The sequence below is a fragment of the Podarcis erhardii genome (genome assembly GCF_964252035.2).
Source record: "Podarcis erhardii genome assembly, chromosome: 12".
Taxonomy (NCBI): Eukaryota; Metazoa; Chordata; class Lepidosauria; order Squamata; family Lacertidae; genus Podarcis; species Podarcis erhardii.
In genome coordinates this window covers 48995-192862 of record NC_138513.1, presented here as the reverse complement: position 1 = coordinate 192862, position 143868 = coordinate 48995, and the positions used below count along the sequence as shown (strand labels likewise).

The 143868-nt window shown below is 48.8% G+C and overlaps 2 protein-coding genes across 3 annotated transcripts in view; one reads left to right on the top strand and one right to left on the bottom strand.

Annotated features, from left to right (window-relative positions):
• Positions 1 to 7981, top strand: part of LOC309325909 (vomeronasal type-2 receptor 26-like) — a 13478-nt gene extending 5497 nt beyond the window's left edge. For both annotated transcript variants that reach the window (XM_081834271.1, XM_081834270.1), the window contains 5 exons: positions 751 to 1042; positions 1118 to 1933; positions 5032 to 5259; positions 6106 to 6232; positions 7069 to 7981. In XM_081834271.1, the coding sequence (XP_081690397.1) occupies positions 881 to 1042; positions 1118 to 1933; positions 5032 to 5259; positions 6106 to 6232; positions 7069 to 7967 (2232 nt within the window). In that variant the 5' untranslated portion in view covers positions 751 to 880 and the 3' untranslated portion in view covers positions 7968 to 7981. The remainder of the gene's footprint in view (positions 1 to 750; positions 1043 to 1117; positions 1934 to 5031; positions 5260 to 6105; positions 6233 to 7068) is intronic.
• Positions 7982 to 38199: 30218 nt separating this feature from the next.
• LOC309352946 (androgen receptor-like) lies at positions 38200 to 143541 on the bottom strand (the record flags this gene model as incomplete). The annotated part of the gene is made up of 5 exons (XM_081881770.1): positions 38200 to 38449; positions 47352 to 47639; positions 57880 to 57996; positions 122344 to 122495; positions 142898 to 143541. The coding sequence occupies 5 exons, from the start codon at positions 143539 to 143541 to the stop codon at positions 38427 to 38429; spliced, it is 1224 nt and encodes a 407-aa protein (XP_081737896.1). The 3' UTR covers positions 38200 to 38426.
• Positions 143542 to 143868: the final 327 nt, after the last annotated feature.

Sequence of the window (143868 nt, the reverse complement as noted above, 5' to 3'; positions counted from 1 at the left end):
CCCGCCTGCGGGGTGGCACAAAACTCAGGCAGTCACCAAGCTTCAGTGATTTTATTTATTATTATTCTATTTTGACAATTTATAAACTATTTAATCATAGTTGTCTTTTAGGAATGTAACGGTTTAAAACATTTTAAAACCCTCTGTGTGACATTTCATGCTGAAAAGCAGAAAAAAATATGCTTTGAATTAAACAAATGAAATAATGCAGGTAATATGACTTAATTGTTAGTGGAGTCAGATCTCTAAAATGTGAACAAGAAATATTCATTTTTTTCACACACACATTTTCAACACCACAGGCTTCATCTGTAATTAAAGAGGCATTTTCTGCTTCCTCTCTAGGACACAAATTGTTCCTAACCAACTGTTTTCTAACATTGTGGTCATTTTTGGCAAAGCCCTCCTCCTCCTTGACCCCCATTTTTCCTTCTGAAGAACAACTGAGGAATTTACACAGCTCCTCCCGGAAGCAGCCAAATCCACTGAAGCAAAAGCAACCTTTGCGGCTTCACAGTATTTCACAAACTTCATTTTTTAATCAGTTTTATTACATGGAGACTCTTTGCGTCTGTTCTCCTGTAATGGAGCATGAATTGCCCAATCTTTATTGTATAATGGACAGGAAAAAATATTGGATGTAAATGCAATAAGATAATTAAATAAATACTAATCTCTGTTGGTCAGATAATGTTTGTTTTCATTCAGCTGTGAATTGTAGCTTTATACTTCTTTATTCCTTTATTGTAGAGAGTCACCTTGGTTCTACTGGCACATATCGTCCTTCTTGTTCACCATCCAGGAGATCAACCAGGATCTCAGGCTCTTACCCAACATCACCCTGGGCTACAGCCTCTATGAGAACTACGCAGATGCAAGGATGACTTCAGATGCCATGCTACAGCTGCTTACAGGCAGTGGAAGCAATATTCCCAATTATCACTGTGGCGATCCAAATGACCTGCTAGTTGTTCTTGAAAGGGGAAATTCTGCCATCTCAAAAGAGATTTCAGCCATGTCAGGCATCTACAAAATCCCACAGGTATGAATGGGACAGAGGGCATGGAAGGTCAGAGAATTTGAAATGCATACAGTAATCTTTTCATTTCCTCACTAGATCAGTTATGGCTTCACTGCCCAGGGTCTTGAAGATAAAACTCAGTTCCCTTTTGTCTACCGGATGCTCCCCAAAGAGAAAACTCAGCACCAAGGAATTGTCGAGTTGCTCCTGCATTTTGGATGGACGTGGATTGGCCTCTTGGTTCCGGACAATAACAGTGGAGAAATGTTTGTGAGTGCCTTGAGACCTCTGTTGATCAGCAGAGGGATTTGCATTGCCTTATCAAAAATAATAAAAGAAAATGATCTAGCACTTAGGATCAGCCCAGGTGAACCTTTTTTCATCTGGAGACAAGTCAGTGTATTTGTTTGCTATGTAACTGACCCAGTGGGAATCTTCAAAATTGTGTCGATACACGGAATGTATGAAAAGGAAATAGGGGCGAAAGTCTGGATCACAACATCTTTTCAGGAAATCAGTATTAGCTTGTCTATTCCCCCTATGTACTTCCAGTACATTCATGGGTCTCTCTCCTTTGTAATGAAGACCAGAATAAAGAGCACAAAACGTGATTACTATGCAGTACTTTCCAATCTTCTTCAGCATTTTCTGGGGGAAATGTTTCAATGTTCATATTCAAAGCATGTGTTGTCTGTGAAAGGCCAGACAAGATGCAGAGAGAAGGAGAACCTGGAGGCTCTGCCGCAAGAGGAGCTGGAGAGAGCCCTGTCTCAGGACAGCTACAGCACTTACATCACTGCTCAGGCTGTGGCTCAGGCTGTGGTCAAGGCGGCAGTTTCATCTAGATCAAAGCGGCTGCTGATGGTGGGGGAAGGAAACAAGGGGGAACATCAAAGGCTACAACCATGGCAGGTATTTTCTTCCCCGTTTTGCAAATTGCAATCCACCGTCCTAACTACAAGACAATTTAGAGGTGAGGCAAAAAAACAACCCTCTTTTGGGATTCCAGTGCATATAAAAACATGTACATGTCATACCCTCCAACATTTCTCCGATGAAAATAGGGCCGTCCCATTCCATAATAAGAATTTTACTATTTATATCCCACACCTCTGACTGGGTTGCCCCAGCCACTCTGGGCAGCTTCCTACATATATAAAAACATAATGAAATATTAAACATTAAACAACAAAAACACTTTCCTATACAGGATTGTCTTCAGATGGCTCAGGGGTTGGATAACTCCATACCCTCCTAACATTTCTCCCATGAAAATAGGGACAGCCTATGGAAAAGTGGGACATTCGGGGATCAAATCAGAAACCGGGATGGCTTCTCTAAATCAGGGACGTCCCTGAGAAAATAGGGACACTTGGAGAGTCTCTATTCCATGGTTTTATATACTAATTTTGTGTCAAGGCTCGGATCAGTAAGTCAGCAATTAAACATGAAATCACCAGAAGCCAGTAAACTTAACTCTTTCTTCAAAGTGAAACAGAAGCAGCTCTGCCCTCATTGTCCCAGTAAGACTTCTCTGAAGGTCTGGCCGGACTGAGGCAGTTGCAAGAACTGAAGGTCCCCACTTTCTCTGCGCCCCCCTTGCTACTCCTGCCCAAGTCACTAACCAGACAAAAGGAAGGTAATGTAGACACTGAGAGAAATAAAGAGTCGCTCTGGCCACAGGGCTCAGCAGGGGAGCCTATCAGGGTAAACTGAGTCTGATGCCACAAAAGAAATCTGTGCTTTGGAATTCTAGGGGTTGTGGAAGTGGGAGAAAGGGGAGAAGTTTCTGCAAAGGCCAGTGGCGGGTTCAGGAGGGCTCTCTCTGCAATGCAAGGCCACTGTGTGGGGCTCTTTGCCAGTGAGATGACCATGCTGTAAGATCTGGACTCCCTCCGTCTCAACTTAAAGCTATGGCAGTCTCTACTTGTCTTGGTTCTCAAAGGAACCCTGACCCTGGGGGAGCACCTGGAAACACCTTGGAATCTCACTACTGCTCTGCAGGGATTGGGACTAGTGCATGCCTTGTGGCACACTTCTAGTTGTTGTTGTTGTTGCTGCTGCTGCTGCTGCTGCTGTTATTGTTGTTGTTAACTGTCCTTTGTTCAAAGATCACAGGGCAGATCATAGCATAAAAATATCGAATGAGAAAAACCCCCTGTAACAATAAACTAAGAAAAGCAAACCAATAACCCTCCTCTCACAAACTCATTTAAAAGGCCATGGGTTGTTTAATACACCAACAGTCTGGATGCTTTTGTCAGCACTTAAAGATATGTCAGGAAGGCAAGCCTCCCTTCCACAGAAAAGTGCCGCTCTCGTGTTGCCACCCTCTGAACCTCTCGCGAAGGAGGCACACACAGGTGACAAGGGCAGGGTCTGTGCAGGCCTTCTCTGCAGTTACCCTTGTAATGTGCAATAATCTTCACTCGAGATAAAAGGGACTCCTGTGGAAATGCTGCTCTCTCAGCTCGTTCCAATGCACTTATTCCCAAGCACTGGTTTTTTAGGATTGTGCCTGTTAGACATTTTGGATGTCTACGTTCTTTGTGAGTTTTAAAATAGTATTGTCATTTGTATTAATCTCATTCTTCAAAGCTCCTTGTTATTTTATAATTATATAAATACTTTAATCCAGAGGTTTTCAGCCTTTTTTGAGTCCACAGCTCCCTTGACCAGCCACATTCTTTCTGTGGCTCCCCAGCGGAGAAACAAGCTCCAGACCTCGGAAGCCCAGTTATTTCAACCCTTGCCTGCAGATCAGGCAGCCCCTCGTCCCTTTTCAAATACCCTCCCTTGTGGAGTGTTCCCTCAGCCTCCTCTCCTCTTCTGCCCCTTCTCCTTGGGAGTCCCGCAGGCAGCCCCCACAGCCGTCCCTGATCCCTGAGCCACCCCCCACCTCAAAGAAAGTTGACTCTTCATCTTTCTGGACAACTTTCTGGACAATTCTTGTAAAGAAGCTGGTAAAATGCGGTCTTGACTATGCTACCACTCAGTGGATTTGTAACTGGCTGACTGACCGAACCCAAAGGGTGCTCATCAATGGTTCCTCTTCATCCTGGAGAAGAGTGACTAGTGGGGTGCCACAGGGTTCTGTCTTGGGCCCGGTCTTATTCAACATCTTTATCAACGACTTGGATGATGGACTCAAGGGCATCCTGATCAAATTTGCAGATGACACCAAACTGGGAGGGGTGGCTAACACCCCAGAGGACAGGATCACACTTCAAAACAACCTTGACAGATTAGAGAACTGGGCCAAAACAAACAAGATGAATTTTAATAGGGAGAAATGTAAAGTATTGCACTTGGGCAAAAAAAATGAGAGGCACAAATACAAGATGGGTGACACCTGGCTTGAGAGCAGTACATGTGAAAAGGATCTAGGAGTCTTGGTTGACCACAAACTTGACATGAGCCAACAGTGTGACGCGGCAGCTAAAAAAGCCAATGCAATTCTGGGCTGCATCAATAGGAGTATAGCCCCCAGCCTTAGTGGTCCCACAAGCACAAGAAAGGCCAGTGTGGTGCCTGCCTGCCTGGCCTCCCACTTCTTTGTCCCTTCCACAAAGCAAGGGCTGGTGGACTGGCTGGCTGGGCTCCCTCGCCCACCTGCTTGCTTACTCCAAGGCACCTCAGCTCCTGGCACCCAGCCCCCCCCCCGGCCAGCCCCCCAGGCACCATTCATCTGGGGAGCTCATGGACAAGCTTGTAGTCGCTGCAACAAACATCTGTGCAAGCCTTTGGGAGGCAGAGATGCAAGAGGGCACATCAAAGGAGGGAGGGAAGGAAAGAGGGATGGGGGCCAGTGTTGCTCACGGCACCCCTGACTATCATCCCCTGACACCCCAGGGTGCCATGGCACACTGGTTGAAAACTCCTGCTTTAATCAATCAAATGAAATGCCTGAATAGGGCTTCTAGTCTAGATGAGTCTAGCCCCAGTTCATAAGTCAGTAGAACTAAGATATTCAACATGGTTTCTTAATACTGCCTTCCCTGTCGTTCCAGCTTCATCCTTTCTTAAATGAAATCCAGTGTTTCAATACTTCCAGGGGCAGACTTTGTTTGGATGAGAATTGGGAGCTGCCTTCTGACTTTGATATAAGGAATTTGGTGATGTTTCCCAATGAGTCTCGTGTGATGGTGAACATTGGGGGCATCAGGAGAGAGGAATCGGGTGTAATAAAGTTCACCATTAATCCAGAAGCTATTGAGTGGCCTAATAAATTTAACAAGGTAGGGGGTGTAACAGACGAAGAGGGTAGGAGAGCCTGCTTAGGCTCTTCCTTGAGCAACTGCTGTAAAATGTCATTTTGTGGTCAGCCAATGGTGCTTTAACATGACTCCTCATGTTATGAACCCCTGGAAAGTGTGGGTTCACTGCAGGCCATGGGAAAATTATGGGCCACTGGACCCAACCTTTCAGAAGGGTCCTCAGCAGCCTGGGCCAGCTCTCTTGCCATGAACATCCTCTGCCTTGCAACCCCTGCAGGGCTGTTCAGATATTAAATTAGATGGGAGAAAGCTGCAGAAATCACCTTGCGATCATTGGAGGAAAGGTCAGAGGATGATGATAGCAGTGATGATGATGATGATGATGATCGCCAGAGGGGGAACTTCTCTGTTATGTAGGAGCTTCCTACAAGAGGTTCATTTCTTCCCTTCTTTCCCAGGACTCGAAATTTATTTTAATAATGATCCAAGAGTCAGTTTTTCATTACTGTATTCAGGTGTCAGTATTTTCAATTAGTAATCTTCATCAGTTTGTTCTGTAGCTGCCCTTTTCTTAATGCTGTGATTCTAGGATTGCTATTTGCTTTATGTATATTTTGTCCTCTGCCTTGAGCAGACCTTTGTATAGAAAAGTGTGATATAAATGTTAAAACAAGCAAGCAAACACACCCACGTGGTCTCCCTGCCATGCTGTTCTGCATCAAAAATGATTCTCCGCCAGAGTGGATGGGGTGAGTGGGATGAGAGACCCTGTTTGGTGGGTCATTTCCAAATTCTATGAGGGAATTTCATCTGCACAAATACTCCGGACACTTCCCCCTCAATACATCTTCTTCTCTCTATGGTTAGGCTGCACCTCGTTCCAGGTGTACTGAAAGATGTCGACCTGGATATGCCAAGGTGGTTCAAGAAGGAAAGCCTGTTTGCTGCTATGCTTGCGTTCCATGTGCAGAAGGGACCTTCTCCACTCAGGCAGGTTGGTTGCTTCAAGGGAAAGGCTCCTTGGGAGAATCAATTCAGGGCGGAGATTCATTCAGGTGCATTTTTTGTGGGAATTCTGAAGACATTGCTGAATGCACATCCTTTCTATTCTCTTCTTAATCACCTTCATTCCAGGAAATGATTTGAAAGAAATGCCACAAGTCAGCAATCACTGGGGTTCAAAGTGGGAATCATTGCTTTTTGCTATTTTATACTGAGCTTTCAATGATAAAGGAACTAAAACAGCACTAAAAAAGGAAATTTAGAAAAATTCGAAAGTGATTAAGTAGAACTAACAAATAATGAGAAGTGGCATATTTTTAACACAGTAAAAGCGTAATACAAAATAAATGATACAGTATATGAAAATGATTACAATGCAATAGATGGACTATTCTGATCTCACTAGTATGAGAATTGCATGGAAGCAATAGAAAACTGTTTGCATTAACAAGGATAAGTTAAACAAATGTGTCTTCAAGATTACGCAGGAACCATTTTTATGCAGTAAACCAATGTGGAGGCCATTGCCTCTCAGTTAATCCGAGATCACAATGTTGCTTTGGTGATTAAAATGAGAAAAAGATTGTGCACCCCATCTATCTCCCTTTAGGAAAGGCAGAATAAAAAGGGTGAACATTTTTCTAAAACCAACAGACTATTTCCCCCTCTCTTTACCTATTTACACATTCTTATCTCCTGACCTATGCCACATCAGCATAGACTTTCAAAAAGCCACTCTTGATGCCATATGGAACAACTGCATATCCTTGCATGAGAGGATTCCTTTCCAACTCTACAGTTCTGTGATTCTATTATTCTCTTTCTCAGATGCAGAACGTTGCACCAAATGCCCAGAAGATCAGCATCCAAACAAGGACAGAGATCAATGTGTCTCCAAGATTATCACCTTCCTGGCTTATGAAGAACATCTGGGGGTCACCTTAGCTTCCATTGTCCTCTTCTTATCTTCTACAGCAGGCATTGTGTTAGGAATCTTCATTAAATACAAAGAAACCCCAATAGTCAAAGCCAACAACCGGGACCTCTCCTACATCCTGCTCGCATCCCTTCTGCTTTCCTGTTTGTCCTCCTTCCTCTTCATTGGGCAACCAAGAATAGCGACCTGCCTTCTCCGACAAACGGCCTTCAGCATCATCTTCTCCGTTGCTGTTTCTTCTCTCTTGGCCAAGACCATCACGGTGGTGCTGGCCTTCCTGGCCACAAGGCCAGGGAACAGGGTGAGGAGATGGCTAGGGAAGACTCTGGCCAACTCCATTGTCATCTCCTGTTCTGGGGGGCAAGTTCTCATCTGCACCATCTGGCTGGGCTCTTCTCCCCCATTCCCAGAGCCCGACATGCGCTCCCAGGTGGAAGAGATCATCCTGCAATGCAACGAAGGGTCTGTGGCCATGTTCTACGTTGCCCTTGGCTACCTGGGCTTCTTGGCTGCCACCTGCTTCACGGTGGCTTTCCTAGCCAGGAAGCTGCCTGGCCCCTTCAATGAAGCCAAGCTGATCACCTTCAGCATGCTGGTCTTCTGCAGTGTTTGGGTGTCTTTTGTGCCCACCTACCTGAGCACCAAGGGCAAGTACATGGTGGCCGTGCAGATCTTCTCTATGTTGGCCTCCAGTGCTGGGCTCCTGGGCTGCATCTTCCTCCCCAAGTGCTACGTTATTCTGCTGAGGCCTGATCTGAATACAAAGGAGCACCTGGGAACAAGGACTTAAGATGGCATCTGAGGCTTAAAACATTCAATGTTGTCAATGGCCAGCACAGTAGAAAGGAAGCACATGTAGTTGTCTTGGGATTGTAGCTTCACATAGTCCTCTTTATTTCACATGAATCCTGCAGATGAAAATGAATGTATATGTCATGCAATGGCCCCAAGTAAACTGGGCTCAATGTTTAATGTCCTTTATTACTGCCTGATTCCCACTACATAACTGATCAGGCATGTTGGTCCAGCTTCTCCAGAGGATTGGGGGACCCAACACACATCCTGACATCACATGAGCAACATGACACAAGGCCCTGATGTTATGAGGAGCTGGGAGTGGAGCCGAATGCCAAGTGAACCAGGAACAGGCTGCATGTCTCTATTTCTGTTGACTTTGCTCCAACATGTTTGGTTTTTGGTGCTCATGTGTTTCCATGTATTCCTCAGCTCTGACCCCTGGCTATGTCTAGAGTCCTCCTTAGCAGTGGCAGGGCAAAAGGAAGCTCAGTGAGTGGCTACTGTTTGCCAGTGAAGATAAATACAAAGAGGGTGGTCCCACCTCACAGAGCTGTGCTCTCTGTTTGCATATGCTAATTCTGTATGCATACGCTACAGAAGGGACACACTGGGCTCAACCTGGCTTAACTCTGCCCCTTGATAAAAACAGGGTGATGACAGGAGGAAAGCATTCCACTGCCTGCAGTTCAGAAGAAAGGGCTGCACTTTCCTTCTCCTAAATGACATGTAGACCAATCAGCTTTATGAAGTGTGTGGGTTTTTCAAATATGGAAAGGGCAGTTGCTTACATCTAAATACAACTTCCAAGCATGGCCGGTCTGTAATAAATAACAACAACAATAACAATAACAATAACAATAATAATTTTATTATTTATACCCCACCTATCTGACTGGGTTTCCCCAGCCACTCTGAGCAGCTCCCAGCAGAAGAGTGAAAACACGATAAAATATCAGACATTAAAAACTTCCCCATACAGGGCTGCCTTCAGATGCCTTTTAAAGTTGTTATTTCCTTGACATCTGATGGGAGGGCCTTCCACAGGGCGGGTGCCACTACTGAGAAGGCCCTCTGCCTGGTTCCCTGTAACCTCACTTCTCGTAGTGAGGGAACTGCCAGAAGGCCCTCGGAGCAGGACCTCAGTGTCCAGGCTGAATGATGGGGGTGGAGATGCTCCTTTAGGTATCCTAGGCTGAGGCCATTTAGGGTGCCACAAGCATCTATCTCTTTGACTGCACAGTTGCCTCTTGGAGGAAATGACTGTGAGGTCACAGTGACTTTCCGCAGATTTGCTCCCAGAGCTCATTTTTACAGGTTTGCTGGTGTCTGTTCCCCTCTCCTTGACCCCCCCCCAGCAGATTCTGTGGGGTTTTGATCAAAAGATTAACAAAAGATCTTGCCCTTTGTGTGGCCAACCTCTTTCTCTTCCCTTCTCCTCTTACTTACAGGCTGCAGAGACTCTAGGAGCTTGGTGAGCTGGTAGAAATGCCAGGAGCAGGAAGGAGGGTTCTTCCTCTTGCAAGCAATAATGTGATCTAGTTCCTTGATGTAGTTAATCCGAAGTTCATCAAAAGAACTTCTGGTTCTTCAGCCCATCCACTGGACCTGGTGCATGGAGAAACAGAGGAACAATAGTCAGTATGGTTGTGCCTTGCATGCAGGTTACTTTCCAGGCTGGCACCTATCTGCAAGACCGTGGCCCCTTGAACCACCCGCTTGGATGTGGGACATATATTCAAAAGTCAGATTGGGGAAAATAGTGGAGAAATAATTTGAAATTTACGGCCTGTACATTGATAAAATAAAATTACATGAAAATGATGTGTAGGTGGTATTTAACACCAGTGAAGTTATCACAAATGTATAAATCAGAAGATAAGAAAAGTTGGAAATGTAAAGAAGTAGTAGGTACATTTTATCATATGTGGTGGCAATGTATACCGTATTTTTCACCCTATAGGTCGCACTTTTCCCCCTCCAAATATGAAGGGGAAATGTGTGTGCGTCCTATGGGGCAAATGCAGGCTTTCGCTGAAGCCTGGAGAGCGAGAGGGGTCGGTGTGCACAGACCCCTCTTGCTCTCCAGGCTTCGCGGACCTCTCCGCAAGCAGCGGGAGCGCTCCCGTTGCTTGCGAAGAGTTGCCTGCATGCTGAAGCCTGCGCGCGCTGAGCTCAGCGCGTCCAGGCTTCGTGGACCTCTCCGCAAGCAGCGGGAGCCAGCACTGGGCTCCCACAGTTTGCAGAGAGCTGCCTGTTTGGGGACTGGGGTCGGGGGAAGCTCGGGCCTTCCCCGCCCCAGCCCCGCGCCTGGGGGAAAAATAATTCCCCCCCTTTATTCCCCCCTCCCAAAAATAGGTGTGCCTTATGGGACGGTGCGTCCTATAGGGCGAAAAATACGGTAATTATTTTTAAAATGGGAAATGATATATAATGAACTAAAGAAAATGTTTAAAATATCCTTCGTCAAAAAACCAGAAGCCTCCCTATTAGGAATTATAGGAAGTGAAATACAAAAAATGAAATAAAAAATCTCTTCATGTATGTGCATGAATATTGATAGCCCAATGCTGGAAAGAGGAAAAAATCCCCACAAAAAGATCGGCAAATTAAGTTAATGGAATATGCAGAGATGGCTAAATTAACAGGAAGACTCCAAAACCAGGATAACAAGCAATATAAAAATGAATGGGAAATTTTTGTTGCATATATGACAAAGCCACTTCCGCCTACAAAGGAGGTGGTATTGCGGGCTACATGCCCCCACCACACACGCAGGGGCTGGCTCTCCGCCTCTGCGCGATTGAGGGAATTCCCGACTGCATCACCCCCTGGACAGCCAATCGGCTGGCTCAGAGGGCATGGTCAGCCCTATTTATCGCTGGCGCAGCCGGGGATCTCCCTCTTTTGCTGCCTCCAGCTGCTCCAGTTTTTGAACTATTTTTAGCTGTTCCTGCTTTCATGTTGAGCTGCTTCTACTTTGTTTGCCTTTTTGGCTTATTTTAAGAGCTGAAATTGAAGGAAGGTGAGGACAGGTGACCTCACCTAGGCCCAAAGTCACCCCCCACCAAAGCAGGCTCAAAGCTTCTCAGAGCTTTTCAAAATCATTTTTCTCAGCAGCTAAAAGGCATTAGCTAAGCATCAGAAACATTCCGCTCTGCTGTAACAAAGGTAGAGAACACAGTCCATTGTTTCTCAGGCCTTTCTGATGCCTTCTGGCCTTGCTAAAGAACCACATTGCAACTTTCTTTCTGTCCGGGAACCATGCCAGAAGAAGAGATTGAAACATATCTGAACACTCTGAAACCCCTTTCCTGGGAAGGGTGCCAAGAGTCCCAATAGTCCCAAGACAGCTTTCTGTTCATGCTCAGAGGACTCCTGAGGGAGGAGAAAGGAGGAGGGAACTGGAAAGGGGTATATATGCTTGTGCACATGACTGTGAATTTCGTGCATGCTTTTTGTGACTTATCACACTTGCTCCTTCTACCAGTTCATGGATGGTAGAAATAAAAGCCCTTTCTCCGAAACTATTCCTTGAGTGTCTGTTGACTCCCACTTCCCTTCTGAATTCTTCATTCTCCATATCACCTTCTTCCTCACTTCCCTCCTGTCTTTTCATAAGGCTACAAAATCACTAGCTGGCTGGGTCCTTGCTTTGAACGCCGAGACCAGCCTGTTGAGCCATAGGAAGATCCGGGTCTCTGCTTGCTACAGTGGAAGGCTAATGGAGCTTCCTTGAGCAAAAGAGGAGCCAGTTTTTGCTTTTTGATTGAATCCTGACAAGACAGAAGTACTGTTTCTGAGGGACAGGAGGCGGGCAGGTGTGGAGGATTCCCTGGTCCTGAATGGGGTAACTGTGCCCCTGAAGGACCAGGTGCGCAGCCTGGGAGTCATTTTGGACTCACAGCTGTCCATGGAGGCACAGGTTAAATCCGTGTCCAGGGCAGCTGTCTACCAACTCCACCTGGTACGCAGGCTGAGACCCTACCTGCCCGCGGACTGTCTCGCCAGAGTGGTGCATGCTCTGGTTATCTCCCGCTTGGACTACTGCAATGCGCTCTACGTGGGGCTACCTTTGAAGGTGACCCGGAAACTACAACTAATCCAGAATGCGGCAGCTAGAGGGTGACAGGGAGCGGCCGCCGAGACCATATAACACTGGTCTTGAAAGACCTACATTGGCTCCCAGTATGTTTCCGAGCACAATTCAAAGTGTTGGTGCTGACCTTTAAAGCCCTAAACAGCCTTGGTCCAGTATACCTGAAGGAGCGTCTCCACCCCCATCGTTCTACCCGGACACTGAGGTCCAGCACCGAGGGCCTTCTGGCGGTTCCCTCACTGCGAGAAGTCAAGTTACAGGGAACCAGGCAGAGGGCCTTCTTGGTAGTGGCGCCCTCCCTGTGGAACGCCCTCCCACCAGATGTCAAAGAGAACAACAACTACCAGACTTTTAGAAGACATCTGAAGGCAGCCCTGTTTAGGGATGCTTTTAATGTTTGATGTATCATAGTATTTTAATATTCTTTTGGAAGCCGCCCAGAGTGGCTGGGGAGGCCCAGCCAGATGGGCGGGGTATAAATAATATATTATTATTATTATTATTATTATTATTATTATTATTATTATTATTATGTCTTCAGGCTGCGAGCCTTTTTCTCTTCCTGGGGTTTCCCCCCTTCACGCACCATCGTCTGCCGATTTTGAGCCGAAACCACTGGGGGGTGTTTCCTTTCAGCTTTTCCTCCTTGGTTCCTGCTTCTCCTGCTGTTGCTTTGGCTGGTGGGAGATAAGGAGAGCCCCCCCCCCACGGGTGAAGCTGCTTGTGGCAGCCTGTAGCAGGCTCTGCAGTGGAAGTTTGTCCAGTATCTTTGTGCAGCGCGGAAAAGCTAGAAATATATTTGGGGTCGAGTGTGGATTTCATGCTCTTTATTCAACTCATAGTAGTGAGGAATGGAAGTTCCCCCACGCAGTCTGCTTTATATACATTGCTTTATACACGTGATTGGCTAATTCCAGGATTCTCCTCTAGGCCAATCAGGTTGCAGATTCACTTCAACCTGAAGCTGGATTGGGTGGCTCCTGCAGACCAGTCAGACTGCTGCATTCTGAATCCTAATGTTCTAGGACCAATCAGACTGCTGTATTTTGGATCCTATTCCACTCAGTACATAACACATCTCTTCCTGCTGGGGCTGTGCTCCGCTGCTGTTCCAGCCTTGGGCTTGCCGAGGGACAAGGTTTGGAGCCTCAATTTTTCCGCTGCTATTTTAGAACCTTAGGGCCGACCTCTCTGGCTCCAACAACACAGCGCACCATCACCGCTGCCCTGGGGGTCGATTCCTGTATACAACAGGCGGGTAGCATTTATTTTGGGCTATTTCCTTTATTTCCTGTTTATTGTGCCTTTGCCTGGCCAGGGGAGGTTTCCATATACGGATATCAAAATATTGGGCTGTGTGCGCTTAGTGTGTAGGGGAAGGCGGTGCTGTGCTGTTGCCTGGGTTACGGCTGCTTCGTGCCGCCATTTTGAGGGGACCACGTGGCGCGGCAGCAGCGGCCATCTTAGGAGAGACACGGTCTCAGTTTCAAGTGCTGCTGGCCTTTGCCTCTTAATTACTAACTAGTTGCATTTGGGCGGGCTTTCTTTTGCAATTTTTACAATAGCTCCCCCAATTAATTGGGTACTAATTATTCCGTCTGTAGCTTTAGCTGCTTGGGGTAATTCGCTGCATTTTTTCATTTTATCAGCTATTCTGTGTCTGCAGTATTAACTGTTCAATTGGGGACACTGTTTCTGTTAAGTTGTGGGCGAACATAGCAGACGACACAGCGATTTCTCCAGAGCAGCTCTTTACTTGCAAGCTGGACAGAACTGACTAGCAAACAGTTCAGCCGGCCTGCTTTTATAGGCAGCCGGCTGTCAACATTGTAGCAACAACAACCCAGAGTTTCCCACCTAAAATAACTGACGTGGACCTGAGTGAAAACTATCTACAGACCTGAGTGAAAACTATCTACAGTATCCCCTTGCTGGCCCAGGGTGAAACTTCACTACATAACACCTTCTCTGTTGCCTTGTATTCCCCCAACATGAGTAACTACTGTACCACGAGTTACATTGTGCTTCAATCACGTCAGTTCTCTGCATGGCGCTCACTTTCTTACAGTGGGGGTTTATTCTTAGTGGCTTGAATATAAATTGCTACATTGTTGGTAATCCAGATCAGTTGCAATAAGCGAGCCTAAAGAGGTTTACAATTTATTTTGCTTGAAGTTTAATTCTAATTTCAGAACATTTGATGTGGTTGCACTTTTAATTACAAGTCTAATTTCCTGCCCTGAGGTTTGTGTTGAGGGATAAATCATTTTCATAAATCAAGTTAATTAAGGAGAATTCTGCACTGCTGGGATTGCAGTAATTCATAGCACTCAGTGATCACAGCATAATTAATATTGGGCATTTTGCAAACCACGCTGGCAATCCATACCAGCATAAATTGATTTATTACAGCATTTCAGTGCCGGTGTCTGGAAAAACTAATAAAACCTCTGTGGCTAAACTTAATTTGTCGATTACTTAGGGCTGTTGATTTGGTTGGCTAGTCTATAACAAAAGCAGTTTATTTTGGTGGTTCAGGATCTAGTTAGTAAGATTGCTGATATTGTAAAGTTTATTCAAAGGTTCTTATTAGTGAGTTAGCATAACTTGGCCCTTAACGATACGCACAATTTCTAGACAATTTATCGTGTTTTGGTCATTGCTATTGAAGTTGATTAATATTGTAAACCTATTTTAAAGGCAAATTTTGTTCTTAAGCAGTCAATACTGTAATAAGTTGGCTGGGCTGTAGTGCCCTTCAGTAATACTGAACTATTTAAAGGGGAACTTCAGGCTTGTGGTTCCTAATTAGTGCCTGGCAGGCGTGACCAGCACACTCTGACTCAGTTGGGGACTAGGTTTAATTTCTGTTGAGTAGTGGGATGGCTTCTGAGGGAAACCAGCAGGCTCTTTCTTCCAATTTAAGTGGATCTGGCGCCCAAGACGGGTCGGGGAGGCCAGCTATGCCCTGCAACCTTCAGGCCTTATCACAGTTTTTCTCTGCCTTTGAAACCTTTTATCAGCAGTTTAGGCCCATGGTCACTGGGTCCTCTTCACAAATAGTTGCTTCTCAGGATTGCATACCCGACACTTATCTCAGCAGTGAGGAGCGCCCTGGCACTTCACCCTCCTTTTCTGGTACTTCACAGTCAGGCAGCATCGCATCTAACCGCCCCCACACGCAATCTCAGACTTCGCGTCCCCTCACGTCCAAGCCCAGTTCCTCAGGTGGCAGGGCTCCTTCTGGCAAGTCTAACCATTATGCTTCTCAGCATGTAGCAGATGTTCCCAGTATTCTACAGGATCTGCAACCTCAGCCTACACCTGCAGAAGGTGGCTCAGGAACATTTTTTTTTTTTTTTTGCAATATTATAATAATAGATAAAAATAGACATGAATAGATGGAAATATTATTTGGACATGCATGATTTAATCAATGGAATAAAGGAACCACGGAGAGGATAGAGGCAAGTCAAGGGATTGGAGAAATCCCACATTTCGGTATTGTATGGAATATACAACAATATGCAAAATGATAAAGTTGTGTAAAGAATTTTTATTTCTTAATGTTTATTGTTATTGTTATAAGATGTTTGTTATATATTCAACACAAAAAACAATGACAATTTGTTGTTGACAAAGGACAGCTGGACATATAATGGGCCCCATTACCTTCAGGAGCTAAGGGCCTCATCAAACCTCAATCCGGCCCTTCATACTGCCCTATACCATGATCTCAGGGCGGTTCACAACATAAAACTATCAGGTCTTTGCTGGTTTTCTAACAGGATCTCAGGTGGCCTCACCTCAAAGAGGATATTGTAGAGCTGGAAAAGGTTCAGGAGAGGGCAACCAAAATGATCAAGAGGATGGAATGGCTCCCCTGTTCTTTCCAAGATCGCGGTGCATGCAGACGCTGCGGCTGAGAGCTCCCGGGAAGGGAGTCAGGGTTTGTTAGGACGAATTATTTATAGTCGATACGAAATGCTGCTACAGAGACAGAAGTAGCAGCAGATACGCATGTAGAAACTGTGCTCCCAGGAGCCATGGTCTTTAAATGTGCTTGAATATGCTTTCAGTGTATAGTCTGGACCTTAGTTTCAATGCTCAGAAAGCAGCTACTTAAGACATCAACTTGACATCAGAAGTTGCTTCCAGATTTCAGAATCTTAGTGGGATTTGGGGGCATTAGAGATGGTCTCATTTGGATGCTCATGAATTGCTGGCAGAGGTCAATACCTACAGAACACCTTCATGCTTCCCCAGACTGGATGCCAGGAGTTTCCTTCTACCGCACAAAACAAAACGTACTTTACCTGAAGTCTTGAAAAAGAATCAATTTGATGAGGCTGAAATGCTTCCCTTCTGCCGTTATCTTAGGATGACTTAAAGTGATTCTCCCTTTGCTCTGTTACTTTCCCATGGGAAAACCGGTGGTTGAGTGCTGAATTGGAACAAACAGCAATCAGGTTTTCCCTGGGGTACCATTTCCCCCCAAATTTATCGCTAAAAAGCAGGCTTTCTGGAAGAAAGTGGCAATGGATGGCAGAACCCCAAGCCCATGTTTCTGTACAAAGGGCAAGTAGAAGTGTGGCAGTGTAGACAGCCAGCTGTGGAAACACTGGAACATTGAATTTTGTAAGGGGAGCAGTCATCATATCCCAGGGGTCTTCAAACTTTTTAACAGGGGGCCGGTTCACTGTCCCTCAAACACTGTTGGGGGCCGGACTATAGTTTTTTAAAAAATTTGAAGGAATTCCTATGCACACTTCACATGTTTTATTTGTAGTGCACAAAAAAGGACATAATCATTTTGACATTTTCATTTTTTCATTATTTTAAATGTGATGGATCTATGCCTTTAATGGTCTTAATGAACTGAGGTAGGAGTGATATGAAGCCACAGGCTTACAATAAAAGGTGGCTGAAATTCCTGGAGCTCCTTTGCCCACGCCATCCTGCCCCAGCCGTGCCCTTAAAAAAAAAAAAGCTAACTGCTTAATCTCCAAACCATAACTGTCAGTCTGCACTCGCGAAATGCGTCCGTCTTCTGACTGCAAGCAGCAAAATGCTTGTCACAAGACAATTGTTTACATTCCACAGTCAAAGTTACTGTTGGATTCCCACAGGAATGGGAGACTGGATGTGACGTACACTGGTTTCCTGTTTTTCAGTGTTCTCTCGGTTTCTTTGTTAGAGAGACAGTTGCTTCTCTGCTCTTACAGAGGCAGGATGCATGTTTGTATGCTCTCAGCATAGCTTGTAAATAAAATTAGCATGTGGCACATTTACCTGCTTATCCTTCTGCTGTGTGGACTACTCTGCTTGGGCTCAAGATAAGACGAGCCTGTATCAGCGTCAGATGGGCCGAAGCTGGTCAAAATCTCACATATTTGGTTCCGGGCCCAGAAAAACGGAATCGGCTGCTGGCAGAGGAACAGAGAAACAGAGGATCGGAATGCCGGCAGAGGCAGAGGGACGGATCGGACGTTATCTGCTCTGTGCATCAAGATGATTGATGAGAGGTATGTGCTCATGCTCCGGGCAGCCTGCCAGTTCCTAATTAATGGCTTTAAGGCTGGACTTTTGAACTTTTCAAGCCGTTTGCAGCGGCAAAGGCTCAAAAGCTTGAGTGGCTTGAAAACCGAAAGTGCTTTTACAAGTGCTTTTGGAAGCAACTGTACACAGACGCAGCTTGATTACTGACGTAGAAGGCTAATGCCAGAGTCATGGCGGCCCTTCGGGATGCTTATGGGATTTCAAAGCTCGATAAGAAGAATTATGCGGAGTGGGTCTTGTATGCAGAAGCTTTGCTACAGAAAGAGGGTCTGTTTGAAGTCATTATAGGTACCCCCCCCCCAGCTCCGTTGACAGATGAATGGAGAACTCTTACATTGATAGTATCCCCAGAAGAGCTTTGTCTGTTGCGTGATAAGACCACAGTCAGAGAGATTTGGGACACTTTGAGAGATTCTCACTTAAGAACAGAAGCTGGTGCTTCTTTGTTCTACTATGCCAAGCTGCATGATATGGCACTTGCTGAAGGTGTAGATGTGCGTACACATCTGATGGAGATGCAGAATCTGAGACATGAGCTGCAACAGAGAGGACTCACCTTTCCAGAGGCTGTGTATTCCTTCATGATACTACATTCTTTGGGTTCAAGTTGGGAGTCCGTTGCCACTCAGATTGCTATTCAGCTAACTGCTCAGCTCACGGTAGCCCATGTTACTGCCGTTATTCTGAATGAAGCGGACAGGTGAGGTGCTAGCTGCATCGGTAAGGGGGAGTCTTCACAGACGTCACCCCAGAATGCATTGGAATCACCAGATGGCACCAAAACTTTGAAGGCAGTGAAATGCTACTCGTGTGGACGTCTAGGCCATATAAAGAGGGAATGCAGATTTCCCAGGGCCAAGACAGAGCAACGCAGCGAAGGCTCATCGCGTGGAAAAGGCAAAGGCAAAGGCAAAGGCAAAGGCAAAGGTCCGGTGTCCAGGACAGCGCAGCACAAGGCAATGGTCTCACGCTTCACTCCAAAGGTTGCAAAGGTACAGAAGACTTCTAGATCTTTCTTCAACATGGATTCATACGCGACCAGACACATTTGCCACGAGAAAAGACTGTTCGTGTCTTTTACACTGCAGGAAGGTGCGATTCACCAGGCGGATGACCACACGATCTCCAGTCAAGGCTATGGAACTGTTGTTCTTCACAGTTTGGACTTGTCAATACACAATGTCCTCTGTGTTCCAGATGCTGCACACAATCTACTCAGTGTTGCGCAGCTGAATGGACGGAACATTGACGTTTCCTTCAAGAACAAGAAGTGCACCATCACAAAGAAAAACGATTATGTTTTGTATGCTGAATATGTTGATCGTTTGTTTGTTTTGTATTTTGATGATATTGTGAAGGATGAAACTTGTTGCATTGCAGGTTCTAAGAAAAGTTTGCATGCAGGATGTATTCATGATTTTCATAGGAAACTTGGTCATTTGCATTTTGAGGCAGTATCTAAAATGCCTGCTTTGGTTGAAGGTATGACTTGTGAGGAGAATCAGAACTTACAGGGTTAAACAGTTCTGTATAACGTCTCACATTCTGAGGCGTGGTTATGTTCACATACGGGGATCTTTCTTTGTGTGTGTGTCTTCTTTCGGTTTTGACTGAGAGGCGAAAGATGCTGGCTCTTTCGCAGGGCAGATTTACGATGTTGTTCTACGCATTAAAAGACTGTTGGAGATAAGAGAGAAGCCTGCAGTCAGTCTGATTTATTATCCGCGCACGGCAACAGTTTCTCCCGCTGCTGAACTCTGCTGAACTCTGCTGGGACTATGCTAAGAGAGCTAAGGGGAGCTCACATTTTCGATTGGCACGGAAGCACAGTGGCGCAGAAGAAACGTGCCAGACGCCATCTTTACTCACATGACTGTTGAGTACACATGAAGTGTAAGACATGCGTAGCAAACAAGGTGAAAATGGCTGCAAAAGGTAAGGTGTCTAGTAGGCAAGCTACAGAACCATACCAGGTAGTGCATGCTGATTTGGTTGGTCCACTATCACCCTCTTTGGGTGGAAACAGGTACTTCATGGTTCTCATTGATGCATTTTCCAGGTATATTTATCAGTACATTCTCGAGCAGAAATCAGAGGCTTTTCCAAGGTTCAAGGAATTCTGTGCTTGGTTGGAAAATGTGCATGGTAAGAAGATGAAGACTCTTTTCACTGATTGCGGGGGGGGGGGGAATTCACTTCTCAGCAGTTTGAAGCTTTTCTGACAGAAAGGAATTCAACACGATTTGTCTAGTCCTCGTTCGCCATGGCAGAATGGACTTTGCGAGAGAGCAAATCAAACATTGCTTCAAGGGTTAAAAACCTTGCTGCATGATGCCAATCTTCCAGAGAGTTATTGGGCGGAATCTTTGGCGTGTTTTGTTTACAGTTATAATCACAGGTTATCTTCAGCGATTGGTTGTACCCCCTATGAGAAGATGTTTGGCAAGAAACCATACATCAAACACATGAGAATTTTTGGTTCTGACATGTGGGTTCACACACCACAAAGCTCCAAGTTAGGCAAGCATGGTTTGCATGGTATCTTTCTTGGTTATCAGAAAGGTTCTTACAGAATAATGATGACTGACTCTATGACAATTAGGCTCACAAGAAGTGCTGAGTACAGTGCCAAGTGGGGGGAGAATGTGGGAATTTTCCAATGTTATCCTGATGACAGTGATGAGACTGAGGATAGGCAACAGCCACAGCAGCAGCAGCAGCAGCAACAGCCACAGCTGCCGCAACAACCCATACCCACTGATGAAGGTCCTGATCCTGAATCAGAGACTGAATCAGATGATTCAGAGGATTTCAAGAGTGCGAAAGCCTCTATGCGACCCTCTGAAGGCTCTGATCAAGAATTGGAGGAACCATTGTTTACTATAGGTCACTTTTCTCCTAAGAAGGAAGAGGAGAGTGCTGAAGACCTAAGGCTAATTCACAGGTCTCAGAGAGCCACGAAAGGTAAACCTCCAAAGAGATTTGCTGATGTGTATGCTAAGACAGCAGTAGCAGCTGTTAAAAGCTCCAAGAAGGTATTTGAACCTTCAAGTTTCCAAGAAATCCAAGATTTGCATTCAAAGGATGCTGAGCAGTGGTTAAATGCCATGAAGGCTGAGCTTGATTCCTTAGAGAGGAACAAAACATGGGAGCTAGTTCCCGTAGTTCCAGGAATGAAACTGCTAGGAAGCAAATGGGTCTTCAAAGCGAAGACAGATCAAAATGGCAAGATAGGCACAAAGCAAGATTGGTAGCCAGAGGTTTTTCACAGGTACCAGGTGAAGACTATCACGAGACCTACTCACCCACAGTGAGGTATGAGAGCAATAGGCTTATGCTCAAGCTTGCTGCAGAGGAGAATCTACACGTTTCTCACCACGATGTGAATACAGCGTTTTTGTATGGATCTCTAGGTGAATCTCTTTATATGCTTCCACCTGATGGCGTACAGGTAAAACAGGGATTTGTTTGAGCTCTGAAGAAATCCCTTTATGGTCTCAAACAGAGTGCATGGTGTTGGCACACAAAACTCACTGAAGTATTGTTTTCTCTAGGTTTTCAGCAAGGGAAAGCTGATCCATGTGTATTTGTCAAAGAGGAGGGGCAAAAGAAGCTGTATTGCTTGTTTTATGTTGATGATATTTTATTCTTTTGGGAAGATGTCACAATGTACAATAATGCCCTAGCTCAACTAAAAGAGCACTTTGACATGAAAGATCTTGGTGAGGTAAACAACTACCTATCTCTGGAAATAGAGAGAGATCAAGATGGTAACATTCTAGTACACCAGTCACGGAAAATTGCTGATGTGTTAAGCAAACTAAACCTGATGGATGCTAACCCTATAGACACACCGATGACAACAGGTAATCAGGTAGATGACACTGAAGAAGCATTTTCTGACACTACACTGTACAGAAATGTGCTAGGCAAACTAAACTTCATTGCCAGATGTTCAAGACCTGACATTGCTGTTAGCTGTCATTTGCTAAGCAGACAAGTCAACAATCCTACTGTTAAGGATTGGAATGCTCTGAAACACATAGCTCGCTATTTGAAACGCACAATGCATTACAGACTGAGATTTAACAATCAGAAGTCTGGTGGTCTTGAGATATTTACAGATGCAAGTTTTGGAAGTGACACTATAGACAGGAAAAGTACGTCTGGATTTTGCTACATGTACAGTCAGGGTCTATTTGATTGGTCATGCAAGAAGCAAACAACAGTTAGCTTAAGTACTTGTGAAGCTGAGCACAGTCTTATTCACTTAAAGATTGTGAATGGTTGTTACAATTGTGCAAAGACATGATAATTCCTGTCAAATGTCCAATCCAGGTTTACCAGGACAACAAAGCATGTTTGGCTTTGCTGAATTCTGAAGGTTGTAAGCAAAGCACGAAGCACTTGCAATTGAAACTGCAACAATGCTAGGGAATGTGTTTAGAAGGGACTCGTAACGGTGTCCTATATGCCAGGTAATGAAATTCCTGCTGATGTATTGTCCAAGGTTGTATCAAGGGATCAACACTGTACCTATGTGCAGAAGTTGGGTTTGTACTGATATTGTATGAACATGCTGCCTAGTGATGTTCACAGAAAGGGGGAGGATGTTGGTTTCTATTTCCCTCACTGAGCAGCAAAATGCTTTTCACAAGACAATTGTTTATATTCCACAAAGTTACTGTTGGATTCCCACAGGAATGGGAGACTGGATGTGACGTACACTGGTTTCCTGTTTTTCAGTGTTCTCTTGGTTTCTTTGTTAGAGAGACAGTTGCTTCTCTGCTCTTACAGAGGCAGGATGCATGTTTGTATGCTCTCAGCATAGCTTGTAAATAAAATTAGCATGTGGCACATTTACCTGCTTATCCTTCTGCTGTGTGGACTACTCTGCTTGGGCTCAAGATAAGACAAGCCTGTATCTGCTTCAGATGAGTCGAAGCTGGTCAAAATCTTACAAGCAGTGCTCCTTCTTCTCCCACAGGTTCAGCTGAGAAGTCCAGATGACGCAGCAAGTCAGAGGGGGAGCTCTATAATGCCAAGGACGTTCTGGCTGGCCCTAGTGGGTCAGAGGGGGTACCTGAAGTTGTGTTGCGCCGTTCAACTCGGGCAACGAAAGGGAAACCTACTGACAGGTTTACAGTCACTAGCGTGTGGGTTGGTATGGCACAATGTGAACCTGAGAGTCTTGAGCATGTTCAGAAACTGCCTCAGGAAGAAGCCAGGAAATGGCATGAGTCGATGCAGAAGGAGATGAACTCAATGGAGTCTCTAGGTGTCTTCTCCCTCACAAAGTTGCCAGTGGGCAAACAGGCTGCGAGTAACCGCTGGGTTTACCTTCTTAAACCCACAGCAACTGGAGAACTGCAGTACAAGGCTAGGCTAGTAGCCAGAGGGTTCACGCAACGGAAGGGGCTGCATTACACTGAGGTATATGCTCCTACTTCCAGAAGTGAAACTCTGCACATGCTCTTAGCCTTTGCTGCACAAAGAGGTTTGCTGGTGCATCACTTTGATGTAGATGTAGCCTACTTGAACTCAAACCTCCAGGAGGATCTGTACATGCTTCCTTCTCCAGGGTTTGAGGGCAATGAGCAAGGTACTGTATGGAGACTTCACAAGTCAATTTATGGTTTGAAACAATCAGCCAGGAATTGGAACTTGTACCTGAATGAAGTTTTAGAGAAGCTAGGTTTCAGGAAGAGTCTTGCTGACAGTTGCCTGTACCTTAAAGGGTCAGGAGAGTCACAGGAAATGGTGTTAATCTTCATTGATGACATCATTTACACCACAAGGGCAGACAAACAGGTACAGAAGTTTGCCAAAGAGCTTGGGAAGCAGTTCCAGCTCAAGAACCTCGGTGCAGTAAAGATCTACCTGGGCGTGGAGATAGCTAGAACTGAGGATGGTAGCTTCTTGCTCAGTCAGAAAGGCAAGATTGAGCAGTTGCTTGAAAAGTTCAGAATGTCTGATTGTGCAGGGGTTAGGACACCCATGGAGATGAGCTACGTGAAAGACAGTCAGCAAGCAGAACGCGCTGAGTTCGAGAACGCTGAGCTCTTTCAGTCATCTCTGGGTAGTCTGTTGTATCTGTCCCAATGGAACAGACTGGACATTGCTTTTACTACCAATCTGCTCAGTAGGGAAGCTTCAAAGCCCAGTGTAAGTGCCTGGCATGGTATCAAGTAGGTACTGCGTTACCTGCAGGATACCAAAGACTTCAGTCTCAAACTGTCAGCTGTAGGTGAGATGAAGCTCACATGCTGCGCAGACAGTGACTGGGCGAATCTGGATGACAGGAAGTCCGTATCTGGGATGGTGATAAAGTTTGGGGAATCTCTTGTTGGGTGGAAGTCCCGAAAGCAAAGTCTTGTTGCACTGTCCTCTACTGAGGCTGAGTTCAGCGCACTGTCAGATTTGTGCCGGGAACTGGAGTTCTATAGATGCTTGGTGCAAGAGATCTGTGGAGATTGTAGCTTGCCCATCACTGTTTGGGAAGACAATCAACCCTGTCTGAAGCTAGCAGAATCTGAGCAATTTAAGGCCAGAACGAAGCATCTAGACATACGTTTCCAGAATGTGTGTCAAAGTGTTCAGTCAGGTTTGATACGGCTGAAATATTGTGCCAGTCACGATAACTTGGCTGATGGTTTTACTAAACTGTTGGGTTGGAATAAACGACAGACGAGTAGTGGTGTCATTTGGGAGGCATCCTCCTGAGCATGTCTCGGGGAGTCCCTTTTATTGAATATTACAACATTGCCACATCTGTGCTTGTTGCTGATTGGTTAACACAAGTACGAAGCAAGTACAAAGCAAAGGTTACATATAGGTATTAATCACTGCTAGATTAAAGGCTGAGAAAGGGAACACAGAACTAGACAGGCATGAAAACCTCCTAATTAAATTATAACTGGTGATTAATAGAACAAGACCTAAAACAATTACTTAATGATTGATAATATAAGACTTAAAAGGACATATCAATCACGTTCCATAGATGTGATCAACTATGCATTAAGAACAGGTCAGAATGCCATGTTTATGTGAACTAACTATGAACTGAACATCCTAGGAAGATTTCAGCTTGGAGCGGTTTGTGCAGAAACATGTGCAGAAACAAATACTTTCCTTCACTAAACCATTGAGCTTCCAATGTCATGGGGAGTTCTGTGGTGGTCTGGAGTTGGGGTAAGTGATGATACTTGCTTGCCCTCAGTAGTGTAGGATGAGAGGGGGTGTGAGGAGAACCTGAGCTTACAGAGTTAAACAGCTCAGAATGTGCAGCCTGCCTACTGTGGGGCAGAGAGACTCTACGTCACATCCAAGAGTCTCAGTCCTTTCTTCTTTCATTTTTGTCCGGGACAGACACGTTTGTATGATGTTCCATACTCTACTAGATAATGGATAGTTTCTGCTATAAATAAAGTGCTTTTAGTTTTAGTAACTCTGCGTGAGAGCCTGATTTATGCACATTGATGCACAGAAGACAGAAGGCTTATTTTCTGACTGCTGCTAGACTCTGCTTTTGCTCAGAGCTTTGGAATGCCTTTGAAGGCCTGGCGCAGCGAGGGAAGCGTGCCGGACTGTTATTTCTCTGAGCAATAAATTACTTTCAGACTCCCTCCCAAACAAAACCCCCCCCCCACCCCCCGGCTTCCCTTAGTTCCAGTCTTTGATTTCTCTGAGACTGCTGATTTCTGCATGTTACAAAGTTGTAGAGTTCCTCAAACTATTTAGCTGATTATTATCAATAAAAAGTTTGTGAATGTTTATTCAAAGCCAGCCAAGGAGTCCAGTTCGCTTTGTTGCGTCTTCAAATACTTTGTAAAGGGTTCCCATTCATCTTTAAAGTCAGTTATCCTTGTCCCGTAGCTTATATGTCAGTTTTGCCAGTTTTGCATAGTCCATCTGCGATGATTCTTTAGTTGGGGTTTCTTCAGTCTTCCATCCTTGTGCTATTAGAACTCTTGCGGCTGTTGTCGCATACATAAAGATGCTTTTCAGCTTTTTGGGCAGATCTTTCCCTACAATCCCTAACAAAAATCCTTCAGTTTTTTTTTTTTAAAAAAATAAATAAATTTTTATTAGGATTTTTTTTTAAAGGTTACAGGGGAAAAAAAATATAAGTCAACACAGAACAATCAAGGAAGAAAAAGAAAGAACAATACATAAAAAACAAACATCATCCAAAAATAGAAAAAAGAAAAGAAAAAAGTCAAACCTTTACATCACTTGCTATTCATTCACTTACTTCCTTGACCTCCTCACACCTCCCATTTTTGTATTTCTGCTAAAACCACATAATTTTATTCCAACATATTTCTAACATTCCTTAATTTTACATTATTTCCTGAAGATAAACTTTAAATTTTTTCCAATCTTCTTCCACTGACTCTTCTCCTTGGTCTCGGATTCTGCCAGTCATCTCAGCCAGTTCCATGTATTCCATCACCTTCATCTGCCATTCTTCCCGGGTGTGTAGATCTTGTGTTTTCCAATACTTCGCGATAAGTATTCTTGCTGCTGTTGTGGCATACATAAAGAAAGTTCTATCCTCCTTTAGCACCATTTGGACGACCATGCCCAAGAGAAAGGCCTCTGGTTTCTTCTGGAAGGTATATTTAAATACCTTTTTCATTTCATTATAGATCATCTCCCAAAAGGTCTTAATCTTTGGGCATGCCCACCAAAGGTGAAAGAATGTACCTTCAATCTCTTTACATTTCCAACATTTATTATCAGACAGGTGATAAATTTTTGCAAGCTTGACTGGTGTCATGTACCACCTGTAAATCATTTTCATTATATTCTCTCTTAAGGCATTACATGCCGTAAACTTCATGCCTGTGGTCCATAACTGTTCCCAGTCAGCCATCATAATTGTCAGAGCCACCCTGGGTCCCAGCTCACAAGAGACCAAAGTCCAGTCCAAGCTATATACAAAAGGTTTTATTGAAGATCATTGTCGTCATTACATCCAAACTCCGTGGCTCCGCATCTGTTACCCTTAGATGTTAGAAGTCCCCTCTGAGTCCGTCCCTCCCCTGCACCAATTTAAGAGGCTTGTACTGCTCCACCTTTTCCTCTCTTTCCTTTTCCGCAGGGTCTTCCTGCCCCCCTGTCTTCCCTCTTTCCGGGACTCCCCAGAGGCTGAGTCTTCTCCCGCCTGCTCCCCCCTCCTTCGTGCTTTGGCACCAGGCTCCTCCTCAGAGCTCTCCTCATTTCCGCGCGCCTCTATATTTGAACTTGGCGCGCGTACGTTGCCTCTGACCTTCCTTTCTACAGTTACGCTGCTCTCGGTACTACACTCCTCCCTTTCAGGCAGGACGTCTTGCTCCGAACTCCTCCCCCTTCCTCCTTCCTGTCCTGCTCTTTCTGACACACTGGCAACTCCCCCCCCTCCACTCCGTTCCGACGGGGGAGCTGGTCCCGCTTTGCCACTCCCACTGGGGATTCCCTCTTCGTTCCCCTCTTTCTGACTGATTCCCTCTCTATTGCCCCTTGGCCTGACCAGGGGGGCTCCCTTCTGGGAATCCTCTGATTCGCTAGACGGACTTTGGGACAACCTCGGCTCGTTGTCGTCCTCTTCCTCCTCGCCCTCGCTCTCTGTCTCCTCTCTCCCTAAAACCCTGACATCCATCCCCCCCTCGAAGCCCCCCCTTCCCCCCTTCCGCTCATCGGGTGCAGGTTGTGGAAGCTGCCGCTCTTCGGAGGCGGACGCAGGATACAGATTCTGCACCTCCATCTCCTCTGTTTGCAGTTCGTTGTACGAGTGTTCGAATTCGGGTTCTTGACCCAAGGTGTTCTCTTCTCCCTCCTCCATTGGTACCTGGTCCGGTGCTGCCTGCCAAGGTCCCGTCAGCCATTTCCTGCGCCAGTCCTCCTCTGGTTGCTCGTCCCACCAATAAGAGGGTTCTGTGTCCACCCCCGAACACGATCCCCTGGGCGAGTTGTAGTCCGGCGACCTTTCTTCAGCTGAAGAAAAGCCGTGGAAAGTGCTGCCTGAACATGTGGGCGTAAAGAGCCAGTCATCAAAGTACTCGGCTGGCATGGGTCTATGAGGGAAAAGGGCATGGAACTCGTCTTTTAAAAGAGGTTCGTCTAAGGCGTAGCCCGGCACCCAACCATTGGCACTGACTGGGGCACCCTCTCTGACTAGAAAATATTCTACTCCCTCTTGCCCCCATCTCGAGTCCAGGATCTCTGTGACCTCGTTGAGTGGTTCGGCCCTAGGCGCCCTCTCCCTCTCCTGTGACTTAGTGTGTTGCTGCGTGACTGTGTCAGACTCCTGAAACCTGTGCGGTGCCTTGTAGGGAGTGAGCACCGATCTATGAAAGACCGGGTGCACTCTGGAACCTTCGGGGAGGGCTAGTCGAAAGGCTACAGGGTTGATTTTAGCCTCCACCTGGTACGGCCCTAACTGCCTGTGCCCCAGCTTCTTCTTGGCCAACGACTTGGCTGGCATCGCTTGGGCCGCTAACCACACCCAGTCCCCCACCTGGATCTCCTCTCCCTCTCTCCTGTTTTTGTCAGCCTGCACCTTATATGCTTGCTTGGCCAGCTCTAAATGTCTCCGCAACTCTTCGTGCACCTCCTGCAGCTCCGCTGCAAACTGGTCGGCTCCTTGCGGCACCCCCTCTCCCGGTGCCACGAACCCCGGGAAGGTTCTGGGGTGACGACCATTGTTCGCGAAAAACGGCGTCACCCCCGTGGACGCGTGCTTCGTGTTGTTATAGGCAAACTCTGCCATCGGCAGGTAGTCCACCCAAACTGCTGGTCGCTGGTTGGCGTAACATCTCAGGTACTGCTGCATGATCGCGTTGACCCTCTCAGCTTGGCCGTTGGTTTGTGGGTGTCTCGCCGACGTGAGGTTGATCTTGACGTTCAGGATACCCAAAAGCTTCTGCCAAAAATTGGAAACAAACTGGCGCCCCCTGTCGGACAGGATGGACTGCGGCAGCCCATGCACCTTGAACACGTGATCGATGAAGAGTTTGGCAGTCTGTTCCGCCGTCGCCACCTTTGCGCATGGAATGAAGTGCGCCATCTTGGTGAACAGGTCCACAACCACCAGTACCGCCGTCTTCCCCCTGGAGCTGGGCAGGTCAGTAACGAAGTCCAGAGCTACCCTCTCCCACGGTTGCTGTGGCGTTTCCAGCGGTTCCAACAGCCCCGCTGGCTTCTGGTGTACTGGCTTGAACCTCTGACAAGTGTCACACCTGGCGACGTAATCCGCTACCTCTCCACGCATCCGGGGCCACCAAAAGTCTCTTGCCACCAGTTCTATTGTCTTCTCCTTACCGAAGTGGCCCGCACTGGGGGCGTCGTGCAACTGCTGCAGAACCTTTGCGCGAAGCTCGTCGCTTGGCACGTAGAGGGCACCTTTGCGAGTTAGCAGCCCGTCGCGTAGTTGGAACTCTTCGCCACTCTGCACACCTCTGCGCAATTCCTCCATCTTGGACTGTGCGAACTGATCCACTTGCAACGCGCGTCGCACCGCGTCCAGATCTACTGTGGCGGCAGCGCACGACCACGCCTGCGGTGCGAAAATGTGCTTGGCTGCTACAGGCGCCGCTTCATCGAGATATTGCGGTTTCCTGGATAGCGCATCGGCTATAACGTTGGAATCTCCTGGGACGTACTCTATCCGAAAGTCGAAATCCGCGAAGAATTCCGCCCAGCGCATGTGCCTCTGGCTTTGGAGCTTCGCCGTGCGCCAATACTCTAGGTTCTTGTGATCCGTGCGGACCTGTACTGTGTGCTTGGCTCCTATGAGGAAGTGTCGCCACGCTTTGAAAGCTGCGTGAATGGCTAACAGCTCCCTGTCCCATATGGTGTAGTTTTGCTCCGCTTTGCTGAGCTTTCTGGAGTAAAAGGCACCGGGTCTCCAGTTTCCATGTGGATCTTCTTGCAGGAGTACGGCTCCAACCGCTCTGTCTGACGCGTCGGTCTCTAGTCGTATGGGCTTGCCTGGATTCACGTGCAGCAGCTGCTCCTCGGAGGCGAAAAGGCTTTTAAGCTTCTGAAAAGAGCGCTCCGCCTGTTCCGTCCACACGAACCTCTTTTTCTTGGAACTGAGAGTGTCCGTGATCGCTGCCGTCTCCTTTGCAAAACCTCTGATGAATTTGCGGTAGAAGTTGGCGAAGCCGATGAATCTTTGGACTTCCTTCCGATTGCGAGGGCTCTTCCAGTCCAACACCGCGCGGACCTTGGCGCTGTCCATGGCCAGCCCCTTGTCGGACAGCTTGTAGCCTAGGAAATCCACGTCCGTCACATCAAACTGGCACTTCTCTAACTTGGCGTAGAGCTTGTTCTCCCGTAGTCTCTGCAGGACTTCCTTTACGTCCTTCTCATGGGCCTCCTCCGTTTCCGAAAAGATCAGGATGTCGTCGAGGAAACACACGCATTTCTTGTAGAGAAGTCCCGCTAGCACGTGATGCATAAATGCTTGGAAGACGTGAGATCCATTTTGGAGACCAAATGGCATAACTCTGTATTCGTACGTGCCCAGAGGCGTGAACATGGCCGTCTTCCACTCATCGCCCTCCCGGATGCGTATGAGGTTATACGCTCCACGCAGATCCAATTTGGTGAAGATCTTCCCCTTCCTTACGGTTGCCAGGAGATCATCTATCTTGGGCATGGGGAAGGCCTTGGGTTTGGTCTTACTGTTTATGAATCGATAGTCCACAATGAGTCTTTTCTGGGGCGTGTCTTTCTTCTTTACAAAGAAAACAGGACTGCCCCCCACCGCTTTCGATTCTCGGATGAATCCGCGCTTCAAATTGTGCTCTATGAACTCCCTGAGTTCTTGCATCTCGTCCTCAGACATGGAATACAGCTTTGCAGTCGGCAACTGCGCCCCTGGCACCAGGTCGATGGCACAATCATAAGGCCTGTGGGGCGGCAACTGGTCAGCTTCCTTCTCGCAGAAAACCTCCAGGAACCCCTCGTACTTGCGGGGTACTGCCTGCACCATGCCAAGTTGCAACTGCTGCTCAGCTCCCTCCTCCTGGCTGGACTGGATGCAATGTTGAGCACAGTACGATGAGCAAAAGGTGATCTGCCGTTGGTACCACGCTACAGCAGGACTGTGTCTCTCCAGCCAACTCATGCCTAATACTATAGGCGTGTCTGAAAGGCGGGTGACATTGAAGCTGATGACTTCTCGATGATTTCCAATCCTCATCACCATGGGAGGCGTCTGTTGCACAACTTGTCCTCCTAGCAATTTCCTGCCATCCACCGTGACTACGTTCAGAGGTGTTGTCGCTGGCAGAAGCGCTATACGATGCTGCTTGACAAAGTGCGTCCCCACAAAATCTGCGTTGCTCCCAGAATCAATCGTGATGGGGACTTCCAGGGTGGTTCCATTCGGCAACTGAAGTGTTGCAGTGAGCTGCACCGCTGGCTTGGGTGGTAAAGGGTCTGTGCGTTGCAAAAGCGCTGGGGACTGCTCTACAGATTCGCCTGGCTGAGCCCCAGCAGCTCTGCTTCCAGCCAGGCACTGTCGTTTCCCTGAGGTTGCTCTGCTTGCATCATTTCTGCTGCAACAGTTGCTAAAGCTGCAGTGTGTTTCTGCAGCCTCCGGGGACACTCTTTCGCCATGTGCTGTGCACTGTCGCAAATGTAACACTTCCTGGTCCCTCTAGGAGGCTTTGCCTTCACTGCACCGGAAGCTGGGGCTCTGGCTGTTGCTTGAGCCTTAGCACCACCAAGTTCCATGGGCTCCTCCCCCTGCCTTCCCAGTGGCGAAGGATGTGACTGACTGAACTCCCTGGGGATGAAAGAAGACGTCCTCGCTGGTGGACGCACCTGACGTTCTTCCTCAGTGTGCCAAGGACGTCCCTCGTGCCGTATCCCAATCGCCAAAGCCCTCTGCACAAGCTCCTCCAGGGTCTGGGGTCTGTCTCCCCTGGCAAGTTCATCCTTAATGGGACCGCTGAGCCCCTCCCAGAACAAATCCCTCACAGGTGCACCATCCTTCTCCCAGCTTAGCGCAGTCAGTAAAGCAAAAAATCTAGAATGGTACTGACGCACAGTGGCTTCGCCTTGCCGCAATCCAAAAATTTCCCTGCGTGCAAGATCCACATCTACAGTAGACTGGAAGCAGGCATCCATCGCTTTAATGAATTCATCTGCATCGCGGCGGGCAGGGCCATCTTCACGCCACAAATTGCGCAACCAGTCTCTGGCCGGCCCATGCAAGTGAGAAACAATAAACCCCACTTTCTCCTCCTCATCTTTAAAGTCATGACGAAGCAAGTGCAATGCATACAAAACGTCTGCTCTGAAACTGGGGTAGTGCTTCAGGTTCCCATCGAAGTGGGTGACTAGGCTGCCCCCCCTCTGTCCAAGTCCAATCCCCTCTGATCTGGACCCTGGGAACCCTTCCCTGCTTGCACGTTCCCACCTTATTTGCAGGTCCTGGCAGCGCTTCTCCATTTCGTCATGCTTCTTCTGAGACGCAAGGACTGCAGCAGTGAGTTCGGAAACTGTAGTTCGCAGCGCTGTCAACTGCTCCTCCGCACTCATGGCTGTCACCGTTCGTGAGCTTTGCAAAAAAAAATTTTTGCGTTCTTTGGAGGGGACTTTCTGTCAGAGCCACCCTGGGTCCCAGCTCACAAGAGACCAAAGTCCAGTCCAAGCTATATACAAAAGGTTTTATTGAAGATCATTGTCGTCATTACATCCAAACTCCGTGGCTCCGCATCTGTTACCCTTAGATGTTAGAAGTCCCCTCTGAGTCCGTCCCTCCCCTGCACCAATTTAAGAGGCTTGTACTGCTCCACCTTTTCCTCTCTTTCCTTTTCCGCAGGGTCTTCCTGCCCCCCTGTCTTCCCTCTTTCCGGGACTCCCCAGAGGCTGAGTCTTCTCCCGCCTGCTCCCCCCTCCTTCGTGCTTTGGCACCAGGCTCCTCCTCAGAGCTCTCCTCATTTCCGCGCGCCTCTATATTTGAACTTGGCGCGCGTACGTTGCCTCTGACCTTCCTTTCTACAGTTACGCTGCTCTCGGTACTACACTCCTCCCTTTCAGGCAGGACGTCTTGCTCCGAACTCCTCCCCCTTCCTCCTTCCTGTCCTGCTCTTTCTGACACACTGGCAACTCCCCCCCCTCCACTCCGTTCCGACGGGGGAGCTGGTCCCGCTTTGCCACTCCCACTGGGGATTCCCTCTTCGTTCCCCTCTTTCTGACTGATTCCCTCTCTATTGCCCCTTGGCCTGACCAGGGGGGCTCCCTTCTGGGAATCCTCTGATTCGCTAGACGGACTTTGGGACAACCTCGGCTCGTTGTCGTCCTCTTCCTCCTCGCCCTCGCTCTCTGTCTCCTCTCTCCCTAAAACCCTGACAATAATGTTATGTCCAACATCTTGTGCCCATTTAATCATAACAGATTTAACTGTTTCATCCTGTGTATTCCATTTCAACAGCAAGTTATACATTCTTGACAAATTCTTAGTTTTAGGATCTAACAATTCTGTTTCTAATTTTGATTTTTCCACCTGAAAACCAATTTTCTTATCCAAATTATAAACCTCCCTTATTTGATAATAATGAAGCCAGTCTCGTACTTTGTTTTTTAATTTGTCAAAACTCTGCAGTTTTAATCTGTCTCCTTCTTGTTCCAAAATTTCCCAATATTTCAGCCAGTTTGCCTCCATATTGAGTTTTTTCAGAGCCTTAGCTTCCATTGGTGACAACCACCTTAATCCTTCAGGTTTTTTAACAAATGTAAAATGGAACATTTTCTTCAATTCGTTGTATATCATTTCCCAATTTTTTTTAATTACAATCACACCACATATGATAAAATGTCCCCTCCTTTTCCTTACGCTTCCAACATATATTTGAACTAGTTTTATACAATTTCCCTAACTTCACTGGTGTCATGTACCATCTGTACATCATCTTCATGTAATTCTCCTTCAATAGGGAACAATCTGTAAATTTTAAATCAGGTTTCCATAATTTTTCCCAATCTTCCATCATAATATTGTGACCCCTACCTCTAATCATCTCCACTACTGGCCAAAATTCAATTCAGCGCTCTCACATAGAACATGAGGTTATAGATAAAGCAAATTATCCAGCATTGCGTAGAAAAAAATGGACACACGAGATAGCAATTGCAGTTGAGAATAGATTGAATTCACAAACTGCAATTAAGTTAAGATCAATTATAATAAACATTCTATCAATAGTCTCCTCCCTGACGGCTTATGAAAATCTCATTGAGTCCTTGCAGGATGTGGTTTCGGTTAACATAAACTCAGCCGGCAAGCCACACACTGCTTAAGGGCGCGGTTGGTTTGACCAAGAGTGCTGCACAAAGAAGGAAGCCTTAAGGAACGCTTATTTGGCCTATAGAAACACTGGATTAAACTACTTACCTCCATCTTATTTCAAAATCAAAAAAGAGTATAAAGCCCTTTTGACCTCAAAAAAAAAAAAAAAAAAGGCAGTTTGAACAAAATTCCTTGTCCCTGTTACTGAATGCCTCACTAAACAATGAAACTAAATTCTTTTGGCAACTGGTCTCCGACTCAATGAAAAATAGTTCTTCAGCCCCCAGCTGTGTCATTCCAGCTCAGGTTTGGGAGAACCACTTCAGAAATATATTTATGGAAAATCCAAACCTCCCTTCCAGCTTCCAGGAGGATGACAGGGCAGAATTGTCACTCCTCCCTCATTGGAGGCCGGTTACTGTGGAGGAAGTCCATACATTAATTGGGAATCTGAAGAGTGGAAAGGCTCCGGGAAAAGACTTTATCCCAGCAGAGCTGATTACATCAAACCAGCACTGGTGGGTTCCACTTCTGGCAGCACTCTTTACGGTAGTAAATAACTCGGGTAAGGTACCACATAGCTGGAAACATGCTATAGTAGTTCCAATCTTTAAGAGAGGACACCCAAATGCACCTTCCAATTATAGGCCAATAAGCCTGCTCTCAATAATCGGGAAGCTGTATGCCCATTTCCTCAGTAGCAAACTGACAACTTTTCTAAATGAACACAATATACTATATGAAGCCCAGGCAGCTTTTCGTGAGAACCATTTAACAACAGACCACTTCCTAATGCTGTCCTTCCTAGCCGAGAAGTATACCAGGCCTCTACAGGGTAAACTCTTCGTGGCCTTTATGGATCTGAAATCAGCATTTGACTCCATCCCCAGATCCCAGCTATGGTCCAAATTGAGTCTGATTTTGCAGGACAAACGACTTCTCTTTCTCATAAAAGCCCTGTACAATGGAACCAAACTGCAGGTCCGATGCGGTCTACAGGAACAGCTATCAAACAGCATCGAGATGACTAGGGGGGTGAGACAGGGTTGCATTTTGGCCCCCACATTGTTTTGTCTATTCTTAAATGACCTAGAAGAGAACTTAATGGACCCAGATGGACATATCCCAAAAATAGGAATGAGAAGGACCCCTTTGTTGTTATATGCTGATGACGTGGCCATTATCTCACGTTCCAGACCGGGTTTGAATTATCTGTTGAGGAAATTCTCTGATTACTGTTCTGGAAATGGTTTATCCATTAATTATGAAAAATCTAAAATTTTAGTCTTCGAAAGAAGATTCTCCCGGTCTAAATGGGTGCTGGATGGCCATAACCTTGAACAGGTAAAATACTTCAGTTACCTAGGGCTCACATTCCATCATACAGGATCTTGGAAGCATCATTGGCAAACCTCCCTTCAAAAGGTGGAGATTACAAAGCTAGCCATACATAGATTCTTCTTCACAAAGGGCGGCAAATATGTTCCAGCAGCCTTAAGGGTTTTCAACGCAAAGCCTGTTTCCCAACTGTATGCAGCAAATGTCTGGCATAATGGGGACCTGCCAAAGCTAGATGGTTTTCAGGCAAAATTCTTACGATCTCTGCTGCAGGTACCTAACTGCGTCCCCAACTCCGTACTTCTGTTAGAAGTTGGTGAATGCCCAATTTCAACTAAAGCATGGTGGGCTGCCCTAAAATATTGGCTCAGGATTTCAGTGTTTAATCTAGGGAAGGGTTTGTACCAACGCCTGACCAATGAGGAATTTGTCAGCAAATGGCAGAAAACCAGGGCTAGAAAAGCCACCTCTATTCGTCTGTCCCCCCCCCCCCAACTGTATTACCTGGGTTATGAAGGCGCCCAAAAGATGTTAAAGCAAAGACTATGGGACAATGCACACAGTGATTTGCGATCTTGATCACACACAGTCTGTAGTCCCCTGGCAGTAGGATGTATGGGTATGTCTTTAAGTTAACATCTTACATCAAAAACCTGATAGTACCAAACTACCGAAGGCTTTTCACTAAAGCCAGACTAAATGTCTTTCCCTCTGCAGTGTTGGATGGTAGGATGAGAGGAGTTCCCTACCAGGACAGACTTTGCTCGTGTGCTCAAGACATCGATTCCATAAATCATATTTTGTTGCATTGTGCAAAATATGAGCAGGCAAGAGCTGAACTGATACTACCCTTGCTGGCACCTTTCCCGGGAAGATCGGAGGCTATGTCAGGTTCCTACTGGAGGACCGGACAAATGCTGGAACGTTAGCAGTGGCAAAGTTTTTATCGGTGGTTGTAAGAACAAATGAGCCCTATAGTCTGAACAAAATGCTTGGTTAACCTGGCGGTAGGCTGTATGAATTGTGTATTGGTTTGTAATGATTTGTTGGGTCTCTGGACCGTAATAAAGATTGATGATGATATTGTGACTTACATCTTGTGCTGGTTTCCAGACTCTTAATCATCTTGGGCACCCTTTCTGCACATCTTCTACTTTCCTCTTTCAACAGGGGTGTCGAGAACTGGATACAGGACTCTACAAGGAATCTGACCCAGGCAACACAGAGCAGTACTATGGCATTCCTTGATCTGGATCTAGAATTCTGGCAGTCCCATCTTCTAATGGATATTGTAAAGTTAGGAAAAGGAGAACCAAGCCAGCTAGAGTCTGAAGAGTCTTCTATGTGTGGGGAAATGGTTAAGCCTTTGTGAATTTTGGTTTAGGAGTCTTTGCCACCCAGGGTAGTTTTCCAGGAGAAAGAACTACAAATGGGTCAAGATGAAGTCATAAAAGCCACAACTTTATTGGGTACTGCTCTTGGTTACAGTCATTGAAATTCTACTCAATATTGATCCAGAGTAGATTCCAACATATAGTTAGCAGAGTAAAAATTTAAAACACACTGTAGGATTCCCCAAAAATAGACCAGAGGCAATTTCATCCAGCAGAGCTTTACTGCTACTGAAGGCAAATGAGCATAATGGTCACAAATCCAATACATTCAGGATTGGCACTGTCCATAAGAAATCCAGTTGAAGCAGACTAAACGTAAACTTAAAATAACTTATAATAAGACTAAACCTTAACTATTGTATTTTAATCTTTTGTTGGAAGCCACCCAGAGTGGCTGGGGAAACCCAGCCAGATGGACAGGATATAAATAATAAATAATAAATAATAGATGATGGTGATGACTATTATTATTAAACATTATCTCCAGAACACCACACCAGAAGGAAGAGAGATAAAAAGAGAAAGTGTGAAACTCAGGCTCCTTCTGGCCCTACTTTTATAGTCAGCATGACCTTGACTGAAGAGATAGAAGAACCAGTTTAAGGCAGCTGTATGCAGCTTCTCAGAAGGAATAACCAAAACAAGAACCTTCTTTCCTACAGAGAAGAAAAACTTCCAGTAACTTCTAGAATCAATCAGAACAGGAAAAATCTCTACCCATCAGATCAATACTTTCTGCACTAAGAAATGCAAACTGACAATTACAATGGTTACAGGGAAAGTGAAGATCTCCTGACTGGGTAGACTGAGCTGGCATTTGGGTGGCCAGTGTAAGAACAGAATGCTGGATCCGCCCTTGGCCTGATTCAGAAGGGCTCTTCTTAAGTCCTTATCCTGTGACCACAGTGTGCACCAGGCATGCCAACCCTGTGAGCCATGGAGTGGTAATCAGACCCACATCCACAAGATTCTTTAAAGGAATCCCACTTTCAGGGATGCCTGATGTGGACCTGGCCCAGTACCTTCTCCGCCAATAGATCCAAAAGAAGTCATGGAAATACATTTAGGATCAAATTATGCAACTGTATAAGCAGAACAGCGGCGTTGCTATGAGGAAGCTGAAAACCCTGTGCTGCAAAGCCCAGTCGCAATTGCAAGGAAAATTGCTTGTCAACCAACATTCATCCATAGCAAGGCAGTTAAGTCTAGAATTAGAGGAAGGGAGAGAAGCCCGAGGTGTCTGTCAATTGGAATTTCTACTCAATAGTGATCCAGTGTAGATTCCAATGTATAGTTAGTAGATTCCAATGCATAGTTAGTAGATTCCAATGTGGAGTTCACAGATGGATTTCAAAACATGGCCTTGGAAGCAAAACCCTCCACAACTTAAGACTGATAGAGGAAGACATCATTTGATGCTGGTTCAACATCAAAGTAAAACTCTCTTGGGTGGAAGGTCCAAGCCACATCTTTTTCCAGCGGCAATGAGTTAGAAACCAGTTTCAGGGGAACAAGAGCAGATTGTTGACCTTCCCATCCCTGTCTCTTGCTGGTCACTCTAGTAAAGTTCTTGGCTGGGTGGATTCTTCTTAGGTTCTTCTATCTTGGCAAGTCCCTTTGCAAGAGAGAGTACTCCAGCTGGAGGCAGCAACCAAGAGTTTGTTTCCAAGTGCACTTGCTGTCTGGGCATGGAGTGCAGGTAGATATCCAGGCTAATCGTGATTGGACAAGAACAACAGGCGGTGGTTTCTCAGGAATATGGTGATGAAGTTGTTAAGGGTGCGATGGAGCAAAACCTGTAACTCAAAAAACAAGATGGTATATGTGGTGGGTATTGCAAATGTGGGTGTGGTGGGTCTGAGCCCAAAGGCTCTGGTGGCAAACTGTCAACCTAGTAGCATCCAAGGAGTCATCGGTGCTTCTGGAGAGGGTGAGCTGGTGTGTGCAGGTTGTAGCAATGTGATCTATTGAAATCAAATTAAAACTTTAGCACAAGGCTTAATTAAAACAGCCTCTGCAACCTCACAGCCTCACTGTGGAGGGTGCCACTGAACTGGATGAGTTTTGCCCATTTAATGGGACAGGAAATACATCCTAGATCATGTGTGGACATGCCCCTCTCCCTGGGCAACTGGACAGAGTCTTGTCCCTAGAAGGGGGTACTTGCCCTGGTTCTGGGGAAATGTTGCCGAACATTCATATGCTTGTGGCAAATGGATCATTCTGGCAGTGAACAACTGCAGGCAAAATGCAAAAAATAAATAAAAATGAAGCATGTCAGGGGAGACCCCCAGGGGGATTTTTTTTTGGGGGGGGAGGGTTTAACAGCCAACAGTACTCCCATTTTTAAATAAACATGCAGGCACCCCATGGATAATATTCAGCCTCAGAGCTTGGAAAGGATTATTTCATGACTGCTGTGCTATATCACTGGCTCTGATGTAGCGCTAAACCATGGGTTAGTATTATGGGAGTGAGCCTTGGACTTGCCCTGCGGTGGCCCTGTCCTCATTAACAAAAAGGAGAAACTGCATCACTAAAACAGAGGACACAAACTGATATATAACTGCTTATTTATATGTATGTATGTATGTATGTATGGTCAAAAACGTGGAAATAATTGTAATGCTTTATATACAACTAGAATTTCACCTTAGTCTGGATGGCTGTGACCAGGTGATCTAGCTGCCTCCCAGGTCTACTACTAAGGCTTTCCTGCTCTAACTTTTTAAGGTTCTTTATCTACAAAATAGACTTGAACAAGACAGTCTCTGTAAATGAGAGAACATGGCAACCCTTGGTAGCATAATACCCCCCATAACTTCTAAAAAGTAAGATTGAAAATATCTTTTGAACTAACCACAGTTTACTGTGATGTCATAGCTTGAAAAACTGGGGATTGTTCTAACTACATTTAGTTAACTGACTGGGATATAAAAGTATCATACTTTGAACAAATGATAGTTCAGATGTCACAGGAACCTGCTTTTTGTGTGTAAAGAAGTAGGAGAGAAGGGAATGTGGACGGCTGCTTTGATTTGAAATCGTGGTGATGCTGAACTTAGCATATACTGAAGATGCTTCTAATTGATTTTCACTATCAGTGCAAACCAGAATGGATTGGTTTAAATCAAGGTGATTTAAATAATCTGTTTAAACCATGATTTAAATGACAAAGAAAATGTAAATTTAAATCATATATTTGTATCAGTTCTCTCAATGTATTTCCTGAGCAACCATGAAACCTAAGTGCTTGCTTTAATAATGAGAACATATTGGTTTGCAGCTAATTGGAGCCTTTTAGTAACCAAATAGTGTAATTCAAAGCCTTTGTCCATGCAGCCCATGTGACTTTTGCACTGCAGAATTATGTCTAATTCTACATGTACACATGCAAGAATATGAAGCAAGATCAAGAGGAGGCCCACTTCTTTGCATCCATTGCATCTCAAATGTTTCTTTCACATGAGAGGCGTTTAGAGAATTATGCATGGCATGGAGAAACTGGCTACAGAAAAGTGTTTCTCCCTTTCCCATAACACAGGAAGTTAGAATGTTGGACAATTCAGGACAGATAAAAGGAAGAACCTCTTCACGCAGTGCTTAGACATACTGTGGAACTTGCTACCGCAGAAGACAATGATGGCTACCAACGTGGGTGGCTCTAAAAGAGGATTGGGTGAATTCACAGCAGATATGTCTATCTACTAGCCATGATGGATATGTTCTGCCCCCATGGCTGGAAGCAATGTTGCTTCTGAATCCCAACTGCTGGAAGCCACAGGAGGGGAAGAGAGCTGTAGTGCTTCCATTCAGCTTGCAGTCATCTGGTTGGCTACAGTCAGAACAGGAGGCTGGACTACGTTTGTTGCTGGCCTGATCCTGCAGGTTCATCTTGTGTTCTTATGTCTGGGATCTGTTGACTTCTGCTTCAGGCCAGGAGTGCCAACTTGCATAAAACATTGGGGAGGGGGCAAGTAAGCCCACCCCACATAACTGATCACATGACTCAGTGCACACACAACTTGGGGGGCAAGCCCTCTCAAATATTTTATTAGGGGGCCAAAAGGGCCTCGGCTCCTAGGAGTTGGCTCCTATGCTCCAGGCAATGGAATGTTAGACCCTCCAGAATCCCATTGTGACTTGTTTTCAAGGCACTTTGAGGGCAAAGTTGATGAGTTTCAGTTGATGCCTCTTGATGGCATTGGGCAAGTTGCTTGTAATGAAGCGGCCACCCATGTGTTCTCTCAGTGCCTTTCCCTCCTAGATGACTGAAGCCTGCCATGGGGATATGACTGGTGGAACCAGGATGTGGCAGTGCATCCTTGTGGGAAGGAGTGCTCCCAACCTTCTGGAAGGAAGCTGTGACTTGACCACACCTGAAGAATCCGATCCCGGTGGATCCATTGGTTTCTGACAACTACTGTCTGGTCACCACGACCCCCTTCTTGGGAAAGCGATGCAGAGGGTTGCCATGCAGTTGCTGTAAAAACACTTGGATGAAACACTGATTATCCTGATCCATCTAGGACAACTCAGTTGGGGTTTATGTGCAGTTATGGAACTGAATTGGCTTTGACCTTTATTGAGAGAAGACAAGAGGATGGCCTTGTGATTCTTTCTTGATCTCTCAGCAGCTTTTGATAGAGAGTGTACAACCTCATTCAGAGCACCCAATTGACCATGCTACCCTTCTGGCATAGTGGTCAGAGGAGCAGACTAAGACACATAAATTCTGACTTCTCTCCCTTCCTCAGTTTTCCAGTCTTGAGTTTAGTTTCCCCCATTCATCTGTCAGCGTGCAAAAAGTTTGCATGGCAATGTGCACACATTTTGTATTCATTTTTTGTATAACAGTCTTGTTTTTATACAATTTTGTCTAGTACAGTATTGCATTGTGGGTACGATATGAGGATGGCAAGCATATGCAAAACCTCGTATACTTGATCCATTCTCTTGGAACTGCCCCCAAGTGACCATCCTTACCTTTCCAAAGTTGGTTGTGAGCCAAGGAGGCCTTGTTCCCAAGCAAGATGGAGAGCTTTTTAAGCTCTCTGACATGCTTACTGGGCTCTGGGTGATTCTCACAAGATCTTATGGGTCTGCCCAAGTTTCTATAAAAGCATCCCAGAGTCCCTAAGCAAGGCAGAGAGTTAAAAAGCTCTTTCCACTCTGTGAAAATGCTAGCAAAAACAGCTTTGAAGCTCTCTGCCTCCTGTGCGATTTCAGGCACTCAGCCTTCAACTGCGTATGGCTGAAATCACACAATTAAATGTATGTATGATGCAATTGTACTGTTGTTATGTACTGTATACACATTTTTACAAGAAATTCCTCCCTATATAACACATTTACATATTACATTTGTGCATGCACTTTGTGTGTGAGCTTTCCCCATTTTTGAGAACTATATCACAATGTGTGGAGAAGTGCAAATTTTGAAGGGCAGGTGTGTTTCCGTTTAGCAAAGCATAAATTAGGCTCACATCAAAATGTGGACAGAATGAATTTCCCTCTCACCCACCCACCACAGTGGTTAACTTCATGACTTGGAGAGTTTTGCTCCCCACCCCCCGCCCCCGCTATAGGGCAAAAGGTATTCTCCAAAGTTCTTCCACTGCCAGAAAGCTCATGAAAATGGTGGAAGTGGCCATCTAGCCAAACTAACCAGACTGTGTAGAACACTAAAACCCTTCATTAGCTTAATTGTGCCCAGTAATTATGAATTATGCTGCACTGGGTTGTGGTTCAGGACCTAAGTCCTCCCCTGTGTCTTTATTCAGCAAAGAAGAGACAGAGGTGTCTTCAACTGTCACTCTCTGCTAAGCTCCAGGAAGCTGACATTCCACCTCTCTGATGTGCTAAAAATGAGAAGCGGCCAAGCAGGGCAGCTGCAGTAATGCAAGCATTCTTAATTCCTCTGATCTGATCAGGATCCAGCTTTTCCTTTCTTTCCCTCTATTTTCCTGTTGCACCCCCCCAAAGGCCCATTGACTGCCACTGGAAATCAAAATTGTTGCAAGCTGGGGAGGGGGGCAGACTGGATCAGGGTGGCCCAACTTTCCATACCAAGTGGGCTGCAAGAGTACTTTGGCATGGAACCCACAGGCTGCACACTGCCTTGTTGCATGGGGGGGGGGGATTGAGGCAAGATTTGACACACAGCCAGCCCTCTCACAACCGTATCAAAGCTACCAAGTGAGGCTCTGGGCTTTGGGAAGGAGGCACAAGGCTCTAGTAGGACTCCAGAGCCCTCCCACCTTCTTCCCCAAACTGGGAAAACACTAACTAGGCCTTGGGAAGGAGGCGGGGGGACTCTAGGATCCTGCCACAGCCCTCATGCCTCCTTCCCAAAAAAGGCCTCAAGGGCTGCTTGTGGCCCTTGGACTATGTGTTGGACCCTCCCAGTCTGGATGATGCCCTGAGTTGCTTCCAATTCTTTGTTCCTGCATCTGTATGGGTGGAAGGTATGAGAGCAAACTTGCCAAACCAGTCCCCTTGGCAAGGTAATGTCTTTGGCTGGCTAGTTAAAACACTGTGATGAACATAACCAAAGCAGTTGCTCTGTGTGGTAGAACAAATGGGTGGGCCTTTCCAACTAGCTTTTAAGTTGGAGAACAGCAGAGGGAGAGAAAAAGAGAGAGGAGGAGGAGGAGGAGGAGGAGGAGAAGAAGAAGAAGAAGAAGAAGAAGAAGAAGAAGAAGAAGAAAGAAAGAAAGAAAGAAAGAAAGAGGGATGTGTGAGCTACGTTGGAAACAGGAGACACAGAGATCTGCCTGCTCTGTGATGGATCCAAAGTTGTGAGTAGGGCCTGCTGGGGTATTAAAGTTGTGATCTCTTCTGTCCCTTTATCTACATATGTGTAAATAAAACCATATATCCTAAAGACACCACAGTCTCCACTGAGCTTCATTCCAAGGAGACTGAACCTTGGGGGAAGCACAGGAATCCCTGGAGTTTTTCACTTCTCAGAGATGGGATGCGGTGTAACAATACATAGTCCCTAAGATAGGATGAAGAGGAACCATTGATGAGCACCCTTTGGGTTCGGTCAGTCAGCCAGTTACAAATCCACTGAGTGGTAGCATAGTCAAGACCGCATTGGAACAACTGATTGGTTCAAAATTGGGAAAGGAGTACGACAAGGATATATATTGTCTCCCTGCTTATTTAACTTATATGCAGAATTCATCCTGCAAAAGGCTGGGCTGGATGAATCCCTAGCCGGAATTAAGATTGCCGGAACCTCAGATATGCAGATGACACAACCTTGATGGCAGAAAGTGAGGAGGAATTAAAGAACCTTTTATTGAGGGTGAAAGAAGAGAGTGCAAAATATGGTCTGAAGCTCAACATCAAAAAAACTAAGATCATGGCCACTGGTCCTATCACTTCCTGGCAAATAGAAGGGGAAGAAATGGAGGCAGTGAGAGATTTTACTTTCTTGGGCTCCATGATCACTGCAGATGGTGAAAGCAGCCACCAAATTAAAGGATGCCTGCTTCTTGGGAGAAAAGCAATGACAAACCTAGACAGCATCTTAAAAAGTAGAGACATCACCTTGCCAACAAAGGGCAGTATAGTAAAAGCTATGGTGTTCCCAGTAGTGATGGATGGAAGTGAAAGCTGGACCATCAAGAAGGCTGATCGCTGAAGAATTTATGCTTTTGAATTCTGGTGCTGGAGGAGACTCTTGAGAGTCCCATGGACTGCAAGAAGATCAAACCTATCCATTCTGAAGGAAATCAGCCCTGAGTGCTCACTGGAAGGACAGATCCTGAAGCTGAGGCTCCAGTACTCTGGCCACCTCCTGAGAAGAGAAGACTCCCTGGAAAAGACCCTGATGTTGGGGGAGATGGAGGGCACAAGGAGAAGGGGATGACAGAGGACGAGATGGTGGGGCAGTGTTCTGGAAGCTACCAGCATGAGGGAGGCAGTGGAAGACAGGAGGGCCTGGCGTGCTCTGGTCATGAAGAGTTGGACACAACTGAAGGATAAACAACAACAACCGCCCCTTGCCAGCCGCTGGAGGGGAGAAGGCGGCTCTTGTGGGTTTCCCGTAATGGGCCCCGGTCGGCCCCTGTGAGAACAGGATCCTGCACTAGACCTGCCACTGGCCTGACTCAGCAGGGCTCTTCCTCTCTTCATAGGGAGCCTCCAGGTCCAGAGTTTTTCCTGCTGAGAACAGGAGGCTGGCTAGAGGGGCTCCCTTTGGCCTGATCCTGCAGCCCCGTCTCTTGCTCTTACGTCCAGGGCAGGGCAGAGCGGGAGGACAGTGTTCTCGAAGCTACCAGCATGAGTTTGACCAAACTGCGGGAGGCAGTGGAGGACAGGAGTGCCTGGCGTGCTCTGGTCCAGGGGGTCACGAAGAGTCGGACACGACTAAACAACTAAACAACAACAACAACAATGTTTTGACAGCTGATTGTTTTTCTTTTCGTTTCTTACAATTTAAACATATCGTATTTTTCGCTCTATAAGATGCACTGGACCACAAGACACACCTGGTTTTTGGAGGAAAACAAGAAAAAAAATATTCTGAATCTCAGAAACCAGAACAGCAAGAGGGATCGCTGCGCAGTGAAAGCAGCAATCCCTCTTGCTGTTCTGGCTTCTGGGATAGCTGCGAAGCCTGCATTCACTCCATAAGATGCACACACATTTCCCCTTACTTTTTAGGAGCGAAAAAGCGAGTCTTATAGAGCAAAAAATACAGTAATTGTTTAAAAAAGAAAAGTTGAGTAAGAGGGACATAATAGGACTTTATTAAATTATGCATGGCCTGGAGGAAATGGGCAGAGAAAACCTTGTCTCCCTCTTTTCTAACACTGGAACCCGGAGACCTCCAGTGAAGCTGCTGAATGCTAGAAGGCTCAGGGCTGATAGAAGGAAATTCTTCTCCCTACAGTGCACAGTTTGACTGTGCAAGTCTCTCTCGCAGGAGGCAGTGATGGCCTCCAACTGGATGGCTTTGAAAAGAGATTAGACAAATGGAAGAAAAGGCTATTGATGCTATGAGCCTCTGATGCCAAAAGGAGTAAGACTTCTGAATGCCAGCTGCTGGACACTGCAGGAGAGACGGCTCTGAGGACTGAATCCTGCTTGTGGGTTTCCTGCAGGCGTCTGCTGGGCCGCAGGATGCTGGACTAGGTGGGTCTTTGATCCACTATGGCTTCTTATATATTTGTGAAAGGACGAAAGAAAGTCTGGGGACAGACAAGAAGACGGAGAGAAAGGGAGAGAGAGGGAGAGATAGTTGAGAGTCGGCTGCTGGGCAGCTGTGTCTGCAGTGATGGGCATCTTTCCCTGGCGATCTGATGTGAGGGTACAGATCTGTTGCCTGAGTGGGGCACACCCAACGCTCTATCTGGAGATTTGCAAAACAAACTAGAAATTACAAAAAGCCCACCTGCCCAGTAATCTCTCATTGCCAAGGAAGCCAAACGCAAGCAACTCCTTGCTGTTTGAGGCAGAGCACCTGGTCATACAATGTGTGAATTCAGACATGTTTGTCATGCACATTGTCTCACCAGAGAGCCATCATTGGCTCCAGACATCTTGCTGCCTAAGACAAAGGACAAGAGGGTGCCCTCCCCCAGGGGACATACAGAAGCCGACTGGACTGTTACTTGAGTAGAGCTGAGTGGGGTTTCAAACCCTGGTCTCTCCCAGGACCTAGTCAAGCACTCTAACCAGTACACTGCACCAGCTCCCCCTGTCGAATGGACACTTGAAGGCAAGCTTAGCCTTGCTTCCCTGCCCAGTAAAGGAAGCAGACGCATGAGCACGTCAGTGAACCTTCTCCCTCCAAGTGCGACCTACATTCTTACAGACATACAATGAGAACACAACCACACCCAGCCCACTGAACTTGAGCAAAGGATGGCAGAAAGGTGAGACAACTCTGAACACCTGAGTTCTTTGTGCAAGTCCCCCAACAAGGAGCCCAGAAGGCAACTCACAAAGTGTGTCTGAGGCAGAGAACAGAAGTGCTGGTGAAAAGTCACACACCCAGAAGCTCAAGCAAGCAAACCAAGGCATGTAGACAGAGAGGCAAAAACATTTTCTCCTCTCAGACAAGCCTGGGACCTAATTTGTTCTCGATCTGAGGAACAGATTCTGGGAAGTGGATGTTTTTCTAGATAGTTTGAGTTCTGAATTCTTACTAAATGTTGTTCTCCCACTCTTTATCTAAAAAGCTCAGGCAAGCTTCCCTGTGTATCTAGGAGCATTTTCTCTCTATATATTTTTATACTGATGCATTTCTTAATATATGTGATTTTTGCATTCTGCTATCTTCCTGACAGTCATTTTAACTGCAGATAATGAAAGAGCATCTCTTTAATTGCCAGTAATGGAATGCAGATCACAAAAGAGGTGCAAATTGTATGCTATGAAAACCAGTCCCATGTGTAAGCTGTAAATAAGAGAGCCCAGCAGGAAGGACCTTCCATTAAAGAAGCTGGACAAACCCAAATTTCTCTGGCTGAGAGTGATGCAAGTCAGCATGACAAGGCATATAGTTGATGCAGTATAAATGCACTGATGGTCACCTATCATACTTCGAGAGACCCAACCCAAATAAGCACCACAACACGAAGGGAGATGGGGTTTTGCACTGTTTTCTGTGATGTCTGATCTTCAGATAGGGAACAGATGCATGGGAGGGAGAGGGAGAATGCAAGAGTTGCTTCTTACCTGGCAAGGCCTTGGCCCACTTCAAGACATGCACCAGCTGCCTCTCGCCTGACTCATTCAAGTTGGTCAAGAGGACAGCAAAGGGATCAGGCTGGTTGCTGTCATGGCCAGCACACACCACCCCTGGCTCAATAGCCTCCAGGACATGAAGGGAGATGGGCTGGTGCTCCAGGCTCCCAATGTGTGTCATGGTCATCTTCGGAGCTTGCTCCTCTTTAGGACCGGAGGAGCCAGCTGCTTCCCCTTCTTCTTGCATCTTCAGGTTTCTCAGCTTCTTTCTCTTGTGGGCTGCAGCAAGTAACAAGAACAAAAGAGCTGAGAACAGAAGAAGAGACTGCTTGGATCAGGCCAGTGTCCAATCTAGTCCAGAATCCTGTTGTCACAATGGCAAATACCCCAAAGAACCAAGGAATCTAGATATACTGCTTCTGGACCTGGAGGTTGCATAAGAATGTCCGAAGAGTCGTGCTGCTGGATCAGGCCTAAAGGGGCCCATCTAGTCCAGCATCCACTCTTCAGTGGCCAATCAGAGGCCCCAGTCGGAAACCCACAAGCAGGTTCTGAGCACAAGAGCACCTTCCCTCCCTGCAGCTTCCAGCAAATGGTGTTCAGAAGCATTGCTGTCTCTGACCATGAAGGCAGAGCACACCCATCTTGGCTAGTAGCCATTAATAGCCCTCTCTTCCTCTATTAAAGCCACCTTAGTTGGTTATCGCAGCCTCCTGTGGCAGCAAGTTCCATAGTTCAACTATGTGCTGTGTAAATAAGTTTAGTCAGAAAACTTCACTCTGTGGGTCAACTGAGACCCCCATTCAGGTCAGCAACCAGCACACAGCAATTGATGGAGAAGCTCATAAGAAGCCGTCAATGGTGGCTCCCACTTAACAGCTGATGAGAACCAGCTGCAGTGTGCTGAATGGCCACTTAGCTGTGATTCCTGCATTGCAGGGGGCAGACTAGGCAGGGGCGCCGACTTATAAAAAATATTGGGGGGGCCCATACCGGGGTCCTGCCCCGGGAAGTTTTCTAAATTTTAGATGAAAATTAGTGAGTTTTAAAGTTTTTTAAAAGTATTTTAGAGTCATATGATCAACATTAGAACCCCGAAAACTCGACTCTCTATAACTCCACACTCCGGGAAACTCGACAAGCCTGAAACACTTTTTGGCTTTGAAAAAAGAAACAAAACATAAACATGCACGGTATTTTCGTAAAAAGCTAATTTAATTTACAGTAACAATTATGCTTATAGACTATTACAGAGCAGTGAATATATAGCTCTGAAAAGACTGAAATGATATTTAAATAAATCCTAAACTATCATTAAAAGAATAAAACATAAAATATTGCTGTCGCACAGTAATAGCACTTTGATTAATAAGTGAAATAGCTAATTTAAGCTTACTTTGAATAAGGCTGAGGGTTTATTAAATAAAAATAATATCTCAAAGTTAATGCTTTAATACAGTTAATAAAGTTAATACAGTATGCCTAATACTGTATGTAAATACTGTAATACTGTATGTAAATAACGGGCTTTAATTGGGTCTTACACCCTAAAAATATTTAAGTATTTGAAAATAACTAATACAGTACTATAGTAATATAGAAATACAGTACTAAACTAGTACTAATATTTTGAAACTGAAAATTTAACATTCTGTATTGTCAGGGGCTCAGGAGCAGAGGCACAGGGAAGATGGGAGATGGAGAGCGAGGGCGAGGAATCAGAGGGCAGTGTAGGAGGAGACAGTGGTCCGAGGGATTCCATAAGCCTCTCCAGCGAATCGGAAGATTCACAGAAGGGAGCGCCAGTGGCCAGGGGTAGGGGGGTCCCAAGGGGAACGCCCCAGGAGCAAGGGGGCAGCAGGGACTCCCAGAGTAGTAGTTGGAGATCAGGACCAGCTTCCCCACCAGAGCAGAGTGGGGGGGGAAGGGTCCCAGGCATCGGGACCACTACTTCCCCCACCAGGGAGAGAAGACGAGGCAGAGCTGACCACGCCTTCCTCGGAGAGTCGTACAACGGAGGGGAGGTCAGATCCGGCCAGTGTCACGGAAGAGGGAAGCAGTGATAGAAGCAGTGTAACGGTTAGGAGAAAGGTCACTGGGTTGGCGCGAGAAGCAAGTTCAAATGTACAGGAGCGCGGGACAGCAGAGAGTGAGGATTGGGAACCGGGTCCTAAAGCACGCCGGAGGCAAGGGGAGGAGCTAAGCGACTCAGCGTTGGAAGAGTCCAGGAAGGGCAATGCCCCAGAGGGCAGGAGGACCCAGAGGAGGAGAGAGCAGCGCAGAAGGTGGAGCAGGGCTAGGATCTTAAACTGGTGCGGAAGGGGAAGTGATTCAGATAGGACTTCGCCGATCTAGAGTCTAGACGTAGGGTTGCACGCTCTGGCTTTAAAATGGAAACTATACTTCAATAAAGACTTTTGTACATAATATCAGCCTGGCGTTGGTCCTCTGTGAGCTGGGACCTAGAGGCAGCCCTGACATGTATGTATTTAATTCTCTATTTTATAAAGATTTTTAATATCTGACAGTGAGTTTGGAGTAGCCCAATGCAAAAATCCTGAGGATCCATGTGGATCCATGCTTTGTAACCACGTTTTTGCACCACTGTGACCCTAGGCAACAGTGGGTGCGTGATTTTTTTGGTGCAAGATGTAGCCATGAACATGCTATGTGATCTGATGGTGAATTTGGGGTGACCCAATGCAAAAATCCTGAGGATCCATGTGGATCCGTGCTTTGTAACCACGTTTTTGCACCATTGTGGCCCCAGGCCACAGTGGGTGCGTGATTTTTTTGGTGCAGGCTGTAGCCATGGACATGCTATGTTATCTGATGGTGAATTTGGGGTGACTCAGTGCAAAGATCCTGTGGATCCATGCTTTGTAACCACGTTTTTGCACCATTGCAGCCCCAGGCAACAGTGGGTACGTGATTTTTTTGGTACAGACTGTAGCCATGGACATGCAATGTGATCTGATGGTGAATTTGGGGTGACCCAATGCAAAAATCCTGAGGATCCATGTGGATCCGTGCTTTGTCACCACGTTTTAAATGGGGAGGGAAGGAAAAACACAGAAGGGACAAGAAGCACAAGAGGGGTGTGCGGAGAAGCAGCTGGCTAAGAATGCAGGGGAGGAGTTTAACGGGGTGGGGGGGAGGAAAGGAAGGCAAAAGTCCCCGTCCCCCCAAGCCAGCCCCCTCTCTCTCTCTCCCACCTGCGAGTCCCTAGAGCATGGAGAGGAGGAGGTGGTGGGCTGGAGCCTGCACGCAGTGTGACTAGGAAAGAATTAGGACTCGATCCTTTCCTTAACCCTCTGCTTGCCAGGAGGGCAGGGGATTCCCTGCTCTTTGTTGAGTTTGAGCAAACGGAGCAACAGAAGCGGGTGGGCAGTAAGACCCTGAGGCAGAATGAAGGAAAGCAGCAGCTTCCGCCTTCCCTCCGCCCGCCCGCCCGATCTTATTTTTGCCTGATTTTTGCCTATTTTTGCCCCTGCGCTCCGGCGAGTCAGCTCCAGGGACCACACATTCGCTCAATAACACGCACAGACATTTCCCCTTACTTTTTAGGAGAAAAAAATCTGCGTGTTATAGAGCGAAATTTACGGTAATAATTTTCTTAAATTATTGGGGGGGCAAAGCCCCCCCAAACGAATTTTTGAGGGGGCTCAGGCCCCCTCAGGCCCCATGGAGTCGGCGCCTATGAGACTAGGTGGGCCTTGGAGGTGCCTTACAACTCTACAATTCTACGATTCTATGAATGTGGGTATTGGCAAGCCACAACACCTACTAAAGCAGCAACAGGGGCAGCGGTGTGATGGCTGAATTCTGGAAGCTTCTAAGGATTCACTGAATGCACAGCCAACAGGCCAAGAGATAGCATGGGCAGGATTTTCTTGCGATCACTGAAATTGTTGTGTGGATACACTATTAGATAAGCCAACCTCCTAGCTTCTGCTGGACTTTGGGCTTCTCAGCTACCATATGGCTGAATTTCTTTTAGCCATGACAGCTACTGGTATTACCTACTGACTTTAGCCAATTGGAACATCTCAAATTAGAGGCAGTATTCCTGCAATACCCCAGTGGTGTAGCATGGGTTATCAGCACCCAGGGCCGCATGGAAGGGGAGAAGGGAGGGAAACGGGTGGAGTATGCATGTGCATTCAACTGCCTAATGGCCTCCGCGTCACCCTGGAGCTCACAGCCACAGAGATAAGAAAAGAAGAGTAGTTCCATTGTCTGGAGAGGTCACTTCCTGGTTTGCATGGAGAAGCCATTTTCAACAGAGTCCAGCAGTGGAAGCGGGAAGCTGTATTGAGGCAGCGCCAGGTGTTCAACATTTGCGCAAGTAACAATTTTGGGCCTGGGGCAACCACCCCTGTGCCCCCTCATGCCACGCCACTGGAATACCCTGCTGGGAACACAGAATAGATGATGATGAGGATGATGAGGATGATGATGATGAATTTATTTATTACTCACCCTTCACCCTAAGGTCCCAGTGTGGGTAACAGCATTAAAAACAATATTAAAAGTAATTTAGAACCATCTCAGTCAGCATCAAGGAAACAATACTGAAGATAATGCAGAAATGGTGCATAACCCCAGTTAAACTTTCCTCTATGCATAAACATACTTCACCTATGTCCTGGTAAGGGTGTGGGGACAGGAGGAACTATAAGCACTTGTAGTGGACATACCCAATTGTGGTAAATTTTGGGGAAGAAATGTTTAATGAGATATGCAACATTGCAAATCAGCATGTCACCAAGCCTCCAGAGCTTAAGTTACTGATTCTGTGTTTAAATGAGAATCAGGATTTGGGGGATAAATCACAGAATTGATCTGCGTCTCCATGGACAGCTGTGAGTCCAAAATGACTCCCAGGCTGTGCACCTGGTCCTTCAGAGGCACAGTTACCCCATTCAGGACCAGGGAGACCCCCACACCCACCCGCCCCCTGTACCCCAAAAAGAGTACTTCTGTCTTGTCTGGATTCAACCTCAATCCATTAGCTGCGATCCATCCTCCAGTGGTAGAACATAAGACTCTTCACCTCAGGGTCATGGGTTCAAGTCACATGCTGGATTCAAGCCACGTGGTGGTCCCTTCCAACTCTACAATTCTATGTTAAGAGAAGTTACTACAGAGCAAAGGTTTTGCATTCATCTACAAAGCTAATAGGTGGAGAACGACAACTCTTTATTTTCTTTTTTAGTTTTTATGTCAAAAAAGAGAAGAGAAGACTCATGAGAAGAGAAGACTCCCTGGAAAAGACCCTGATGTTGGGAAAGATGGAGGGCCCAAGGAGAAGGGGAGGACAGAGGACAAGATGGTGGGACAGCGTTCTGGAAGCTACCAGCATGAGTTTGACCAAACTGGGGGAGGCAGCGGAAGACGGGAGGGCCTGGCGTGCTCTGGTCCAGGGGGTCACGAAGAGGCGGACACAACTAAACGACTAAACAACAACAAACAATGTCAAAAAACACTTCATATTTGTTAACTGTTGTACATTGCTTCTTCTTTGATTTTTTCAATCTTTAATAAAAATCTTAAAAAAAAAAAGAATTGATTAATCTATTGCATTTCATTCCCACCTTTCAGTGTTTTATTGTTTTTGTTTTAGAAAAAAGGTGCAGGTGCTGGAACTCACTATGAAGTTGTTATAGTAAGTGCCACACTTTTAACATTGGGGGGGGTGCTGGCACTGCGTACCCCAGAAAGAAAGCACTGCCACTTTTTCTTCCCTGGAGCTCATGGTGGCACACACAGCTCTCCCCCTGCTAGGCAGGTTAGGCTGAGGGGCTGGGACTGGCCCAAGGCCACACCCAGTGAGTTTCATGATGGCAAAGTGCGGGGATTTGAACCTTGGTCTCCCCCAGGTCCTAGTCTGAAACTACACCACACTGGCTTTCCACAGAGGCTGGACCTCTCTCCATTCAAAACCTGCAAAACAGAACAGAACATTTTCAGAATTTCTTCTGCCTAAGCTCTGCTAAAAGAGAGAGAGAACAGGAACCAGACAAAAGAAGCCCCAGAAAGATGCCAAGTTGTTTCAAGGGGGCATCTAAGCAGACCCTGTCCCCAGCAGACAGCAACCTTCACACACAGACCTTGCATCATATTACACAGGAACAGGAACAAAACACAAGGAAACCTGTGATTACGACTCTCTATTTCTCTGAAATAGGCTGCTTAATGCATTTATTTATTTATATTCACTCTGTGTCTGCATTAATATTTGGCAATGCTAGTGGCTGTAAAAGAAAAAGTCTGTGGAGCCAGATTTTGTTATTCTAGACAGGAAGCAGCGACCATTTTATCCCTCTGCGTCAACCCCAGGAGTCAGCCAGAGGGGTCTCACTGCCCCTCAAGAAAGGCATAGGGAAGTCAGTGAGTGGGAGCAGCTACTGAAGAGGGACAGAAGCCCACCAATTTTATCCAACTGAAGATTAATTTTAATTTTTAGATTCTAAACTGAGCATGTGTAAAAGATTTGAAAATGGTGCTAGCAAGAGCAAGAGACAAAGACTGGAAAATGCTGTGGTGATGAAGTTAAGAGCAAGCACTACTTTCTTGCATCAACCACTCACTGAAGCAACAAGAGCCAAGAGTGAAGCTACCCAGCCTGAGCCAACCACTAGCATGCAACCCCACAAAAACTTCCCTGAAAGAGAAACAGTGAAGCAGGATGTGGAACAGCAAGCTCATTAGGTTTTTTTTAAAAAAAATAATATTTATTACTTTTAAAGCTTACAAAAAAGAAAGAAGAGAAAGAAAACAAAAAAGAGAAAAAACAATACAATACAAAACACAACCTTAACACATTAAACTAAACACAATAAACAAAATAAAACAAAACAAAAACAATTTAAAAACATATATCATACCTTTTCCATACTCTATCTTTCATTCCCTTGTTTCATCAACCTCCTCTCACCTCCCTCTTTGTGTTCCACTTCCATTAATTGTTTCAGCAATTCCTTTCCATCTTTCTCTATTTTCTACCATATAAATGTCTTAATATATTTTTAATCTTATTTCCATTAAAACTAGTATACTTATTTAAGCTTAACTCCTTATAACATTTCTACTAAGGCCATAAAATTTCATTCCAACATTTTTCTATCACTCATTAATTTTACAATGTTTCTATATATAGACTTTAAATTTTCCAATCTTCTTCCACCATCTCCTCTCCCTGGTCTCGGACGCTGCCAGTCACTTCCATCAACTCCATACAGTCCATCAACCTGGAGATCTTATGTCCGAGGCTCTTAACTCTTTTCCAAGTCCCTTCTGCAGGTCTTCTTCATATTCTTTAATGCTATAGAGCAGATCTCGGGGAAACTCCGACCTAGCAATACTTTTGTTCCTTCTCGACAGGTCAGCCAAATTTCCATAGTTAAAGCTAAAATCCATGAAGTATTTCAGGACATGTTTCAAGATTCCGCCAAATCCAAAGGCCCCCAGAACTCCAGTCTCCTCCTGACCCAAGTCCATGTCCCAAAAGTCAATTAATCCCTGCATAGAGGGATCTTTCCAGCTTTCCTTCTCCAGTTCAGGCCGGGCTTCGATCCTCAAAATCTGACTTTTTCTAGATTCAATCATAAAGGGCCTCAACTTATAGTCCTCAATTTGCCTCTGTAAGGCTGAGGCTCCCACTTGTATTACTTTAGGTTCGACAACAACAACTTTCTCTTTCTCCTTCTCCACATTTTGTTCTGCTAAAGTAGATTCCTGTAGCAAATCCTGAATAATTTCTGTATTGGTACTCACTTTTTGTCACAAATTAATCACTTTTTGTCCCAAGTTATCAATTTTAGTAGCCATAACATCCGTCTTCTTGTGAAGCTGTTCCAACGAATAGCTTATCTTACATAATGCAGTCACTAAGGCTTCTCCTGTCGACATTCTTAAATGGTCCAAGGCCAATCCTTGATTCTCACAGTTCTTATCCTGCAGCTGGAGATTCCCCAGCTCCACTCTCGTAACAGTTTCAAAAGCTCCCTCTAGAAGGAAACAGTCTCCACTTGTATCAGTCCTTTCAAGCACAGTTCCAAAAGTAAAGTTAGTTTCAATTTTCAGTTACTTTTCCTCCTTTTTAAACGCAGAAGAGGGCAATGGAAACAATATATTTCTCTTATTTAACTAACTGTCAACATACATTTTATTCACAGTCAACGAACTCTCCCAAAACGTCAATCTACTGGCAGCCCGTTTCCAGGTTCAAAGCAGTGGTAATTTAATTTTTATCACTCTCTCCTGCAGGCTTACACGGTCCAAAATCCCCCCCCCCTCTTCTCCTGCTTCCAAGGGGGGTTTAATGATTTTAATCGATGGAAGTTTAATCCTTTACATAAGGCTTTCCAAGACCTTAGCTTGCAGCTTCTTTGCTTCAATCTATTTACAAAAGGGGAAGGCGGACTTCCTGTTTGAAACCTTCCCGTTTCGGTACCAAATTAAGACGTTTGTAAATCCAATTTTCCGTTCTACTCACGGGTAGTTGTTTAGAGTCAAATTGTCCACAGGAAAAAGTCAGCGCTCTCCGGCAGCAGCTATGCGGCTTCGCTCTGTGAAAAAAGCAGTCAATTCGAAGCACCGTGCCACTCACCCCACGTCGCTCCGGATCCCCAAAACTGGGTTTCCCCGCGAGCAGGGGAGACGCAAAGGGTGCCAGCCGAATCCCACGTTCACAAGTTTCTCCCGCCTGTGATTTTAGTGGGTCTCCGCCTTCGCCGTGGCGGTCAGACCCTGATTTCCACGGAGCAAATTCCTCCCGATCGGAGGAACTCCGCCATTGCCGGAGGTGCCAACCCGGAGGCTCAGCAAGCTCATTATGAGGAAGCAGCCATGATGCTGCCTACTGTAACAGATGTTGGTTTGTGGCCAGAATTATCACATTAGGAAGTATCCTATTGGGCAGAGAGGGGTCCCTCTCAAGTTGTGCATCATTGTGGAACATTTTCAAATTCCAAGCAAGTGTACAAAAAGCAGTCTAGGTTTTGCAAAAAAATTCTTTTTTATTCAACAAAAGCAAATGGGAAAACATAGAGCCAAGAGTGGCTTGTATATTCTCCCTCAAAAGGCTGAAATTATTGCTTTGTTTGTAAACTCTTTCCAGACCTTGCTTTAGCTTTAGCTATCGAAGGGTTTGTTGGTGTCATTTCTATAAGGTGTTGTACGTCTTCATGGAATTGGACCCGTGTGCTGCATTTTTGGACCCGTGTGCTGGGTCATTCACAAGGTCAGCAAAGCCCTTCAGAAATCAGACCTATTATTGAGTTCTTGTGCAAGTTTGTTCACAGTTCACTTCTGGATTTTTTAAGGAAAATTAGAGAAGATTTTGATGAGCTTGAGAAATAAGCAAAAGCCACCTTGCCAAATGTCAACTCCAAAACAAGGAGACAAAGAGTGAGGGAACGGCAAAGAAATGGCAGAAGTGCACCTGATGCCTTAGAAGCACTTTCTTCAAGAGGTAAGTTTAGGATAAAATCCTTTATTCCTATATGAGATGCACTTGAAGCCAATTTAAAAAGAAGAACTACAGTGTACAGTGATGTTGCACAATTGTTTTCCATTCTTGCTAATCTGACAGCATCTAAGTGAGAAATTCAGCAAGGTTGATGGAAGCATCCCCAGAAGATATTGACTTGAACCTTATTGATGAACTTTTGCACTTTCACCTATATGTGACACAAAACCATAGGCTTACAGCAGAGCCCTCTCTGTCTCATACAGACCTTTATCAAATTATACACAAGGAAAAAATTCAGATGGCCTTTCCTAATGTGGAAGCAATCTTGTGGTTTTTCTTAGCTTGGGAGAGAGGAGTTTTTCAAGACTCAAAAGAATTAAAAATGAATTAAGGACCACGATGTCTCAAGAGAGGTTGTCCGCACTGAGGATTCTGTACATTGAAAGTGACAAACTTAGACAAACAATTTTTGATGAAGTTTTGGATGATTTTACCATGAGGAAGGCTGGGGGGGGGGGATTTAGTCTTACTGTATTTGATGGTTGTTGTTTACTTCTTAATATGTGTTTTAAAACTGACTGTTTAATGGCAACATAAAGTAGATTCTAAAAGTGTCATACTTCCCAAGCAATATAATTTGTAAACTCAAGGGTTTTTTTTAAAAGAAGGTTTTTTTAAAAGAACTTCATTTTCCTAAAAATTAATGCTTATTCCACAAAAGGTTTACAAAGTTCATTTATTGCAAATGTTTTTCAGTGTTAATTTTAACATTTATGCCTTTTTTAAATCACCATGGTATTTAGCAATAACATCTTATGTCCTTTAGAGGAGAAATTGTGAATTGCAGAATTTTAAATACCTATCATCATCCTTGGCTTCGCTCAAGTTGGTTTATAACACTCTTCCATTTTCTTCCAGTCGTGATGGAGGGGCATTGGGAGGGGCCTTACAAGTAGCCAAGGGCCACTCTTCATCTAAATCTGGCCCTGCAAATCAGGTATGCTGCAAAAATCAAAGAGTTGTAAACAGAAGCTGGATTACCTCCGAGAGTCATCCCGGCCTCATGGCATCTCCGAAGGCGGCAGGAGGGGCAGTTTTTCCTTCGGAGCTTGTCAATGTTGCAGTCATTTCGGCTGGCACAGAGGTACTTCTGTTTGCCTAAAAGCATCAAGAGGTCACATCATGAATGCAAAGTGGCAATCCTCCCCTTACTAGATACAGAGCATCAAGGGCTCAAAGTGACAAGCTGGAATCGTACAACTGTAGGGTTTTAAAGGTCCCCAAGGGCCATCTAGTCCAATCCCCTGCATTGCAGCTAAAGAATCCTTGACTGGTGGCCACCCAAACTCTGGCAAAACGTTCTTTTGTCAGGGCAAAATATTAACTATCATTTATGAAAAGTGTGCTTAAAAGCTTAAGATGCTGATGCTCGGCTGAAGGGGAAGAGGCGTCTTGGCTGAACTTCTGGTGAAATGTGGAGAAATCTATAAAGAAATGCCTTCCTTTTGATGAAAAAGCTGGAAAATAACAAGCCCAAGAAAGTTACAGATAGGTAGCCGTGTGTGTATATGAAGAAGTGTGCATGCACACGAAAGCTCATACCTAGAACTAACTTAGTTGGTCCTTAAGGTGCTACTGGAAGGAATTTTTTGTTAAGCCCAAGAAAGTGTATGACCTAGTCTGCATAATTGCTGGAGGAAACACTTTGAAGGTGGATAAAGTGGGAGTATGAGAAAGATTTATTCTTAAATGCATTGTTTGGGAGTGAAAGTATGGCAGCTTCAGATTTGGAGGTGGAGTCCGAAACAAAGGTTATTAAGTCTAAAGCTTTTCAAAAAGAAATTTTAAAAGCCATAGAAGGAGCAAAGAACAGTATTACCAAGTGTCAGGGGCTCAGGAGCAGAGGCACAGGGAAGAGAGGAAATGGAGAGCGAAGGGGAAGAATCTGAGGGCAGCGTAGGAGAAGATGACAGTGTCCCGAGAGATTCCATGAGCCTCTCCAGCGAATCAGAAGATTCACAGAAGGGGGCGCCGGTGGCCAGGGCAAGGGGGGGTTCCAAGGGGGACACTCCAAAAGCAAGGGGCCAGCGGGGACTCCCAGAGCAGCAGTTGGAGATCAGGACCAGCTTTCCCACCAGAGCATAGTGGGGGGGAAGAGTCCCAGGTATCAGGGCCAGCGTCTCACCCAACAGGGAGAGAAGAGAGTCAGGGCTGACCACGCCTCCATCGTAGAGTCAGGGAACGGAGGGGAGGTCAGGTCCAGCTAGCCTCCCGGAAGAGGGAAGCAGTGACAGAAGCAGTGTAACGGTCAGGAGGAAGGTCACTGGGTTGGCGCGAGAGCCAAGTTCAAATGTACAGGCGCACGGGACAGCAGAGAACCCGGATTGGGAACCAGGTCCTAAAGCCTGCTGGAGGCAGGGGGAGGAGTCAGGGGACTCAGCGTCAGAAGAGTCCAGAAAGGGGAATGCCCCAGCGGACAGGAGGACCCAGAGGAGGAGAGAGCAGAGGAAGAGGTGGAGCAGGGCTAGAGTCTTAAACTGGTGTCAGAGGGGAGGAGATTCAGACGGAGCTTCGGCGGTCTAGGGTTCAAGACGTAGAGCTGCGCGCCACGGCTTTGAAATAGAGACTGAACTTCAATAAAGACTTTTGTATATAACAACGACCTGGCGTTGGTCCTCTGTGAGCTGGGACTTCGGGCAGCTCTGACACCAAGGCTGTTACAAAAATAGTAGAAGATAAACTCTCTAAATTGGCCGAGACAGTAGAACGGTTGGCAGAAAATGTAAATGATGCATGGGAAATGGCACAGGCCAATGAGAAAAAAATTAATGCATTGCAAGAGCAGACTAGGAAACTGAAGAGACACAATAAGTATGTTAATGATAAATTAATGGACTTAGAAAATAGAGCCAGAAGGTCAAATTTACGTCTAAAAAATGTTCCAGATATGGAGAAAGTGATTGAGTGGATGGCCAATTTGCTGCCTTAATTGGGAATTTTGAAAGACTCGCTCAACCGCATACATAGGGTTGGGAAGCTGAGAAATGAGTCAAGTTGGCTGAGAGACGTGGTAATGTGCTTTGGGAGATATAAACAGAGAAAGCAGGTATTCAAGGCACTGAAAGACTTGGATAGACTTGATAAACTGTTGTACCATGGCAAGAAAGTGATGGTTTTTGAGGACTTATCTTTGGAAACAATTAAAAGGAAAAAGAATTTACGGGTGTTTACCATGGTGCTGCAAGAAAAAGATATGAAATACAATTGGAGAATGGCACCATTTGCTTTAAGAATGCAGTATAAAGGAGAGAGATTGTTTGCAAAAGATCAACGGCAGATGGTGGCGTTATTTAAACATGTGGGATTGCAGTTGCCAAAGGACTTTAAGGGGACTCCAGACTTGGAAGAAGAAGAAAATGACTTAAGAGAAGAAAGCGAACAAGCTCAGGGGTGGCAGAAGAAGAAGGAAAGCAAGAATGAGAAAAAGTCATGGGATCTTAAAGACAGAGTTAAATATAAGAAGTGAAGATGAAGAAGGAAGGCAGGAAGAAAGAGTACCGGGGTGGCTCGATGGGGCTGTTTTTTTCTTTTTTCAGACTAGGGGAACTTGCAAGCTCCCTTCCAACTTATCCCCCCCCCCCATATGGGAGTATATGTTGGTGGGATGAGTGAGTGTGGAAAGTTGTTTGTGTGCTGTGTTGTTTGGGATGGTAAGGGGAGTTATGATGTGTGGAAGGTGGGTGGAGATAGATGGTTTGGAAGTGATGATTAAACACAGAAAAATAAATGTGAGGATGTATTGGTTTGTACCCCGGGTGCAAGAGTTGCGGCACACAGATATTTTCTTGTGTTTTTGCCTGGACTTTTTTGTGGGGGTGGATGAACAGGGCTCACAATAGGGTTAGTTGGGAGGGAAGGTGGGGATGGATTTATCTCCAGGCAGGAATGGTACAAAAGGAGGGAAAAGGAGAAGTGAGATGGTTGGGAAAGACATAATAAAGAATGTGAATGTTATGTGTACAGCTCTTAATGTGAGAGGTTTAGGTAATCAGAGCATCAAGGGCTCAAAGCGACAAGCTGGAATCTTACAATTGTAGGATTTTAAAGGTCCCCAAGGGCCATCGAGTCCAAGCCCCTGCACTACAGCTAAAGAATTATTGACTGGTGGCCACTCAAACTCTGGCAAAACGTTCTTTTGTCAGGGCAAAATATTAACTATCATTTATGCAAAGCGTGCTCAAAAGCTTAAGATGCTGAAGCAGGACTAAAAATGCTGTGTAATAAAATAACAACACAAACCAACGTGCACTCTACACATTTCCAGATGGTGACTAAAGTAAATACATTTTTTAAAAAAAATGAAAATATTTTTCATTTGCTTTTACAAATACAAATTTATAACAAAATTGTTTATACATCCATTTACAGAGATTCTCTAAATCTCCAGACTCTCACCTCCCCTTCCCCTAAGTGGGTCCTAATGACAGTGTTTACAACTGCATACCACATTTTTTTTTACCTTCTAGATTGTCCATAGCTTTTGTTACTTTACAAGTGAGGTTAAAGTCCAGCTAAAGTTTTGATTTGCTTACAATGGTCTCCTAAGTATATTATGAAATTTTCCCATTCTTTTTTTAAAGTTCTTGTCCTCTTGGTTCCTGAGCCTCCTGAGTTTTGCCATTTTGGCCTAGTTTAGCCGCTTGGCCTTCCTTTCTTCTCTGGTTGGGATTGTTTCTTCCTTCCATCTTTGAGCTAGTAACATCTGTGCAGCTGTTGTCGTGTACAAAAAAAAGTCTTTTCTAATCTTTTGGAATCTCAGTACCTATAATTAGGAGATCATGGACTAATGTTTCATCTGAGCTGTCTTCAAGGGGAGCCCCACATACAGCACAACAGGACAGGATGGAGAAAAAGTATTTCTTGATGCAGCACATAGTCAAATCATGGAACTCTCTCCCACAGGAGCCAGGAATTAGGTCTGGAAATGAACTGGCAATCAGTTGTTTGTCTCCCTTTTGCATAACGCTATGTCAGGAATGCCCCTTTCTAGAGTGACAGCAAGGACTCCAAAGAGGGGGGAGGCAGGCTGGGGAAAAGAGAGGCTTGCTTCCTTCCCACACGGAGAGTGATGCAAGCCTCTCCCATCCTGGAATGCAGGCTGTCAATTCCCAATATAGCATAGGGCAGACAGAGGCAGTTTCAGAGGAGCTGCAGCCTTTAGACATTGCTCCGAGGGGAGTGGAGATGGCTCCAGAGGGGGATGGACAAACCACAGACATGGCAAAGGAGTAGGGTCCAGGCCTGGCGTCAGTCCGACAGGAGGAGGGGCAGCCAACGGAGGATATCCTGTTGGAGGAGAACCCGCCCTTTAGTGAGCTCAACGTCGTCTTCGGCAGATGATTGAGCTGTGAGCTCAGATGGAAACTACTGTGTAAATACTAATAAATCTAAGCACAATTCAACTGCCAGCTTACTGCGTTCTTGGTGTGAGAGGGACATCTGCAATCTTGACATGCTAGAACTTGCGGACATCCAATGAGGCCAAATGCTGCAAGATTCAGGGCAGATAAAATAAATCCACACTGCCAAATATGGAACGCCTTCTCACAGGAGGCAGCAATGGCCACTGACCTAGATGGCTTGAAAAGAGCATTAGGCCAATGAACTGAGGAGGAGAGGGTTATTGATGGCTATGAGCCAGGATGGCTGTGCTCTGCCTACACAGCTGGAAGCAGTAATGCTTCTGGATACTGGTTGCTGGAAGCCATGGGAGGGAAGAGGGATCAGATCCTGCTTGCAAGTTGTTTCCCATGAGAATCATTTTGGCAGGAGAACTGCACATGCGTCGGTGTGGGTAGACGCACACCCGTCTCGCACTTGGAACTCTCCTGTTGGGTGTCTGAGGGCCCTGCTCCTTCCTGCCACTCACCATCTGGCCAGGGGCGGGGCCTGAAGCCCCATAAGGACTGCTGTGCTCGGCTGCCCAGGAGGACTCTCCTGTGTGGGGGTCTGAGGGCCCTGCTCCTTCCTGCCACTCACCATCTGGCCCGGGGCGGGGCCTGAAGGCCCATAAGGACTGCTGTGCTCGGCTGCCCAGGAGGACTCTCCTGTGTGGGGGTCTGAGGGCCCTGCTCCTTCCTGCCACTCACCATCTGGCCAGGGGCGGGGCCTGAAGCCCCATAAGGACTGCTGTGCTCGGCTGCCCAGGAGGACTCTCCTGTGTGGGGGTCTGAGGGCCCTGCTCCTTCCTGCCACTCACCATCTGGCCAGGGGCGGGGCCTGAAGCCCCATAAGGACTGCTGTGCTCGGCTGCCCAGGAGGACTCTCCTGTGTGGGGGTCTGAGGGCCCTGCTCCTTCCTGCCACTCACAATCTGGCCAGGGGCGGGGCCTGAAGCCCCATAAGGACTGCTGTGCTCGGCTGCCCAGGAGGACTCTCCTGTGTGGGGGTCTGAGGGCCCTGCTCCTTCCTGCCACTCACCATCTGGCCAGGGGCGGGGCCTGAAGCCCCATAAGGACTGCTGTGCTCGGCTGCCCAGGAGGACTCTCCTGTGTGGGGGTCTGAGGGCCCTGCTCCTTCCTGCCACTCACCATCTGGCCCGGGGCGGGGCCTGAAGGCCCATAAGGACTGCTGTGCTCGGCTGCCCAGGAGGACTCTCCTGTGTGGGGGTCTGAGGGCCCTGCTCCTTCCTGCCACTCACCATCTGGCCCGGGGCGGGGCCTGAAGGCCCATAAGGACTGCTGTGCTCGGCTGCCCAGGAGGACTCTCCTGTGTGGGGGTCTGAGGGCCCTGCTCCTTCCTGCCACTCACCATCTGGCCCGGGGCGGGGCCTGAAGCCCCATAAGGACTGCTGTGCTCTGCTGCCCAGGAGGACTCTCCTGTGTGGGGGTCTGAGGGCCCTGCTCCTTCCTGCCACTCACCATCTGGCCCGGGGCGGGGCCTGAAGGCCCATAAGGACTGCTGTGCTCGGCTGCCCAGGAGGACTCTCCTGTTGGGTGTCTGAGGGCCCTGCTCCTTCCTGCCACTCACCATCTGGCCTGGGGTGGGGCCTGAAGCCTCACAGGGACTGCTGCGCTCTGCTGCCAAGAAGGACTCTCCTGTGTGGGGGTCTGAGGGCCCTGTTCCTTCCTGCCACTCACCATCTGGCCCGGGGCGGGGCCTGAAGGCCCATAAGGACTGCTGTGCTCGGCTGCCCAGGAGGACTCTCCTGTGTGGGGGTCTGAGGGCCCTGCTCCTTCCTGCCACTCACCATCTGGCCCGGGGCGGGGCCTGAAGCCCCATAAGGACTGCTGTGCTCGGCTGCCCAGGAGGACTCTCCTGTGTGGGGGTCTGAGGGCCCTGCTCCTTCCTGCCACTCACCATCTGGCCAGGGGCGGGGCCTGAAGGCCCATAAGGACTGCTGTGCTCTGCTGCCCAGGAGGACTCTCCTGTGTGGGGGTCTGAGGGCCCTGCTCCTTCCTGCCACTCACCATCTGGCCCGGGGCTGGGCCTGAAGCCCCATAAGGACTGCTGTGCTCGGCTGCCCAGGAGGACTCTCCTGTTGGGTGTCTGAGGGCCCTGCTCCTTCCTGCCACTCACCATCTGGCCAGGGGCTGGGCCTGAAGCCCCATAAGGACTGCTGTGCTCGGCTGCCCAGGAGGACTCTCCTGTTGGGTGTCTGAGGGCCCTGCTCCTTCCTGCCACTCACCATCTGGCCCGGGGCGGGGCCTGAAGCCCCATAAGGACTGCTGTGCTCGGCTGCCCAGGAGGACTCTCCTGTGTGGGGGTCTGAGGGCCCTGCTCCTTCCTGCCACTCACCATCTGGCCCGGGGCAGGGCCTGAAGCCCCATAAGGACTGCTGTGCTCGGCTGCCCAGGAGGACTCTCCTGTTGGGTGTCTGAGGGCCCTGCTCCTTCCTGCCACTCACCATCTGGCCCGGGGCGGGGCCTGAAGGCCCATAAGGACTGCTGTGCTCGGCTGCCCAGGAGGACTCTCCTGTGTGGGGGTCTGAGGGCCCTGCTCCTTCCTGCCACTCACCATCTGGCCCAGGGCAGGGCCTGACAGGCCTCACAGGGACTGCTGTGCTCTGCTGCCCAGGAGGACTCTCCTGTGTGGGGGTCTGAGGGCCCTGCTCCTTCCTGCCACTCACCATCTGGCCCAGGGCGGGGCCTGAAGGCCCATAAGGACTGCTGTGCTCGGCTGCCCAGGAGGACTCTCCTGTTGGGTGTCTGAGGGCCCTGCTCCTTCCTGCCACTCACCATCTGGCCTGGGGTGGGGCCTGAAGCCTCACAGGGACTGCTGCGCTCTGCTGCCCAGGAGGACTCTCCTGTGTGGGAGTCTGAGGGCCCTGCCCCTTCCTGCCACTCACCATCTGGCCCGGGGCTGGCCCTGATGCCTCATAAGGACTGCTGTGCTCGGCTGCCCAGGAGGACTCTCCTGTGTGGGGGTCTGAGGGCCCTGCTCCTTCCTGCCACTCACCATCTGGCCCAGGGCGGGGCCTGAAGCCCCATAAGGACTGCTGTGCTCGGCTGCCCAGGAGGACTCTCCTGTGTGGGGGTCTGAGGGCCCTGCTCCTTTTTTAAAAAATAATAATAATAATTTTTATTCAATTTTCAAACACATAATAAGAACAAACAAAACACAAACAAAAACATACAAAACATTTAAACATATATAACTTCATAATCTTATTTTCCTGTAACTTCTTTCAGTCGACTTCCCCATACCTCCCTTTCGCTGCATCCTTATTTTAAAAAGAATTTTTTAGCAACCCTTTAGTCAAATTACCCATTTAAATCACTTCATTACATTCCCATGAATTTGTTGATTACAGCTGTAATTCTCTGCTTCTTACCCCTTGACATCTTAACACTCATCAATTTTACAACAGTTTTTGAGATATATTTTAAATTTCTTCCAGTCTTCTTCCACTGCCTCTTTCCCCTGGTCACGAATTCTGCCGGTCATCTCTGCCAGTCCCATGAAGTCAATCACCTTTTTCTGCCATTCTTCAAGAGTAGGTAGTTCTTGCATCTTCCAATACTTTGCCAGAAGAATTCTTGCTGCAGTAGTAGCATACATAAAGAAAGTCCTATCCTTCTTTAGCACCAATTGGCCAACCATGCCCAGGAGAAAAGCCTCTGGTTTCTTAGTAAATGTCCATTTAAGGACTTTCTTAATTTCATTATAGATCATTTCCCAGAATGCTTTCACCCTCGGGCAGGTCCACCATAGGTGATAAAAGGTACCTTCATTCTCATTACATTTCCAGCATTTATTATTGGGCAAATGGTAAATTTTTGCAAGCTTGACTGGGGTCATGTACCACCTGTAGATCATTTTCATTATATTTTCTTTTAAGGCATTACATGCCGTGAACTTAACACCAGTGGTCCATAACTGTTCCCAGTCAGCAAACATAATGTCATGACCGATATCCTGTGCCCATTTAATCATAGCTAATTTCACCGTTTCCTCTTGTGTATTCCATTTAAGCAGCAAATTATACATTTTTGACAGATTCTTAGTATTGGGTTCTAACAGTTCCGTCTCTAACTTTGACCTCTCCTTCTGAAATCCTATTTTCCTGTCCTCTTTAAATGTCTCATTTATCTGATAGTAATGCAACCAATCTCGAACTTTGGACTTTAGTTTTTCGTAATTCTGAAGCTTAACCCTTTCACCTTCATATCCTAAGATTTCACAATATTTTGGCCATTTAGAATCCATATTAAGTTTCTTCACCCCCTTGGCTTCCATTGGTGACAACCACCTGGGAGTTTTAGTTTCCAGTAGGTCTTTGTATCTGCTCCAAACATTATATAATGCTTTTCTAACAATATGATTTTTAAAACCTTTGTACACCATTGCCTTGTTATACCATAAGTATGCATGCCAACCAAAACAATTATCATATCCTTCCAAATCTAAGATGTCTGTGTTCTCAAGAAGTAGCCAGTCTTTCAGCCAGCAGAAAGCTGCTGCTTCGTAGTATAATCTTAAGTCCGGCAGGGCAAATCCCCCTCTATCCTTTGCATCAGTTAAAATCTTAAACTTAATTCTGGGCTTTTTGCCCTGCCAGACAAATTTTGATATATCTTTCTGCCACCTCTTGAAACAATCCATCTTGTCCTGAATTTGTAAGGTCTGAAACAAAAATAACATTCTAGGCAATACATTCATCTTAATAGTAGCAATTCGACCTAACAAGGACAGTTTCAACCTTGACCATGTTTCTAAATCTTTCTTTACTTCTGACCAACATTTTTCATAATTGTCTGTAAATAAGTTCACATTCTTAGATGTTAAGTTTACCCCCAGGTATTTCACTTTCTTTGTTATCTCCAAACCTGTTTCACTCTGAAACCTCTCTCTTTCTTCCATTGTTAAGTTTTTTTCCAAAACCTTTGTTTTCTGTTTATTCAGTTTAAATCCTGCTACTTGACCAAATATTTCAATTAGTTCTAACACTCTTTTAGTACTGGTATCTGGCTGTTGCAGAGTCAAAACTAGGTCATCTGCAAATGCTCTTAATTGATAATATCTAGCTCCGACCTGAATTCCTTTAACCAACTGATCCCTTCTAATCATATTTAACAGAACCTCCAGGACTGATATAAAGAGTAGAGGGGTGAGGGCCCTGCTCCTTCCTGCCACTCACCATCTGGCCCAGGGCGGGGCCTGAAGCCCCATAAGGACTGCTGTGCTCGGCTGCCCAGGAGGACTCTCCTGTGTGGGGGTCTGAGGGCCCTGCTCCTTCCTGCCACTCACCATCTGGCCCGGGGCTGGGCCTGAAGCCCCATAAGGACTGCTGTGCTCGGCTGCCCAGGAGGACTCTCCTGTGTGGGGGTCTGAGGGCCCTGCTCCTTCCTGCCACTCACCATCTGGCCCGGGGCTGGGCCTGAAGCCCCATAAGGACTGCTGTGCTCGGCTGCCCAGGAGGACTCTCCTGTGTGGGGGTCTGAGGGCCCTGCTCCTTCCTGCCACTCACCATCTGGCCCAGGGCGGGGCCTGAAGCCCCATAAGGACGGCTGTGCTCGGCTGCCCAGGAGGACTCTCCTGTTGGGTGTCTGAGGGCCCTGCTCCTTCCTGCCACTCACCATCTGGCCCAGGGCGGGGCCTGAAACCCCATAAGGACTGCTGTGCTCGGCTGCCCAGGAGGACTCTCCTGTTGGGTGTCTGAGGGCCCTGCTCCTTCCTGCCACTCACAATCTGGCCAGGGGCGGGGCCTGAAGCCCCATAAGGACTGCTGTGCTCGGCTGCCCAGGAGGACTCTCCTGTGTGGGGGTCTGAGGGCCCTGCTCCTTCCTGCCACTCACCATCTGGCCCGGGGCTGGGCCTGAAGCCCCATAAGGACTGCTGTGCTCGGCTGCCCAGGAGGACTCTCCTGTGTGGGGGTCTGAGGGCCCTGCTCCTTCCTGCCACTCACCATCTGGCCTGGGGTGGGGCCTGAAGGCCCATAAGGACTGCTGTGCTCTGCTGCCCAGGAGGACTCTCCTGTTGGGTGTCTGAGGGCCCTGCTCCTTCCTGCCACTCACCATCTGGCCCAGGGCGGGGCCTGAAGCCCCATAAGGACTGCTGTGCTCGGCTGCCCAGGAGGACTCTCCTGTGTGGGGGTCTGAGGGCCCTGCTCCTTCCTGCCACTCACCATCTGGCCCAGGGCGGGGCCTGAAGGCCCATAAGGACTGCTGTGCTCGGCTGCCCAGGAGGACTCTCCTGTTGGGTGTCTGAGGGCCCTGCTCCTTCCTGCCACTCACCATCTGGCCTGGGGTGGGGCCTGAAGCCTCACAGGGACTGCTGCGCTCTGCTGCCCAGGAGGACTCTCCTGTGTGGGAGTCTGAGGGCCCTGCCCCTTCCTGCCACTCACCATTTGGCCCGGGGCTGGCCCTGATGCCTCATAAGGACTGCTGTGCTCGGCTGCCCAGGAGGACTCTCCTGTGTGGGGGTCTGAGGGCCCTGCTCCTTCCTGCCACTCACCATCTGGCCCGGGGCTGGGCCTGAAGCCCCATAAGGACTGCTGTGCTCGGCTGCCCAGGAGGACTCTCCTGTGTGGGGGTCTGAGGGCCCTGCTCCTTCCTGCCACTCACCATCTGGCCCGGGGCTGGGCCTGAAGCCCCATAAGGACTGCTGTGCTCGGCTGCCCAGGAGGACTCTCCTGTTGGGTGTCTGAGGGCCCTGCTCCTTCCTGCCACTCACCATCTGGCCCAGGGCGGGGCCTGAAGCCCCATAAGGACTGCTGTGCTCGGCTGCCCAGGAGGACTCTCCTGTTGGGTGTCTGAGGGCCCTGCTCCTTCCTGCCACTCACCATCTGGCCCAGGGCGGGGCCTGAAGGCCCATAAGGACTGCTGTGCTCTGCTGCCCAGGAGGACTCTCCTGTGTGGGGGTCTGAGGGCCCTGCTCCTTCCTGCCACTCACCATCTGGCCTGGGGTGGGGCCTGAAGGCCCATAAGGACTGCTGTGCTCTGCTGCCCAGGAGGACTCTCCTGTTGGGTGTCTGAGGGCCCTGCTCCTTCCTGCCACTCACCATCTGGCCCAGGGCGGGGCCTGAAGCCCCATAAGGACTGCTGTGCTCGGCTGCCCAGGAGGACTCTCCTGTGTGGGGGTCTGAGGGCCCTGCTCCTTCCTGCCACTCACCATCTGGCCCAGGGCGGGGCCTGAAGGCCCATAAGGACTGCTGTGCTCGGCTGCCCAGGAGGACTCTCCTGTTGGGTGTCTGAGGGCCCTGCTCCTTCCTGCCACTCACCATCTGGCCTGGGGTGGGGCCTGAAGCCTCACAGGGACTGCTGCGCTCTGCTGCCCAGGAGGACTCTCCTGTGTGGGAGTCTGAGGGCCCTGCCCCTTCCTGCCACTCACCATCTGGCCCGGGGCTGGCCCTGATGCCTCATAAGGACTGCTGTGCTCGGCTGCCCAGGAGGACTCTCCTGTGTGGGGGTCTGAGGGCCCTGCTCCTTCCTGCCACTCACCATCTGGCCCGGGGCTGGGCCTGAAGCCCCATAAGGACTGCTGTGCTCGGCTGCCCAGGAGGACTCTCCTGTGTGGGGGTCTGAGGGCCCTGCTCCTTCCTGCCACTCACCATCTGGCCCGGGGCTGGGCCTGAAGCCCCATAAGGACTGCTGTGCTCGGCTGCCCAGGAGGACTCTCCTGTTGGGTGTCTGAGGGCCCTGCTCCTTCCTGCCACTCACCATCTGGCCCAGGGCGGGGCCTGAAGCCCCATAAGGACTGCTGTGCTCGGCTGCCCAGGAGGACTCTCCTGTTGGGTGTCTGAGGGCCCTGCTCCTTCCTGCCACTCACCATCTGGCCCAGGGCGGGGCCTGAAGGCCCATAAGGACTGCTGTGCTCTGCTGCCCAGGAGGACTCTCCTGTGTGGGGGTCTGAGGGCCCTGCTCCTTCCTGCCACTCACCATCTGGCCTGGGGTGGGGCCTGAAGGCCCATAAGGACTGCTGTGCTCTGCTGCCCAGGAGGACTCTCCTGTTGGGTGTCTGAGGGCCCTGCTCCTTCCTGCCACTCACCATCTGGCCCAGGGCGGGGCCTGAAGCCCCATAAGGACTGCTGTGCTCGGCTGCCCAGGAGGACTCTCCTGTGTGGGGGTCTGAGGGCCCTGCTCCTTCCTGCCACTCACCATCTGGCCCAGGGCGGGGCCTGAAGGCCCATAAGGACTGCTGTGCTCGGCTGCCCAGGAGGACTCTCCTGTTGGGTGTCTGAGGGCCCTGCTCCTTCCTGCCACTCACCATCTGGCCTGGGGTGGGGCCTGAAGCCTCACAGGGACTGCTGCGCTCTGCTGCCCAGGAGGACTCTCCTGTGTGGGAGTCTGAGGGCCCTGCTCCTTCCTGCCACTCACCATCTGGCCCGGGGCTGGCCCTGAAGCCTCATAAGGACTGCTGTGCTCGGCTGCCCAGGAGGACTCTCCTGTGTGGGGGTCTGAGGGCCCTGCTCCTTCCTGCCACTCACCATCTGGCCCAGGGCGGGGCCTGAAGCCCCATAAGGACTGCTGTGCTCGGCTGCCCAGGAGGACTCTCCTGTGTGGGGGTCTGAGGGCCCTGCTCCTTTTTTTAAAAAAAATAATAATAATTTTTATTCAATTTTCAAACACATAATAAGAACAAACAAAACACAAACAAAAACATACAAAACATTTAAACATATATAACTTCATAATCTTATTTTCCTGTAACTTCTTTCAGTCGACTTCCCCATACCTCCCTTTCGCTGCATCCTTATTTTAAAAAGAATTTTTTAGCAACCCTTTAGTCAAATTACCCATTTAAATCACTTCATTACATTCCCATGAATTTGTTGATTACAGCTGTAATTCTCTGCTTCTTACCCCTTGACATCTTAACACTCATCAATTTTACAACAGTTTTTGAGATATATTTTAAATTTCTTCCAGTCTTCTTCCACTGCCTCTTTCCCCTGGTCACGAATTCTGCCGGTCATCTCTGCCAGTCCCATGAAGTCAATCACCTTTTTCTGCCATTCTTCAAGAGTAGGTAGTTCTTGCATCTTCCAATACTTTGCCAGAAGAATTCTTGCTGCAGTAGTAGCATACATAAAGAAAGTCCTATCCTTCTTTAGCACCAATTGGCCAACCATGCCCAGGAGAAAAGCCTCTGGTTTCTTAGTAAATGTCCATTTAAGGACTTTCTTAATTTCATTATAGATCATTTCCCAGAATGCTTTCACCCTCGGGCAGGTCCACCATAGGTGATAAAAGGTACCTTCATTCTCATTACATTTCCAGCATTTATTATTGGGCAAATGGTAAATTTTTGCAAGCTTGACTGGGGTCATGTACCACCTGTAGATCATTTTCATTATATTTTCTTTTAAGGCATTACATGCCGTGAACTTAACACCAGTGGTCCATAACTGTTCCCAGTCAGCAAACATAATGTCATGACCGATATCCTGTGCCCATTTAATCATAGCTAATTTCACCGTTTCCTCTTGTGTATTCCATTTAAGCAGCAAATTATACATTTTTGTCAGATTCTTAGTATTGGGTTCTAACAGTTCCGTCTCTAACTTTGACCTCTCCTTCTGAAATCCTATTTTCCTGTCCTCTTTAAATGTCTCATTTATCTGATAGTAATGCAACCAATCTCGAACTTTGGACTTTAGTTTTTCGTAATTCTGAAGCTTAACCCTTTCACCTTCATATCCTAAGATTTCACAATATTTTGGCCATTTAGAATCCATATTAAGTTTCTTCACCCCCTTGGCTTCCATTGGTGACAACCACCTGGGAGTTTTAGTTTCCAGTAGGTCTTTGTATCTGCTCCAAACATTATATAATGCTTTTCTAACAATATGATTTTTAAAACCTTTGTACACCATTGCCTTGTTATACCATAAGTATGCATGCCAACCAAAACAATTATCATATCCTTCCAAATCTAAGATGTCTGTGTTCTCAAGAAGTAGCCAGTCTTTCAGCCAGCAGAAAGCTGCTGCTTCGTAGTATAATCTTAAGTCCGGCAGGGCAAATCCCCCTCTATCCTTTGCATCAGTTAAAATCTTAAACTTAATTCTGGGCTTTTTGCCCTGCCAGACAAATTTTGATATATCTTTCTGCCACCTCTTGAAACAATCCATCTTGTCCTGAATTTGTAAGGTCTGAAACAAAAATAACATTCTAGGCAATACATTCATCTTAATAGTAGCAATTCGACCTAACAAGGACAGTTTCAACCTTGACCATGTTTCTAAATCTTTCTTTACTTCTGACCAACATTTTTCATAATTGTCTGTAAATAAGTTCACATTCTTAGATGTTAAGTTTACCCCCAGGTATTTCACTTTCTTTGTTATCTCCAAACCTGTTTCACTCTGAAACCTCTCCCTTTCTTCCATTGTTAAGTTTTTTTCCAAAACCTTTGTTTTCTGTTTATTCAGTTTAAATCCTGCTACTTGACCAAATATTTCAATTAGTTCTAACACTCTTTTAGTACTGGTATCTGGCTGTTGCAGAGTCAAAACTAGGTCACCTGCAAATGCTCTTAATTGATAATATCTAGCTCCGACCTGAATTCCTTTAACCAACTGATCCCTTCTAATCATATTTAACAGAACCTCCAGGACTGATATAAAGAGTAGAGGGGTGAGGGCCCTGCTCCTTCCTGCCACTCACCATCTGGCCCAGGGCGGGGCCTGAAGCCCCATAAGGACTGCTGTGCTCGGCTGCCCAGGAGGACTCTCCTGTGTGGGGGTCTGAGGGCCCTGCTCCTTCCTGCCACTCACCATCTGGCCCAGGGCGGGGCCTGAAGCCCCATAAGGACTGCTGTGCTCGGCTGCCCAGGAGGACTCTCCTGTGTGGGGGTCTGAGGGCCCTGCTCCTTCCTGCCACTCACCATCTGGCCCGGGGCTGGGCCTGAAGCCCCATAAGGACTGCTGTGCTCGGCTGCCCAGGAGGACTCTCCTGTGTGGGGGTCTGAGGGCCCTGCTCCTTCCTGCCACTCACCATCTGGCCCGGGGCTGGGCCTGAAGCCCCATAAGGACTGCTGTGCTCGGCTGCCCAGGAGGACTCTCCTGTGTGGGGGTCTGAGGGCCCTGCTCCTTCCTGCCACTCACCATCTGGCCCAGGGCGGGGCCTGAAGCCCCATAAGGACGGCTGTGCTCGGCTGCCCAGGAGGACTCTCATGTTGGGTGTCTGAGGGCCCTGCTCCTTCCTGCCACTCACCATCTGGCCCAGGGCGGGGCCTGAAACCCCATAAGGACTGCAGTGCTCGGCTGCCCAGGAGGACTCTCCTGTTGGGTGTCTGAGGGCCCTGCTCCTTCCTGCCACTCACCATCTGGCCCAGGGCGGGGCCTGAAGCCCCATAAGGACTGCTGTGCTCTGCTGCCCAGGAGGACTCTCCTGTTGGGTGTCTGAGGGCCCTGCTCCTTCCTGCCACTCACCATCTGGCCCAGGGCGGGGCCTGAAACCCCATAAGGACTGCTGTGCTCGGCTGCCCAGGAGGACTCTCCTGTTGGGTGTCTGAGGGCCCTGCTCCTTCCTGCCACTCACAATCTGGCCAGGGGCGGGGCCTGAAGCCCCATAAGGACTGCTGTGCTCGGCTGCCCAGGAGGACTCTCCTGTGTGGGGGTCTGAGGGCCCTGCTCCTTCCTGCCACTCACCATCTGGCCCGGGGCTGGGCCTGAAGCCCCATAAGGACTGCTGTGCTCGGCTGCCCAGGAGGACTCTCCTGTGTGGGGGTCTGAGGGCCCTGCTCCTTCCTGCCACTCACCATCTGGCCCAGGGCAGGGCTTGAAGGCCCATAAGGACTGCTGTGCTCTGCTGCCAAGGAGGATTCTCCTGTGTGGGTGTCTGAGGGCCCTGCTCCTTCCTGCCACTCACCATCTGGCCCGGGGCGGGGCCTGAAGGCCCATAAGGACTGCTGTGCTCTGCTGCCCAGGAGGACTCTCCTGTTGGGTGTCTGAGGGCCCTGCTCCTTCCTGCCACTCACCATCTGGCCCGGGGCTGGCCCTGATGCCTCATAAGGACAGCTGTGCTCGGCTGCCCAGGAGGACTCTCCTGTGTGGGGGTCTGAGGGCCCTGCCCCTTCCTGCCACTCACCATCTGGCCAGGGGCGGGGCCTGAAGCCCCATAAGGACTGCTGTGCTCGGCTGCCCAGGAGGACTCTCCTGTTGGGTGTCTGAGGGCCCTGCTCCTTCCTGCCACTCACCATCTGGCCCAGGGCGGGGCCTGAAGCCCCATAAGGACTGCTGTGCTCGGCTGCCCAGGAGGACTCTCCTGTTGGGTGTCTGAGGGCCCTGCTCCTTCCTGCCACTCACCATCTGGCCCAGGGCGGGGCCTGAAACCCCATAAGGACTGCTGTGCTCGGCTGCCCAGGAGGACTCTCCTGTGTGGGGGTCTGAGGGCCCTGCTCCTTCCTGCCACTCACCATCTGGCCCAGGGCGGGGCCTGAAGCCCATAAGGACTGCTGTGCTCTGCTGTCCAAGAGGACTCTCCTGTGTGGGGGTCTGAGGGCCCTGCTCCTTCCTGCCACTCACAATCTGGCCAGGGGCGGGGCCTGAAGCCCCATAAGGACTGCTGTGCTCGGCTGCCCAGGAGGACTCTCCTGTGTGGGGGTCTGAGGGCCCTGCTCCTTCCTGCCACTCACCATCTGGCCCGGGGCTGGGCCTGAAGCCCCATAAGGACTGCTGTGCTCGGCTGCCCAGGAGGACTCTCCTGTGTGGGGGTCTGAGGGCCCTGCTCCTTCCTGCCACTCACCATCTGGCCCAGGGCAGGGCTTGAAGGCCCATAAGGACTGCTGTGCTCTGCTGCCAAGGAGGACTCTCCTGTGTGGGTGTCTGAGGGCCCTGCTCCTTCCTGGCACTCACCATCTGGCCCGGGGCGGGGCCTGAAGGCCCATAAGGACTGCTGTGCTCTGCTGCCCAGGAGGACTCTCCTGTTGGGTGTCTGAGGGCCCTGCTCCTTCCTGCTACTCACCATCTGGCCAGGGGCGGGGCCTGAAGCCCCATAAGGACTGCTGTGCTCGGCTGCCCAGGAGGACTCTCCTGTTGGGTGTCTGAGGGCCCTGCTCCTTCCTGCCACTCACCATCTGGCCCGGGGCTGGGCCTGAAGCCCCATAAGGACTGCTGTGCTCTGCTGCCCAGGAGGACTCTCCTGTGTGGGGGTCTGAGGGCCCTGCTCCTTCCTGCCACTCACCATCCGGCGAGGGGCGGGGCCTGAAGCCCCATAAGGACTGCTGTGCTCTGCTGCCCAGGAGGACTCTCCTGTGTGGGGGTCTGAGGGCCCTGCTCCTTCCTGCCACTCACCATCTGGCCCAGGGCGGGGCCTGACAGGCCTCACAGGGACTGCTGTGCTCGGCTGCCCAGGAGGACTCTCCTGTGTGGGGGTCTGAGGGCCCTCCTCCTTCCTGCCACTCACCATCTGGCCCAGGGCAGGGCCTGACAGGCCTCACAGGGACTGCTGTGCTCTGCTGCCAAGAAGGACTCTCCTGTGTGGGGGTCTGAGGGCCCTGCTCCTTCCTGCCACTCACCATCTGGCCCAGGGCGGGGCCTGAAGGCCCATAAGGACTGCTGTGCTCTGCTGCCCAGGAGGACTCTCCTGTGTGGGGGTCTGAGGGCCCTGCTCCTTCCTGCCACTCACAATCTGGCCAGGGGCGGGGCCTGAAGCCCCATAAGGACTGCTGTGCTCGGCTGCCCAGGAGGACTCTCCTGTGTGGGGGTCTGAGGGCCCTGCTCCTTCCTGCCACTCACCATCTGGCCCGGGGCTGGGCCTGAAGCCCCATAAGGACTGCTGTGCTCGGCTGCCCAGGAGGACTCTCCTGTGTGGGGGTCTGAGGGCCCTGCTCCTTCCTGCCACTCACCATCTGGCCCGGGGCTGGGCCTGAAGCCCCATAAGGACTGCTGTGCTCGGCTGCCCAGGAGGACTCTCCTGTGTGGGGGTCTGAGGGCCCTGCTCCTTCCTGCCACTCACCATCTGGCCCGGGGCTGGGCCTGAAGCCCCATAAGGACGGCTGTGCTCGGCTGCCCAGGAGGACTCTCCTGTTGGGTGTCTGAGGGCCCTGCTCCTTCCTGCCACTCACCATCTGGCCCAGGGCGGGGCCTGAAGCCCCATAAGGACTGCTGTGCTCGGCTGCCCAGGAGGACTCTCCTGTTGGGTGTCTGAGGGCCCTGCTCCTTCCTGCCACTCACCATCTGACCCAGGGCGGGTCCTGAAACCCCATAAGGACTGCTGTGCTCGGCTGCCCAGGAGGACTCTCCTGTTGGGTGTCTGAGGGCCCTGCTCCTTCCTGCCACTCACCATCTGGCCCGGGGCGGGGCCTGAAGGCCCATAAGGACTGCTGTGCTCTGCTGCCCAGGAGGACTCTCCTGTGTGGGGGTCTGAGGGCCCTGCTCCTTCCTGCCACTCACCATCTGGCCAGGGGCGGGGCCTGAAGCCCTATAAGGACTGCTGTGCTCTGCTGCCCAGGAGGACTCTCCTGTGTGGGGTTCTGAGGGCCCTGCCCCTTCCTGCCACTCACCATCTGGCCCAGGGCGGGGCCTGAAGCCCCATAAGGACTGCTGTGCTCGGCTGCCCAGGAGGACTCTCCTGTTGGGTGTCTGAGGGCCCTGCTCCTTCCTGCCACTCACCATCTGTCCCAGGGCGGGGCCTGAAACCCCATAAGGACTGCTGTGCTCGGCTGCCCAGGAGGACTCTCCTGTTGGGTGTCTGAGGGCCCTGTTCCTTCCTGCCACTCACCATCTGGCCCGGGGCGGGGCCTGAAGCCCCATAAGGACTGCTGTGCTCTGCTGCCCAGGAGGACTCTCCTGTGTGGGGGTCTGAGGGCCCTGCTCCTTCCTGCCACTCACCATCTGGCCAGGGGCGGGGCCTGAAGCCCCATAAGGACTGCTGTGCTCGGCTGCCCAGGAGGACTCTCCTGTGTGGGGGTCTGAGGGCCCTGCTCCTTCCTGCCACTCACCATCTGGCCCAGGGCGGGGCCTGAAGCCCATAAGGACTGCTGTGCTCTGCTGCCCAGGAGGACTCTCCTGTGTGGGGGTCTGAGGGCCCTGCTCCTTCCTGCCACTCACAATCTGGCCAGGGGCGGGGCCTGAAGCCCCATAAGGACTGCTGTGCTCGGCTGCCCAGGAGGACTCTCCTGTGTGGGGGTCTGAGGGCCCTGCTCCTTCCTGCCACTCACCATCTGGCCCGGGGCTGGGCCTGAAGCCCCATAAGGACTGCTGTGCTCGGCTGCCCAGGAGGACTCTCCTGTGTGGGGGTCTGAGGGCCCTGCTCCTTCCTGCCACTCACCATCTGGCCCAGGGCAGGGCTTGAAGGCCCATAAGGACTGCTGTGCTCTGCTGCCAAGGAGGACTCTCCTGTGTGGGTGTCTGAGGGCCCTGCTCCTTCCTGCCACTCACCATCTGGCCCGGGGCGGGGCCTGAAGGCCCATAAGGACTGCTGTGCTCTGCTGCCCAGGAGGACTCTCCTGTTGGGTGTCTGAGGGCCCTGCTCCTTCCTGCCACTCACCATCTGGCCAGGGGCGGGGCCTGAAGCCCCATAAGGACTGCTGTGCTCGGCTGCCCAGGAGGACTCTCCTGTTGGGTGTCTGAGGGCCCTGCTCCTTCCTGCCACTCACCATCTGGCCCGGGGCTGGGCCTGAAGCCCCATAAGGACTGCTGTGCTCTGCTGCCCAGGAGGACTCTCCTGTGTGGGGGTCTGAGGGCCCTGCTCCTTCCTGCCACTCACCATCCGGCGAGGGGCGGGGCCTGAAGCCCCATAAGGACTGCTGTGCTCTGCTGCCCAGGAGGACTCTCCTGTGTGGGGGTCTGAGGGCCCTGCTCCTTCCTGCCACTCACCATCTGGCCCAGGGCGGGGCCTGACAGGCCTCACAGGGACTGCTGTGCTCTGCTGCCCAGGAGGACTCTCCTGTGTGGGGGTCTGAGGGCCCTGCTCCTTCCTGCCACTCACCATCTGGCCCAGGGCAGAGCCTGACAGGCCTCACAGGGACTGCTGTGCTCTGCTGCCAAGAAGGACTCTCCTGTGTGGGGGTCTGAGGGCCCTGCTCCTTCCTGCCACTCACCATCTGGCCCAGGGCGGGGCCTGAGTGCCCATAAGGACTGCTGTGCTCTGCTGCCCAGGAGGACTCTCCTGTGTGGGGGTCTGAGGGCCCTGCTCCTTCCTGCCACTCACCATCTGGCCCGGGGCGGGGCCTGAAGGCCCATAAGGACTGCTGTGCTCGGCTGCCCAGGAGGACTCTCCTGTGTGGGGGTCTGAGGGCCCTGCTCCTTCCTGCCACTCACCATCTGGCCCAGGGCGGGGCCTGAGTGCCCATAAGGACTGCTGTGCTCGGCTGCCCAGGAGGACTCTCCTGTGTGGGGGTCTGAGGGCCCTGCTCCTTCCTGCCACTCACCATCTGGCCAGGGGCGGGGCCTGAAGGCCCATAAGGACTGCTGTGCTCTGCTGCCCAGGAGGACTCTCCTGTGTGGGGGTCTGAGGGCCCTGCTCCTTCCTGCCACTCACCATCTTGCCAGGGGCGGGGCCTGAAGCCCCATAAGGACTGCTGTGCTCGGCTGCCAAGGAGGACTCTCCTGTTGGGTGTCTGAGGGCCCTGCTCCTTCCTGCCACTCACCATCTGGCCCGGGGCTGGGCCTGAAGCCCCATAAGGACTGCTGTGCTCTGCTGCCCAGGAGGACTCTCCTGTGTGGGGGTCTGAGGGCCCTGCTCCTTCCTGCCACTCACCATCCGGCGAGGGGCGGGGCCTGAAGCCCCATAAGGACTGCTGTGCTCTGCTGCCCAGGAGGACTCTCCTGTGTGGGGGTCTGAGGGCCCTGCTCCTTCCTGCCACTCACCATCTGGCCCGGGGCGGGGCCTGAAGGCCCATAAGGACTGCTGTGCTCTGCTGCCCAGGAGGACTCTCCTGTGTGGGGGTCTGAGGGCCCTGCTCCTTCCTGCCACTCACCATCTGGCCCAGGGCGGGGCCTGACAGGCCTCACAGGGACTGCTGTGCTCGGATGCCCAGGAGGACTCTCCTGTGTGGGGGTCTGAGGGCCCTGCTCCTTCCTGCCACTCACCATCTGGCCCAGGGCGGGGCCTGAAGGCCCATAAGGACTGCTTTGCTCTGCTGCCCAGGAGGACTCTCCTGTGTGGGGGTCTGAGGGCCCTGCTCCTTCCTGCCACTCACCATCTGGCCCGGGGCGGGGCCTGAAGGCCCATAAGGACTGCTGTGCTCTGCTGCCCAGGAGGACTCTCCTGTGTGGGGGTCTGAGGGCCCTGCTCCTTCCTGCCACTCACCATCTGGCCAGGGGCAGGGCCTGAAGCCCCATAAGGACTGCTGTGCTCGGCTGCCAAGGAGGACTCTCCTGTTGGGTGTCTGAGGGCCCTGCTCCTTCCTGCCACTCACCATCTGGCCCGGGGCTGGGCCTGAAGCCCCATAAGGACTGCTGTGCTCTGCTGCCCAGGAGGACTCTCCTGTGTGGGGGTCTGAGGGCCCTGCTCCTTCCTGCCACTCACCATCCGGCGAGGGGCGGGGCCTGAAGCCCCATAAGGACTGCTGTGCTCTGCTGCCCAGGAGGACTCTCCTGTGTGGGGGTCTGAGGGCCCTGCTCCTTCCTGCCACTCACCATCTGGCCCGGGGCGGGGCCTGAAGGCCCATAAGGACTGCTGTGCTCTGCTGCCCAGGAGGACTCTCCTGTGTGGGGGTCTGAGGGCCCTGCTCCTTCCTGCCACTCACCATCTGGCCCAGGGCGGGGCCTGACAGGCCTCACAGGGACTGCTGTGCTCGGCTGCCCAGGAGGACTCTCCTGTGTGGGGGTCTGAGGGCCCTGCTCCTTCCTGCCACTCACCATCTGGCCCAGGGCGGGGCCTGAAGGCCCATAAGGACTGCTTTGCTCTGCTGCCCAGGAGGACTCTCCTGTTGGGTGTCTGAGGGCCCTGCTCCTTCCTGCCACTCACCATCTGGCCCAGGGCAGGGCCTGACAGGCCTCACAGGGACTGCTGTGCTCTGCTGCCAAGAAGGACTCTCCTGTGTGGGGGTCTGAGGGCCCTGCTCCTTCCTGCCACTCACCATCTGGCCCAGGGCGGGGCCTGAAGCCCCATAAGGACTGCTGTGCTCGGCTGCCCAGGAGGACTCTCCTGTGTGGGGGTCTGAGGGCCCTGCTCCTTCCTGCCACTCACCATCTGGCCCGGGGCGGGGCCTGAAGGCCCATAAGGACTGCTGTGCTCGGCTGCCCAGGAGGACTCTCCTGTGTGGGGGTCTGAGGGCCCTGCTCCTTCCTGCCACTCACCATCTGGCCCAGGGCGGGGCCTGAAGGCCCATAAGGACTGCTGTGCTCGGCTGCCCAGCAGGACTCTCCTGTGTGGGGGTCTGAGGGCCCTGCTCCTTCCTGCCACTCACCATCTGGCCAGGGGCGGGGCCTGAAGGCCCATAAGGACTGCTGTGCTCTGCTGCCCAGGAGGACTCTCCTGTGTGGGGGTCTGAGGGCCCTGCTCCTTCCTGCCACTCACCATCTGGCCCGGGGCTGGGCCTGAAGCCCCATAAGGACTGTTGTGCTCGGCTGCCCAGGAGGACTCTCCTGTTGGGTGTCTGAGGGCCCTGCTCCTTCCTGCCACTCACCATCTGGCCCGGGGCTGGGCCTGAAGCCCCATAAGGACTGTTGTGCTCGGCTGCCCAGGAGGACTCTCCTGTTGGGTGTCTGAGGGCCCTGCTCCTTCCTGCCACTCACCATCTGGCCAGGGGCGGGGCCTGAAGGCCCATAAGGACTGCTGTGCTCTGCTGCCCAGGAGGACTCTCCTGTGTGGGGGTCTGGGGGCCCTGCTCCTTCCTGCCACACACCATCTGGCCCGGGGCTGGGCCTGAAGCCCCATAAGGACTGCTGTGCTCTGCTGCCCAGGAGGACTCTCCTGTGTGGGGGTCTGAGGGCCCTGCTCCTTCCTGCCACTCACCATCCGGCGAGGGGCGGGGCCTGAAGCCCCATAAGGACTGCTGTGCTCTGCTGCCCAGGAGGACTCTCCTGTGTGGGGGTCTGAGGGCCCTGCTCCTTCCTGCCACTCACCATCTGGCCCAGGGCAGGGCCTGACAGGCCTCACAGGGACTGCTGTGCTCTGCTGCCCAGGAGGACTCTCCTGTGTGGGGGTCTGAGGGCCCTGCTCCTTCCTGCCACTCACCATCTGGCCCAGGGCAGGGCCTGACAGCCCTTACAGGGACTGCTGTCAAGGAGGACTCTCCTGTGTGGGGGTCTGAGGGCCCTGTTCCTTCCCGCCACTCACCATCTGGCCCGGGGCGGGGCCTGAAGGCCCATAAGGACTGATGTGCTCGGCTGCCCAGGAGGACTCTCCTGTTGGGTGTCTGAGGGCCCTGCCCCTTCCTGCCACTCACCATCTGGCCCAGGGCGGGGCCTGACAGGCCTCACAGAGACTGCTGTGCTCGGCTGCCCAGGAGGACTCTCCTGTGTGGGGGTCTGAGGGCCCTGCTCCTTCCTGCCACTCACCATCTGGCCCGGGGCTGGGCCTGAAGCCCCATAAGGACTGCTGTGCTCTGCTGCCCAGGAGGACTCTCCTGTGTGGGGGTCTGAGGGCCCTGCTCCTTCCTGCCACTCACCATCTGGCCCGGTGCTGGGCCTGAAGCCCCATAAGGACTGCTGTGCTCTGCTGCCCAGGAGGACTCTCCTGTTGGGTGTCTGAGGGCCCTGCTCCTTCCTGCCACTCACCATCTGGCCCGGGGCTGGGCCTGAAGCCCCATAAGGACTGCTGTGCTCGGCTGCCCAGGAGGACTCTCCTGTGTGGGGGTCTGAGGGCCCTGCTCCTTCCTGCCACTCACCATCTGGCCCGGGGCGGGGCCTGAAGCCCCATAAGGACTGCTGTGCTCGGCTGCCCAGGAGGACTCTCCTGTGTGGGGGTCTGAGGGCCCTGCTCCTTCCTGCCACTCACCATCTGGCCCGGGGCTGGGCCTGAAGCCCCATAAGGACTGCTGTGCTCGGCTGCCCAGGAGGACTCTCCTGTTGGGTGTCTGAGGGCCCTGCTCCTTCCTGCCACTCACCATCTGGCCCGGGGCTGGGCCTGAAGCCCCATAAGGACTGTTGTGCTCGGCTGCCCAGGAGGACTCTCCTGTTGGGTGTCTGAGGGCCCTGCTCCTTCCTGCCACTCACCATCTGGCCCGGGGCTGGGCCTGAAGCCCCATAAGGACTGTTGTGCTCGGCTGCCCAGGAGGACTCTCCTGTTGGGTGTCTGAGGGCCCTGCTCCTTCCTGCCACTCACCATCTGGCCCAGGGCAGGGCCTGACAGGCCTCACAGGGACGATTGCTGTCACTGCTGCTGTGGGCCAGGGGGATCCGGAGGTGTGTAGAGTTCTTTTTAAAATGTTTTAAAATTTTCCTTTTCCTTTTTATTTCATTATTATTATTATTATTATTATTATTATTATTATTATTATTGTCATTATTATTATTGTATATGCAGGGATGGGGTGGGGGTGGGATGGATGTTTAGTTGGGAATTTGTTTGAATTTGATGGATTTGTAATTTTTACAGTTTTTTATTTGTATTGTTTTTTGTTTTTTGGGGTTTCTTTTTTGTTTTGTTTTCATTGTTTTAAGGCCTTATTTTGTTTTTAAGGGGAGGGGTCAGCCAGCTGCCGGGGAGTGGGTCCCAGCCAACAAAATGGCTGCGGCATGTTCCACAGGGGGGGATGCGTTGGGACAACCGATCTCAGTGATCTCGGGTAGGAGGAGGAGTTACGCTAAGACCAGACCATGTCATTACAGAGAAGGCAGGTTTAGTCGTTGTCTGAGGACTATCCCTGCCTCCAGGTCTGGTCCTGACCAGATGGATACTAGAATCAGCAAGGGATACCCACATGACCTGAAGGTGCTGCTGTGCAATGCCAGGTCAATGATTCATAAGACCACTGCCATCCATGACCTGATCATGGATGGAGGATTGGACCTGGCATGTGTAACAGAGACTTGGTTGAATGAAGCAGATGGGCCTGTTCTTGCCGCTGCTTGTCCACCAGGTTTCTCTTACGCACAGCAACCCAGGCCTTGTGGGCGGGGAGGGGGGGTTGCAGTACTTTTTAGGAAGTCATTAGTTTGCACCAGGCGTCCTATTGGGAAGACCCAGTTCTCTGAGTGCATGTTCTGGAAGTTGGGCAATAGGGGCAGTACAGGATTCCTTTTGGTGTACCGACCTCCCCGCTGCACCAAGGATTCCCTGCCCGAGCTGCTTCAGGTCGTGGCGGATGTTCTCCTGGAGACGCCTAGTTTGGTTGTCCTAGGGGATTTTAATATCCATGCCGACACGACCTTACAAGGGGCCGCTCGGGACTTCGTGGAAAGCATGGCCTCCATGGGGCTGTCCCTGAATAAGTTTGGCCCAACCCATAGCTGCGGACATGCCTTGTGTTATGTAGTGAAGTTTCACCCTGGGCCAGCAGGGGGATACTGTATATAGTTTTCACTCAGGTCTGTCAATAGTTTTCACTCAGGTCCACGTCAGTTATTTTAGGCGGGAACTCTGGGCTGTTGTTGCTACAATGTTGACAGCCGGCTGCCTATAAAAGCAGGCTGGCTGAGCTGTTTGCAGTCAGTTCTATTCCAGCTTACGAAATAAAGAGCTACTTGGAGAAATCGCTGTGTCGTCTGCTATGTCAACCCACAACTTAACACTGGTGACGAGGATGGGATGGGTGGACATCAGAGCACAGCCAGATGCGGCCAGCCTCTGAACTGAGCTGAATCACAGAGCGAAATCACTGAGCGAAATCACTGGACAGAACCAATTCAGAGCTGACTGTTCTGGCTAGAGCACTGTGTTCCATCCATCGCCCTTCACGCCGGCATCGGAATCATGGCTTCACTTGTGCCTCTACCGCCGTTTGCGCCAGCCTCTGAATCATGGGACTCCTACCTCGCTCGGTTCGACTGCTACCTCCAAGCCAACGAGCTGACAGCAGTATCAAAGGATCGGAAGCGGGGCCTATTCCTCAGCCTCTGTGGGCCTGAGGTGTTTGAGACGGCCCGAACATTGGTTGCGCCTGAAGCAGTCCAGGCAACACCATGGGACACGATCCAAGAGAAGCTCCACAACCACTACGCACCAAAGCCGTCCAAGATTGCTGCCCGCCATGCGTTCTACCACCGGAACCAGGCAGAGGGGGAGTCAATCAACAACTACACCACCGCCCTGCGACAGGTTGCAATGCACTGTGAGTTCCGAGACTTAGACGATGCCCTGATGGATCGAATCGTCTGCGGGGTCCGGGACATCCATCTGCAACGGCGTCTCCTTGCGAAGCCAGACCTCACGCTGCAGAAAGCCATTGAGGAGGCTGTGGCCTCAGAAGCTGCTGAACGCTCCGCCCAGGAGATCCGCAAGTCCAGCAGCCCGCGTCTTGCTAGGGAGCCAGTTCCGGTGCATCATGAAGAGGCCAGCAGTGATGAGGCATCCTCCACTGAAGACGATGACGTGCACCAGACAAAGCAGGAGCGCAGGAAGTTCCAACAGAAGTCCAAGGGCCAACCGGAATGTGCCGGCTGCGGAGGCAACCATTCCCGTGCCAAGTGTCGATTCAGAGACGCCATCTGCAGGAAGTGTTCCAGAAGGGGCCACATTGCTAAGGTCTGCCGATCGGCTCCGTCTGACACCCCCCCTTCATCGACTCGCAAGTCCAAGTCTTCACTCCAGTCTGCCAAGGAAAGTTGTTTCGCTCTCACCAACTGCCGCTGCCCGTCTGGAACCACGATTGGCCAAACCGACTCGTCTACGCAACGCAAGCTGAACGTCACGGTGCTCATTGAAGGAGCTCCATGTGACATGGAGATCGACACCGGGTCTGCCCTGTCCATCGTGTCATGGAGCACCATCAAAAGACTGGTACCCAGAGTGTCCAAAAGGCAACTCAACTCTCACCGCGTACACCTGAGAGACTACCAGGGAAACGACATTCCCGTGGTAGGCGTTGGCCGGTTCCGGATCGCCTTCAAGGATTTTTCGGGCCTGCTCCGGTTGGTGGTGGTCGAAGGTCAGCGGCCAAGCCTCCTGGGGCTAGACTGGTTTGATGCCCTCGGCCTGGAAGTCACCGGCATCAACTGCATCTCTAACACAGAGACTGAGGGTCTGGTCAAAGACTTTGCCGAGGTTTTTGACGGCACCTTGGGGCAATATACAGGTACGCCCATCTCCTTTAGCCTTGATCCATAAGTCGCCCCCATCAAGCTAAAGCCACGCCGGGTTCCCTTTGCTCTCAAGGCTAAGGTAGACGAACAACTGGACAAACTGATCGCCCAAGGAGTTTTGGAGCCGGTTGACCACGCCAAGTGGGAAACCCCCATCATCACGCCTGTCAAGCCAGATGGGTTGGTGAGAATCTGCGCTGACTACAAGTGCACGATCAACAAGGCACTTCAGCAACATGCTTATCCGGTTCCTGTTGTCCAACACCTGCTGCATTCCCTGGGTGAGGGTAAGGTCTTCGCTAAGCTGGACCTTGCCCAAGCCTATCAACAACTGCTAGTCGATGATGCCACTGCTGAAGCCCAGACGATTGTCACCCACCGGGGGGCATTCCGTTGCCGTCGGTTGCAGTTCGGGGTGAGTGTGGCTCCTGGCATCTTCCAAAGCCTTATGGAGCGTCTCCTGCAAGGGCTTCCGGGCGTGGTACCATATTTTGATGATGTCTTGGTGTCTGCAGACTCACACCAGCAGCTGTTCGAGCGCCTCCGTGCCGTGCTGACCAGGTTCCAAGAGGCCGGGCTCAAGGTAAAGAGGGAGAAGTGCCAGATCTCCGTTCCACAGGTAGAGTTCCTGGGCTATCTTATCGATGCCTCCGGCCTTCACCCGACCACATCCAAGATCCGCGCTATCCAGCAGGCCCCCACCCCAAAGAACAAGACGGAGTTGCAGGCGTTCCTGGGGCTGCTGAACTTTTATAACATGTTCCTGCCCCACAAAGCCACAGTGGCTGAGCCTCTTCACCGACTCCTTAGCACTAAGACGCCTTGGGCCTGGGGTCATCGGGAGACGGCGGCCTTCAACGCGGTCAAGGCTCTCCTTTCATCAGACAGTGTGCTGGTACAGTACAGTGAATCCAGGCCGCTGGTCCTTGCCTGCGACGCCTCACCTTTTGGCATCGGTGCTGTCCTTAGTCACCGTTTTCCAGACGGAAGAGAAGCACCGCTCGCCTACTTTTCCAGGACGCTATCTCCGACGGAACGGAATTACAGCCAGCTCGACAAGGAGGCACTGGCACTTGTGGCTGGAGTGAAGAGGTTCCATGAATACCTCTATGGCAGGACTTTTGACCTCATCACTGACCACAAGCCACTCCTGGGCCTCCTCGTCGGTGATCGTCCAACTCCACCGGTCCTCTTGCCACGCATGCTGCGATGGACTGTTTTCCTTGCTGCCTACCACTACCGGCTCATCCATCGCCCGGGGAAATCGATGGGCCATGCCGACGCCCTCAGCCGTTGCCCTCTTCCAGCATTTGTGGAAGACCCGGCTCCAGCTTCATCGCTCCTTCTGATTGAGGATCTTCCGGCAGCGCCTGTATCGGCTGCCACTGTGGCCTCCGCGTCTGCCCAGGATCGCACCATCAGCCGGGTGCTCAACTGGGTGTGGAGGGGGTGGCCACAAGGGCCTTTTGCATCGGAGTTCCAGCCCTTCGCAACCAGACAACATGAACTCTCAGCTCATCGCGGCTGTCTGCTGTGGGGAGACCGCGTCGTGATTCCCCAGGGACTCCGTCAGCGCGTCCTGAAGGCTCTGCACGTTGGCCACCCGGGAATTGTCAAAATGAAGGCGTTGGCTCGGTGTTACGTCTGGTGGCCTAATATGGACGATGGCATCACTGCCTGGGTGTCCGCCTGTCAAGCGTGCCAAGAGTCGAGGCCTGCACCACCGGCAGCTAAGGGACACACCTGGGAGACGCCAAAGACACCCTGGTCGAGGGTGCACATCGATCTGGCTGGCCCCTTTCACGGCCGGACTTTTATGGTAGTGGTGGACGCCTATTCCAAATGGCTGGAGGTCGCCCTGATGCCCTCCACCACTACCGAAGCTGTCATCTGGGTGCTGCGAGGCCTGTTTGCAACGCATGGGTGTCCTGATGTCCTTGTCTCTGACAACGGACCGCAGTTCACGTCAGGCACGTTTGAGCGGTATCTTTTGGGACTGGGCATCCGCCATGCCCTAACGGCACCCTTTCATCCATCCAGCAACAGGCAAGCGGAGAGAATGGTGCGCTCGGCAAAAGAGGCACTGGCGCGCCTGGACCGGGGAGACTGGCATGAGCGGGTCGCCGAATACTTGTTCGTGCAACACATCACCCCTCATGCGGCCACAGGGCGGAGTCCTGCTGAACTGCTTATGGGCCGCCGCCTCAGGTCACCGCTCGACCGGCTACACCCGGACTTTGCCGTGGCTGAACCCCCAGGCTGTGCCAACGCGCCACGGTCATTTGTCCCAGGAAACCAGGTCTTTGCCCGGAACTATGTGGGGGACATTCCTTGGGTGCCAGCCACAGTAGTGGGAGTCACTGGACCTCGCTTGTACCAGGTGGCACTTGAAGACGGACACTTGTGGCGACGGCACATAGACCAGCTTAGGCGCAGGGTTGGGGACTTGGACACTACCGAGGTGCCCCCAACTGCGCTTGCGGCTCCAGAAGAGACACGTACAGATGGCGAGGCCCCACCTACACCTCCCTCGCAAACTGCCAGCGTGGAGCCGAACCGAGCCGCTTCAGAGGGTCTGCCAGACTTACCACAGACTCAGACCACTCCACTTGCGGAGGCTCCACCCACAGCAGCGGATCCAGGGGAGTTGGTTCCAACGCCACCTAGGGTCGCACCACAGCCTCAGCAAGAACTGTGTGGCCCTCCGGACTTGGCTACCAGTCCCCGGCGGTCTGGCAGAGTTCCCAAGCGCCCAACTTATTTAAAGGACTATGTTGTTGGACAGGTATCACTGTTGGTCTAAGTATGGGAAATGTAACCGATATGCTTTTGTGCCTAATTGAACCATTACACGTAGTGCTGTATATAAGGAAACCATTACGATTGTAACTAACGCCTTATCTCGGTGGGGAGGGGTGTTATGTAGTGAAGTTTCACCCTGGGCCAGCAGGGGGATACTGTATATAGTTTTCACTCAGGTCTGTCAATAGTTTTCACTCAGGTCCACGTCAGTTATTTTAGGCGGGAACTCTGGGCTGTTGTTGCTACAATGTTGACAGCCGGCTGCCTATAAAAGCAGGCCGGCTGAGCTGTTTGCAGTCAGTTCTATTCCAGCTTACGAAATAAAGAGCTACTTGGAGAAATCGCTGTGTCGTCTGCTATGTCAACCCACAACTTAACACCTTGGACCTGGTGTTTACCTCTACGGATGTTGGTGACCTGACACTAACTAAAAGTGAAACAAAAGAAGTGCCATGGTCAGATCACTTCCTGGTGCAACTGGACTTCTCCGCGACCCTTCCCCTCTGCAGGGAGGTGGGACCAATTCGGATGGTCCGCCCCCGCCACTTAATGGATCCAAATGGTTTCCAGAGAGTGGTAGGGGATGCTTTATCCCATGTTGATGGCCTTTCAGCTGATTCCCTGGTGGCCCGCTGGATTGTGGAGTTAACCAGGGCTATTGACTGTTTGGCTCCGAAGCGCCCTCTCCGATTGCATGGAGCCCGGAGAGCCCCGTGGTTTTCCACGGATCTGAGGGCAAGGAAACAATCGTTGAGACGGCTAGAGCGCCGGTGGCGGATAACTCATTCTGAATCTGACCGGACACAGGTTAGAGCTCAACGTCGAGCCTACCAAGTGGCGATAGCGACGGCGAAGAAGACTTTCTTCGCCGCCTCTATTGCATCTGCAGAAAACAGCAGCAGGAGACTTTTTCAGGTGGTCCGCAATTTAGCGGAACCACCTGCTACATTGGGGCCCAGTACGGGCCACATGATCTCCTGCAATGATTTTGCAAAGTTTTTTGCAGATAAAGTCGCTCAGATTCGGGAAGAGGTAGACGCCACCGTGGGAGCAGGGCCGGGGCGGGAGAGTGCTAGAGTCCTGTCTAGTCAAATTGCATGGGATCAATTCCAATCTGTTACCACCGAGGATGTGGACAGGCTGCTTGGACGAGTGAAACCAACCACCTGTCTCCTTGATCCTTGCCCATCCTGGCTTATAAAAGCTAGCCGGGAAGGACTGGGCGATGGGCTTCGTGGGGTGGTGAATGCTTCCCTCCGTGAGGGAGCCTTCCCAGACCCGCTGAAAGAGGCGGTTATCAAACCACTTCTTAAAAAACCATCTTTAGATGCGGCCACGATGGCCAACAATGGCCCAGTCTCAAATCTTCCATTCTTGGGCAAGGTGATTGAGCGAGTGGTTGCTGAACAACTCCAGGCACGCCTGGAAGAAGCGGACCATTTGGATCCCTTCCAGTCGGGATTCAGGCCTCATCATGGGACTGAAACTGCCTTGGTCGCACTGGTTGATGATCTCCAGCGGGCTAGGGACAAAGGTGAGAGCTGTTTCCTAGTTCTGCTGGATCTCTCAGCGGCGTTTGATACCATCGACCATAACATCCTTCTGGACCGTCTTGAGGGGCTGGGAGCTGGGGGCACTGTTATACAGTGGTTCCGCTCCTTCCTCCTGGGCCGTGTTCAGAAAGTGGTGGTGGGGGATGAGTGTTCAGACCCCTGGGCTCTCACTTGTGGGGTGCCTCAGGGTTCTGTCCTCTCCCCCATGCTTTTCAACATCTACATGCAGCCGCTGGGAGAGATCATCAGGGGGTTTGGGCTGGGTGTTCATCAGTATGCGGATGATACCCAGCTCTACCTCTCTTTCAAATCAGAACCAGTGAAGGCGGTGAAGGTCCTGTGTGAGTGTCTGGAGGCGGTTGGAGGATGGATGGCGGCTAACAGATTGAGATTGAATCCTGACAAGACAGAAGTACTGTTTTTGGGGGACAGGAGGCGGGCAGGTGTGGAGGACTCCCTGGTCCTGAATGGGGTACCTGTGCCCCTGAAGGACCAGGTGTGCAGCCTGGGAGTCATTTTGGACTCACAGCTGTCCATGGAGGCACAGGTTAAATCCGTGTCCAGGGCAGCTGTGTACCAGCTCCATCTGGTACGCAGGCTGAGACCCTATCTCCCTATCTGCCTGTGGACTGCCTCGCCAGAGTGGTGCATGCTCTGGTTATCTCCCGCTTGGACTACTGCAATGCGCTCTACGTGGGGCTACCTTTGAAGGTGACCCGGAAACTACAACTAATCCAGAACGCAGCAGCCAGACTGGTGACAGGGAGCGGCCGCCGAGACCATATAACACCGGTCTTGAAAGACCTACATTGGCTCCCAGTATGTTTCCGAGCACAATTCAAAGTGTTGGTGCTGACCTTTAAAGCCCTAAACGGCCTCGGTCCAGTATACCTGAAGGAGCGTCTCCACCCCCATCGTTCTGCCCGGACACTGAGGTCCAGCACTGAGGGCCTTCTGGCAGTTCCTTCACTGCGAGAAGCCAAGTTACAGGGAACCAGGCAGAGGGCCTTCTCGGTAGTGGCGCCCTCCCTGTGGAACGCCCTCCCACCAGATGTCAAGGAGAACAACAACTACCAGACTTTTAGAAGACATCTGAAGGCAGCCCTGTTTAGGGATGCTTTTAATGTTTGATGTATCATAGTATTTTAATATTCTTTTGGAAGCTGCCCAGAGTGGCTGGGGAGGCCCAACCAGATGGGTGGGGTATAAATAATAAATAATAAATTATTATTATTATTATTATTATTATTATTATTATTATTATTATTATTATAATTAAGAGCCTGAAAAGCAAATAACTCTCTGCAAACTGATAGCTGAGATAACTCACTGAAAACAGGGCTCAGGTCCAAGTCCTGGATTGGGATGAGTTAGTGTTTAAAACGGTGGTTTATCTATTTATTTGAGAAAGACTTGAGAAGGACTTAACAAGATGGCCAAGTCTTTGAAAGAGCTGGGTGAAATGATTCAGCTGATGCAAACGTAAACAAAATAGAATCTCTGACAAAAAGAATTTCACAAATGAACGACAGACAGCGCAGAAGGAATTTAAAATTCTCTGGTATTTCTGAAGATATTGGGAATAAGGTCCTGGAAAAGGAGATGTTAGAATGGCTCAAAGAACAAGGAATTGAAACTGAGCAGAATGAAATTGAGAGAGTGCACCGGGTGTTCACATCACAAGGAGTCTCTGGACTTCCCAGGGATGTAATCATGGCATTCACAAGAGAGAAGTTAAGAGATCAAATTTATAAATCACTACGGCAGAAAGCAGACCTGCAGTTTAAACAGCGAAAGGTCATAGTGAGACAAGACTTTTCTCAGGAAACACTTCAAGACAGGAAATGTATGCAGCAGTTTGCACAAGCTCTCTACAATCATAAAATCCTCTTTACTTGGGCCTACCCTGCTACATTGCTGGGTTTTAGAGACGGCAGGAAATATTCCGCTAAGAACCCTGGTGAAGCAAAAAAAATGCTAGCTGATTTTGGAGTTGGAATACAAGGACAGACTGAGCAAGAACTCTCAAGTTTGGAAGAATTACAGGTAGACCAGCAGGGAGAGTCGAGTGAAGAATCTCAAGAATCTCCAGTGCAGGGACAAGAGAATAAAAGAAGACGGAAGTCAAGAGGGGAAGGAAACAGAAAAAAATAATATATACTAGAGACATCTAAAATGGGCTTTTGTAAATACACACATATATATTTTCTGATATAAACTTTCCAAGAACAAAGGGAGAGGAGTGTGGTTCCCCAAGACACCATGAGACAGGGATCATGGAGATCCCTAACTGAGTCTCAGGGAAGAAGGGGGAGGGGGGATGAATGGGCCAGAATTGAAAATATAATATATGTACACAGAGGGATTCAAAAAATAAACATTAGTCGGGATAATGGATAGATCTTTAAAGGTTTTATCTTTAAATGTTAATGGGCTGGCCTCAAACATCAAACGCTACAGGGTACTGACACTGGCAAAGAAAATGAAAGTGGATATACTATGCCTTCAGGAGACTCATAGAGCCAAAGCAAACAATAGACCTTTGTTATGCTCTCAGCAATGGGTCCTAATAGCAGAATCAAACGCGATGAATAAGGCTAGAGGGGTCGCTATACTAGAATCATAGAGTCATAGAATCATAGTGTTGTGACGTGGGGTTTGTGATTTCAGCTCTCTTGACACAATATGCTGGAGACAGTTCTCTAGTAACACTTCTTTATTATAGCAACAAGACTGGGACCTGATGGAGGGGAGAGCTACATTTATAGGGACAGGGAACCAGCTAGAAAGGATACAATTTTGGAGGGAACAATATCAGGCAATCACAGTCCTGCCTTTTAGAGGGAACCAATAAGACAGAGGATCCAAATACAACAGCTTAAATGAACCAATAGTAGCTGTACCCTCTGGAACCAAAAGGCAGTTACTTTACCCTAATGCAAATACAGACAATAATAATACAGATATAAAATCCTTTGACTCAATACACAACACCCCTCCCCCCTTAGTGAGCACAGCAGACGTAATCTCTCAGGTACTGTGGGGTCCTACAACTTCTACTTGATCTCCTGACAACAGGTGTTGCCGGTTCTGGATTCGGTGTCACCTGTGGTAGGGGGGCTGCTATAGGGGTTTCGTCAGGAACAGATGGAGTCCCAGACATCTCAGGGTCCCCTACCTGTACCTCATCATCCTGAGGACTAGCAGACCCTGGTTCATTTGCTGAAGCCCCTGGTGATTGCACCTCTGGGCCATTTTCACACTGGTCTTGCAGCTCTGCGTCGTTAGCCAGGGATGAATTATCAGACTCCTCCCTGCTGAGCGCCCGGCGCCTCAGCTGATCTATATGTCTCTTCCAAACTTGCCCATTTTCCAAGGTCACATAATAGGACACAGGTCCACTAGCCCGGGTGACCACGCCAGCCACCCACCGTGAACCTCGTGAATAGTTCCTCACCCAGACCAGATCTTCAGGGGCGAGATACCTTGTTGTGTCAGTCTCAGCCTGGGGGTTTGCTCTTGAATTACGGTTTGTCATTTTATCCGGGTGGACATAATCCAGCACCGTTACCAATCTTCTACCCAAGAGCAGCTCAGCTCGCGACTTGCCCGTCGCAGTACACGGCGTCGCATGCTGCAAAAATAACATTCGCGCGATGCGAGCTGACCAGTTACCCTCCATTAAGCGCGCAATGGATTCTTTGGCTGTTCTTACCATGCGCTCCGCCTGCCCATTGGAGGATGGGTGAAAGGGCGCGGATGTGACCCCCCTTATGAAGTTATCAGCCAAGAATGCCCTGAATTCTTGGGATACAAAAGCTGCCCCATTATCTGATACAATGGTCTCAGGTAACCCGTGGGTTGCAAACAGCTGCCTCAACACCTTGATTACGGCAGCTGATGCCATGCTAGGGACCATCGCCACTTCTAACCATTTGGAATATGCATCGACGATAACCAAAAAGACCTTCCCCTGGAATGGCCCAGCAAAATCTAAGTGCAGCCGGCTCCAGGGAGATCTGGACTGCTCCCACCAGTGAACTGGTGCTCTGGCCACTTCTGGCCGCACCTCTTGGCATGCCTTGCATGTTCGTACCCATTGTTCTATGTTCTGGTCCATTCCAGGCCACCACACATAACATCGGGCTAGCGACTTCATCCTGACCATTCCCGGGTGTCCCATGTGAAGCGTCTCAAGAACCCTGTTTCTCAGTGGTGCTGGGATGATCACCCTATCTCCCCACAGGAGACAACCCTTATGCATGGATAACTCGTGCTGCCTTGTCGCATAAGGCCTGAATTTGTCTTCATGCGGACCACCTGGCCACCCCCTCCCCACCCAAGTGAGCACACGGGAGAGAACAGCATCTTTCCTCGTTTTCTCAGCAATATCAGTAGCCGTTACAGGAGCCCCCGGAAGTGTTTCCAGCATCATTATGTGCTCCGCTGGAGCAGGATCCTCATTGCTCCCGCCAGGAAGGGGCAATCGACTCAGCGCATCAGCGTGGCACAACCGTTTTCCCGGCACATGGGTCAAGGTGTACTGGAACCCGTTCAGGAATATAGACCAACGCAACATTCTGGGGGAGAGAATTTGTGGCGTTTGTTTGTTCGGGTTGAACAACCCCAACAGAGGTTTGTGGTCCGTTTCAATGGAGAAATGGCGACCGTACACATAATCATGGAACTTTTTGATTCCTGCCACAATTGCAAGCGCCTCTTTGTCAATTTGAGCATAGTTGCGCTCCGTGGGCGACAACGTACGGTAATAGAAAGAGATGGGCTTTTCCGACCCATCCGGTTCCCTATGACTCAGCACCGCCCCCAGGCCGTATTGAGAGGCATCACATGCCAGGACCAGCAGCTTCGATTCATCATAATGAGCAAGGACGCTCTTGCTACTCAGCATTCCTCGCAAGGAGTCAAAAGCCTTCTGCTGCTCCTGCCCCCATCGCCACACATTCTTTTTCTGCAACAGTCTATGTAATGGTTCAGCTACCGAAGCTTTCTGGGGTAAGAACGAATGATAAAAGTTAATAAGTCCCAGGAATGACTGCAACTCCGTCTTGTTCTGTGGTCGTGGTGCCTCGATGATGGCCTTAACCTTAGCATCTGTGGGGTGGATGCCTGATGCATCAATTTTAAACCCCAAGAATTCCACAGTTGGCACCCCAAAACTGCATTTTTCCTTTTTTAGTTGCAACCCCACCTCCTTGAACTTGAGCAACACTGCACGGACACGCGCAACCAGTTCCTGTGGGTCTTTTCCAGCAATCAAAACGTCATCAAAAAATGGCAAGACCCCCGGCAGACCTCTTAACAGGTGTTCCATGAGCCCTTGAAAAATCCCTGGGGCCACACAAACTCCAAATTGTAATCTGTTAACTCTGAACGCCCCTTTATGTGTGACAATAGTCTGTGCTTCCGCTGATTGTGGGGTTACTGGCAGCTGTTGGTAAGCTTGTGCCAGGTCAAGTTTGGCGAACACCTTGCCCCCACCCAGTTTAGCCAACAGATGTGATACGACTGGAATGGGGTATGAGTTTCCCCTGAGTGCCTTATTGATAGTACATTTGTAATCAGCACAGATCCTGACTTCCCCATTTGCTTTAAGGGGCGTGACGATTGGAGTTTCCCACTTAGCGGAGTCCACGGGTGAGAGAACTCCCTGCTTGACCAATTTATCCAGCTCTGCTTCGATCTTGGGTTGCAGTGCAAATGGCACTCGCCTTGGTTTGAGTCGGATTGGGGCCACCCCAGAGTCCAATTCGAAGTCAACTGGGGGCCCTTTATAACAACCCAGTTTTCCATTAAAGAGACCAGCAAATTCTTTGCATAATACCTCGCTCATCGCAGGGCAGGTTTGGATTGAATTAAGCCCTGATATACTCAGTCCCAGGGCGGGGAACCAGTCAGTGCCCAGGAGACTGGGGCGACTGCCCTTCGCAATCACCAGTTTGAGTACCGCCTGTTTGTCCCGGAACTGTACTCTCACGGCACACATTCCCATGACATGGATGCGGCCCGCTGAGTATGACTGCAAAGTTGCCGGGAAGGGTTCCAGAGGGGGCAACTTACCCCTGGGAAAGAATGTCCTCGCGGTCTGGTCCGACATGATAGTGAATCCAGATCCGGAGTCCACCTCCATGTCGCACAGCTGACCCTCAATCTTCACCTTGACGTGTGTCTTGCCTTGCGCTGGAAACTGCACGACCCTCCCGTTGATCTCCGCTACGTAGTGGCAGTCCTTTAGAACATGGTTTGCTGTGGCCGATCTGCGATGCTCCAGTCTAGGTGCTCCTGTCGCTCCCAACGCCGCCGATCTACAGACCCTGGCGATGTGACCTGTCTTTCCGCACGTCCGGCACATAGCATCCCGGAAACGATAACTCTTCCGCTCATGGTTTCCGCCACAACCAGGGCACCTGCCTCGGTGATCTTTGTGCACTGTGCAGGCCTGATGCACTGACTCGACCCCACGGACTGGGCTCTGGCTCGGAGTAGCCTCTAGCTCGTCCATGGCATGCGCAACTTCTATCTGTGGCTTAGGGACCCTGCGACTGGCATCAAGCTCCTCTCTTTCATAATTCTCCGTGGCGGTGGCCTCCTTCAAGGCTGAAGCAAGGGTAACCTCTTCTTTGGCCACGATGCGTCTTCTGGCTCTCTTGCTGCTCAGACCACCGATAAACCGATCCAGGAGAGTCTCTTCCAGATCTTTGAAGTCGCAGTGCTGAGCGAGCTTCCGCAGTTCCGCTAGAAATGCAGATACAGACTCCCCAGCATGCTGCTGCCTCTTATGAAACTCCATCCGCCGGGCCATCTTGGTCTCAGTAGGCGCTAAATGACTTGTTAGGCAGGCAAGAATATCTTTGAGAGATGTCTCACTTAGCTTCGCTGGGGCAAGCAATGCCTTGGCCAGCTGGAAGATCTCAGGCCCACAGTAGTCTGAGAGATAACGATCTTTGGAGCTCGATCGTTGAGCCGTGGCCTCTGATAGCTTTACGATCCCAATCAGTCGTTTACAGCGTCCAGCACACTTCCTTCCGTGCTGCGCAACAAATTCTGCTGTCTCTTTAGCCACGGCTTAGCAGAGTAGCATACAGCGGTGTAAAGCAGTCTTTTTCTCCTTTTCTCCATGCAAGCATACACAGACAGGTTCGTCTATTTACAGCTCTTTATTGGAACATTTCAGCCCATCGCTGCTTGCAGCCATGTCTCTCTCTCAAACACACAGAGAGAACATGTCCGTCTCTCTCAAACACAGAGAGAACAGAAAGAACAGACTCCTCCCAGACTCCTCCCAGCTTCCAAAGCTGACATCAGAAAGTGACGCACACCTCAGAACACTTAACCAGTTAAGTTCTGAACTCTCACACCCCCTCTTGCGTTGCTTTCTGACACGACCTGTGTAACATCTTCAGCAACACCCTGTGAGATCAATCCCTTCCCCAATGCCTTGCGCCCTCCCTTGGAGTACCTGTTAGGCATCTGTGGAATCACCTCACAATTCTCAGAATCGCACTGTGCGAAACTTACCCACGCACCTGTGGCCTGGTACCTCTCAGGTGGAATACCTTTGGTTGTGCGACTGGATCGCCTAGGCACAAACTCTGGTGTTTCCTCTGGCTCACTGTCACCAGCAGGTGTGTCCTCTGCATCACGGGATTCCCCCTCTGACTTAAAGCGTCTTCGAATCCTCTCCATTACACTCACAGGAGAACTAGGCTCACTCTTGGGCTGTCCTTTTCTAACAACTCGTGGAGACGCCCCATCCTGCTCCTGACCTTGGTCAGTGACCTGATCGTCATCAGCAGACTCAGCCTCTTCTTCCTCCTCATCAGAACCTTCCTGCTCTGAATCAGAAAGACATTCTGAAAGAACATCACGCTGTGCAGAAATCTTTGGCCTTTCATCCTGCTCAAAGAACTCAGCGTGTTTACTGATCAGCACCTTACTCTGATCACCTGACGGGTAAGCAAACCTCCATGCACGAGCTTCTGGCTCATACCCACAGAAGATCATTTTCTGGACTTTGGCTCCATCTGGCCCTTGCAAAGCCGTAGGCACAGGGACAACCGCAGGAGATCCAAACTTGCGCAGAAAGTGAACCTGGGGTTTTCTGCCATTCAACAAAGAGTACGGTGTGTCACCTACCAGTGAGTTGTAGACACGATTCCAGGTGAAACATGCACATCGGACTGCCTCCAGCCAAAACTTTGGAGGTAACCTAGCTTCTGTCAGCATTACCTGTGCAGCCTTAACCAGAGCTTCACTCCTCAGCTCTGCCACCCCCCTCTTACTGGGTGAAGTAACTGTGTAACGTATCCCTGTCTTGTGAAAGAACTGCTGCAAAGCAGAACCAGTGTACCTAGCATTTCTGTCACTGACGATTGCTTTCACCTTGGTGGAGAACCTCTGTTCTACCCCCTCAATCCAGCTCCTGATCAGCTGTGCTGCATCCTCCCTGGATTTGAGACCATGAGTCCAGGTGTTCTGCGAAAAATCATCCTGAAACGTTAGCAGATACCTGGCCCCCCCTAGACTCTGTTCCTTGACAGAATCGAACAGATCTATGTGTACCAGCTCAAAAGGTTTAGTGGTTACCCGTTCCACCTTTGGGTAACTGCACTCTTTCACCTTCGCCTGCTTGCAAGTGGCGCAATTAACGGCACTTTTACAATTTTTAATCTTACACCCTCTGGTAACCTCAGGAAGCACTTGCAAATCCTCTACAGGACTATGAATGGTCCTCTGATGCCATGCGCAAACACATTGAACATGAGTGGGAACTGTAGCACGCTGCGCCTGTGCTCTCTCAACCTTCCCCTCACCCCCAAGAGACGTTTTAAGAATGAAAAGATCATTCTGCCCCTTCTTAACCTTGGCAAGTACCCTCTCCCCTTTGGAGATTGTGCAGACATCATCCTGGAAACAAACCTGAAACCCTTTTTTCAACAAATAAGGCACAGATAACAAACAGTGATGCACCTCTGGGACAACACAAAAATCCATCTGTTCCTGCAAAACAGAAAGATAAACATTAGCAAACTTAGAAATTTTAGTTCTTTGTCCATTTGCAAACTTAACAGTCTGTCCCTGTCCTTTTGGAACTGCCGTGCAATTCCACATCTCGACTGCAGGGGTCTCTGGAACCATGTTGCGGTTAGCTGCAGAGTCAATGACAAAACTCAGCTCGGAATTTTCCACACGGCTGTTCTCAAACAAAGCCATGCTAGCAGTGACTTGATAAGACTCTTCCTGTTGTTTACCACGTCGGCCGGACTCAATCCCACGCCTGCCTGTCTTTGCAGGCTGGTTGCCATGGAAACCCGCCTGATTCCCATGAGAAGTGTCCTTCACAACATCCTGTCGTGCCTGTGTGCTCCGGTGGGGGCAACTGCGACGCAGATGGTCTGGTGAATTACAGATGTAGCAACGACGAACAAACAAGGCCTGGACCGTGCATTCCGCTGGCCTGGCTCTGCCCTTGCTCCCAGAGCTCCCGGTGCCAGCTTTGCCCTCTTTCTGGCGTCGTAATTCTTCATCCTGCAAACGTCCTGCCACGTAATTCAGAGTCAAATTCTGGGGATCCATTGACTCCAGAGTTAGACACAGATTGTCATAACTCTTGTCCAGAGAGCTGAGCAGAATGTACACCTTCAGCTCCTCTGAAAAGTTGACTTGTAACAGTCTCAGCTGATTAAAAACAGCTATCATATCAGTTACGTGCTTTCTGATGCTATCCCCAGGACGTAACTTCATCTCAAACAAGCGTCTGGTGGTGTGTATCTTTGCCCCAGCAGTGGTTCTGTGGTGCACCCTTTCCAACGCTTGATAGGCTTCACACGCATTCTCCAGCCCCTCTACCAAAGGCAGCTGTGAGCCATCCAAGCTCAGCACAATAGCCCCTAGAGCTTTGTGATTGCGTCTCTGTGAGGCGTGGGCATTTTGGATATCAGCCGCTGTGGCTTGAGGTCCCGGTGTGGGTAAAGGGGGCGCCTGCACAGCCTCCCACAGCCCCTTCGCCACCAGCCATGCCTTCAGCCTCCTGGACCATTCTTCCCAGTTCTGGGCGTTTAATTTTTCGAATGGGACGGACCATGATTCATGGCTGTCTGCCATCTTCTCCCGTTCTCCCAAGGTGCCCCACAAGCTGTACTCACTCTGTACCAGCTGATTCCGGCTCCTGTCCGTGGAGAAACGGCCCAGCTGCTCCGGCTCTCCCTTCCGTGGAAGAACGATTTCAGCTGCTCTCAGCGTTTAGCTCTGTCTCTCAGCAGCTCTCTTGCCTCTCGGAAGCAGGCAAAAACTCCCTCTGCTTTCCGGCATCAGGCTAGACTCACGGAATACAGCTTCCAACCTCCGGCTAGCTTCCGTGCCGACTTCAAAGCATTCCAGTGGCTCAAAGCCAACTGCTTTACGAGCGTTTACTGACCTCCATAACCTCTGAGAGATAACGATCTTTGGAGCTCGATCGTTGAGCCGTGGCCTCTGATAGCTTTACGATCCCAATCAGTCGTTTACAGCGTCCAGCACACTTCCTTCCGTGCTGCGCAACAAATTCTGCTGTCTCTTTAGCCACGGCTTAGCAGAGTAGCATACAGCGGTGTAAAGCAGTCTTTTTCTCCTTTTCTCCATGCAAGCATACACAGACAGGTTCGTCTATTTACAGCTCTTTATTGGAACATTTCAGCCCATCGCTGCTTGCAGCCATGTCTCTCTCTCAAACACACAGAGAGAACATGTCCGTCTCTCTCAAACACAGAGAGAACAGAAAGAACAGACTCCTCCCAGACTCCTCCCAGCTTCCAAAGCTGACATCAGAAAGTGACGCACACCTCAGAACACTTAACCAGTTAAGTTCTGAACTCTCACAAGTAGCTCAGGAATGTGGCCCTTCTTTTGCTGGCATCGGTGATTCCTTGAGCCTCTGCGAAGAACTCGAAGCGTTCGACGTAGTCTTCCCACGTGTGGGGCTCTGATGGCTGGAAGGGCTCCAATACCCTTGGACTCTCCATTGTCCTGTGGGTAGGGTCGTCTTCTCAGCTGGCCAGTGAGTCTTGTTCTTGGCTACAATCCGGACTCTGAGGCAGGGCTGCGTTTAACCGCTCCTCAGCATTCCGGATCCTACCTTCGTCGCCAGTTGTTGTCACGTGGGGTTTGTGATTTCAGCTCTCTTGACATAATATGCTGGAGACAGTTCTCTAGTAACACTTCTTTATTATAGCAACAAGACTGGGACCTGATGGAGGGGAGAGCTACATTTATAGGGACAGGGAACCAGCTAGAAAGGATACAATTTTGGAGGGAACAATATCAGGCAATCACAGTCCTGCCTTTTGGAGGGAACCAATAAGACAGAGGATCCAAATACAGCAGCTTAAATGAACCAATAGTAGCTGTACCCTCTGGAACCAAAAGGCAGTTACTTTACCCTAATGCAAATACAGACAATAATAATACAGATATAAAATCCTTTGACTCAATACACAACACATAGAATCATAGACTTGGAAGAGACCACAAGGGCCATCGAGTCCAACTCCCCTACTACTATGTAATTCAAATCTTAGGCCGGAGGTTCTGAGCCAGAAAAAAGATAATGATGGTAGATTTATATTCTTAAAAATTAAAGTGTCACAAAAAATCTTTACAATAGCTAATATATACAAACCTAACACAAGACAGAAAAAAATTATAAAGAAAACCTTGAATAAACTGCCGCTTTACGCTGAAGGGGGAGTTATCGTTACAGCAGACTTTAATTGGAATATAAAGGACGATAGTACTTTCAGATTATCTAAATGGGGATTAAAGGATGTTTTTGAGAGGGGAAACCCCAACACCAAACCTACCTTCTTCTCCAACAGACGTAAGACTTTCTCTTATATTGACTACATGCTAATTTAAGAAGGGAATGAAATCAGTGTTAGAACAGCAAAGACTATGGGAATATGGATTTCAGACCATGCTCCACTATTTGTGGAGCTGGGACTGGAAGAGGATGGAAAAAGCAGGAGATGGCGGTACAATAACCTAATAATGGCAAAAGAGATTGACAGGGAATATATTAGAAAACAAATTGGTTGGTATTTTAAAGAAAACAATAGTTCAGCCGAGATCCCAGTAGTATGGGACGCTTTCAAAGCTGTTATAAGAGGACATTGTATACTGAAAGAGATTGCGATTAAGAAGGATTGGTACTCAGGGAGACAGGAAAAAATTAAAGAGATTGAAATCTTGCAACAACAGCAACAGGTTAAATTTCTAAGGAGCAGACAGGAGCAGTTAAGAAAGTTAAAACAGGAATTGAATGAGTTGGATATAGTTGCTGTGTGGAAGAGAGATAATATGATCAAAAATGATTTTCAGAGAACCTCAATAGGATCATATAAGAGACTGGCAAACTATTTAAAGAAAAGAAGGGATAAACAGAGGGTGAAGGCCATTAAGACCAGAAGGAAAATACTTACACAAAGCTCTAGAGAAATAAGGAAAGAATTTGCAGAATTCTATCAATCTTTATATAAAGAAGAAAATAAAAATACTAGTAGGGAAAGTTTGGGTTTAAAATCAAAGAAAGTGATAGATTAAGACTGAAGGAGGAAATTTCTTTGGAAGAAAGAGAGAATGTAGTTAAATCATTTAAAAGTAAGAAATCCCCAGGATTAGATGGAATTACGGCAGACTTTTATAAAGAAACAATTGATATTCTGGGTTCAGAACTTTAAAAAGTATTTAATAATATTTTAGAAGGCGGGAAAGCCCCAGACACTTGGAAACTAGCGGAAATAGTAGTGATTGAAAAACCACAAAAGGACCCTACAGAGGTGGGGTCATACAGACCAATTAGCCTATTAAATCAAGACTATAAGATATTTACAAAGATCCTGGCAAGGCAACTGGAAAAGGTACTACCTAAAATAATCAAGGAAGATCAATATGGATTTGTTAAGGGAAGATACATAGGCTATCCTATAAGAAATGTGTTAAACGTATTAATAAGCAGGGTAAAAGGAAAATTGGTGGTCTTAAAGTTGGATGTGTATAAGGCCTTCGACATGATTAGACAAAAGTTCTTATGGAATATTATGCGGGATGTAGGATTAGGAGAGAACTTTGTGGAAGCAATCCAGGAATTGCATAGAGAAGGGAAGGCTGTGGTCAGAGTGAATGAAGGGGTTTCAGATCAATTCAATATACAAAAAGGAGTTAAACAAGGATGTTCACTCTCACCACTACTATTTGTATTGGGTATGGAGTACTTGGCAGACAGAATACGAAACTCAGTAAGGATAAAAGGATATAAGAAAGGAAAGGAAGAAATCAAGTTAAACATGTATGCAGATGATATCCTATTATTATTTACAAACCCCTTAGAGGGTGTAAGAGAACTTATGATAATCTTGAAGGACTTTAAAGAGGAGTCGGGATTGGGAGTAAATCTGGAGAAGTCTGAAATTTTATTTTGGGATGTAAATAAAGAGGAGAAGAAGGAAATTGCAAAAATGACAAAGATGGGAAAAAATTAAATACCTGGGGGCAAATATTATTTAAAATATTGCTAGGATTCCAGATGTAAATTACAAAGAAGCGTGGAGGAAGATCAAGAAGGACATATGTCAGAGCTGCCTCTAGGTCCCAGCTCACAGAGGACCAACGCCCGGTTGATATAATGTACAAAAGTCTTTATTGAAGTTTAGTTTCCATTTCAAACCCCAGAGCGTGCAGCCCTACGTCTTGGCTCCAGATCGGCGAAGTCCCCTCTGAGTCACTACCCCTTCCGCACCAGTTTAAGATCCTAGCCCGCCTCCACCTCCTGCGCTGTTCATTCCTCCTCTGGGTCCTTCTGCCCCCTGGGGTTTCCTCCTTCCTGGACTCTTCTGACGCTGACCCCCCTGAGTCTTGCCCTTCCTTCCGGCGGGCTTTAGGACCTGGCTCCCTATCCGGGCTACCTGCTGTGCCGCTCGCCTGTACATTTGAACTTGGCGCGCGCGCCCAGCCGGTGACTTTCCTCTTGACCGTTTCCCCGCTCTCCGATGGAGGCGTGGTCAATCCTGACTCATCTCCTCTCTCTGGTGGTGAGAACACTGGTCCCGATGCCTGGGACTCCTCCCCCCCACTGCGCTCTGGTGGGGAAGCTGGTCCTGATTTCCAACTGCTGCTCAGGGAGTCCCCGCTGGCCCCTTCCTTCTGGGGTTTCCCCCTTGGCACCCCCCTTGCCCTGGCTATCGGCGCTCCTTTCTGTGAATCTTCCGATTCGCTGGAGAGACTCATGGAATCTCTCTGACCACTGTCACTGCCTACACCCCCCCAGTATTCCTCCTCCTCGCTCTCCATTTGCTCCATCTCCTGTGTCTCTGCTCCTGAACCCCTGACAACATAAAATCATGGAAAAATAAGAATTTATCTATTCTAGGTAGGATTAGAGCAGTTAAAATGTTTTTGGTACCGAAATTATTATATTTATTTCAAGTAATTACACTACCCATTAGGAAAATATGGTTCAAAACATGGAATAAGGTATTTAAAAATTGGATTTTTGGAAGTAAAAGAGTTAGAACCCCAGACATAGTAAATTATTCATCTCAAGAAGAGATGGGATGAGGAATACCAAATTTTATTATGAAACATTCCAATTGAAAAATCTAATAGATATTGGATATAAGGATGGGATTTGTCAGAGCTGGCCCTAGGTCCCAGCTCACAGAGGACCAACACCAGGTCGTCGTTAGGTACAAAAGTCTTTATTGAAGTTCAGTTTCCATTTCAAAGCCACAGCGTGCAGCTCTACGTCTTAAACCCTAGACCGCCGAAGTTCCGTCTGAATCTCCTCCCCCCTGACACCAGTTTAAGATTCTAGCCCTGCTCCACCTCTTCCTCTGCTCTCTCCTCCTCTGGGTCCTCCTGCCAGCTGAGGCATTCCCCTTTCTGGACTCTTCTGATGCTGAGTCGCCTGACTCCTCCCCCTGCCTCCGGCGGGCTTTAGGACCTGGTTCCCAATCCTCGTTCTCTGCTGTCCCGCGCTCCTGTACATTTGAACTTGTCTCTCGCGCCAACCCAGTGACCTTCCTCCTGACCGTTACACTGCTTCTATCACTGCTTCCCTCTTCCTGGATGCTGGCTGGACTTGACCTCCCCTCCTTTGCCTGACTCTCCGATGGAGGCGTGGTCAGCCCTGACTCATCTTCTCTCCCTGCTGGGGGATACGCTGGCCCCGATACCTGGGACTCTTCCCCCCCACTCTGCTCTGGTGGGGAAGCTGGTCCTGATCTCCAACTGCTGCTCTGGGAGTCCCCGCTGGCCCCTTGCTTCTGGAGTGTCCCCCTTGGGACCCCCCTTGCCCTGGCCACCGGCGCCCCCTTCTGTGAATCTTCTGATTCGCTGGAGAGGCTCATGGAATCTCTCGGGCCACTGTCATCTTCTCCTACGCTCCCCTCGGATTCTTCCCCTTCGCTCTCCATCTCCTCCCTTCCCTGTGCTTCTGCTCCTGAGCCCCTGACATCCATCCCCCCCTCGAAGCCCCCCCTTCCCCCCTCTCCTTCTTCAGGTGTGGGTTCCGGGTGTTCCAGTGCTGTGGGGGTGAGTGCAGGATACAGTTCTTCCCCCCTGTTGTGCAGCCAGCCAGCTGGATCCTGCCAGTCCGTGACGGGCTCGTCGACGTCGATCTCCTCTGCTTCCATTTCTTTGCAGGTGTGCTCGAACCCTGGATCCTCCCCCAACATGTCCATGTCCCCCTCTCCCCCTGTCGCCTCGGGTGACGTTGCATGCAAGGGCCCTCCCGGCAGTCCCCTGCTCCACCCCACCTCCGGTTGATTGTCCCACCAATAAGAGCGGTCTGTGCCAAAACCTGAGATTGATCCCTCTGAAGAGGTGGTCTCTGGCGCCGTTTCCTCAGCTGATGAGAACCCCTGGAACGTGCTGGCTGAGAGTGTGGGTGTGAAAAGATATTCATCGAAATAATCTGCCGGCATGGGTCTGTGTGGGAAGAGTGCATGGAACTCGTCTATGAGGTAGCGCTCCTCCACCGCACAGTACGGTACCCACCTATTGGCGCTGGCCGGGGTACCTTCCATGGCTAGGAGATATTCAACCCCCTCTTCCCCCCATCTCGAGTCTAAAATCTCTGTGGCTTCGTTAAGTGGCGCCGCCCTCTGTGACCCCCCCCCCCTTGTTGGGGATTTGCTGGGTGGGTCTGGTGCGTTCCCTGGCGCCTGAAACCTGTGGGGTTCCTTGTAGGGTGTAAGCACTGATCTATGAAAGACCGGGTGCATTCTGGATCCCTCCAGGAGTGTCAACCTGAAGGCCACTGGATTGATCTTGGTAAGGCCCTAGCTGCTTGTGTCCGAGCTTCTTCTTAGCTAATGATCAGGCTGGCACTGCCTGGGCTGCTAACCAGACGCAGTCCCCCACTGTATGACTTCCCCAACTCTCCTGTGTCTGTCTGCCTGCATTTTGTATGCGTGTTTTGCTAGCTCCAATTGCCTTCGGAGTTGCTCGTGGAGCTCCTGTAACTCCACTGCCAAGGCCTCTGCTCCCTGTGGCTCCCCCTCCCCCACTCTCTCTAATCCCGGGAAGGTTCTGTGATGCCGCCCATTGTTGGAGAAGAACGGTGTCACCCCCGTGGACACGTGCTTCGTGTTGTAGGCAAACTCGGCCAGCGGTAGGTAGTCCACCCAGGTCGAGGGCTGTTGATTCGCGTAGCATCTCAGGTACTGCTGCATGATGGTGTTGACCCTCTCCGCTTGTCCGTTGGTCTGCGGGTGTCTTGCCGACGCTAGGTTGACCTTGACATTCAGGATGCCCATCAGCTTCTGCCAGAAGCTGGAGATGAACTGGCACCCCTGGTCGGACAGGATAGACCGCGGTAGGCCATGCACCTTGAACACGTGGTCTATGAACAGCTTGGCAGTCTGCTCCGCTGTGGCCACCTTCGCGCAAGGAATGAAGTGGGCCATCTTGGTGAACAAGTCTACCACCACGAGTACTGCTGTTTTGCCCCTCGAGCTGGGCAGATCAGTGACAAAGTCCAGGGCCACCCTCTCCCACGGTTCGAGCGGGGTCTGTAGCGGTTCCAACAGTCCCACCGGCGGCCTGTGTACTGGCTTGGCCCTTTGGCAGGTGTCACACCTATTGACGTAATCCGCGACTTCTCCCTGCATCTTGGGCCACCAAAAGTCTCTGGCTACTAATTCCACAGTCTTCTCTTTGCCGAAGTGCCCAGCGCTGGGTGCGTCGTGTAACTGCTGCAGTACCTTCGCGCGGAGATCGTCTCCCGGCACATAGAGGGCCCCTTTGCGGATGAGCAGTCCGTCGCGTATCTGAAACTCGTCGTCCTTCGCCTTGCCGCTTCGCACCTCCTCCATCTTGGCTCGTGCGAAGGAGTCCGTCTGCAGCGCGCGACTAACTGCGTCCAGGTCCACCGTGGCTGAGGCGCATGCCCACGCCTTCGGTGCGAAAATGTGCTTGGCTGCCACCGGTGCCTCATCCTCGAGATACTGCGGTTTCCTGGATAGCGCATCCGCCATGATGTTGTTGTCTCCCGGGATGTATTCTATCCTGAAGTCAAAATCTGCAAAGAACTCCGCCCAGCGGATGTGTCTCTGGTTCAGGAACCTCGCCGTGCGCCAATACTCCAGGTTCTTATGGTCCGTGCGGACCTGCACTGTGTGTTTGGCTCCGATGAGGAAGTGCTGCCACGCCTTGAATGCGGCATGAATGGCCAGCAACTCTCTGTCCCAGATGGTGTAGTTCTGCTCCGACTTGCTAAGTTTCCTGGAGTCCCCTTGCGGATCTTGCTGCAACAGGACCGCCCCCACGGCTCGGTCGGAGGCATCCGTCTCAACCCTCATGGGTTTGCTGGGGTTCACGTGCAGCAGCTGCTCCTCGGACGCGAAGAGACGCTTGAGCTTCTGAAAGGACTGCTCCGCCTGCTCCGTCCAGATGAACTTCTTCTTCTTGGAGCTGAGGGTGTCCGTGATGGCCGCCGTCTGCATAGCGAAACCCTTGATAAACTTGCGATAAAAGTTGGCAAATCCGACAAACTTCTGGACCTCCTTCCGATTGCGCGGGCTTTTCCAGTCCAGCACCGAGCGGACCTTGGCGCTGTCCATGGCGAGCCCCTTGTCGGACAGCTTGTAGCCCAGGAAATCCACCTCCGTCATGTCGAACTGGCACTTCTCCAGCTTGGCATAAAGCCTGTGCTCCCTCAGCCTCTGCAGGACTTCCTTGACATCTCTCTCGTGGGCCTCCTGCGACTCCGAGAAGATCAGGATGTTGTCCAGGAAGCAGACGTACTTCTAGTAGAGGAGACCCGCTAAGACGTGGTGCATGAAGGCTTGAAAACAGTGGGAACCATTTTGTAATCCAAACGGCATAACTCTATATTCATAGGTGCCTAGCGGCGTAAACATGGCCGTCTTCCACTCGTCGTCCTCCCGCACGCGTATGAGATTGTACGCTCCGCGTAGATCCAACTTGGTAAAGATGCGACCCTTCCTCAACGTCGCCAGCAGGTCATCGATCTTGGGCATGGGGAAGGCTGTGGGCTTGGTCTTCGAATTCAAAATTCTGTAATCAACTACAAGCCTCTTTTGGGGCGTGTCCCGCTTCTTCACAAAAAACACGGGACTGCCCCCCACTGCCTTGGATTCTCGGATGAATCCCCGCTTCAAGTTGTGATCTATGAACTCCCTGAGTTCCTGCAGTTCATCCTCAGACATGGAATACAGTTTCCCCGTCGGCAGCGTCGCCCCCGGCAGGAGGTCAATCTTGCAGTCGTAGGGCCTGTGGGGAGGCAGCTTGTCCGCTTCCTTCTCGCAGAAGACCTCCAAAAAGTCTTTGTACTTGTTGGGTACCGCTTGCAACATGCCTAAGTGTAGCTGTGGTCCATCTTCGTGCCCCTCATCTTCCTGGTTAGCGAGGATGCAGTGTTCTGCGCAGTAGGAGGAGCAGAAAGTCAATTGACGCTGGTACCATGCTAATGCCGGGCTGTGCCTGTCCAGCCAACTCATGCCCAGTACTATGGGCGTGTCCGACAGTTGGGTGACGTTGAAGCTGATGACTTTGTGGTGATTTCCAATTTGCATAACCATTGGCGGCGTTTGCTGTACCACCTGTCCCCCCAGCAAGTCTCTGCCGTCGACTGTCACTACTTTCAGGGGCATCGTGGCAGGCAGGAGCGCTATGCCTTGTTGCTTGATGAAATCCACTCCTATAAAGTCCGCATTGCTACCAGAGTCAATGGTGATAGGGATTTCCATGGTGAGCCCATTGGGAAGCTGGAGGGATGCGGTGAGCTGCACCACTGGGTTGGGTGGGAGGGGGTCTGTGGGCTGTAAGATCCCTGGGGACTGCTTCACTGACTTGTCTGGCTGGGCCCCAGTGCCTATGATTCCAGCCAGACTCCGTCGTTTCCCTGCTGTGGCTCACTCTGCTGAACTATTTCCGTAACTGTCGCTGAGGCTGCAGTGTGCTTGCAAATCCTCTGGGGACACTCTTTCGCCATATGCTGTGCACTGTCGCAGATGTAACACTTCCTATTCCCTCTAGGAGGCTTCGGTCTGACTGCTCCCGGCGTTAGGGCTCTGGCTGCTGACTGAGCCTTGGCACCACCTAACTCCATCGGCTCCTCTCCCCCTCCCATTGGGGGCGTGGATTGAGCGCGCGCTGTTTCCCTGGGAAAGAAAGGAGGTGCTCTTGCTGGTGTGCGTCCCCAACACCCTTCGTCCTTGCTCCAGGAACGTTCCTCCAGCCTCACCCCAATCGTCAGCGCTCTCTGGATCACGTCTTTAGTGGTCTGGGGTCGCTCTCCCCTCGCAATTTCGTCTTTCACAGCCCCGTTCAACCCCTCCCAGAACAGGTCCCTGACGGCAGCTGAATCTTTTTCCCATCCCAGCGCGTTGACCAATGCAAAAAAGCGGGAGTGATATTGCCTGACAGTGGCTCTGCCTTGTTTCAATCCATGTACCTCTTTTCTGGCAATATCTACATCAATCTCTGATAAAAAGCACGCATCCATCGCCTTAAGGAAGGCTTTCGCATTTTGGAGGGCTGGGTCTTTATCTTGGTACAGATTCCGCAGCCACGCTTTGGCGTCTCCGTGGCGATGCGTCAGTATGAAGCCTACTTTCTCCTGCTCATCCCTAAAGTCCTTCTCCAGCAATTCTAGGGCGAAAACCACGTCTGCTCTGAAGTTAGGATACTGCTGCAGATTCCCATCGAAATGCGACACAAGGCTGCCTCCTCTCTTTCCCAGCCCAACCCCTCTGGTCTGGTTCCCGGCGCCCCCTGTTTAGCCAATATTTCCAACCTGATTTGCAGATCCTTGCAGGCAGCAGCGGATTCTTCTTCCCTCTTCCTGGATGCCAGTATTTCCAAGTTAAGTTGTGCCACTGCGTTTTGTAGGGCTGTTATTTGTTGTTCGGTAGTCATCTTGTCCTGCCTTCGTGAGCCCCCGAAGCACCAATCTTCGCCCCTCGCTGCGTCCACTCACGTTGCGAGGTTTTCTTTTTCTGAGATGGAGCTTACTGTCAGAGTTGCCTCTAGGTCCCAGCTCACAGAGGACCAACGCTAGTCAGTAATAACTTATAAAAGTCTTTATTGAAGATTAGTTTCCATTTCCAAACCGCAGCGTGCAACTCCACGTCTTAGAACCTAGACCGGCGAAGCTCCATCTGAGTCTCCGCCTCCTAGACACCAGTTTAAGACTCTAGCCTTACTCCACCTCTTCCGTTCTTCTTTCCTCCTCTGGGTCCTTCTGCCCCCTGGGGTTTCCTCCTTTCTGGACTCTTCTGACGCTGACCCCCCTGAGTCTTGCCCCTCCTTCTGGCGGGCTTTAGGACCTGGCTCCCTATCCGGGCTACCTGCTGTGCCGCTCGCCTGTACATTTGAACTTGGCGGGCGCGCCCAGCCGGTAACTTTCCTCTTGACCGTTTCCCCGCTCTCCGATGGAGGCGTGGTCAACCCTGACTCATCTTCTCTCGCTGGTGGTGAATACGCTGGCCCTGATACCTGGGACTCCTCCCCCCCACTGCGCTCTGGTGGGGAAGCTGGTCCTGATTTCCAACTGCTGCTCTGGGAGTCCCCGCTGGCCCCTTCCTTCTGGTGTTTCCCCCTTGGCACCCCCCTTGCCCTGGCCATCGGCGCTCCCTTCTGTGAATCTTCCGATTCGCTGGCGAGGCTCATGGAATCCCTCGGACCACTGTCACCTCCTACGCTCCCCTCGGATTCCTCCCCCTCGCTCTCCATTTCCTCCCTCTCCTGTGCCTCTGCTCCTGAGCCCCTGACACGTACAATCAGAAATATTTGCACAGATAGTGGCAGAGGATAGATGGGAAAATAAATGCCAAAGAATCACAAATAAATGGGCATTTTACAGGAACTGGATAGAAAGGGGGGAAGCCAACCCTAACATACAAGCTCAAATGAACAGACTGTGTACAAGGATAAAGATATGAAGAAGGAAGGCCTGACGGGGGGGAGGGGAGGGCTGGAGTGGGGAGGGAGGGAGGGAAGTAAACCGGATGGTATTTTGAATTGATTTTGTTATGTAAGCCTTTTTCCCCAGAAACCATATATATTAATGTTATGTAGTTAGGCATTGTAGTATGAATGAATTTTGTTCTGTATTCTTTGTTTTATAGAATATATATAATAATGTTATGTTACTAAGCAAATTTAATAAAATGAAAAAAAAGAAAGAATCATTTTGGCCACAGTGAGAAGATGATGTTGGACTATATGGGCCACTGGCCTGATCATAGAATCATAGAATCATAGAATTGGAAGAGACCACAAGGGCCATCGAGTCCAACCCCCTGCCAAGCAGGAAACGCCATCAGAGTACTCCTGACATATGGTCGTCAAGCCTCTGCTTAAAGACCTCCAAAGAAGGAGACTCCACCACACTCCTTGGCAGCAAATTCCACTGTCAAACAGCTCTCACTGTCAGGAAGTTCCTCCTAATGTTTAGGTGGAATCTTTTTTCTTGTAGTTTGGAACCATTGCTCCGTGTCCGCTTCTCTGGAGCAGCAGAAAACAACCTTTCTCCCTCCTCTATGTGACATCCTTTTATATATTTGAACATGGCTATCATATCACCCCTTAACCTCCTCTTCTCCAGGCTAAACATGCCCAGCTCCCTTAGCTGTTCCTCATAAGGCATCGTTTCCAGGCCTTTGACCATTTTGGTTGCCCTCCTCTGGACACGTTCCAGTTTGTCAGTGTCCTTCTTGAACTGTGGTGCCCAGAACTGGACACAGTACTCCAGGTGAGGTCTGACCAGAGCAGAATACAGTAGCACTATTACTTCCCTTGATCTAGATGCTATACTCCTATTGATGCAGCCCAAAATTGCATTGGCTTTTTTAGCTGCCGCTAAAAAAATCCTGATCCTGCCGGCTCTTCTTATGTTCTTACAATACTGTCTCTAACGGAAACCAATAAAAGAAGGGCTCATCTACACTTAACTTTGCTCCACACTTTCCCTAGCAAAACTCAATTGCCATTTGCTCAAGGCAGCTTTCCCCAGAGAATGTACTGGGACCAAAGCAAAAAACAACACAAAAAATGACGCTTGGATACGAACCTGGAAAGCCTTAACCTGTGTTCATAGAATCATAGAATCATAGAATCATAGAGTTGGAAGAGACCACAAGGGCCATCGAGTCCAACCCCCTGCCAAGCAGGAAACACCATCAGAGCACTCCTGACATATGGTTGTCAAACCTCTGCTTAAAGACCTCCAAAGAAGGAGACTCCACCACACTCCTTGGCAGCAAATTCCACTGTCGAACAGCTCTTACTGTCAGGAAGTTCTTCCTAATGCTTAGGTGGAATCTTCTTTCTTGTAGTTTGGATCCATTGCTCCGTGTCCGCTTCTCTGGAGCAGCAGAAAACAACCTTTCTCCCTCCTCTATGTGACATCCTTTTATATATTTGAACATGGCTATCATATCGCCCCTTAACCTCCTCTTCTCCAGGCTAAACACGCCCAGCTCCCTTAGCCGTTCTTCATAAGGCATCGTTTCCAGGCCTTTAACCATTTTGGTTGCCCTCCTCTGGACACGTTCCAGTTTGTCAGTGTCCTTCTTGAACTGTGGTGCCCAGAACTGGACACAGTACTCCAGGTGAGGTCTGACCAGAGCAGAATACAGTGGCACTATTACTTCCCTTGATCTAGATGCAATACTCCTATTGATGCAGCCCAGAATTGCATTGGCTTTTTTAGCTGCCGCATCACACTGTTGGCTCATGTCAAGTTTGTGGTCAACCAAGACTCCTAGATCCTTTTCACATGTACTGCTCTCAAGCCAGGTGTCACCCATTTTGTATTTGTGCCTCTCATTTTTTTTGCCCAAGTGCAATACTTTACATTTCTCCCTGTTAAAATTCATCTTGTTTGTTTTGGCCCAGTTCTCTAATCTGTCAAGGTCATTCTGAAGTGTGATCCTGTCCTCCGGGGTGTTAGCCACCCCTCCCAGTTTGGTGGTTAGAAGCGCCACACCAAAGGATGTGTGGATGAGCCCTAAACCACAAACTAATGAAATAGAACTTGCTCAACAGGATGCTCCTTAAAGATTATGGGATGTTGAAGAAAGACAACTTGTACGAACAGTTGCTGGGAATCACATGTGAGCATAATTATTGCACTCAGGTCCTGCTTGCCAGCTTCCCACAAGCGCCTGGTCAGCTGCTGTGAGAAAAGACGGCTGGACTAGATGGGCCACTGTGTGATCCTGCAGCTGGTCTCTTATTACATTCTTAGGATACTGAGCAAGTTGTATCAGAGGAGAGACTAATCATGGACTTCAGTTGCACAATGCCTAGACAGGCATCTGCATCATCTGCAGTGAGAACTGGGCTTGGGATCCTGTCCTAGGGCTGGAACCTGATGAAACTGCCCCATACCAGGACTATTTCAACCATCTAAGACCAGTGTTTCCCAAAGTGGTTGGTAGCACATTCCCCCCGGGGGGACACTAAGAAGCAAGGGGATCAAAGGGGTGGAGGTGGAAATGACCATCAGGCATTGGAAAACAGGTATCACTGGATCAAGCTCATCGATTTTGCTGAATTAATCAAACTAAACAAATTGGATTTTGAATGAATATGCAATTAGTTGTTATAGTTTTGAATTTTACTGTGTTGTTAGCTTCCTTAGTGGGTTGTGTAAACCCCCATTCAGAATAACAGGTAGCAGGCTCTGGGGATAAGTTTATAGAACCAAGTGGGCAGTGTCCAGAAAGTTTGGCAACCACTGATCTGGACAGTATGGTCCATAAAGACTTCCCCAGTCTCGGATCTCCAAATGTAGTTGGAATTGAATTCCCTTCAGCCCTGACCACTGGCCATGCTTGCTTGGGCTGACAGGGGGCGATACAGTCCAAAAACCAACTGGGTGCAAAATACAAGATAAAAGCAAGAACAAAAAAAGGACACAAACCATTAAAGCCCCCTCCCACAACACATTTAAAGGGGGCATCTGCTTTGTGCTCTTGGCCAGCATACTGACTTTTATTAGGCCTAAGACCCTATCAGGATACAACAAGTGCGCTCAGAGATCTGGGATGGTTGCTGTTTTGCTACTGGGCCAAGTTCAAGGGGTTACTATTAGTCAACAAAGCCCTTAACAACTTCAGATCAATTTACCTGTGAAATCACCTTACACCCCCACCCCCACCCAACTGCTTCCATCTGCAGAACTGGAGCTGTTGCAGGTGCCATATAATCCCCATTACACCGTCAATCATTTAGAGTGGCAGCACCTACACTTTGGAACTCCCTGCCTATGGACACATGAGTCAGGCACCTTCGCTGTGCTCTTTTTGGCACCTGCTAAGAACCTTTTCCCTTAAATAAGCTTCTCCAGGCATGTAGAACACTGGTGAATGTTTTAAGCTATTTTTAGTTTACTGATGATTTTATTTTTTGAATGTTTTAAAGAGTTGTTTCCAGTGATAATTTTACTGATTTTTTGTAAACCACTTTGAGGTGCTCTTTTTAAACAACTGAATGGTGTATAAATTTTGTGAAATAAAAATAATTCTAACAACAACAACAGCAACAATAAGAATATGTACTGCTTCAATAAAAGTTACCCAAATTGCTATTGCTTTGTATGAGGAAGATGAAAAATAAGTTCCAGGGCTTGCAGAATATCTCCATTTTTCCTTGCAGAGCAAAATGGAGGAGAATTCAAGGCCAGCATCCCAAAAGATTAATGTTATGTCCCTCAGCCACTAAATATAGAGGAGCCACCACTGGGGTGCTGAAAATAGACTGTCCCAAAGGTCTTCTAACTCTGAACCACTATCCACTGTGTGGGGACTCCTGGTCTCACTCTTGCAAGGGAAGGACAGAAGTGAGTTTGCAAACTGTTATGTACTGAGTTGAATAGGATCCAAACTGCAGCAGTCTGATTGGTCCTAGAACAATAGGCTCCAAAAGGCAGCAGTCTGATTGGTCCTAGAACAATAGGATTCAGAATGCAGCAGTCTGATTGGTCCTAGAACAATGCAGCAGTATGATTGGTTAGCAGGAACCACCCAATCATGCTCCAGATAGAAGTGAATCCACAACCTGATTGGCCTACAGTAGAATCCTGGAATTAGCCAATCATGTGCAGCCCATTGTGTAAATAATGTATATAAAGCAGATACTTTGAGGGGACATTCATTCATTCCTCCTCACCACTATGAGCTGAATAAAGAGCATGAAATCACTTTGCGACTCTGAGTATATTTCACTGGCGACGAAGGTGGGATCCCGCTGAGCTGACTGCCACACACAGCACCGCAGCACCGCCACCTGCCGCACCGCTGCCTCGCACCGTGTATCCAGGCTTCAGCTCCGGGACACAAGGAACTCAGAATGGCAACTGACAGCAGCTTCTCGCCATTCAACCCAGCATCTGGAGACTGGGAAGCGTACGCCTCCCGTTTCACCTTCCTCCTAGAAGCCAAAGGGGTCACCGATGAAGAAGACGCCAAGAAGAGGGCAATATTCTTCAGCGTCTGCGGAGAGGAGACATTTGAAATCGCCCGGGCTCTCCTTGCGCCTGAAGACGTCGCTACTGTTCCATACAAAACAATAATGGAACAGCTGAAGGGGCACTTTTCGCCACAGCCCTCAGTGGTGGCTCGTCGAAATGCCTTCTACGCAAAGCGGCAAGCCCCTGGGGAAACCATAACTGGGTTTGTGACCTCTCTCCGCCAAGCTGCCCGGTTCTGCAACTTCTCAGAGCTGGAGAACATGCTTCGTGACCGCTTCGTCGGTGGCCTGAAGGATGAGAAGCTGCAACGACGCCTCTACGCTAAGAAGAACCTAACGTTCCAGGTCGCTCTGGAGGAGGCCCTGGCAACGGAAGCTGCTGAGAGGTCGACGCAAGAGGCACGGCTGAGCCAGCTGTCCCAACCGAGGGTCCACCACGAAGACCTCACCAACGACTCGGGATCCGACAGGGAGGAGGTGCACCGAGTACAGCAGCGCACTCAAGCAGCCCACATACCACAGCTGCCTCGACGAGAAGGAGGGAACTGCGCAAGCTGTGGAGAAAGTCACGAGAGGAGGACCTGCCGTTTCCGCAACGCAGAGTGCAGGCAGTGCAGAAAATTGGGACACATCGCCCGGGTGTGTCGGGCTCGGCCCACCCGAAGCCAGGCATCAGATGACCAATCCAAGAGCCCCAGGTCCCGGGGCCCAACGCACCAAGGCAACTCGACGGAGCTCACAGACTTCCAGGTATACCAGTTGCCCCACCCCAACGTAGAGAAAATTTATGTAGAGGTACAGATAGAGGGGGCCCCATGCCGCATGGAGCTTGAAACGGGTTCAACTCTATCCATAATCTCGGCAAGGACCTTAAGGAAACTGTGTCCTACTGGGGGTCCCAAACTCAGGCCGGCCCCATTCACCCTCCGGGACTTCCAGAAACGTAAGGTCCCCACAATGGGGGTGGGGACCTTCAGGGTGCAATACCGAGGGCGGACGCGGCAACTGGACTTGCTTGTGGTCAAGGGCCCCTACATTAGCTTACTGGGGTTGGCATGGTTTGGACCACTGGGACTAGCCATCACCGGGGTGAACCACATGAGCTTACAAGTGGACGTGGACGCCATATGCAAGGAGTTTCCGGGGGTTTTCGATGGGAAATTGGGACAGTATACGGGCCCCCCCATTGCTCTACAGCTTGACCCCGCAGTACGACCAGTCAGGCTCAAGGCCCGCCGGGTCCCATTCGCCCTGAAACCCCGTATAGACGAGGAATTGGACCGACTCGTGGAGCAAGGAGTGCTGGAGCCGGTGCCTAATGCCCCCTGGGAAACCCCAATCGTCACACCCATCAAGCCTAATGGTTCGGTCCGCATCTGCGCAGACTACAAATGTACCATAAACAAGGCCCTCATGGCCCATGCATACCCAGTGCCAGTGGTCAGCCATGTCCTTGCCACCCTGGCTGGGTCGAAATTTTTTGGCAAGCTGGACTTGGCCCAAGCATATCAACAGCTGCCAGTAGATGAGGCCACAGCAGAGGCACAGACGATTGTGACGCACAGAGGAGCGTTCAGGGTAAAGCGGCTGCAATTCGGGGTCAGCGTGGCACCAGGCATATTCCAGAATCTAATGGACTCTCTCCTTAAAGGGATTCCTGGTGTCACCCCCTTCTTTGATGATGTGTTGATTGCCGGGCCCACACCAGAGGAGTTTGAGGACCGCCTCCGCACTGTTCTGCACCGTTTCCAGATGGCGGGTCTCAAGGTGAAGCGGGAAAAATGTCTACTAGGAGTGCCTCAAGTGGACTTTCTGGGATTTATGGTGGATGCAGAAGGGGTTCACCCGACTGGGGACAAGGTACGGGCCATTTGTGATGCCCCAGCGCCCAAGAACAAGACTGAACTTCAGGCCTTCTTGGGATTATTGAACTTTTACCATTCCTTCCTTCCCCACAAGGCGGCGGTAGCGGAGCCCCTACACAGACTCCTGGACAAGCGGGCCCCTTGGGTGTGGGGCCAGCGCCAGGAGGCCGCATTCCAGGCAGTCAAGGACTTGCTTGTCTCAAACTCGGTCTTGGCACACTTCGACGAGAGGCTGCCGGTGGTGCTAGCATGCGACGCCTCGCCCTATGGCATCGGCGCTGTCCTGGGACACCAACTCCCGGATGGAAGAGAGGTACCGGTAGCATACTTTTCCCAGACACTCAACGAAACCGAGCGGAACTACTCGCAAATCGACAAGGAGGGTCTGGCAATCGTGAAGGGAGTAAAAAAATTCCATGATTTCTTGTACGGGCGGCCCTTCACCGTGGTGACTGACCACAAGCCGTTGCTTGGCTTGTTTGCCCCCGAAAAGCAGACCCCCCAAGTGCTGTCTCCTCGCGTCCTCAGGTGGTCAATTTTCCTTGCCAGCTACCAGTATGCACTGATTCACCGCCCTGGAAAGGCGATGGGCCATGCAGACGCCCTCAGCAGGCTACCACTACCGGAAACAGGCCCCGACCCAGCACCTGCACAAGAGGTTATGAGCCTGGAGCTGCTTCCTGACCGCCCCATTCAGGCACAAGAAGTTGCACACCATTCCAAGAAAGATAGGGTCATCTCCCGGGTCCTGGACTGGGTGTGGAGGGGATGGCCCAGCCGCAGCCCCGGGCCAGAATTCGCCGGCTACACAACCCGCAAACATGAACTGTCAGCCCACAAGGGGTGCCTGTTATGGGGAAGCAGGGTCGTTGTTCCCCAGCCCCTCCGCAAAAGGGTCCTCACAGCCCTACACGAGACACACCCAGGGGTAGTAAGAATGAAGGCCCTTGCCAGGAGTTATGTGTGGTGGCCGGGGATCGACGGAGAGATAGAGGCCTGGGTCAAACACTGCCAGGCCTGCCAGGAATCCCGCCCAGATCCCCCAAGGGCCCCAGTCCAGTCCTGGGAGTCCGCCCGAGCACCATGGTCACGCCTGCATGTGGACTTCGCTGGCCCCTTTCAGGGGAAAACATTCTTCATAGTGGTGGACTCCTACACCAAATGGCTGGAAGTCGCACTGGTACCGTCCACTTCTACGTCCGCAGCCATCCGGGTACTACGCAGGCTGTTTGCAACCCACGGGCTCCCTGACACTCTCGTCTCAGACAACGGGACTGCATTTACATCAGGAGAATTTCAAACCTTCACAGTGCAGAACGCCATCCGCCACATCCGTTCGGCGCCATTCCACCCTGCCACCAATGGCCAAGCAGAACGCATGGTGCGGACCACCAAGGACACCCTTCGCCGCATGACGCAAGGGGATTGGGAGTACCGCCTTGCCACATTCCTTCTAGCACAGCACAGCACCCCCAGCTCAACGACTGGCCGGAGCCCCGCTGAACTACTAATGGGTCGGCGCCTTGCAATCAGATTGGACCGCCTTCACCCCGATAGAGCTCAGGATGAGGTAGTGGTGGGGGAAGGCAGGAACCCCCGGACCTTCGAGGCCCAGGACCCAGTGTACGCAAAGAATTTTGGGGCAGGCCCTGCATGGGTACCTGCCACAGTCACCAGGGTCACGGGCCCCGTGTCGTACGAGGTGCTAACAGATGGGGGGCAATGCTGGCGCCGCCACTGCGACCAGATACGGCGACGATTCCCGGGAGAAAACCAGGAGGAGGAGGACAGGTCAGAGGAGTCCCAAGGGAACAGTGGGGCAGTGAGGCCCATAGAGCAGCAGGGGCAAGCAGGAGAGGCAGAATCAGTAAATACAGAGAGGACCCGCGAGGCCGAAAGGACACCGGAACCAGAACCACGACTGAGCGAGCCGGTTGCGCCAGACCAAACAGCCCCATCCTTGGAACACGAGCCAGAACCTGAACCCCGGACCAGGGAACACCCCAGGCCGCAACGCACACGTAGGCCACCGGCGTACCTTGAGGACTATGAATGCGACCTTCCGGGCAGGACTGGAACTTAGAGGGGAGGGGTGTTATGTACTGAGTTGAATAGGATCCAAACTGCAGCAGTCTGATTGGTCCTAGAACAATAGGCTCCAAAAGGCAGCAGTCTGATTGGTCCTAGAACAATAGGATTCAGAATGCAGCAGTCTGATTGGTCCTAGAACAATGCAGCAGTATGATTGGTTAGCAGGAACCACCCAATCATGCTCCAGATAGAAGTGAATCCACAACCTGATTGGCCTACAGTAGAATCCTGGAATTAGCCAATCATGTGCAGCCCATTGTGTAAATAATGTATATAAAGCAGATACTTTGAGGGGACATTCATTCATTCCTCCTCACCACTATGAGCTGAATAAAGAGCATGAAATCACTTTGCGACTCTGAGTATATTTCACAAACAAAACAGACATACTTGCAGAATATTTTGATTATGACCTGCAAACATTCACAAACATCTCCAGGGTTTGTGAGAGGCACATTTTATGCATGGGGTGTGCAATGCAGCGATGCAAATGCCAAAAAACCCCCATCCCCTGCAAACTTGCCCTTTGCTAGCAGGCCCTGTGTTGCCCAGGCATTTCAAAGTGTAAAAGAGTCCTTCTTTCTGAATCCTCCTCCTCTTCACTCCTGCATATCCTTCGAGGCCTGACCCTCCTTGTCTTTTGATATCTCCACTCTGGAATTCCTCTGTGTGACATCTCTGCCAATGTCCCTCCAAACCCAGTGATATGTATCTTTTGCTTCTCTTCCACTTTCAAATCTGACAAGTCCTATTCAGCTGTGCAAACTGGATGTCTTTTTTCCTTACAGAGAACATTTGGGAACTCTCTGGCAGGACGTGTGCTTTGCCCCTTGGTGAAGACAAGATTGAGAAGTGCTTCAAGAGCCAAGCTGGCAAGCTCTCAATTTCATCCAAAGATGAAAAAAAAAAAGTAGTCCTTGCTAAGTGGGGGTTTTATTCCTGCCCCCGAATTGATCCTTTCAGGCAAGGATGATTCCCAACCCTACCCGGAGATGCCGTCAGGGATTGAGACCATCTGCTCCTCATTTAATTCTCACAAAAACCCTGTGAGTCCAGGCTGAGCAGCATTGTCTCCCAGGGAGCTTCATAGCCATCTGGGGAGGTTTCCCAGGTCCTGGTCTGATCATCTATCCACCATACCATGCTGCAAGGAGAGTTTCAGTCCTTTCCTCCATAACCCTATTTCTCCTTCAATAATTTAATTTCTCTAACAAGATACCCCCTCCCCAAAAGAAACAGATTTGGAGGGGAAGTAATTAGGAGGTGGAAATCTGGCAGATAATGAAATTGCCACGATACTTCCTAAGCCAGCACTGTTTTCTGGGGGTAGGTGGGTGGAATCAAAGGAAAACTCTCTTTAAAGACAAGACTGGAAGGCCTCACCCTGAGCAGGCAAACACTAAGATTTCAGCCTTCTAAAGTAATCTGTGCTGGCAAATACAACAGTTTTTGAAAAGGAAATGAAGTGTAATCTAGGCTGTTCTTAAAGAAATGGGAGTGCCTGATCACCTCATCTGTCTCCTGAGAAATCTCTATGTGGGACAAGAAGCTACAGTTAGAACTTGATATGGAACAACTGATGGGTTCAAAATTGGGAAAGGAGTACGACAAGGCTGTATATTGTCTCCCTGCTTATTTAACTTATATGCAGAATTCATCATATGTGAGGTTGTTGCTTAAGCCTGCCTTGTAGAATTTTAAGCATAACCCTGAGCCCTAAACCACAAACTAATGAAATAGAACTTGCTCAACAAGATGCTCCTTAACGATTATGCTCCTTAAAGAAACAGATTTGGAGCGGAAGTAATTTGGAGGTGGAAATCTGGCAGACAATGAAATTGCCACTATCCTTCCTAACCCGGCACTGTTTTCCGGGGTTGGGCGGGTGGAATCAAAGGAAAACTGTCTTTAAAGACAAGACTGGAAGGCCTCACCCTGAGCAGGCAAACACTAAGATTTCAGCCTTCTAAAGTAATCTGTGCTGGCAAATACAACAGTTTTTGAAAAGGAAATGAAATGTAATCTAGGCTGCTTGACCCAATAAGATCATAGAATCATAGAGGTAAAAAGGTAAAAGTAAAGGACCCCTGGGTGGTTAAGTCCAGTCAAAGGCGACTTTGGGGTGCAGCACTCATGTTACAACCCTTAAGATATTTGATGATGGCTATCATGTCACCCCTCCATCTTTTCTTCTCCATGATAAACATCCCTAACTCCCTTGGCCATTCCTCTTAGGGCTTAGTTTCCAGGTCCTTGGTCATATTGAACATCCTCCTCTTCTGCACATCCTAGCTTGCCAATATACTTCTTAAAGTGTGACACTGAGAAATGGACCCAAGACTCCCAGTGGGGTCTGACCAAGGCAGAATGGAGTGAAATTATTATTTTCCCTTGACATCTATTAATGCAGCAGAGAATAGCATTAGATTTTTTTGCTGTTGCATCACACCATTGACTCAAGTTGTTCTTGTGGTCCTCCAAGACCCCTAGATCCCTTTTGACATGTCCTGTTGTGAAGCCAGGGGTACCCCATCCTATATTTGTGCGTTGAGAATGACATCTACAGCCACCTTGTGATTTGCATTCAGTCACACACATCACAAACACAGAAAAAGATGAATTACCGTCAGCTGCCCTCTTGAAAAAGACTTTGCAGCTCCCGCAGGTGAGTGCTCCATAGTGGCACCCAGAAGCTTCATCCCCACAGATCAAGCATGTCTTCTGTGGTGGGAAGTAACAGTCACTGGGCAGAACATGGTCCCTTGCAGACTCCAGCCTTAGGAAGCAAAAAGGAGAAAAAGGCAAACCATCAGCAAATGTGGCAAATGCATAAAAACTACAGGATATTAAAGAATATTCCAGAAATGTTTATTAGTGTGAACTTGCAAGAGAAATATCTTAAGAAAATATCCCACTGGTACTTAACTCCATGTATAATATTGTGTGTCATCCTTTCAGCAGCTGTGAGGTTCCGTAACTTTATGCCACAACTCAAGAAACAGATCCTTTAAGTTCTTCCATTTTTGTGCAATGGAAAATCTAGCTGCTACTAGAAACCAACTTAGCAATTCCTTCAAAGAGAATCATTTTGCCGTATCATTATTTAATATTTAATAATGCAAGTTGTGGTGATGCCTGAATTGCATGTTTAAATATTTGTGATATTTCTGCAAACCCTTTCTGCAATCCCACCATAAATTGGGGGGGGGGGAGTGCCATTACGGGAGCAACCCCTTCAACAAAGTTGGAAAGATTGAGAATTTATGTGTGAAAACGGAACTGGCGTACAATGCCATCTGTGTTTAACTTTCAAAGACCTTTCATGTATGTAAATAGAGACAGACTTGAGTGGCTTATGTGACCCAACAGGGAGTCTTCAATACTAATGTTAAGGTCCTTTTCCTAAGTAGCTTAAAGGCAGATTGTTAAATGTACTTTCTGCTGGAATAGGTCACACCTGTCCAAATGTTCAACATGCCTGCTGTGATAAACGCAGTAACAAATCTGGCTTGGCTTGGCCCTGGAAGTCTTGGGAAACGAGAAGTGCAGATTTGCTCAGGCACATTAATATGTCAGATCTCAATGGACATGCATCTCAGTTTCCTGTTTCTGCAAGGGGCTTTCCAGAAGGTCCTGGAGTGCGAGCCCATTAATATATAACACTATGTGTTCTTAGGACAAATATTTATTTGGGAGGTCCACAGTGGAAGTAACTTCAAATTGAGGTAATCTTAATCTATTTTATTATTTTAACTTTTGTATGTTTAACAATATGGTTATGAATTTTTCTCAGTTTTACTGTTTCAGCTTTTCATAAACTGATTTGAGATTTTGTACAATGAAGCGGTGTATAAATTTTATGAAATAAGCAAACAAACAAATGTCTGCATGAATAACTGTTAACAACCTCTCCAACATTAATGGCCCTTTGTGTCCCTTCCAAGAACTCTACATTCTATGATTCTTTGTTTGCACTCTCCTACCAATAGTCAGCATGGATTTCTGAAAAATAAGTCATGTCAGACTAACCTGATCTCGTTTTTTGACAGAATTACAAGCTTGGTAGATGAAGGGAATGCAGTGGATGTAGTCTACCTTGATTTCAGCAAGGCATTTGACAAGGTGCCCCATGATATTTTGTAAAGAAGCTGGTAAAATGCGGACTTGACTATGCTACCACTCAGTGGATTTGTAACTGGCTGACTGACCGAACCCAAAGGGTGCTCATCAATGGTTCCTCTTCATCCTGGAGAAGAGTGACTAGTGGGGTGCCACAGGGTTCTGTCTTGGGCCCGGTCTTATTCAACATCTTTATCAACGACTTGGATGATGGACTCAAGGGCATCCTGATCAAATTTGCAGATGACACCAAACTGGGAGGGGTGGCTAACACCCCGGAGGACAGGATCACACTTCAAAACGACCTTGACAGATTAGAGAACTGGGCCAAAACAAACAAGATGAATTTTAACAGGGAGAAATGTAAAGTATTGCACTTGGGCAAAAAAAATGAGAGGCACAAATACAAGATGGGTGACACCTGGCTTGAGAGCAGTACATGTGAAAAGGATCTAGGAGTCTTGGTTGACCACAAACTTGACATGAGCCAACAGTGTGACGCGGCAGCTAAAAAAGCCAATGCAATTCTGGGCTGCATCAATAGGAGTATAGCATCTAGATCAAGGGAAGTAATAGTGCCACTGTATTCTGCTCTGGTCAGACCTCACCTGGAGTACTGTGTCCAGTTCTGGGCACCACAGTTCAAGAAGGACACTGACAAACTGGAACGTGTCCAGAGGAGGGCAACCAAAATGGTCAAAGGCCTGGAAACGATGACTTATGAGGAACGGCTACGGGAGCTGGGCATGTTTAGCCTGGAGAAGAGGAGGTTAAGGGGTGATATGATAGCCATGTTCAAATATATAAAAGGATGTCACATAGAGGAGGGAGAAAGGTTGTTTTCTGCTGCTCCAGAGAAGCGGACACAGAGCAATGGATCCAAACTACAAGAAAGAAGATTCCACCTAAGCATTAGGAAGAACTTCCTGACAATAAGAGCTGTTTGACAGTGGAATTTGCTGCCAAGGAGTGTGGTGGAGTCTCCTTCTTTGGAGGTCTTTAAGCAGAGGCTTGACAACCATATGTCAGGATTGCTCTCATGGTGTTTCCTGCTTGGCAGGGGGTTGGACTTGATGGCCCTTGTGGTCTCTTCCAACTCTATGATTCTATGACTCTGCTTGAAAACCTCCAGTTGAGGAAACTCAGAAGATGACTCAGAAACTTCAGTTGGCCCCAAGGGAGCAGCCGAATTCCTGACTGGAGCTCCATTTAGATGTCTTTTAATCCCCATGCCCTGTTTTGAAACAGCTGCACTTGTTGCCAATTTGTTTCTGTGCCCAAAGGGAATTGCTCACATTGGTGTTCAAAGCCCCAAACAGCTCAGGCCCCAAATATCAGAAAGGCTGCCTCCTTCCCTACAGACCCCCTCGGGTGCAGAGATCAGCGGGGGGGGGGGCTCGTTGTAGACCTCCACTCTCAGTGTCCCAGGGGGAGGGGCCTTATCTGTGGTGGCCCCAGAGCTGGGGAACTTCCTCCCTATAGAAGTGTATACTTTCACTCCACAGCTTCCCGAGAATGTTGAAGATACACCTCTTTTTCCTGGCCTTTGACATTTGAGGTGTTTGTTTTTTAGGCCCACTTTATTTTAGTGAATGTTGGTTGTTCTAAATAGTTTTTAATATTTTGTTTTAATGCTGTAACTCGCCCTGGGAACTTACAATGAAGGACAGGCAATAAATAAGTTAATGCTACTAAAAATAATAATGTTAATGATGAGGCATCTGTATATTGCCTCCCTTTCCCATCTCATTGTTGAGATTTGCTCCTGTTTGAAACTTATTCGTGTGTGGGACTATAGCAGCAAAAATGTCCCTTGCCCCAAAATGGAAAGAAGCAGAATTCCCAGAAAAGGAAGAATGGATGCAAAAACTTATGGAATATGTAGAAATGATGAAACTTACCAGAAGAACAAGAACTCAAAATAACAAACTTTTTATAAAAGAATGGAAATGGTTTATTGAATATTTACAGATAAATTGTAAACAGATAAAAAACATTGGCAGGATTATTGCAATAACTTGCAGTTTCAGAAGAATATACAGTATATATAAAGAAGATGAATGAATGAGCAAAGTAAGTTAATTTATGCAGAAGATATTAAAAATAAATTTAAGGAAAGAGGAGAGAAGGAAAAGGAAGAGGAGGAAGGAAGTCAAGTTTTGAAATGTCAAAATGATTGTAAAATTAGTGAAATGTATAAACCTGAAAAGGATAAATAAAAAATTAAGAGAGAAAGAGAGATTTGCTCCTGTTTAAAAGTGAGCATTCCTAAAAGATGTTAAATTATTTTTGTATGCCACAACTGCTGCTCGAGTTTTATTAGCCAAGAATTGGAAAACACAAGAAGTGCCAACAGTGGAAGATTGGCAGATGTAGATGATGGATTTTTCGGAGCTAGCCGACCTGACTGGAAGAGTCCGTGACCAGAAGGAGGAGGATTACCAGGAGGAATGGGCGAAATTTAAAGACTATTTAGTTAAATATGTTAAGTTAACTTAATTGGAAAAGTTTGCAAATATTGGATAGGCTTAGGATTTAAATATGTAATGTGACGAATCAATATGTTTAATGCCAAATTGGAAAGAAAGACAGATGTTAAGTGATTAAGTTAATTTTATAAGAATATTGGTTTGGGAAAACTGTCAAAATGATATTGTCAGAGCTGAACCCCTGACAGATATACACTGAAATTCAACCAGGGGGATACGAGGAAGTCACAACTATGTTACTAAGTTACAGATAGGTAGCCGTGTTGGTCTGCCATAGTCAAAACAAAAAAATTCCTTCCAGTAGCACCTTAAAGACCAACTAAGTCAGTTCTTGGTATGAGCTTTCGTGTGCATGCACACTTCTTCAGATACACTGAAACAGAAGTTTCCAGACCTTTCTATATAGTGAGAAGGTGGGGAGGGGTATTACTCAGAAGGGTGGTAGGAATGGGTGATTGGCAGATAGCTGTGATGAGCCTGTTGACGACTCTTAACGACTGCAATAGGTCTTACAGGAGGAAGCAAGGGGTGAAAAGGTGAAAAATGGCTTTGTCATGTATAATGAGATAAGAATCCTAGGTCTTTGTTCAGGCCAGGTTTTTCCATTGTTTTAAGTTTGGTGATAAGTTGTAATTCAGCAGCTTCTCTTTCCAGTCTATTTCTGAAATTCCTTTGTAGTAAAACAGCTACTTTGAGATCTTGTATAGAATGTCCTGGGAGATTGAAGTGTTCTCCTACTGGTTTCTCTGTCTTGTGATTCCTGATGTCCGATTTATGTCCGTTTATTCTTTGGCGTAAGGTCTGGCCTGTTTGTCCAATATAGAGAGCTGAAGGACACTGTTGGCATTTTATGGCATACACAATGTTAGACGATGAGCAATTAAATAGTCCCGAAATGGTATGTGTGATGTTGTTGGGGCCAGTAATGGTGTTGTCCGGGTGTATGTGGCAGCAAAGTTGGCATCTGGGTTTATTACAGGCTCTGGTGCCAGTGTCTGTGTTAGGTCTGGTTGTAGTATTATTGTGGGTTAGGAGTTGTTTAAGACTGGGTGGCTGTCTGTAGGCAATGAAAGGTCTTCCTCCCAGAGCTTGAGAAAGAGAACTGTCATTGTCCAGGAGAGGTTGTAGATCTCTGATGATGCGTTGTACTGTTTTAACTTGGGAGCTGTATGTGATGACTAGAGGTGTTCTGTTATTTTCTTTTTTGGGTCTGTCTTGCAGCAAGTTCTCTCTGCAAGACAGACCCAAAAAAGAAAATAACAGAACACCTCTAGTCATCACATACAGCTCCCAAGTTAAAACAGTACAACGCATCATCAGAGATCTACAACCTCTCCTGGACAATGACAGTTCTCTTTCTCAAGCTCTGGGAGGAAGACCTTTCATTGCCTACAGACAGCCACCCAGTCTTAAACAACTCCTAACCCACAATAATACTACAATCAGACCTAACACAGACACTGGCACCAGAGCCTGTAATAAACCCAGATGCCAACTTTGCTGCCACATACACCCGGACAACACCATTACTGGCCCCAACAACATCACACATACCATTTCGGGACTATTTAATTGCTCATCGTCTAACATTGTGTATGCCATAAAATGCCAACAGTGTCCTTCAGCTCTCTATATTGGACAAACAGGCCAGACCTTACGCCAAAGAATAAACGGACATAAATCGGACATCAGGAATCACAAGACAGAGAAACCAGTAGGAGAACACTTCAATCTCCCAGGACATTCTATACAAGATCTCAAAGTAGCTGTTTTACTACAAAGGAATTTCAGAAATAGACTGGAAAGAGAAGCTGCTGAATTACAACTTATCACCAAACTTAAAACAATGGAAAAACCTGGCCTGAACAAAGACCTAGGATTCTTATCTCATTATACATGACAAAGCCATTTTTCACCTTTTCACCCCTTGCTTCCTCCTGTAAGACCTATTGCAGTCGTTAAGAGTCGTCAACAGGCTCATCACAGCTATCTGCCAATCACCCATTCCTACCACCCTTCTGAGTAATACCCCTCCCCACCTTCTCACTATATAGAAAGGTCTGGAAACTTCTGTTTCAGTGTATCTGAAGAAGTGTGCATGCACACGAAAGCTCATACCAAGAACTGACTTAGTTGGTCTTTAAGGTGCTACTGGAAGGAATTTTTTTGTTTTGACTATGTTACTAAGATTGGTTTAATTATGGCTGAGATTTATGTTTGTTTGTTTAAAATTTTTTTTTGGGAAAATCAATAAAATATTTTTTTTTTGAAGAAAATAAATAAAAGTGAGCATTCCATCCTTAATGACATGTAAAGTAACAAGTTAATTGAAATAATTGCACGCTCACACTTGCCTTATATAACTGACTGGTTTTCACTTGTTTGCTAGATAGGCAATTTCAGGGCCCTTCTGCTATGAGAAGCTTGAGTAAACCCGACAGAGTTCTCTCCCACCCAATATTTGGAATAAAGCCACAAAAGAGAGAAAGTGTGGTGTAGTGGTTTGAGTGCCAGACTAGGATCTGAGAGAGAATCCTGATTCATCCATGGAGCTCCCTGGGTCACCTTGGGCTGGTCACTGCCTCTCAGCCTAACCTACCTCCCAGGGTGGTTGTGGAGATTAAATGAGGACTAGGATCCATTACTTTTTATATCGGTTCTGGAGGTTTTGTTAAATATGATAAGAGGGGACCAGCTGGTTAAAGGGGTTCAGGTCGGAGCTAAACAATACAAATTGAGGGCTTTTGCAGATGATCTAGTACTCACCCTACAAGAGCCAGACACTAGTACGAAAAGAGTTTTAGAATTAATTCAAGTATTTGGTCAAGTAGCAGGATTTAAGTTAAATAAACAAAAAACTAAAGTACTGGAGAAAAAATTAACAGTTAATGAGAGGGAGTGGTTTCAGAATGAAACTGGATTAACTGTAGCCAAGAAAGTGAAATACTTGGGGATTAATATGACATCTAAGAATGTGAACTTATTTAAAGATAATTATGAGAAATGCTGGACAGAAGTAAAGAGAGATCTAGAAATATGGTCAAATTTGAAGCTTTCCTTGTTAGGCCGAATTGCTGTTATCAAGATGAATGTTTTGCCTAGAATGCTGTTTTTGTTTCAAACATTACAGATTGTGGATAAAATGGACTGTTTCAAGAAGTGGCAGAAAGATATATCTAAATTTGTCTGGCAGGGCAAAAAGCCCAGAATAAAATTGAAGATATTAACAGATGCAAAAGAAAGAGGGGGTTTTGCCCTGCCGGACTTAAAATTGTACTATGAATCAGCTTTCTGCTGGCTGAAAGACTCGCTTCTTCTTGAGAACACAGACATTTTAGATCTAGAAGGGTTCAATACTAGATTTGGTTGGCATGCATACATATGGTATGACAAGGTAAAAGTTCATAAAGGTTTTAAAAATCATATTGTTAGGAAAGCTCTATATAATGTTTGGACTCGCTATAAAGATCTGTTGGAAAATAAAACCCCAAGGTGGCTGTCGCCAATGGAAGCCAAGGAGGTGAAAAAACTTAATATGGAATCCAAATGGCCAAAATACTGTGAAAACTTAGAACAAGAGGGTGAAAAAGTGAAACTACAGAGTTATGAGAAACTGAAGTCTAAAGTATGAGATTGGCTCCATTATTATCAAATAATGGAGGTATATAAACAAGACAGGAAAATTGGCTTCCAGGTGGAGAGATCAAAACTAGAAACAGAATTGTTAGATTCCAATACTAAGAATTTGTCAAAGATGTATAACTTGCTGTTGAAATGGAATACGCAGGATGAAACGGTTAAATCAGCTATGATTAAGTGGGCACAAGACATTGGTCATAATATTATGTTTGCGGACTGGGAAAGGTTGTGGACCACCGGTATAAAGATTACGGCATGTAATGCCTTAAGAGAGAATATTATGAAAATGATTTACAGGTGGTACATGACCCCAGTCAAGCTTGCTAAAATTTATCATCTGCCCAATAATAAATGTTGGAAATGCAATGCAACTGAAGGTACTTTCTATCACCTTTGGTGGACATGCCCGAGGATTAAGGCCTTTTGGGAAATGATCTATAATGAAATGAAGAAGGTACTTAAATGTACCTTTCATAAGAAACCAGAGGCGTTTCTCCTGGGCATGGTCAGCCAATTGGTGCCAAAGAGAGACAGGACTTTCTTTATGTACGCTACCACAGCAGCAAGGGTACTTATAGCAAAGTATTGGAAGACACAAGAACTACCCACTCTGGAAGAATGGCAGACGAAGGTGATCGACTACATGGGACTGGCCGAGATGACTGGCAGAATCCGTGACCAAGGAAAAGAGACGGTCGAGGAAGATTGGAAGAAATTTAAAGTGTATCTTAAGAATGACTATAAAATTAATGAGTGCTAAAATGTCGAGGTTAGAGAAAAAAGAGGATTACAGCTGTAAATGATTAGGTAAGAGAGAAGGGAGAAAAAGAGTAATTAGTTAAATTAAGTGAGGATTTGCTGAAGGAAATTTGGAAATAGGGATGCAGAAAGGAGAGGTATGGGGAAGGCGGAGAAGTAAGGTTTATGAAAAGAAGGTTTTGAAATTATATTTGTGTGTGTTTATGTGTTTTGTTTGTTTTTGTATAATGTAATGTGTTTAATATGTGCTGGAAAATCAATAAAAACATTTTTTTTAAAAAAGGATCCTACAGACAAGGTTTCAAATCCTCAGAGCAGGGGTGCTGTGGGAACTAAACAAAAAGGGGAGAACCACATATTCCACATATTCTTGAGCTCCTTGGAGACAAAGGTGGGGTATAATTGTAATAGAACAAATGAGCTGCAATGGAGGATCAGGTAAGATCTCAGCAGGGGAAGGGAGTTGGAGGTTCCTTCAGGCTGGCTCAGTGTTACCCTTCGTCACTGAGGCATGCACACCAGCATACACCAAGTTGAAGGGAGAGCAGTAGAATGCTTTGCTGGAGGAAATCTTTTAATTAACTCCATAATTACCTCTGAATGGGAACTAGAATGGGAAGCTCAAACATCACAGCACCAGCCCTTTCATTAAAAGCAGCCTATTCCCAAAGTCCTGTCAGAATAAAATGGTCTTCTCCTGCTGGAGCAAGGACAGCCAGGAAGGGACAAGTCTGGCTTCTTCAGGGATGGGAATTCCTAAGTTGCCAGGGAGCAGCCACCAAGAAGGCCATGTCCCACATCCCCACCAATCACACAGGGGGTTGGGACCGAGGGAAAGGCCTCCTCCAAAGATCTCAAAGCACAGGCAGATTCATATAAGGGAAGATGGTCTTCTAGATAGCCTGGCCTAAGCCATATAAGGCTTTTGAGGTCATAACCAAGACTTTAATTTGTGCCTGGAAACAAACTGGTAGCCATTGGAGCTGTTGCAGCAAGGAAGTAGTCTGCTCCCTATAACCAGCCCAAGTCAACAGTCTGGCTGCAGCTCTCTGAGCCAGTTGGGGTTTCTGAGCACTTTTCAAAGGCAGCCCCATGTAGCGGGCATTACAGCAGTCCAGAAGGGAGGTTGCTGGATTTGGAGCAGAAATTTACTATTTGGTAGGCAATGGGCAAATAATTCCCTTATTCATCAATGCATGTGTACACATCAGGATTCCCCAATCAACTGAAAACTGGGACACACATTTCTTTAAATGAAAAAGTGGGGGGGTGTACCTAGGAATGTAGGGTGCTGCCTTCACACCATGGCTTCATCAAGCTCAATGACTGGCAGAAGCTCTCTAGGGAGAAGATTGAGAGACGGTCTGCTATCCACCTTATCTGAAGGGCCGTCCCTTGGAAAACGGTGCAAGCTTGTGTTCTGCTCCAGGAGGCAGAACCCAAACCAATGGGTTCAAATGACAAGAAAGAAGATTGCAACTAAATGTCAGGAAGAACTTTCTGATGGCAAGAGCCATTCAACAGTGGAACGCAAAGGCAGTCGATTCTCCTTCCTTGGAGGTTTTTAAGCAGAGATTGGATGACCATCTGTCATGGATGCTTTAGCTATAATTCCTGCAGTGCAGGAAGTTGGACTCAGTGACCATTGGGAAGCCTTCCAATTCTGTGATTCTAGGGTTTCACAAAAGAGCCTTCCCAGCCTGACCTGAGATGGAAAGGAATGAACCTGGAAGCTCTGGGTACCAAATATACACAGAACTAAAATAGTCATTGCACCAGCTGTTTCTTAAGAGCATAAGCACATAAGAACAGCCAGCTGGATCAGGCCAATGGTCCATCTTGTCCAGCATCCAGTTATCACAGGGGCTGATCAGTTGTCCATGGAAAACCAGCGAACAGGATCTGACCACAAGTGCACTCTCTCCTCCAGTGGTTTTCAGCAACTAGACTGGAAGATGAAAGCCTACATACAGCAAGAACTCTTGCAGGGAAGAAAGAGACAGCCTTCCTCCAAAAGCTGTTTGTGCACTGGGTGCAACTGATTGATCTGATAATACATGCCTGATAAAACACAGCAGAACAACCAGTCCTCAATGAAGTTAGCTGAGCAAGATGAGGACATCAAATCACGTAGAGATGCAGCAGGGAGGCTTCTCTGAAGTGGGTATTTTTAGATGCTACCCCTATGTCTGAGCACTGAGAGATTCCAGGGGTCCCCAACGCTTACCCAGGTTTCAGTTTCCTTGGAATGTAGGTAAGTGGACATTGTGAGGCCTTTAGGGTATGTGGTTTTATTTGCACATATACACAACCTGAGCATAGGACAGAGGGGCTCACAACCTTAGCATCCCAACATGCTAAGGATTCACTCAGTTTAAAGGGGAGAGTTATGATGAAGTGTTTTCTCCCTCTGTAAAGAGTGAAACTTTCTGTTTAATGCTCTATATTGCTGCTGTAAGACAATTAGTAGTGCACCATTTTGATGTTGACGCTGCATGCAAATTTAGATCACAAAGTGTTAATGAGACAACCTCCTGGGTTTCAAGAGGGGAATGGTGCAGTCTGGCATTTGAAAAAGGCTGTCTATGGCCTCAAACAAAGTGGAAGGTGTTGAAACCAGTGTTTGAATGAAGCCCTTGTAAAACTTGGTTTTAAAAGGAGTGTGGCTGATCCATGCCTCTACACCAAAGGAGGAACAGGTGACAAATATCTGATGCTCCTTGATGACTTGCTAGTAGCAGGAAAGATCACAGATGAAATCAATAAGCTCACAAGTCAGATGGGAAAGAGGTTTAAGCTTAAAGCCCTAGGACCTGTAAGCAACTATTTGGGAGTAGAAGTAAAGCAAGAAGCTGGTGGAAGCTTCCTATTGAGCCAGAAGGAGAAAATTCTTCGTTTACTAGAGCAGCTTGGCATGGGAAACTGCAAGCCAGTTCAGACTCCCATGACACCAGATTTCCCAAAGACAGTGTGCGATGATGAATTTGATCAGCCTGAGCTGTACCACTCTAAAATAGGCTCACTGTTGTATTTGAGCCAGTGGTCAAGGCCAGACATTGCGTGTGCTACAAATGTTCTGAGCCAACATGTGTCTAAACCCAGTACTGCCAATCGGTTTGCTATGAAAAGTCTTATCAAATATCTAAAGGGGACATTAAGTGTATGTTTAAAGATACAGTGGAAGACAGAAGAATTTAAAATTGAAAAAGGAACATGACAAGGTTGCCCCTTATCCCCTCTGTTATTTATTTCAGTCCTAGAGGTGCTCTTGAATATGATTAGGGAGGACCGGTTGGTGCAAGGAATACAGGTCGGAGTGAAACAGTATAAATTGAAAGCTTTTGCAGATGACTTGGTAATTACATTACAGGAGCCAGAATCTAGTACGAAAAGAGTTTTGGAACTGATATATGAGTTTGGTCGGGTGGCGGGATTCAAATTGAATAAGCAAAAAACTAAGGTTTTGGTAAAAAATCTGACATCTTCAGAATCAGAAAGGTTTCAGAAAGAGACAGAGTTAAACGTGGTTAAAAAAATGAAGTACCTAGGGGTTAATTTGACTGCTAAAAATTTGAATTTATTTAAAGATAATTATGAAAAATGTTGGTCAGAAATTAAAAAGGATTTAGAAATTTGGTCAAGATTGAAACTTTCCTTATTGGGTCGAATCGCAGCTATAAAAATGAATGTATTGCCAAAGATGTTGTTCTTGTTCCAGGCTCTACAGATTGTGGACAGAGTGGAATGTTTTGGAAAATGGCAGAAAGATATCTCTAAGTTTATCTGGCAGGGCAAAAAGCCCCGAATAAAATTTAAAATATTAACTGATGCAAAAGAAAGAGGGGGGTTTGCCCTGCCAGATTTAAAGTTATATTATGAAGCTGCAGCTTTCTGCTGGATGAAAGATTGGTTACTTCTTGAGAACACTGATGTCCTAGATCTGGAAGGGTTTAACAATGCTTTTGGTTGGCATGCATACTTGTGGTATGATAAGGTAAAGATTCATAAAATGTTCAAAAACCATATTGTCAGAAAAGCAATATTTATTGTTTGGACAAAATATAAAGACTTATTAGAAAGTAAGACCCCGAGATGGTTATCACCAATGGAGGCTAAGGCCCGGAAGAGACTCAATATGGAGGCCAGCTGGCCGAAATATTGGGAATTAATAGAAAAAATTGGAGAAAAATGGAGGTTGCAGAGCTTGGAGAAATTAAAGAATAAGGTGCAAGATTGGTTACATTATGCCCAAATCCAAGAGGTTTTTAAATTGGATAAAAAGATAGGATTCCAGGTGGAGAAGTCGAAATTAGAGACATAACTGTTGGAACCAAAGACTAAGGTACTTTCGAGAATGTATAACTTGCTGCTTAAATGGAACACACAGGATGAGACTGTTAAATCAGCCATGATAAAATGGGCCCAGGATATAGGGTATAACATTATGTTTGAGGACTGGGAAAGGTTATGGACCACCGGAATAAAATTCACGGCATGTAATGCCTTGAAGGAGAATATTATGAAAATGATATATAGGTGGTACATGACCCCAGTCAAGCTTGCAAAAATATATCACCTGTCTGATAATAAATGTTGGAAATGTAGAGAGGCTGAGGGGACATTCTTTCACCTCTGGTGGACATGCCCTAAAGTGAAAGCCTTCTGGGAAATGATCTATAATGAACTAAAAAAGGTATTTAAATATACCTTTGTTAAGAAACCGGAGGCCTTCCTCTTGGGCATTGTCGGCCAGAAAGTGTTAAAGAAGGACAGAAGTTTCTTTATGTATGCGACAACAGCAGCAAGAATACTTATTGCAAGGTATTGGAAGACACAAGACTTGCCCACACTGGAAGAGTGGCAGACGCAATTGATGGACTATATGGAATTGGCTGAAATGACTGGCAGAATCCGAGACTTGGGAGAAGAAACAATGGAAGAGGAATGGAAGAAGTTTAAAGACTATTTACAAAAACATTATAAGTTGTATGAATGTTAAGTATTTGCACGATTTAGAAAATATCAGCTCCAGCAAATAGATTTTGTAAAATAGAAAATTAAGTTATAAGCAAGAAAAGGTCGAAATTTAAGGCAACACTATGTTTAATTTTAAGGTATGAGTAATTGATAAAAAACATTTTAAATTTAGAAGTACAATATTTGGAAAGTACAAAATAAGGTATGAAACAAGGTAATAATTTGCTGACATTCTTATTATAAATAATGCAGGGTAAGGAGATGTGAGGAAGCCCAGTTAGTTATATAAGAAAAATTGTACTGAACGGTTGGTTATATTTTTCTCTTTTTTCTTTTTCTTTTTTATTTCTTTCTTTCTATATGGTTTCTTGGTGTATTTGTTCTGGCTTTTTGGTGCAGGGATCTTGTATTATGTATTTGAAAATTTAATAAAATATTTTTTTAAAAAAAAGATACAGTGGTACCTTGGGTTAAGCACTTAATTCGTTCCAGAGGTCCATTCTTATCCTGAAACTGTTCTTAACCTGAAGCACTACTTTAGCTAATGGGGCCTCCTGCTGCCACTGTGCCCGTATTCTGCCTCACAGAATGAGGTTGTGACAAATCCCTGTTTCTTTGACCTCCATCCTATTATGGAATTGGCAAACATCATTACCATTCCACTTGTGGATTTTCTGGTAGCTGCATAGCTTTCCCAGTCTGCATCAACAAATATTTCCAGCCTCTCATCTTGTGCACTAGATACAGTAGTACCTTGGGTTACATACGCTCAGGTTACATACGCTTCAGGTTACAGACTCCGCTAACCCAGAAATAGTACCATGGGTTAAGAAATATGCTTCAGGATGAGAACAGAAATTGTGCTCCAGCAGCATGGCAGCAGCAGGAGGCCCCATTAGCTAAAGTGGTGCTTCAGGTTAAGAACAGTTTCAGGTTAAGAACGGACCTCCGGAACGAATTAAGTACTTAACCCGAGGTACCACTGTATACTGGAAAATGACTATTAAGGGCTTAGCCATACTTCCCTTTCCTTAGAGCTTTCCATTCACAGTCTGCACTTTAAAGTTGTGCTTCAGTTTAAAGACTGGGCTTTCGCAGGGAGCTCTGTGGCAAAAACCCAGAAAAACATGGACACCGATCTTTAAATTGTGGACCTATGCCTGGAAAGGTAAGTCCTAACTTAACCCCGGAGGAGTGGCGGGATAGTCTATACAGCCAATGTGGAGAAAGTAAGGGAGCCTATTGGATTGCTCTTGCCTGACCTCAAAAAGGATATTGTAGAGTTGGAAAAGGTTCAGAAAAGGGCAACCAAAATGACCAAGGTGATGGAGTGACTTCCCTAAGAAGAAAGGTTGCAGAGTTTGGAACTTTTTAGTTTACAGAAAAGGCAAGGAAGAGGTGATAGAAGTTTATAAAATGCTGCATGGCATAAAATAATGCATAGCATGAGAACTTGTGGACATTCAATGCAGCTTAATGTTGGAAGATTCAGGGTGGAGAAAAGAAAATACTTCTTCATGCAGCACATATTCAAGCTATGGAACTTACTCCTGCAGGAGACAGTGAGTGTCACAATCTTGGGTGGCTTTAAAAGAGGGCAAATTCATGGAGCAGAGGGCTATTGACAGCTGCTAGCCAGGATAGCTCTGCTCTGCCTCCACAACTGGAGGCAGTTATGTTTCTGAATACCAGTTGCGGGAAACCAAAGGACAGGAGAGGGCTGCTCATGCTCAAGTCCCGCTTGCTGGCTTTCCATAGGCCAGGGGTGCCCACACTTTTTCAAAAGAGAGCCAGATTTGATGAAGTGAACATGCGTGAGGGCCAACTTTTTAGGATTGAAGTTGTTGACCTTTTAGGGGGATTCCCCCCCCAAAAAAAGTTGTGGCCTTTTTCTAGACCCATGGGAAGGACCTGCCTGTGGGGGCTGGCAGGCTGGATTAGGCCCCCAAAACGAACTTTGGACATTCCTGCCATAGGCAACTGTTCAGTCACTGTGAGATGAGGATGCTGTGCTAGATGGGCCCCTAGCCTGACTGCACAGGCTTTTCTTATGATTTCAGTACTCTTTGGCATGTGTTTATTCAGTGCAATGGATAAAGCTCTCCTCACGAATTCCACCCATAGCTCACTCTAGGACAATCTGTTACGATGCAGAACAGAAGACCCTTAAACTGACCTTGACAGATTAGAGAACTGGGCCAAAACAAACAAGATGAATTTTAACAGGGAGAAATGTAAAGTATTGCACTTGGGCAAAAAAAATGAGAGGCACAAATACAAGATGGGTGACACCTGGCTTGAGAGCAGTACATGTGAAAAGGATCTAGGAGTCTTGGTTGACCACAAACTTGACATGAGCCAACAGTGTGACGCGGCAGCTAAAAAAGCCAATGCAATTCTGGGCTGCATCAATAGGAGTATTGCATCTAGATCAAGGGAAGTAATAGTGCCACTGTATTCTGCTCTGGTCAGACCTCACCTGGAGTACTGTGTCCAGTTCTGGGCACCACAGTTCAAGAAGGACACTGACAAACTGGAACGTGTCCAGAGGAGGGCAACCAAAATGGTCAAAGGCCTGGAAACGATGCCTTATGAGGAACGGCTAAGGGAGCTGGGCGTGTTTAGCCTGGAGAAGAGGAGGTTAAGGGGTGATATGATAGCCATGTTCAAATATATAAAAGGATGTCACATAGAGGAGGGAGAAAGGTTGTTTTCTGCTGCTCCAGAGAAGCGGACACGGAGCAATGGTTCCAAACTACAAGAAAAAAGATTCCACCTAAACATTAGGAAGAACTTCCTGACAGTAAGAGCTGTTTGACAGTGGAATTTGCTGCCAAGGAGTGTGGTGGAGTCTCCTTCTTTGGAGGTCTTTAAGCAGAGGCTTGACAACCATATGTCAGGAGTGCTCTGGTGGTGTTTCCTGCTTGGCAGGGGGTTGGACTCGATGGCCCTTGTGGTCTCTTCCAACTCTATGATTCTATGATTCTATGAAACTGATGCAAATCATTTCATGTACAAACTTAGTTATTGTTTGACAGTGGGCTTACGCAGGATGGGCTTATGTGTGCTCCACCAATGTGCACGGAGGTCAGGTAAAATGGTCACCACCAGGATGTATTTTTAGAAAGTGGAAAAGAAAAGTTAGTAAGAAGAATATTAGCCAGGCTTCTCCCAAAAGCCTCAAAAGCTTTTGTTCTAAAAAATGTGGAGGAGAAAGTAGAGGGTGATTCTCAGCCCTCCCCCCATACTTTGCCTGTACTAGATTATGGATTTACTAGACTGGTAAACAGCTGGTCACTTGGTGGCCTCTAGGAAGCATGCATTACCTCCAGAAAGGGAGGTTCTGGAGGGAGTTGGTATGTTTAGCCTGCAGAAGAGGAGACTGAGAGGAGACATGACAGTCATCCTCAAATATCTAAAGGGCTGTCACAAGGAAGATGGAGCAAGCTTGCTTCTGGCTGCCCCAGAGGTCAGGAGATTCAAGCAACCAGAAAGGAAATTCTGACTAAAGATTAGGCAGAACCTTCTGAGGGTAAGAGCCATTTGACAGTGTATAAGAGTCCCTCGGAAGATGGTAGACTCTCCTTCATTGGAGGTTTCTAAGCATAGGTTGGGTGACCATCTGCCAGGATTTTTTTCAACATGATCCCTGCATTGTGGAGGGTTGGGTGGGATGATGCCTGGGGATCTTTTAAGTCTTTTCTTTTAAGAAGAGTTTGCTGGATCAGGCCAGTGGCCCATCTAGTCCAGCATCCTCTTCTTCTCACAGCCAGCTGCCCCAATGGAATACTCACAAGCAGAATTTGAGCACGAGAGCCCTCTACCCTTCTGCAGATCCAAGCAACTGCTGCTTCCGACCATGGAAGGCTAAGCACAGCCACTGGGGCCAGCAGCCAATGACAACCCTCTCCTCTATGAATTTCTAAAGCCATTCAGGTTGACGGCCATCACTGCCTCCAGTGGGAGTAAGCTCCAGAAGTTTAACAGAGTGCTGTATGGAGAAGTCCTTCCTTTTACCTGTCCTGAATCTTCTAGCATTCAGCTTCATCAGACGTCCACAAGCTTGCATTGAAATAAATATTTCTTTATTTTATTTATAAAGCAATAAAAACAAACAAAAAACAAAACAAAACTCCCTTTATACACACACACACACACACACACACACACACGAGAGAGAGAGAGAGAGAGAGAGAGAGAGAGATATGCTTGCAAGCACCACACAGGTACCACTTGCATTCCTCACCAATGATTTATAGCAAGATCTGGACAGTGCCCCTTGCTAAGCAAAGAGAAAAGCAGCATTTTAAAAAATGCACATGCATAAAGGCACATACTGATCTATTCTGTTTTTATATTTTTTATATCAGTTGCATTTTCTAATCTTCCATTTAGAAAGAAGTACAGTTAAAGCTTGCAAAAGTTATTAACTGCTTGCTATATTTGTCAACGAACTATGAGATCTCTCTTGCCGGTAAAAAATATTTGCAGCACAGCTTAACTAAAAATGCAGTCTCACTTCAGAAGTGAGAGTTCATCCACATTTATGGGCACAAATTTACTCAGCTTAATTTTCCCATGCATTTCTAGAAACTCCCTGGGGCATCCAGAATACAAACTTTAAATAAATACAGGGCCTTGCAGAGCCAGGCAGAGGCCAGGGCCAGGTAGATAATGTGCCCCCCCCCCCTTTTCTTACCCTGGGGATAAATGAAGTCTTATAAATAAGTAAGTATATAAACAATTTCCACAAAAGTTATGCTGACAAATAATTTTATTTCAAGGCTTTGAACTGTATATGCATATAATGACAAAATGGAAAATATAGATAAATATGCTGACCGAGGCCCTCTTTGGAATTGGAGGCCAGAGCCAAGTGGCCCATATGGCTCCCCCCTCTGTCTGGGCCTGAATATATATTTAATATATCATTATCAAGAGTTATTCAAAGTGTGTGGGGGAAGGGGGGATAATAACACATTTATATATGAATCATCATAACTCCATATCTCTAATGGATCGCTAAATCATCTTTCAAAGTCCTAGATTTCAGAGTATAGAAATTCTGCCGCAAGCACCTTCCCCAGTGAGTCATGAGAGAAGCAAAGACAGTGAACTCTGCCAGAACCTCGCTCAAAACAAAATAATGCTACATTCAGGCAGAGGACTCCAACTGTATTAGGAATCCCGAATGCTACTAAAGCCAATGAAATCAACATTTCTAAACGATACCCCCAAATCCTAACATTCAGTCAGACTGAAGACAGATGCATCATGGTCAGGACTGAACAAATTGACAATTTACCCGATTAAACTGGGGTAAGGTTTTTTGGGTTTTTTGAGGGGAAGGGTGAATATAATTTTTGCTTTATCTATACTTGATCGGCAAGCTCAGAAGGCAGGTTGCAAACCTGATGGTATTTACCTGTGAGTAGCTCCAGAGCCCCCTTCATGGATCACTTGCCTTGCCATGGCGAAGGGGCTTGAATAACTCAGAGAAGCTATGAGCTATGCCGTGCAGGGCCACCCAAGATGGACAGGTCATAGTGGAGAGTTTTGACCAAACGTGATCCACCTGGAGCAGGAACCGGCAAGCCACTCCAGTATCCCTGCCAAGAAAACTCCATGGACAAAGATACCCCAGGTAGTGTGGTTGCTGACCTTGAGCCAGACATCCTGGAGAGTGAAGTCAAATGGGCCTTAGAAAGCACTGCTAATAACAAGGCCAGTGGAAGTGATGGTATTCCAGCTGAACTATTTAAAATTTTAAAAGATGATGCTGGTAAGGTGCTACACTCAATATGCCAGCAAATTTGGAAAACTCAGCAGTGGCCAGAGGATTGGAGAAGATCAGTCTACATCCTAGAAAGAAGGGCAGTGCCAAAGACTGCTCCAACTACCGCACAATTGCACTCATTTCACACGCTAGCAAGGTTATGCTTAAAATTCTACAAGGCAGGCTTAAGCAGTATGTGGACCGAGAACTCCCAGAAGTGCAAGCTGGATTTTGAAGGGGCAGAGGAACCAGAGACCAAATTGCAAACATGCGCTCGATTATGGAGAATGCTAGAGAGTTCCAGAAAGACATTTACTTCTGCTTCATTGACTATGCAAAAGCCTTTGACTGTGTCGACCACAGCAAACTATGGCAAGTTCTTAAAGAAATGGGAGTGCCTGATCACCTCATCTGTCTCCTGAGAAATCTCTATGTGGGACAAGAAGCTACAGTTAGAACTGGATATGTATCAACTGATTGGTTCAAAATTGCCGGAACCTCAGATATGCAGATGACACAACCTTGATGGCAGAAAGTGAGGAGGAATTAAAGAACCTTTTAATGAGGGTGAAAGAGGAGAGCACAAAATATGATCTGAAGCTCAACATCAAAAAAAGAAGATCATGGCCACTGGTCCCATCACCTCCTGGCAAATAGAAGGGGAAGAAATGGAGGCAGTGAGAGATTTTACTTTCTTGGGCTCCATGATCACTGCAGATGGTGACAGCAGCCACGAAATTAAAAGACGCCTGTTCCTTGGGAGAAAGGCGATGGCAAACCTAGACAGCATCTTAAAAAGCAGAGACATCACCTTGCCAACAAAGGTCCGTATAGTGAAAGCCATGGTTTTCCCAGTAGTGATGTATGGAAGTGAGAGCTGGACTATAAAGAAAGCTGATCGCCGAAGAATGGATGCTTTTGAATTATGGTGCTGGAGGAGACTCTTGAGAGACCCATGGAGTGCAAGAAGATCCAACCTCTCCATTCTGAAGGAAATCAGCCCTGAGTGCTCACTGGAAGGACAGATCATGAAGCTGAGGCTCCAATACTTTGGCCACCTCATGAGAAGAGAAGACTCCCTGGAAAAGACCCTGATGCTAGGAAAGATGGAGGGCACAAGGAGAAGGGGACGACAGAGGACGAGGTGGCTGGACAGTGTTCTCGAAGCTACAAACATGAATCTGATCAAACTGCAGGAGGCAGTGGAAGACAGGAGTGCCTGGCGTGCTCTGGTCCATGGGGTCACGAAGAGTCGGACACGACTAAACGACTAAACAAGCTCCAGAGCAGAGCGTGGCTTGAACCAGCAACCATTGGGTCAAAGCCCTCCTTTGGACCCCTGCCCTGCACCAATTCATGCCCAAGGAAATTGCAGGAGGCCCTTGGTGAGGACTGTCTGAGCGCGTGTTAGCCCTTTACCTCATGTCTCCGTAGGCCCCCGGGTAGCCTTCCATTCGCGGGGTGAGCTCCGTCTTGATGCAGCCGGAAGCTGGGGCAAAGGGCATCCTGTCCACCACAACCCCGGGGTACCACACCTTGGACGGTGGGAACTCTGCGCCCTCTTGTCCAGACTGCGGGTCCTGGCTCCTGGCGTAGCCGCAGGAGGCCAGGGGTGCGCCTTCGTAGAGCTGCCCTTTCGCGGTGAAGAAGGGGTGCCAGCCTGGGCCGGGAGGGCTGGCATAGTGGGGCGCCAAGGCAGCAGGCACATCCCGGGCGCGCCGGCACTGCGGCCTCCAAACAGCACCGCTGGGTGCGGACTCCAAGGGGCTCTCCCGCTTGATGTGCCCACGGGAGGACAGGTCCAGCTGGAAGTTGTAGTAGTCGCGATTCGGGAAGGCCCTCGACAGCTCCTCCAGCTTCTGAGAGCCTTTGTGGCGGCTCAGGTATCCCGGCCCTTCCATGGCCAGCGTTCCGCCGCCGCCGCCTCCCTCTTCGGCTTCCAAGATCTTGCAGCAGCCCAGAGACGGGGGCCCAGCGTTCGCGCCAGCGAACATGCATTCGCCGCGGGTCGCCGCCATCTCGCCCCCCCTGGGCTCGTCGAGCGCTTCCACCGCCAAGCCCATGGAGGCGGAGACGGCTTTGCCCAGCTCCTTTGAGCTCTCCCCCAGGTAGTCACTTTTGTCGCATAGGGCTTCCTTGCCTCCTCCGCGGGGCTCGCCTCCTTCTGCCGCCTGCAAAAGACTGCTCTCGCCCAGCATGTATTTGAAGTCCCCCGGGCAACTCTGGAAAGAAGGGCCTCCCAGTAGGGCCAGAGAGGACGGGGCGGACAAGGACGCGGCGGGCACGTTCCGCTTGTCAGGGGGCTGCAGCATTTTGCTCACCCGGGGCTGCTCCTCCAACGGCAGGTAAGAGGGCGAAGCCAGGTCTTGCTGGTGCGCGCTGGGCTCTTG